The sequence below is a fragment of the Orbicella faveolata genome, unplaced genomic scaffold (assembly GCF_042242905.1).
Source record: "Orbicella faveolata isolate gen_17 unplaced genomic scaffold, um_ofav_v1 contig_35, whole genome shotgun sequence".
NCBI classification, from domain to species: domain Eukaryota; kingdom Metazoa; phylum Cnidaria; class Anthozoa; order Scleractinia; family Merulinidae; genus Orbicella; species Orbicella faveolata.
Window position 1 is genome coordinate 14154579 of NW_028301564.1, and position 121657 is coordinate 14276235.

The 121657-nt window shown below is 38.5% G+C and overlaps 10 protein-coding genes and 1 long non-coding RNA gene across 18 annotated transcripts; 9 read left to right on the forward strand and 2 right to left on the reverse strand.

The window, feature by feature from the left end:
• The first annotated feature begins 7072 nt into the window (after positions 1–7072).
• On the forward strand, positions 7073–11193 carry LOC110066995 (prolactin-releasing peptide receptor-like). The gene is made up of 2 exons (XM_089274333.1): positions 7073–7190; positions 9238–11193. Exon 2 carries the CDS (start codon positions 9305–9307, stop codon positions 10286–10288), a length of 984 nt encoding a protein of 327 aa, XP_089130459.1. The 5' UTR covers positions 7073–7190; positions 9238–9304; the 3' UTR covers positions 10289–11193.
• LOC110066996 (thiol S-methyltransferase TMT1A-like) lies at positions 9972–14144 on the reverse strand. Its single transcript, XM_020774265.2, has 3 exons — positions 13493–14144; positions 11847–11880; positions 9972–11394 (listed from the first exon to the last, which is right to left on the reverse strand). The coding sequence occupies exons 1-3, from the start codon at positions 14012–14014 to the stop codon at positions 11123–11125; spliced, it is 828 nt and encodes a 275-aa protein (XP_020629924.2). The 5' UTR covers positions 14015–14144; the 3' UTR covers positions 9972–11122.
• Positions 14145–15184: 1040 nt separating this feature from the next.
• Positions 15185–18358, forward strand: LOC149103425 (thiol S-methyltransferase TMT1A-like). The gene is made up of 3 exons (XM_089274339.1): positions 15185–15978; positions 16962–16995; positions 17974–18358. The coding sequence occupies exons 1-3, from the start codon at positions 15412–15414 to the stop codon at positions 18270–18272; spliced, it is 900 nt and encodes a 299-aa protein (XP_089130465.1). The 5' UTR covers positions 15185–15411; the 3' UTR covers positions 18273–18358.
• Positions 18359–18865: 507 nt separating this feature from the next.
• Positions 18866–20125, reverse strand: LOC149103426 (uncharacterized). Its single transcript, XM_089274329.1, has one exon. It carries the CDS (start codon positions 20035–20037, stop codon positions 19033–19035), a length of 1005 nt encoding a protein of 334 aa, XP_089130455.1. The 5' UTR covers positions 20038–20125; the 3' UTR covers positions 18866–19032.
• Positions 20126–21480: 1355 nt separating this feature from the next.
• On the forward strand, positions 21481–24627 carry LOC110066909 (thiol S-methyltransferase TMT1A-like). Its single transcript, XM_020774163.2, has 3 exons — positions 21481–22012; positions 22184–22217; positions 22847–24627. Exons 1-3 carry the CDS (start codon positions 21506–21508, stop codon positions 23137–23139), a joined length of 834 nt encoding a protein of 277 aa, XP_020629822.2. The 5' UTR covers positions 21481–21505; the 3' UTR covers positions 23140–24627.
• A 7835-nt stretch (positions 24628–32462) lies between these two features.
• On the forward strand, positions 32463–36441 carry LOC110066910 (uncharacterized). Of its 2 annotated transcripts, none has more exons than XM_020774165.2 (2): positions 32463–32653; positions 35298–36441. In XM_020774165.2, exon 2 carries the CDS (start codon positions 35304–35306, stop codon positions 35799–35801), a length of 498 nt encoding a protein of 165 aa, XP_020629824.1. In that variant the 5' UTR covers positions 32463–32653; positions 35298–35303; the 3' UTR covers positions 35802–36441. The 2 variants fall into 2 exon arrangements, with proteins under 2 accessions (XP_020629824.1, XP_020629823.1); XM_020774164.2 differs by having other exon boundaries at positions 35301–36441.
• Positions 36442–45150: 8709 nt separating this feature from the next.
• On the forward strand, positions 45151–49841 carry LOC110066872 (uncharacterized). The gene is made up of 2 exons (XM_089274346.1): positions 45151–45333; positions 48445–49841. The coding sequence occupies exon 2, from the start codon at positions 48451–48453 to the stop codon at positions 48943–48945; it is 495 nt and encodes a 164-aa protein (XP_089130472.1). The 5' UTR covers positions 45151–45333; positions 48445–48450; the 3' UTR covers positions 48946–49841.
• Positions 49842–53367: 3526 nt separating this feature from the next.
• Positions 53368–65090, forward strand: LOC110066896 (uncharacterized). Its single transcript, XM_020774151.2, has 5 exons — positions 53368–53532; positions 55018–55177; positions 61209–61360; positions 62986–63360; positions 64054–65090. The coding sequence occupies exons 1-5, from the start codon at positions 53475–53477 to the stop codon at positions 64335–64337; spliced, it is 1029 nt and encodes a 342-aa protein (XP_020629810.2). The 5' UTR covers positions 53368–53474; the 3' UTR covers positions 64338–65090.
• LOC149103427 (uncharacterized) lies at positions 55520–59618 on the forward strand. The gene is made up of 4 exons (XR_016202225.1): positions 55520–56036; positions 57217–57357; positions 58273–58350; positions 58857–59618. It is a non-coding gene; the product is annotated as an uncharacterized LOC149103427 (long non-coding RNA).
• A 2344-nt stretch (positions 65091–67434) lies between the features above and the next one.
• Positions 67435–86692, forward strand: LOC110066991 (neuronal acetylcholine receptor subunit alpha-10-like). 4 transcript variants are annotated; one of them, XM_089274325.1, is made up of 9 exons: positions 67435–67896; positions 75311–75503; positions 76530–76669; positions 77141–77185; positions 77470–77579; positions 81048–81216; positions 81853–81999; positions 82523–82781; positions 83469–86692. In XM_089274325.1, exons 2-9 carry the CDS (start codon positions 75437–75439, stop codon positions 84077–84079), a joined length of 1548 nt encoding a protein of 515 aa, XP_089130451.1. In that variant the 5' UTR covers positions 67435–67896; positions 75311–75436; the 3' UTR covers positions 84080–86692. The 4 variants fall into 4 exon arrangements, with proteins under 4 accessions (XP_089130451.1, XP_089130450.1, XP_089130449.1 ...); XM_089274324.1 differs by lacking the exon at positions 67435–67896 and adding an exon at positions 70767–72097; XM_089274323.1 differs by lacking the exon at positions 67435–67896 and adding an exon at positions 72563–75003.
• A 2167-nt stretch (positions 86693–88859) lies between these two features.
• On the forward strand, positions 88860–112971 carry LOC110066893 (neuronal acetylcholine receptor subunit alpha-3-like). 4 transcript variants are annotated; one of them, XM_089274315.1, is made up of 9 exons: positions 90924–91022; positions 92869–92975; positions 103393–103502; positions 107325–107464; positions 108224–108268; positions 108741–108850; positions 109816–110113; positions 110886–111144; positions 111651–112971. In XM_089274315.1, the coding sequence occupies exons 2-9, from the start codon at positions 92944–92946 to the stop codon at positions 112295–112297; spliced, it is 1641 nt and encodes a 546-aa protein (XP_089130441.1). In that variant the 5' UTR covers positions 90924–91022; positions 92869–92943; the 3' UTR covers positions 112298–112971. The 4 variants fall into 4 exon arrangements, with proteins under 4 accessions (XP_089130443.1, XP_089130441.1, XP_089130442.1 ...); XM_089274317.1 differs by lacking the exons at positions 90924–91022; positions 92869–92975 and adding an exon at positions 88860–89118 and having other exon boundaries at positions 109804–110113; XM_089274316.1 differs by lacking the exons at positions 90924–91022; positions 92869–92975 and adding an exon at positions 97195–100423 and having other exon boundaries at positions 109804–110113.
• Positions 112972–121657: the final 8686 nt, after the last annotated feature.

Here is a 121657-nt window from a genome sequence, read left to right on the forward strand (position 1 = left end):
TTCTACGGACCAATTTTCGAAAATTTGCATGCATTAATAGCATTTTAATCTGAACACGAAAGATGTTTCGCTTCTTTTACTTGCAGCGTGTCGCTCTTTAGCTACTCTGGGACAACATGGCGAGCTTTGCAGAGTCGAAGATTAATGCTAATTCAAAAAATAAATCTGTTTGGCGAGTTTGAATTGAAATTAAAGTCTGGGTATTACCCAAATTGACGTAGCTCTGGATAACCTTAATACGTTTTCGATGAATTTGTAGTTTGCCGTGTTGTCTGAGAGTTAGTGCAGTTCGCGGGAGTTTTTCTGTCATTTTGAACGAGTTACCGAAGTGGCACGAATACAGTTTGTGTGTGTGGAATCTGATGTCAAATAATTTCTGTAAAGTTTAATTTCTGAAATACAAACAGTCCGTATTATCAAGATTACTAGCACAAGATTCTACTGGTTAAGTCTGAGGGTTGCAGATTTGTTGGAAAGTGTGCAGTAGTGTTTTAGTTGCCATTCGTCTGTAAAAATCGCGTGAATTTTGATTCGGATATTGTGAAGACAAATGAATGAATTGCTGACAACTCAACTGTGCACTTTAAAGCAAAGCTACATCGTTCAAATTTGATCAGCGAAATCTTAAGTCAGTTGTCTTGAGTTTATAGAGTGTAGATATTTCAGAAATGAAATTTGGCAGAAATTATTTGATGACACATTCTCGTAGAAACTCTGTATTTTCTGCCATGCTTGTGCCTCGTGGAAAACGGCCGAAGAATTCGCGAGCTGTTCAACTTGGCATAACCACGTACAAGAAAGACAAATTGAAAAAAATAGGCTAAAGATTTTTAATAGAAAATTTGTCGTGATCAAAACTCAATTGTTTTTTCCGATAGTTTTTGTACGAGGTTATGCCATTTAAAATGTTTTTGGCGGGAAATTTCAAGGGAAGCCATTTTCAATTTTTTACAAAAATTGTTGTCAGGGGAAACGCTGTGCAAATTTTTCCAAATTTTCCCGCCAAAAGTCTTAGTATATACAGGGAACATTTTTTCCTGACACCATTTTAATTGATTTAATGAAATTTCAATTAACTAATTAAAGAATATTGGAGATGAATAAAGTTAATTGAGGGACAAAACCACTTGTCTGTTTATTGTTGTTGAAATATACAAGTAAAGATTACTAATAAAGATGACAAAGGAAACTCTATTGGTAGTATTTATTGACTTATTATTTTCAATATAATAAGCAAAGCAGCAGATGACAAGTGAATTCAATTTTATTAAGGATACAATTAACTACACAGAACACAAGACTTAGAATATTAACTTTTAATTTTCTAAAAAAAAAATCGGCGCATGCGTATTTTGGGCGCCTGTATTTTTTCTAAGTTTTTTGGCGGGAAAATTAAAAATTTTTTAAACGGAACTCACTTAGAGCAAGTGAATTTTTTAAAAAAAAAAAAAAACGGCGCATGCGTATTTGAGCGTCCGCATTTTTTCCAAGTCTTTTGGCGGGAAAATTGAAAAATTTTGAACAGCGGTCTAGAAGACAATATAGAGATATTTTTCAAAAAATGAAAATTAATGCTTCAAGAAATTTGGTAAAAGTGTTAAAATTAGCCTTCACTATTTGGAGATCGAGATTGCAGGTCTTCGACGAAAACAAAAAATTGGCGTTTTAACATCCTGAAAGTAGTTCAATTTTGTTATGAAACCCGTGAAAAAAATCAAGGCAATTAGAATCTTACAGGTATTTAGGATCACATTTGCTTCTCTGTATGGAGTTTCTAGCCCAAACGAAATCTTGTCAAAGCCAAAAATATCTCTTTCATTCTTTGCGCGAAGGTGCACTATAAACATTACTACTAAATTTCTAACACAGAGCATTGTAATTTTAAAACAGTAAACACAAGCAAAGTCTCAAGTTTTTACATCGTGCGAAATCGCCAAAGTAGCCTGTATTGGTCCAAATATTCTAAAACAAAATGTCTACTGCTTATTTCCAGAAACGTTACAGCAAAATCGAACATCATCTCAAAGATTTTGCACCCAAAAACTGTAATTTCTGTTCCGAAATCTTTGGTTAAACAATTCTATATCCGCCGTAGTTACAAGCAAGAACACTTCACGAATTTGCACTGATTTGTTTCCGACCAAACAATATTTACATCTCCTTCTGGACAAATTCTTTTGTGATACAATTTTAACGCGCCAAAAAAATGTCTTCATGAATATAAACACCAATCGAATAATCAAAATGATCATTTTGAACGTTATTTACATGACACAGTAAACAGAATTAACTCTTGCAAACTTGAAGTATTAATTCTCATTTCTGATTGCCATATATGAATTTTGTTTTTAGTTTTAAGGGCTGGTCGATCAAGAAATATCCATGAACTGTTGTTGATTGTTTTAAGTATCTTAATTGGTAAGAGAGAAATCAGACTTTGATCAGAAAACAGTACAAAAATAGCGCTAAAATATTGAGTTTGGATAAGAATATGAAGGCCCATAAATTTCGTAAAACTCCATTTTAAAAGAGCTTGGTAACTCAAGATACACAACAAAAAAATCTGATAAATATTATTAGTTTAGATCGAAAGTGAGCTGTCGTGTTTAGTTTTTAATGATATTGTTTGTAACACTATGTCAGTCCAAATTCGACGGAAAAGTTTTCAAAGTAAAATGAAACTGTGCGTTTCCAGAATATCTACACCCAGGGAAAAAAATGTCTTGAATTATCTTGTATTTACACGCTTTGAATATTCGGGAATCAAATTAATACTACTGAAATGACTTGACATACAACTGAACACTGTTATGATTTTTGCGTCATAATTGCACCCTTTAGAACAGAATTTTGGAAATATTGTTATTTTTCTGAAAAGAAACATCGCGTTGTCCGAATAAGGATTATGTAAGAAATTGATCGCGCAAAACTGGAAACACATGAAAACTGAAATAAAACTGGTCTACCGGATAATAGAAGTGATGATATATATTTAAAGAAAAACTCGACACTGTTAAATGAATGAAATGAAAGTATAAATTTGTGGATGTTGAAGCTCTCAATCATTTACATCAATGAAAAAAAAGTCAGAACAAAATATTTTGCTGGCTTGCACGCCCTGTCATCTCAGTCATTTCAATTTGGGAATGCAAAAATAAAAGTGAAGTTGAGCTTCGCTTGCTCTCCTTTATTGAACAGATAATTATTCTGCGCCCTAACATTGTCAAAACTGAATGTTTCTTCCGAGCGTAAATTCTTTGTTTATAGTGCACCTTCAAAAATGCCGAATTCGTCTTTTGAAGCTATTTATTCTACCTTTACAACGAATAAGTTTGATTTCAATCCTTTTGCTTGTGGCTTGTCTTGCCAGACGGATAATGAGTTGACCATTGACCAAGGCATCAGTCCTGAGAAAGGAAAAAAAAACCTAACTTATTAGATAGTAGCATCGGGGAGTGCATGTAGCTGTACATGTTCTCTGAAGATAACTGCGTTTGCTTTCGAGAAGAAGGTGTACATAGATCGGGAATACCTACAGTCGCTGATTTAAATCTTCGTAAATAGACCGGAGGGTACTCTACAAAGTTTTATACGGGGAGGTTCCACCCGGAGATCCAACCCCTTAGCCTTTTGTATATGATTTTAACAGAAAAGGTACCCGTTTCGTATACCTTTTATTGAAAAAGGTACCCTTTTCTTGGAATTAATTGAATGAACAATATTACGGGAAAACATCAAGCCTAAGCAGGAGAGATGTTAACGAGAGAAAAAGTATTTTCTGTTCAGTTCATGTTTACGTTGGATTCAAATGACAGATTTCCCTAACCTTTCATATACCTCAACTTGTGAAATCCCTACCCTTCCTATATCTGAAGCCTGAAAAACGTAGCCCTTTCGGGCGGAGACTCACAGTAAAGGCCATGGTAGGGAATACCCCCCGGAAAATAAATTGAAAAATAAATGAATTTTTGATTCATATTGCTCGATCAGAAACAGCGGAAAGATATTAAAACAATTCTGCCTTACAGAAAGACTTTCCCCAGTTTTTAAAGTCGGGTCAGTTAAAGAAATGTTCATTCAAGGTAAAAAAAGACTATTTGGGGGTTCTTCTTAACTCTGGTCTCAAAACAAAGCAAACCCTTACGGAATTAAACGAAAGTTGCTTTACGGTAAGTATAGGCATAAACATTAGAACTGAAAACTGCTTGTCACTAACCTTTTTACTAAAGCCTTCTTGTGCTTATGTTCCTTGTTCCTTTTCTTGTTCAGAAATGCAGGAGGAGTGATTCTAATGAGAAAAACAATGAAAACACAACCAGATCAGTTTACTGTTTACCCAATAGACATGATAACACTAAAACATTAATGACAAGACTAAAACTTGAGTTCATAGGAAGTCAATAAAAGCACCAAATCTGCAATACTAATGTGTGTGAATATATTGTAAGTTGGAGTCGAAGGCTTTCTTACGCGCTTTCAAGAACCTATTTCCACTGCCCGTCCTTCCAAACACCCAAAGATATTTTGGCAGCACCGTTTGAAATTATGAATAAACACTGTTTACCTCAAAGTACATTGGATGAAAACACAGCATGCTCATACAACAGGACTATGTCCGAGCGTAAATGATTTACACATGCAACATTGTGCACAACACAGCAACAGCTCTAGCGTACTTCAACAAGCCAGTTTAATTAACATTGCTACTCGCTAATTCTGTTCGAAACCGTCTCGAAATTTAACGGAAAGTGTTATAAGATTCTTAAAGACTGTCTTAGAAAACACGACTAGTTTTTAAGAACGAACTACCTTCATTAACAGAAAAATATTGATAATTACCTTCGCAAGCAGTAGAGAATTCACACCATTCGCCATCACGTTTCAACACATGCTGCGAACTCCTCTTCAGAGCAAAGTTGCCACTACCGAGTTTCGCGGTACACCTCAAGAAAACGATGGTGTTTTGGACAAACTGGTTTAAACTTGGAAAGAAGAAGAAAAAAAACTCTTAAATTTGGAAAGAAAGAAGAAAATGTTTCCGTTGTTTAAAACCATTGTAACTCCCTTCGTCATCTTTCTGCGCGTGTAGGTGATAGTAACACATGAATAATTAGATGAGAAAATTTGCAGTTCAGGTCGAATGGCTTAATTTCTTTCAAACCACCGCTGAACGTCCGCGGAAAGCTGCTTTTCCCTCCATAGAACATGACACAAAATTTATGGTTAATTTGTAGCAAAGTGGCGTTGCGAGAAACTTCAGAAATAATTTTATCGTGAAAGACCCGAGTTCTCCTATTTTGTTGGCAATTTTCTGGGGCATGAAATTGTTTTCTCATCTTTAGGTTGTGCATGATTATTTTTTTTGGGTAGGCAATAGCTTGTTCAGCAGTTTTTGCTGTGTAGGAATTTTCTTGGGAAACTGCCCCCCTCGCCCCCCTCCCCTACCTCGGAAAAAAATAATGGTTCGTCCCTAATCTCACACGAATAGATCGTTTTCACGTGACGTCATCACTTTCTAAAATCCAAAACGAAAGAGCCACCAAAGTTTTTGTCGTCATCAGGCACAAGAGGCGGTATATTTATATCTGTTTACAATTTTACAGCTCAATAGCATGCTTCGTTTGGAATCCAGAGAATTTTGAATTTCAGGGTTATGGAGGTGCGTGACACAAGGCTATGATCGAGTTTGTCGAAAAATATATACTTATCCCATGATTTTGAGCCTTTTTAGAAGTTAAAGCATTAGGAAAAGCTAAATGTAAATGTTCGTTTGATCAGTACTGATAATCAGTCGCCTAGATAGCCAAAGTAAGTTCCAGATGTTTACACTATTTTCCGGCCGCCATATTGGTGTACCACGGAGGTACACCAACATGGCGTTTTCATACTGTGCTCTGTAAATATCGGCGAAACATTTCGACGAATATCTGAAGTTTGGGGAAACGCACAGGCCTAAAACTTGGAGAAGTGGCTTATTTAGTTATTTTCTATAACATCATAATTTCATAGCTTTTTCCACTGGATGGTTTTCGATTTATTTTTTTATTGCGTGACAGTGAAAACGATCTATACTCGGGATTCTCGTATTAAACGGACGATGCTCAAGAGCCATTTCCAGGCCCTTGGCTGTTTGGCGTGTTCGTCTGCGACTGGCAGAGACTAGGGAGGGAATATGTAACCTGCAACCAACATAAGCCCTACTCTACATTCGCTTTCTTTCATATCGACTAACTCCCAGTTACATGCCCAGGAAAAAAGAAAGTGAAATGACCGGTTGGATAATTTTGATCTGAGTGTTTGGAATCGGATTGTAAGAATTTAACATTAGTGGTTCAGAGTAACTCAAAGGTCTTAAAATTTTCGTTTTCCCGCAACGACCTATAATAAGGGAATCAATAAGTTTTTGACAGTAGGAAGAGCGATGATTTATATATGTAAAATGAATTTAAATTTAGTGTAGACAAAGTGGACTGTTGTGACATTTCTTGTGAAGAGTTGCATGGCAAGTGAAACCTTTATTATATTGATATCTTTGGCGAATGTAGCTTGTAGCAACAACATCAAAAACCATTTTGTTGGAACTGAGTAGCGTTTTTTCTTTTCTTTCTTTTTTGGCCTTTCTTTTGACATACGTCGAGATGACATTAGGTCTATTAAAAAAGAATTTCACATTTCGTTTAGGCTGAGTCACAACGAACGTGCCCTATCGTTAAAGTTGATCTCCGGCAATGCTTTCGATTTGGATCACGTACGTGACTATTTCAGTCAATATATACTCGCTATATCTGTTGTTGCTTAGTTCAAGTAGTTCATAAACGTATCCGGATAAGCAGGCCTGATTAATTAAAAGAAAACAATGCTGTATTTTGGCTAACAATGACACTATCTTTGTCAAAAAAGACGTCAACTTTTGCAGTTAAAGAAAACAAGACTAGAAAAATTGATTAGACTTCCTTAGAATTTCAGCCGAATATCATGATTATCATTGGTCATCATTGTGAATACAATTTTAATTTGTCAAGTAAAATTGAGGTCGTGATAACTGCCACGAAACCTAAGTTACGATATTTTACGACCTAAAGAAAAGCTTTAAGTAAAAACACAGCGGTAGATTACTTTTGAGGCATATTTGACAACGCTCTATGGGTTTATCTATTACAAGGAAGCAAATTATATTTAAAACGAATTAGGTAAGTTCTTACTGAAGTCCATCAGCTTAAAAACAGGTGCAAACTAGTTTCATACTTTTTCACTTACGCATTTTTGGCAATATAATTGCGTCTTGCTTGGAAAGAAAACTTTTACAAGTGGCTTTCGATATTTCTATGAGCGCGCGAGATTGCTGTGACGACGGGAAATCCTTTAGAGTGTTTCGTGCATAGATTTCGTTTTTATGTTTAAAATCCTTGTTTGGTCAAAATTTACATACTGTAAGGAAAATGTAAAATATTTTACGACAGGAAATTGAAGAAAATCACAAACAAATCAAAAATGAATTTTACATTGTTTTGAGGATTTTAAAATTTTACAATTCAGTTGGGCGTATTTTTACCATCCATTTAAGAACTGGACAAAAACGCTAAGAAAAAGATGTGCATTGACAATGAAAAAAAACTATCATCTAACCGAAAACAATCGTTAAATTCTTGCTTTCAAATGTCGTTATACAACCGCTACAGTACAAAGCTGCGAAAAATTTATCCTGCCCGAGTTTAGGAGACTTGGGATATTTGGCACTGATCTATGATAACAAACTTGATCTGATCATTGCCGAACTCGCTGAAGTTCGTTCAAAATACAGTCCTTGGTATCGATACATGGCAAGTTTCAATCTGCAATTTGTTTTCGTGCTTTCCGTTGCTCTGCGGTTCAGGTGAAGGAAGCAATTAAAAACCCTAACAATTGCTAAAAATTGCCCGATCCTGGCTAACATATCTTCGTCAAAGAAGTTCACTTTTGCGGAAATGAAAAGAAACCATGAAAAATCGATTTTGCGTCTATAAAAATAGAGGCAAGTCCACCAGTGTTAACGTACGTGCTTGAATGCCAACAAAAATTTAAAAAAAAATTGCTCAGGTTGCTCAGGTTAATTCATGGCCATGAAATTTAGCCCACGATTTAGGCCGTGTTAATAAAAAAATATTTTTTCCTGACTGAAAGCTAATAATTAGGTCAAGGAAATTCCGCTTGTAAATCAAACAAACATGCGGTAAATTACTTTTGAGCTCTATTTGACGGCACTTTGTAATTATACCTATTCGAAAGAAGCAAATTACTTTCAGCCGTGTCAGTAATCATTTGGAAAGAACGATGCTGAACCCAATGATAAAATTCAGAATCATTTCCGATACATTAATGCCGTACATATATACGTTAAGTAACATCAGCTGTATATATAGCTTATTTTAAAATGGACAGAATAATAAATAAACTGCTAGAGTTAAGTTGGTGCGTCCAATCAACCTTCAAATTAAGTTTCATTAGAATTTACAATCAAAAGTCTAAAGGCAAAGGGTTTTAAATTATTAAAATTGACTGCCGGAGAAAAGGAAAAACCAGGTGAGTCTTGCAGGAAACGGTGACCATTTTTTCGCTTTCTCGTCGTTGTTGAAAAGTAAAGGTAGCTAAGGTAACGTTTCTTTCTTGAAAGCATTCTTCATTATGAGAAAAAAACACGACACTCATTCAGAATTCATTTTCTGTAATTAAAAGGTTTCTTTCCCTTGGGAAATGAACGGACCATTTCGCTAAAAGAATAGATGTTTAATTAAACTCGTTAAAAAAAACCGGCAAAAAAGATATTGCTTTGGTATAGCCGAGCTTTAGTTTCGAAAGCTGAATCTTTGTCACATTAATTCGTCTCCAGCGTTTGAGTATCATACCTGTCGCTGGTTTTTGGCTTCCAGAGTTTTAATTGACTGCAATTACTACAGGAACAAGTGTACATGTACAACTCTGAGAACGTGACTCTGTGCGGAACCGTCTGCTTATAGAGCAAACAGAAAAAAAAAAAACAGATGTAAATGCCAAATTTAATGAGACCATCCCTCCGTTGCCCAGTCGGTGAGTCCCTCTTTTGTTCAGAAAATAATTTGTAGCTGATTATTTAGAGAACGTCATTAACGTTGAAGTGGTTTCAGTTAAGCGCTTGCCATTGTTAGGCATATAAAGAAAGCTACATCAGCACCTGTATGAATAATAAAGGACAGCGCTGTTCATAATTTGTTCATTTTGTAGCGGTTCTGCACGAAGAAAGAAACACACACGAAGGAACAAAGCGAGTTATATCATATTTGCGACTGGTATGGAAGCACATCAGATCGACATTGTGCTTTTAACTTTTTATGCCATCGTGGTGTTGGCGGGCATTCCTGGAAATATTCTCTTCATCACGGTGGTTAAACGAACACGCAGCTTGCACACAACAACAAACTTCTTACTGGCAAATATCGCTGTAGCCGATACCATAACTCTTATTTTCTGCATTCCTGGTGTCATATTACAATTTGCTGTTGAACATCACCCGAGTGGGGCTCTAGGAAACTTCCTTTGCAAATTTGTTACCATGCACCATGTTCCGGGAGTTACATTGCTGGTTTCTGGCATTAGTTTGACACTTATCTCCATCGAAAGACACAATGCTCTCCTGCGTCCAATGCAAGAAACACTGCGACTCCGGAAGAAACAAGTTTACATCGCTGTTGGCCTAATTTGGACGTTCTCTATTAGCTTTGTACTGCCTCTTTTTGTACAGCAAAAGTACGTGGACGAGGTTCAAAGTTGCCACATGGATTGGAAAGCGTCGGCTTCGAAGGTTTACTGGGGTCTGCTGGCCGCATTGACGATGCTTTCGTGGCTTGTTATGTTGGTGAGTTATTTCCGCATTGTCAAAGGTATCTTATGTGAGAATATTCTACCCTCTGGCACCAACCAGGGAGAGAAAACAAACGAGCAAGACATTCACAACAAGAGGAAGATTGTGAAACTTTTAATAACGGTGACGGTGCTATTTATAGCATGTTTTGTTCCGTTCGCTTCGATATCGGCAATGAGTGTTTCACCCTACTCGCTGTCCTACAAAGTGTCATATTTCTTAGTGTATTGCAGCTGCTCTTTAAACCCCGTGGTTTATGCTTTTCAGAGTTCGAATTACAGAATGGGAGTTAAAAATGTTTGTGCTGACAGGCGAAGGCGGATTCATGCAGTTGACAGTAACCTACGGGTGAATGGCGTCACTGATGACGTCATCGAGAAATATAATGTACGTGCAGCTGGTCACAATTATTAACAAGATTAACTTCTAAGTCGAGAGCAGTGACAATTAGTAACATCATGCAATTAAAGTTACACCGCGTTTGCCGTTCCCTGCAGATCTTGGCAGCGATCAGGGTACAATATGCTCTATTTCTGGCATTTCGAAGTCAAATTTTATTGGAAGAAAGTTATATGTTACAAACCTCCGCACATCCGTGCTCTACCATCGGATCGTGTAGCCTTCTCTAATACGGCTAGCCACGCCTTTGCAACAATTGGTCACGAGTCTTGCTTTTAAAAAACACACTGATTTTGTCACTGGTAGTGCATGATGTCATCAGAAATAGAAAGAACATTTACAAATAAGCTTACATGCATATTTACAGGTTTATATCCTTTAAGAGGAAGTTTTATGGACATTAGAAGAAGGATTTTTAAGGGAAGAAGACGCTTTGCACTCCAGTCACAGTCCAGTCACACTCCAGTGGTTTTCTGTACAAATCCTTGTGATCTTGCAAGTTTCCAAACCGCAAGAAAATCTTTGTCTTTCACTTAAAGAGCCCAGAATTTCCATTCTTCCTACTGTATAACTCCTATTTCTATCTCCAATAGTTTTATCCCAGCAGCTTCCGGTGATTTTAAAATAACGGAAAAAGTTTCTGGAGGGCAAAGCCTCCTCGATCGCTTTCACACAAATCATTCTAATGTTTGCAATACTCAAAGCATCAATAAGTTTCAACCTCACACAGCATTGGTCTGAAATACGTTTTCTGGCCATTTTAACCATGCCTTTTTCCGATTCTTAAATTCCTTTAGCTATAGTTATTGGTTTATAAATTATCCGTCATGACCAAGTGTTGTAAAAGGCCTATTGTTCCTTTTCTGCAAAACCAATAAGGATGAAATCAACAAAGTACAATAAAATTTTTGTGTGCCAAACTGAGAACGTGTCCTTACACTCAGAATATATACTAGGCGAGCAGTTTGCCCACACTTTTTTGGACTGCACCATTTTGAAGCCACCTTGCTCTATATAAGGTAGAGTTTTTCGGTCACAGCGGCAACCATCATACAAGGAGGGCCACAGAAGAGACTTTGAGACAAAGTGTTGAAGCAAGTACTTTACAGTCCATGGATGTCCTGTCATAAAATAAGTAAACCAGTGACTAATTTAATCAAAGGGAATGACAAACGAGCACTTTCATTAATATGGGAAGAAAATAACAAGTATGTTCATTAGGACCTGATCCTTAATACCTTTGCTGCACAAGGTACAAGTCAGTGGCAGATTCAGATCTCTTGGAGTTGGGGAGGGGGGGGGGGGGAATTTCAGGCTCTTTGCACCTCAAATGTGGGAACCCAAGAACTTTTGGCCCTCCAGGTGTAAAGTATTTTTGCCAGTACATGGGGTTGAAGGGGGGGGGGGGGGGGGGAAGGGAGAGACTCATAGGGTGCCTTCCCTAGATTCACAGTAAGACTTTCACTTATAACCATTGGTCAAAATTTTGTTGCAGAAAAAAAGTTAAACCATGAAACAGCTTCTTTTCAAATCCAGCATTGAAAAACAAAGTTCAATGTGAATTCACACTAACCTGCAACATGTTCAAGGAAATAAAATCTGCCACCCTAAAACAAACAGATATAGGAAAGAATTAGTACAGAGTAGCTCATTTTTAAAGGGAATAACAGGTTATAAAATGCCCAAGGCCAGGTTGTTCAAAAGCTGATTTACACTAACCCAGGATTAACAGTTAACCAAAGTATTAATTTTTCTTGTATAAAGTTTTTTGCCTCTAATATGTTTTGTGCAGCTTGAGCTTATTCAAAATCAAAACTGAGGGGAAAACAACATTTTCAGAAAACCTCACCAAAAAGTTACAAAACTGAAATCAAAATTTTCTCTAATCTTGGGTAGCTTCATTGAGTATTGAACAACCCCGCCCAGATACTTAGTTGAACTTTTTGGCAAATAATTTCCTTCCTCTTAAATACTAGATGTATTCAAAAACCCCAAAGTGCTTTCTAGAATGATGGTTATTTACTGGGCTCACAAAATCTTTGAGAACCTGATGAGGTATGTGGGACATTATGTAGGAAACCCTGTTTCTCACTTTTTTTTCATTCTTCCCGCCATAAAGTTGCACAAATTCATGCATTCAGAGCTTGAAGGGAAGAGAAATGTGTTCCAGGTTATGTGGGCCATTTAGTAACAGGGCATCATGCAAACTTCAAACTTCGGCAAAGTGCACGCTTTCCTTTGGGTAACTCAAAAACATGGATTCCTGGTCCGTGGACTCCACCAATCCGACCAGGTCAACAGAGATCTATGGACTGGTTTACGGACTACCCTTAAGGGCCCCCTCTACCAACTGCCTCAAAACTAAATAAAAATGTTATAAAATAATGATGATAATAACAGATTTCACTTAATCATTGTGTTATGTGGGTAGACCACTCACATCAGTGAAATGTTGAGTGCATTGCCTCACTGTATATGGGAGTCCCCCCTTGACCCCTGGGCTATGATGATTAAATTTTGATGCATTATTATTTTGGTAGATATAAAAGCTTGTGCACCATGGGTGTGCTCCATATTACTCCACATTTAAGAAATAAAAAACATGTACCGTGTTTTTATTGAGTTATAGAAACATGAGTGGAAGTTTGGGAGAACTAGAAATGCTGTGGGAACACGAGCCGTAGGCGAGTGTTTCCACAGCTTTTTTGAGTTCTCCCAAACTTTCATGAGTGTTTCTATAACTAGATAGAAACATGAAGAACATGTTTTCCATTTCTTTTAGAAAACACCGCAACAAAAAAAGGAAAACAGCTTGTTAACTTTGATTATCAAAATGTAAATTCATCATTACGTAAACAGCTTGTACTAGTTCTGTATTTCTATCGAGTTATAGAAACACAATTTTTAACCAATCAGCGCACGTATTTTCGTAGGACTGTTTTCTAACACTCCATATCAAATGGAATGATAAGGTTTGGTTTGAATATTTTGGAAGAAAGTTAGTACCTCTTTATGGTTGGGCAAAAAGTTTTGATTCCATCCTGCTCATCTATCTGCTAAGATGTGAGGATGCGAGCCACACGTCTGCTTCGTTCTTCACCGCTTCTTAAAATTCATGGATTGTTCCAATGACGCCCCCACCCCCCCCCCCCCCCTTCCCCATTCCAGAACTCTCTGCTACACCCTACCTCCGAGAAAATATACACACAACATACTCACAGGCATCAGCACCCTTTTCACTTCCTGAAGGGTTTTCTTTATTTGATCTTCGGTAAGGCAACACAACAGCTTCGTACAAACTACAGCAGCAACAGAATTGTCCTCTACCCCGACTTGCCCAGTACAACTCATGTCCTCAGCTGAAGCCGCAACAAACTTCTTCAAGTGGACACTATCGCCAACTTTCTCCAGATTTGACTTGAGAAGTTCTTCCATGTGTGGATTCGGATCGACAGCTATAAGTGAGGTCCCGTGAGGATAATAATCGAAGTTTGCTCCTGGACCGATGCCTATTTCCACAACATCGCTGTTCAATATTTTCAGGTGTTTGGCAAGATCATCGAAAAGCTTTCGTTTCACAGGATCGAAGACTCTCTTGGTTACGTCTATCCAGATTCTATGTGACTGTGCAAACGACTTTTTGTACCAACTAGAAGACATTATAATCTTTATGGCTCTCACAAAAATGGCAGCAACAAATACTGCAATCAACACAGCAAAGCCCGTGTACGTGTCCGCCATTTTGGGAGCCCGGCTGTCACGCAATAGAGCCTCTGGGAATTAATGGTCACGTGACCATTAACTTCTAACTTTTTAGCTAGGCTGTACAGTATATGCTGGTTTAGGCAGTGCGGGCGAGATCGATGGAAGGAGTTGAAGGATTAATAAAAGTTGTAGACGTGTTAAACAATATAATAGCTCTCAGAGTAAAAGAAAAACTGGAGACTGGGGACTGGGGACTGGGGACTGGGGACTGGGGACTGGGGACTGGGGACTGGGGACTGGGGACTGGGGACTGGGGACTGGGGACTGGGGACTGCGGACTGCGGACTGCGGACTGCGGACTGCGGACTGCGGACTGCGGACTGCGGACTGCGGACTGCGGACTGCGGACTGCGGACTGCGGACTGCGGACTGCGGACTGCGGACTGTGGACTGCGGACTGCGGACTGCGGACTGCGGAATGCCGACTGCGGACTGCGGACTACAGACTGCAGACTGCAGACCGCAGATTGCAGACTTCAGACATGACTTTGGTAACATGCCGTGTTACTATTTCCATCATTGAGAGCTCACCGTGTAAACAGGCTAACCGGAGTGTTATTTAGGCTAACCTGAGTGATATTCATGTTCAGGCTAGCCGGAGTGATATATTCAGTCTAACCGGAGTGCAACCTTTCACTGCGATTAAAATGCCAGATAAATGTAAATGTACCCGCAAATCGGTATTCAAAATTAGCTTAAACCGCCAAACCGCCAAAGTATAATAGACCCTCTTCAAGCAACATCAAAACGCATACCCGGGAGGGTGGGGTGGGGGGGCTGCCATATAAAAAGGACGGGGTGCACGTTGAGTTAAGTTGAGTTGATAACTTTATTTATACACGGTAAAAACTCCTTCAGCATAATTCAAAAGTACTAATTCTGCCTAACTAAACTAAATAGTAATTAATATGGTATTATAAGAATAAAAGCCTATCATATTACTGAAGCTGCTTTTCAAGGATGCCGTGTCTCATTCAAAGCTGTAATGACGCAATTTACTCTTAAATTCGCTTAACGAAACTGTAGATCGGAAATTTTGAAAAGAACCACTAAGAGGTACCAAGGTCCTGCTTTCTGGGGCACCCCTAAGTGGTACCAATTCTAAAAAAAAACTCATTATTTCCTGTCGGTTTTTTTCTTTTCCACTCAATACCCTAAAAGGTACTGCAAAAGCTCCTGCTGTAGACCGTTTGAGGCTGAACACCCTTGCGTTACCAAAACCGCTTTTTTAACCCCCCGAGTCTTATAGATTCCCAGTAGAATATTTGAGTTATATATCCATGACGGTTTTGGACAGCTGGTAATTAATATTTGTCTTTCAAGCGGCTGGTCAACTTGTCAACTTGTCAACTTGTTCCCAGGGCCTCTCGTGAATGGAAAGCCGTGACTGTCACTGTCACGGGATATTCGTGACGGTAAAAATGGCGGCCATTTTGTGGACAGTTGTCATTGCTGTTTTCATTCTATTGCTCTTTGCTGCGAAAACTATGGAAGTTCTGATATCTTCCAATTGGTATAGAAGGTGGTTTGCCAAAAGGCAACGTTTCCTTGCAAAATTATCGAAAGGCCTATTTGATCCCTTCAAACCAAAACTATTCCTTGATCTCGAAGAACACTTGAAAACACTCAACGGAGATGTTGTGGAAGTAGGTATTGGTTCAGGAGAGAACTTCGATCATTACCCTGATGGTACAACACTTATAGCTGTTGACTCAAATCCACACGTAGAAAAATTTCTCCGCGCAAATGTAGAGAAAGTTGGCGACAGAATTCACTTGAAGAAGTTTGTTGCGGCCTCGGCTGAGGACATGAGTTGTAATGGGAAAGTCGGGGTAGAGGACAATTCTGTTGCTGCTGTAGTTTGTACGAAGCTGTTGTGTTCCCTCACTGAAGATCAAATAAAGAAAACCATTCAGGAAGTAAAGAGGGTTCTGATGCCAGTAAGTATGGCAAGAGGGCCGGGTGGGATGGGATGTTATGAGGGCATTTTGCTATACTAAGTAACTTAGCTTAATGGTTAATGGCGTTTTGTCTAGTTCAAGTGTAGAGACGAAATAATTGGATTTTAGACCTGCCAAACACGATTTTGCTGACTGAAACAGCCTATATGGCCTAGAGAGTGGGGGGGGGGGGGGGGGGGGGAATGGGGTAGACCACTGTGTTTTGCTTTACTTTAATGCACTTTTCTCCCTCCAGGAATAGATTGATGGGTGCCAGTGAGTAGCTATAGCATTCTGATGTTGTGCTTATCAGAAGTCCCTGGGACATAAGCTGTGGTCTAACTTTACACTTGTTCCCTACAGAGTTTAGTCTGCATGCGAGCCAAGTCACCCATCAAAAAGTAAAGCCTTGCAGCCGACTGGCTCATAGCTGCCAGAGCTTATCCTGGTTTCTGTAGCATGAAGCTTCTAGGAGTATTTCTACTCCCCCTGGATAGGATGCTAGTCCATTGCAGGTCACTCCCCCGCAATTTGTTAGGTTTCCCCAACAATTTGCCAGTACCCATTTATACTCCTGGATGGAGAGAGGCACTGTGAGAGTTAAGTGTCTTGCCCAAGAACACAACACAGTGTTCCCAGCCAGGGCTCAAACCCAGACTGCTCGCTCTGAGTCAAGCGCTCTGACCATGAGGGCACCATGCCTCTTAAGTGAACCATCAGGCCGGCGCTTATCTCCGGTTTCTGTAGTTCTACTCTTCCCTGGATGGGATGCTAGTCCATCACAGGGTTACCTTCAGTAATAAAATTGCTGTCACCCACTTATACACCTGTGTCGAGAGAGGCACTGAGAGGAAAGAACACAACACAATGTCTAAGGCCAGGACTTGACCCCAGAGCACTTAATCCAGAGACGAGCCCACTAACCAGGAGATAACCTAGAGAGCTTGCTTATAGATAATTTAATCAATGTCTTTTTGTTTTAGGGTGGCAGATTCTATTTTCTTGAACATGTGGCAGGTACGTGTGGTTAAAGTTATTATTTTGCACTGGAAGAGTCATGACAACTCTCATGGAACTGGTATGACAAATCTTCTTGAGAGACCTCCCAAGATAATATGATTTTTGTGCAAAACCTCTTTGCATTGGAATGGCATCTGCAGCTTATTTCATCAAGATTGCATCTTATGCGTTCATCAATGTTAAGCCCAAGGGGGGGGGGGGGTACCCTGGACACATATGAGACATTCAACTTTTCAAAAGAATTTTTGGTCAAAATACCTACGGTAGGGCCGGGAAAATAAGTGAAGTCAGATCAAATATCCCCACCTTAGCGTAATGCTGTAGCATGTTGCCCTTTAGGTGTCTATTCATTTCAACAGAGGCATAATTTTTCGCTGTCAATGAATGTAAAATATTAATTCCAGCACTTGATTGTCTATAAATTAAAAATCCACACAATCTCCACAAAGGAAGGTATTCTATCAAAATATGTTGAAAGTGAGTAGTGAGTAGTTGTTTTATTCCTTGAAAACAGGTGCTTAACTCCAAAACACATGCGTTCTTCTCCACAAGAACTATTTCAAGATGATTGCACAGATGAGGATGTGATGATGTGATTTGATTCCATTCCTTTTTACCAAAGAATCAAATGTCCCCACCCTGGGGCCCAGACTCTTTGTCAAATTCCCAAGGGTGGGGAAGGCAATCAAAGTTAAATGCCCCACATGTGACCAGGGTTCCCCTTCTTGGGCTTAACACTGATAGACACATTATGTCCTTCTCATCTACATTGCCAGTCTTAAGTGTGTTCATCTATTTTGGTCCCAGAGGTTTTCAACACATTTAACTGAGAAATAGAAAAGAGAAAACCTCTGGAACCAGGGTACATTTTTTACCATTCTCAAACCACATCACCACACTCATACCACAAAAAAGGCAAAAAAATTCTCAACCACACTTTAAATAACAGCTTGTTTATTTACTTCTTTCCCATAGGCAATCCATGGACCTTTCAATACTTTGTTCAGCACTTCTTGTCAAAGTCACTAATTTGGCCCACTGTGACTGGTGGATGCCGCTGTGATAGAGAAACTCTCAACTGGATAGAGCAGGGCGGCTTCAAAATGGTGAATTCTGAGAAAATCTCTGCAAATTTGACAACAGAAATATTTTCTGGATGTGAAGCTGATATGTTTTCATTGTGGACTGCAAGAATTCGCATGTCTATTGTGAATTCAATCCTTGTTGGTTTTGCAGAAAAGGAGTGTTATACTGAGGAGAAGAAACTATTGTGATCTTCTAGTTTTCAGATGGATTGGCGAGGCATTAGCAACAAAAAGAAAAGAAAACCTTAATAAAAATACACTCTTTTTTCTAAGAATATTGTTTTTCTGTCCCATGCTGAATATTCTTATTTTTTGCCGATTTTAGGCTGAAAATATTCTTGTGAATATTCTTAGGTGAAGTAATATTGGAGCCAGACTGCAGTCAATAAAGCCTATTTTTTTCTCTTTTGGTGCCCAAAATGTCAAATGCATGTGATTTGAAATTTGAACTAAACGGCTTTAATTAAAATTCAACACAAAATAATAATAACAACAATAATAATAACAATAATAATAATAGTAATAATAAGAAATTCAAACTTTATTGAGCACTTTTCCATACAAACTTGAATCTTACATGTATCTGGTAAAAAATTCAGAAATTCTGTTGTTCCTTAAGTTTTCGGTAATTATAATAGTAATAATAATAATATCAAAATAATAATAATAATAACAATTTATTATCATCATCGTCATATCATATATGTCATGATATCATGGTTACTACAACTAATGTTAATACTACTACTACTACTACTACTTTTTTTTTTTTTTTTATAAATGAGGTATATACAAGGTAAAAGTAAGTAAAAGAAGAAATAAACTATTAAAACCTATTTCAACAGTGTTTACATAATGGCTCCCTCCTGGGTTTCAACGTCACTATCGGTATATTACAAGGTAAAAGTAAATAAAAGAAATAAACTATTAAAACCTATTTCAACAGTGTTTACATAATGGCTCCCTCCTGGGTTTCAACGTCAATATCAATGTTCTTAAAGTCACAAAAGGCTTTCCTTCTAGCTCTTGAACCTCTTAGGCAGATTAGTGCGGATCTTAGTAAAGCGAAGGATGTCCTTGCTCTTATCCAGGAGATTGTTTTAGCATAATGTTCTCCTTTCTTGATGGAGATCAGCTGCGCCAGTCTGGAATGGTATTGCAGGCACTCGTTTCCCATGCCGCCTGTTGACGTGAAAATAAGGGGTGTAAAAGTTCCTTGTTCGATATCCAAAACCCTCCTCGCGTAAAGACGCTTCTTCTCGTTCTCATGATTGCGGTATATCTGTTGGAGCTCTAGGTCCCTATACGAATCAGCATTAGGGTGACAAACTCTCACGTCAAAGAATGCTGATCGTTGGTTCTCCCAGAACCCGCGCGCATGAATATCTAATCTCGCATCTGGAGCTCGATTAGAACCTCTTCCCAGCTGTTCACCCGAGATGTCTTGCAGGACAGGCTCAATCTCAACATCGGTACAAACCATATTCAGGAGTTCGGCTTCTAAGTCCCTCAGCTCATTGTGACGTTGGGTAACGAACCCACCTCTCTTGCATATCATTGCGTGGTCCACTGTAAAAGCATCACCGCATACACAGGTGGAGGGGATATCATCGACCGGCCAATCGTAGCGCAGTTTGATTGCATCGCGGAACTCTCTCTTATTTAGATTGAAACCCATTTCGCGAAGGGGGAGTACCGTCAGCCAAACAGATGACCCTTTTTCCGCAGCAAGGTCAAGTGCCCGTTGGACTTTCTGTGGGGCTACCCCTCTGATATGCTCTGCCCTGTCTTGGAGCACCGTTGCTCTCTCACTCCTCATTGCCTGTTGTAGTGGCTTGACCAAAGAATCATCCGGCATCTGATGGGGTTGAGCCACGATCTGTTGGACCAGCGGGATGGTAACTTTGACGGAGGAGGATTGCTCAAGATTTGCGTCAAGACACGGGTTTGTCATGCCAAGCCCCCCTAGACGGACTGGCAGTGCTAGAATGTCCCTGTCCAGCCGAGTGCACCTATGCTCCGTATAATAATAGTAGTAATAATAATGGCCATAATAATAATAATAATAATAATAATAATAATAATAATAATAATAATAGCCACAGAAGACCATCCTCCTTGGAACTGCTCATATACTTACGAGGACTCTATCCATCAAGTAATCCAGCAGACTTATGACTGCCCTAGGCTCATGGATTGAACTCGACACCATAAGTTAAAAGCGGCGAGACTTTAAGGACTTAAAATAATAATAATAATAATAATAATAATAATAATACTTTACTTTACTACTTTACTTTTACTTTACTAAGATCCGCACTAATCTGCCTAAGAGGTTCAAGAGCTAGAAGGAAAGCCTTTTGTGACTTTAAGAACATTGATATTGACGTTGAAACCCAGGAGGGAGCCATTATGTAAACACTGTTGAAATAGGTCTTAATAGTTTATTTCTTTTATTTACTTTTACCTTGTAATATACTGATATTGACGTTGAAACCTAGGAGGGAGCCATTATGTAAACACAGTTGAAATAGGTTTTAATAGTTTATTTCTTTTACTTACTTTTACCTTGTATATACCAATTTGTATGGAATATGTTAATTAATGTTATGATGATGATAGTAGTATTAGTATTAGTTGTAGTAACCATGATATCATGATTAGATACGGAAACATGTTTTACAGGTTTAACAGACATCAAATTATGTAAATATTGTAGCATTTTGTAAAGCTTAGCTCTAGTTTTTGTCACAATAAACACTCCTCTTTTTTTATTATTTAAAAAAAAAAAATTAAAAAAAAAAAAAAAAAAAAAAAATAATAATAATATCAGGGTTGCAAATGACATATGTTTCTATCGTAAAAGCTATTTTTCTTTGACCATCGTAGCGTAACAAGAAATATCACGCACACACAAACATGACAAACATGACAATAAAACGCATTGTTGGAGAACAAAAATTTATCTATCTTTTTACTTGGTGACTACTTCGCCGCTAATGAAATTTCAATAACTGCGAAATATTCTGTCTGTACAATTTATTGGGTGACTTCTTCGCCGTTAATGAAATTTCAAAAACTGCGAAATATTCTCCCTGTGTAATTTATTGAGCGCCTTTGTTGCGATTGCTATCTATAGAGTAGAATAATTGCAAATTTTGCATTTGTCAAGGTACCGCTAGCGCATAAGCTTCATTTATGCTTACACCTGTGCTTATACTTGCGTCGCTAGTGAGGACCGGGCTATTTATTTTGGAGTGATGGCAAGTCAAGAGAATATTGCATTTTATTAGATCGCTGCTGGCTGAGTAGGTCTAAGTCAAATGGTGGCTGCACTGTCACACAGACAGTAGAACCGACTACTGGCGTGACAGACAGTTACGTGATTGTTCACGCGATTTCGAGACAGTTGTACGTGCAAAATGGCATCCATTTCACTTGTCTGTGGTGTAGCGTTGATTGCAGTGATTGTTGTAGTGATTTTAAAGAGAGCAAGAAAAATTCTCCTAACTTCCAACTGGTACAAACGAATTTTTGCCGGTGGTGAAGCCCAATTTGCAGAAACAACCAGGAAAGTGTTCGCTCCCTTGAAAGAAAAGATTTTCGCTGATTTGAGCGAACACTTGAAAACAGTGAAAGGCGATGTTATGGAAATAGGCATCGGTTCAGGGGAGAACTTTGATTATTATCCCCATGGAACCTCGCTTATAGCTGTTGATTGCAATCCGCACGTACAAGACCGTCTTAAAGCAAGGTTGGATAAAGCTGCCGACAGAGTCCACTTGAAGAAGTTTGTCGTGGCTTCGGCGGCGCAACTGGATGTCGACGACAATTCTGTTGCCGCAGTTGTTTGCACGTCAGTGGTGTGTTCCATTGATGACGATCAAACAAGAAAAACCTTACAGGAAGTGAAACGAGTTCTCAAACCTGTGAGTAACGCATTTGTTTCCTTTACAATCGAACCTCCAGCTGAACCTCTGTGCCGTTGCCGCGCCTCTCTCCCCCTCCCCGAGCTCACGCGTTGCGTTGCGTTGCGTGACCACTATTTATGCTCGCCTCTTTTTCTCCGTCTAAGGAAAGATTTTTTTACTTTGTTTCAGGGTGGAAGGTTTTATTTTCTTGAACATGTAGCAGGTTAGTGAATTCAGAATATTAAGTGCATGAAATCGCCTCGGTGCACCTCAGGTGTAGCTGATATTAAAACGTTAACAGGAAAGGATAATCTGACGATACTGTCAGCCACACTGGGGCAAGATGTAATATTGTGATAGAGTGACATTGATTACCGTGTTTTGCAGCTCTGCCTGTTGTTTGACTTGTCGATTGCATGTAGTGTAAGCGATAAAACAAAAGTGTTGCTAATCGCAGAAATTAATGCCCAGCAGGAAAAGCCAGTCTTTCACTGTCTCAGAAATTTCCAAAAATACAAAAAATCACCAATCCGAAAAGTTAAATTCCAATAAAATTTTCGTGCCACACGAAATATGGGCAACCATATCGAAATGGAATTTGCATTCAGAAAAATTGAAGAAACCAGAGAAAAACCCTCGGAGCAAGGACGATAGCCAACCGGCCAAACTCAACCCATATATAATACAGGGTTCAGGAATATAACCCAGCTCACAGTGGTGGGAAGTCAGCAATTTCCTCTGCGCCATCCTTGTCCCCAATCCAGGGGTGTTTTAACATTCCACTGAATTCGCGTCATGAGCGATGTGGGTCATTGTTTTTATGCAATATTTCTTTGCTGTTCTTTCTGATAGGAAAGCCATGGACTCTCCCATACCTTGTTCAGCAAATTGTATCAAAGTCACTCATTTGGCCCACCGTATTCAATGGATGTCGCTGTGATCGAGAAACTCTGTCTTGGATAGAAGAAGCGGGCTTTAAAATGGTACAGGCTGAGAAGATATGGCTAGACTGGACCCCAGGCATGTTCGCTGGCTGTAGTGCTATAACGGTTTTGATTACAAAAGTTGTCTTGTGTTTCGTAAACTCGATACTCCTTGGGTTTGCAGAAAAGGGAGAAGACACTGAAAAGAAAAAATCATTGTGACTTTTGATATAGATAGTTATATCATTTTGTTAAGAGGCTCGTTTCTAAGGGCAATTAAATGTGCGTAATTTTGATTGAGTATTTTTTAGATTTGAGGCATCAGATCGTGTAAAATGTCATTTCAGAGTTTTGTGATGTTTGACTACGAAACAGGTAGAAAAAAATTAAATGTTAGGTCGTGTATTCGTTGCCCGCATTTTCCCTCGTCCCTTCAGGGATCTCTGTCGGAAAAATACTACACAACTCGTAAATGTTATCCTAACTTATTGCATGTCAAACTAGTGCATAAGTTTTATGTATCACATAGTTTCTTACAGAGTATGATTTTGATTTTCAGACCGTTGTCGTTCCTCTCTTGTCTGAGAAGGTGTTATTTCAATTTGGGTTTGCAACGATATACTTTTATATAATTTGAAAGTAAATGAGTCCATCAATCAATCAATCAATCAATCAATCGATCGATCGATCGATCGATTAAATTAGCAATAGCTTACTGGACATATACCTTTAAGGGCCCATTAACCGATCTTTTTGAACCGTTGCTAGAGAAAATTTATTCTCATATAACCTCGTCATTTTTAGTTACTTCAGAGTTATTTCATGTGTTTTAACTTTTTCGTGATCAGTAACACTAGTGATGACGTCATCAGGCCACGCCCATGGTCATGTGACTAATACAGAAAAAATGCAAAGGCTCCCAGGGAAATTACTTTCTCGGGATTTTTTTCATTGATTCAATATTTTAATTTAAATCTTCATTACGCTATGCATCGATTTTGTTTCATTTCTGAAAGGTCAGATTTTGAAAGCATTTCAAAATATTGAAAAATTCGTAATTTTCTGAAAAAAAGCATGATTTCGAAAAAGAAATGCATAGCTATGTTGCCAACGTTGGCTGTAATCGACATTCGTCGAAAAAGGCTGGATTTAATGAAAAACCGCGTTTCCTTTAGTATTTAAAGAAACCGGAAGTGCGCCCGATATATATTGGAAGTTACCCTATCAGCGCGTGCGCAATTTACATTACCAGCGCACTTCGGTAAGATCAAACAAAGCCACACGGAATTAGTTTTTCTCTTTCTATTGCTCTTGTTTTTCTATCTTTCTCCTATTTTGTCTTTGCTTGTACTTTTTTTACTTTGCATTTTGCGAAACACAAAGAAAAGCATCTAAAATGTAAGCGAATTTGCAAGTTTTTGAGTTGTTTTTATTTTCCGTGCTCAGGCTGACGTAAGTGACCGGAAGTGAAATTTTACCTCCTTAGCAACGCGCGCGAGCGCGCGCATGAATCGGTTAATGGGCCCTTAACGATAAAAGTTACATTAAATTCTAAGTGAACATTGCAATGATAGCACAATTATAATATATTGCAGCTGATATACATGATTTTCATCAGCGTTATAACAGCTGAAATGAAAAGAAAGAAATTAATACAATGTGTATCTTTGTCTGTGAAATAAAAGCGAGAACTGTCAGGGTCTGTTAGAACATGTAGATACTTGTGATACTTGGACCCCGTCCAAGCAACGCAGCAGGTGTTTGAGGTTTCAGTCTGAAAACGCATCGAATGTTCTCCGTCCACACTACGCGAAGGAATTTAAAAACGCAACAATCAGCGGCCATTTTGGATTTGTGTTTGAGGGAAACTCGGGCAGGGAAATCACGTGATTATCGTGACGTCATCGTTTTCAAAAAGCTCCAAAACGTTTTCCGTCCACACGAAAACAAAAAGCCGGCGTTTTCAAATTCCTCCGGTTTGAAGAGCGTTTTCGAAAGCTCTTTTCCGTGACGGATTGGCGTGGACGGTAGGCCAAAGCTGCGTTTTCAAATTTCGTAGCGTTTTCTAATTTCAAATTTCTCCGGGATATTTAAACGGGATATGGGATATCCAGATTCCCTCCCCTGTAAAGGGGCCTCAGAAATAAGCTAGTAATGGGGTTAGATAATGAAAAAGGGGCTCTTGTCGAAATAAAACTCTTAAAGGTGGGGGGGGGGGGGGAGGGGGCGGGGGTCACTCAAATTGAAGAGGGCCGCATTTGTTGGAAGGAGGGTGCGAAATCGAATCCTTTACTAGGATACTAAGATTAGTGAAAGCACAGGAACGAATTGCCAGTTTCTGCCACTCCTAAGAACTATCAATTAACTAAGAGTGCATGGAATCAAATTCTATTTGAGCCCTTTTCTTCAAAATTTAAGTGTAATAACCGCATAACCAAATGATGGACCAGCATCAAGACTCGTAGATGAATACTTCTTGTTTTGGCGTTCTGATTGCTCCTAATAAATTGATTGACACTTGCAGCATGCTTGTAAACTATGCAGTTCTTTTATGAGGGGTATCGAATGGTCTTTACGAGCAGTTGCGAGCATGCGAGTAATGCGTTTATTTTTGCGAGTGCGTGCAGTGATCAAATTTGCCTTGCGAGTAGCGAGCACTTTAAAAAATTACGCATGGCGAGCAGCGAGCACTTTGTAAATTTTCCGCTAGCCGAAATCTCTCTTATGCTATCTACAGTGGTTAAATAAACAAGTCAAGTACGTGTACTTACCTTTAACCATCATATCTTAGGCTCCACAAAAAAGTCCTCTATTGGCCGGCTCCATGAAAAGCTTGTTTCGGTCCATCTGACTTTCAGAACATCGGTCCTATGTTGTTAAAATGACAATAATTAGTAACAATTCCAGTGTAAGCTTATATTAATGAGAGATGTTAGTTATGTTGGATAACCTGCGAAGTTGTTAGTGAAGTGTTGCAGCCATTCGGCAAAATTCAAGTACATGTACTTATATTTCCGTTTTGGAAAGAAAGATTGCGTCTGTTTCCATGGGATTCAGAGTTTGACTGTTCTATAAGTAGAGTCACATGCCATAATCATAATGCCGAAATCTCGTTCGGCCCTCTTGGCAGTGCCTTGTTATCCAGTAATACACAAACGAAAGATAACCTCGGCGATATTGCGTAGAAAATGCTGTTGTTAAACCTCCCAACTCAAATATGTTTTCCGATTGGAGGAGAACGCGTGACGTGCCACGTGCCATTGGTCAAAACTCACTGACTCCCGAAGGGAACAACAACTTTCTACTCGCACGAGTTGGGAGGTAACAAAACACTTAATGACTGCTCCCACGGAAGACAACGAGTTTTGTCTCCCCTCGACCCTTAACGTTCCTCTCAGCTCCGCCTCGGGAAACATTCAGAACATTGAGGGTCTTGGGGAAACAAAACTCATTGTTTCCCTCGGAACCAGTCATTAAGTGCTTATTGCTTGGGTTATCATTTAATTAGGTAGTGATGCTGTTTTGCTCTGACATTTCTCGGTGCAATTAGCGATTCACTCTTTACAATTAGCAGTGCTGACGTAAGTGGTTCGCGCAAGTATTTTAATTTGATTGTTGCTGTTGTAGTTTAATTAACAGTAGTAAATGTTTGTAAGTGTTGGATGTATATTTCTGCATGACATGTTTGGTGACCAAGTTATTCGTTTTGCACGTTGCCGTCTTTGTTCAGGGTCGAATAATTTGGCCTTGTCCGAAAGTAGCAGAAAATTAAAAAAATTCTTCCCAGTGACTCCACAAAGTAATTTGTCCTGTAATTTGTACTTTGGCCTGTGACTAAATCCTTATCTATTAGCGCAATCAACGACATTACTTAATTAACACAACTAATCATTATGGTATTAATTATGGGCACCATTTATTGTTTAGATATTGATTTCAACTAATTTGCCATGACAACAAAGAGCTGATAATTGGCAGAAGGCGTGTTCTTTAATTAGCATCCAATTAAGACATCACATTGTTCGTCACAAGGCGTGTTTTTCTTGTAGCCGTTGCTTTCATCTCATTCATTTTCCACTGAGCGTACCCCAGATCACTACAAGACAAAATCAGTTCAGAAAAAGCAGAATCGAATAGTTTCTCTCTGAAACAAACATCTATTTTACACTTTTTAAAGAAGCAGAAAGCGATCAAATCACTCTATTTTCCCCAAAAACCACGACTCAGAATTCAGCGCAGATTTAAAGGTAGGTGCTGTTACAAAATCACTTTCCATTTTATAGTTTCGGTAATTGCTTACTTTCATACACACTGCGAATTAGAACATCTCATATTTACATTTGAACCGCATTTCATTATTTCTACGTACATTTACTTCGTTTGACTTTCAGTATTGCATGCTCCAATACATATTTTCAATTCTGTAGGGTTCTCTGTTCTCTTGTCTTGAATTCGTATACGCTCTGATCACCTTTTCTCGTCTACTTGAAAATTTCTAGTGCTGGCAGTTACACTAATGATAGCTAGTCATAATTTCTTTCGCTCAGCCTTTTCCACTTGGGTGGGGACTTATCTTAATCGGCAAAAAGGCCGTTATAAGTATCACAAAGTGAACTTACACAGCATGAACCACTCAGTAGCTCTTTTCACGGTGAAGCGACGGACGAGGCAGCCGCAGTAACACGAGCCGTTAGCTTTTCCGAATTTTCCCAAACTGTCTATTTAACAATTAGATTATGAACAATAGAGTGTTTCTGTCGAGGAACTATCGGCTGATAGTTGCCCGGCGGAAATTTGACGTTCTTAACAGTTGGATTATTCGCTCTCGATTTTTTTCGGCGTGATAGTTCACCACTAAATTTTCTCCGGTTTTTATTGGTTTAATTTGATCACGTGACGCAATAGTGTTCATCCGCGAAGATACAGCCTATAGCGATACAGCTACAGCCTCATAGTAAATTGTAATAAGTGGGTTTTTTCCCTTTTCCTTTTTCAAATTCTACATTTGGCTTTTACGGCTTTCATCTCAAAAAAAGTTTAAAATAATTTAATATGATTTTAAAACTGCGCGCCGAAGAAAATTTAGTGGTGAACAATAACACAATCTTTTTCTCAGCTCGTGAGCGAGCGGAATTCAACAAATCCTGCAATCTGATTGGTTCCTGGAGCGGGCGGAATTTTCTCATCCGGACCGCCACAGCGAGCGGAATCCGTCGAGTTGATCTATTTTCGTGAACGAATTAGCGGTAATCGTCAATCTTTCGCCCATTTTACACTTCAATAGCCGATTAATCAACGCAAGTTTATTTCTATTGACCTTTAAGGTAATTCCTCTGAAATAAAAGTTACAATAGGTTTTCGTTCAAACTTTGTCCACTGAATATTTGTCATATGATAACTTTAATTTTGAAATAAAAAAGGTGGGTGCCCATGCTCATTAAGGAGCAGTGAGGCATTGAAAATGCCCCATTTTGGCATTATTTAATGCTTATCATGAGAACGCATTCCCAGTAATTGTAACATCTTTGTGAGCCCGGACTCATAAGAACACGCATTAAACTACAGTCAATACAATGTGTCGGACACAAATAAACGTTTTAAGTTTGATTCAGACAGAAAGCTAAATCCTTGATTAAAAATTTGAACCAAATTTCTTGACGTGGTTACCGACTGCAAAATAGAAAAGGCCACAGTGTGTCTGCTATTTTTCTTATTTCTTCAATTTTCAGCAATAGAAATTAAATCAGTCTTTTCTCACGCAAAGCTTATGATTAGTTGATTACAATGACTGGAAAAAAAATTGGGGTGCCCGTGTTCATTGGTGAGCTAGAGCCATTTTTCAACTGACAGAGCTCAATATCAAGGCAAATCCGTCATGTTTTCAATGTGCACGTGCACGAGCGCGCGCTAATGACGCCATAAATTATGCGCAGTAAGGATGCGCAATGCAAATGTGAGGAATGACCTTAAATGGCAAGGAAAGTCACTGTAAGTAAATTCAATTGAGTTTTTTGACGTTGTGAGAGTTTGTTTGGCTGTTTGTAGCTCGGCGCTGTAATGGCGCGTAATCCTGCGTGTCTCTCTCTGTACAATTTTAAGTAAAAAATGAGTCAGTTTCAGTCGAGTTTACCTCTCCGATCGTTGCCGGATTTGAGAGAATTTCTGTGAAATACACTTCACGAATTTCCTCGCTATCTGCTACTCAATTTACGGTAGAAAAGTCTGATTTCGAGTGATTCGCAACGACTGACAGAAATTGTTTTTGTGGTACACCTTCAAACTTTGCACGAAATTTCACACCGGAAAAGCACTTGGAGAACTTAAATGGTGAACTAAATGCGACTAACATAAAGTAGTTCGATATAAATCTGTTCTTTAATACATCTTTCTTTGTCTAGTATCTGAGTTACTCGCCCGTTCGCTCATTAGATTTTTTACGAATGGTTTGCAGAGTCTTCAGACGGCGCGTAAGCCAATTCAATGACAAAGCTGCGAAAACAAACCCACTTGTAAGCCAATTTATCGCAAGAAAAAAAGATAAACATGTTATTGTCCGGCTTAGGATCGGTCTGTATAGTGAAAAACTGTGACCTCGGGCTTGAAACTGCTGCCCGAGGCCGCAGGCCGAGGGCAGCATTCGCGATAGAATGCTAGTACATTTATACTAAAACTCGATAGAAAGACGGAAAATGTTGTTTGTTTCGTATTGAATTAAACCAGCGAAAGATGGTTTTCCATTGTTTCTAACTGTCACCTTTGTATTTCTAGAATCCAGAATTTGGATACCGGTTTTTGTCACGTGACCTGTTTGACCAATTGCAATGATGTTTGTGGTTTCCAGTACTCTCCAGCTTCTGCTCGCCGTTGTGCTCTTTGTGTTAGGTGTGTGTGGAAACCTTATGATTCCCTTTCTTTCATACAGCACAACTCTCAGCTGTCCTCACACAAACGTTTTGACAGCGCTCGACATCACAGCTACGCTGCTTGGTCCTGGGCTCATGCTTGTCACTCTCACTACGGGCCCAGCCTGCTTAGAACATAACCAGTCACTCTTCCAGGCCCTTAGCTTTCTATGCTCCTGTGTACAAATCAGTTGCTTTATGGTTCTCTTCTTTCTTGCATTGTTTTGTCAAAAAGTGCATTATAACGCTCATCGTGATGGAAAACGTCGTTTTATAAGAAGGGAATTTGCTTTTGTTGTCGTGTGTTTGTTAACTGGGTTGCTGTGGGGCGTTATTCCTCTCTTCGAATGGAGTTCTTACCAAGGCCTTCCTTTCTTACATTCTTGCTTGTCTGCAAACCGTTTTCACTCGATCTCTAATTATTCTCTCTTTTATCTTGTGTTCTCCTTTGTTGTTCTGTTAATCACCGCCTTACTCGCTCTAAGGGCGAAAAACTTCTCCCCCGTTTACTCAGTGCAGTTCTTCTGGAAACGACATGAATCGGAAATGAAGATCAACGACCCAGAAGTAACAACAGTCGGTTCGTCTAACAACACGTCTGTTTATGAGTCAAGAATGAGCTGTTTTCAACCCAAGCAGCAGTCCGCCAGATCAAGCGTGTCCGCTTACAGACGCCCTGATGTTTTGTCCCTCGGTAGCAGTCCAGCGCTGTCCAGGAAATCTTCTAAGCAGGTTCGTGAGCTTGATAACAGTATACTGGAAATTATTCTCAGTAATATCCAACAGCGAAACATTCAAGGCTTTTCTCATTCAGCAAACGCAAGTGACAGAAACCCAGGAGAGGATACAACCAGCCTAAAGACAGGGGCGTCTGTTTCCCCTGCAACCTCGGGACTGAAAGGTTCCCACAGAAGTTCTCAGTCAAGCGCTCATTCCGCTATCCTGCGTGACCCGTTTGTAATTTCCTCGAGGATCCCGCATAAATACCCAGTCCTTTCAGCGAGGAAGAATCATTTCCAGAGCATGCGAGCACTGCCCCAGTTGAGTCAGTTTCAACAGCAGCGCTCCCTTTCACGTTTGTTGTTGCTGAGATGTTGCGTGACCGCAATTTGTTGGCTTCCTCTTTATACCATAGCTGTGCTACAGCTCTCCGCAGCTCCCTTCCCACAAGAATTTCCTGTCTACTCTCAGTGGCTGGTTTTCATTCAATCCTCGATCGCTCCGCTGTTTCCTTTGTTTGACGCGGGTTACAGGCAGTCACTGAGGCGGGCAGCGTTCTCTGCTCTTAAGGCATGCGCATGTGGAAACAAGGCCGACTTACACAAGTCACGTGATGTGGAATTTAAGATCGAACAAACCCAGCAAGTTCGCTTGAGTAACGTGAGGCCTATTGAGAAACAAACTCTGAACAATATTTGACTGAAAGCTTCACAAATCCTTTAAAACATAATATAAACTGTTTACTTTACTGTGCTTAAAAAAAAGAAATGATCAGCATGAGGTATATAGCCGTTCTGGGAAATCTTTACCTGTTTCTGGTCTATGATTGCACATAAAATTCGGTATCATAGGCCTGCAATGCAAGCAGAGAGGTAGATACTAAAAAAATATATTTCGTTGTAAGTTTTCACGGGGAATGACAAAACTTCACTACATGAGGATTTCAAGAACGGTTGCATCCCTCACAGTTCTGAGTGGCAAAGTTTCTTGCTAGGTTTCTGTAAGATTCCATTGCCTTTCAACTCCCTTTGCTACTCTGAATAATACCGTTAGGAGAAAAACGCTTTGTAATTTGTTCAACCAACTGTCATGAACTGTTGTGTCGATATGACACCCCTGCGCCAAAGATACAAGTCTATTTATTTTAGAGGCGTTGTTTCTTTCTATAAGTGAATATAGTTTTCCCAGCCTCATTCACGGGAATTCTAAGTTCCTCGCATGGACGCCGTTGTATGATATTGTGAAACGCGTAAGATCATTTAAGAGCTTGTATGGGAGTGTAACGAACGTATTTAGCATCTAGAAATACGGGAAAGAAATACAATAAAAACGACTTGAGACGATTCCAGCGCGTTTTACTTCGTTAAGTTTTCGTCTTTATATGTCATTTATTGGCAGTGTCTCATTAATATTTTACAGAGAGGAAAACATTGCAATTTCAACTGGAGGTCAGCAAAAACAACGTTTTCCCATAACAAACACTCCCGGATTGCGGGAGAGGGAAGAGGGTAAGCCCTAATTGATCTTATTACCCTCCGCTCCAGTACCAAAGTTTCCCAAGGAAGATTTATTTCAATACCACGAGTATTGGAGGGATAATGCGTCGGCTTTGACATGATGGTGGCATTGCAGTTAACTGAGCTCGCAGTTTATTTAACGTATTTATTCTTTTTTTTAATTTATTTATTTGCCCATGAAAAGTTTGGTTGAGACGTCAGAATGGAAAACCTAGTGGTACCGGCTTGTCATACCTAGTTATGATAAGAAGCCCTAGCTCCCAATATATTCGGTAATGTAATTTTGTTTTTGCCCTTTTTCAATAAGTAAGACTCATTTGGAAGAGTTACACCATCAACAAAAAGGACATTATGATTCTGAGATCGTTCCAAATCCGATTCTTTTAGTCCAGCCCCAGATGTATTCTTACTCTCCCCAGGTCTCCGTGGTCATCCTAATCAAGATGGCGACGATTGATAACTAGCTGTATGTAATCTCGATCCACCGAGAGATTGCGTCGGTCGACAGTCCAAAGGTTGTTAAGTGCACTCAAGAAACGCTGCCAAAGAAACTTTATTACTTTAACCGCTGAAACAGTGAGTGCAAGGGAAAATAAGGTGAGTGCAAAGAAAAATGAGTAGAAAACTCTAAAAACGCCGGGAAACACGCACGACAAAGGTGAATCGGTTGAAAGAACTTCATTAAATAAATGAACTTAATTAATCACAGAATTCAGAATTGATCACAGAACTGATCTGCCTAGCTTAGCCGAACGCTACCAGCGGATTAGTTTACAGTCGTATTTATTTTCTAACTTCAGTTGAAATAAAGTGTGTGAAGCGTTAAGGTAAAGGTACACGCGTAAGCAAAATTATTCTGACCTGAAGGTGAACATAATTATATAACAGCGGTGATTAATCGCGCGTGACCTTCAGGGCGAAAAGTCTTAGACAAAAGCTTATAAGTCTTGGTCCACGTCAATCATCACCCTCGTCTCTTTGCCGAAAGCTACGCCCAGTTGTGACAGTGTACGCAAAAAGTTACTCCATGCAGACACTCTAAACTCCAGAATATATAAAACGTCTGGTGTTGGAATACTGCCGAGGTGACCCGATATTAAAGAACAATCGAATGGAACAATCGGCGAGTGAGAAACAGACAATGCTTCTAAATCTTGTTCTTATTGTATTAAACGACAATTTTGTTCTAAATATTTATTTGGGCACGTGGTTATGTCCTGGTGTACCGGTACACAGAGGGAATAACCATTGTATTCCTTTCTTTACGAACCTTTGTTTAGCTGTTGAACATTATTGGGTCTTTTGTATCGGTTCTTGTGAACCCGTACACTAGGACAGAACCGGGCACGTGTTGCCGGCGTGACCTACTGTATTTTCTTATGAAGTCACAAAAAAATCTGAAATCGTTAGCTTGCAAGCTTATATTTTCCAGCCAATCCACAAAGTATTTTTTACATGAGTTTTACTTGGTCTACTGAGGGTTATTGACTGAACTAGGCTTAAATAAGCTTACAAACCTTTTTAAAATGTGTTACTCAAACCAAAAGACAGCTAACATTTCATGCAGTGAAGAGGAGGTTTAGATGATTGACATCTACCAAATGCAACTTCCTGTATAGACTTTCTGGCCTGAAGGTTGTCCATGAAAAAAAGCTTCTTATATGTCCATGCATGCATTTAAATGAGCTTATTATATGTGATTTCATGCACTAAAGTGAGCTTATTATATGTGATTTCATGTATTTAAATGAGATTATATTTAAAATTGAGCTTATTATATGTCAATGCATGCATTTAATTGAGCTTATTTAATGTGACTTCATGTATTTAAATTAGTTTTTATTAGGTCATGTGGAAGTCTCTGGGTGTCTCTAAAACTGGGGTATACAAAGGAGAGTTATTTAGACCTCAAAATTTATCAGAAATCTACCTTATCAATACCATAGTCAGTGAACTTTTAGCCCAAGGTGGGGGGTACTCCCATATGGGATATATAGGTATGTGTCACAGGATAGAGTAGAGTTTTTGAGTTTTTGTTTTTCCCTTCAATAGGGTGTCATTTTTGGGGCTTTGGTCTTTAATAGGGTGTCATATTTCATGTCCATCACCTTAAATAGGGCCAGGGTATAAGACCCTTCACAGCACACATCTATCCAAATTTTATAGAAGCACCCCCTCTCCCCCAAGACTTTTAGCTAATGTACTCAGTGTCCATTACCCATGCTGGCAGTCAGAAATTATCACAGATTTTTATCAGGAGAGTCATATTTAAACCTCTTGAGAGTATTTTATATTTGTATACAAATTATGTAGTCTAAATGCCTAGCAGTTGAAAAATTTAACTTTGAGCTTGACAAAATTCCTGAGCTTATTAGCACAGAAAGCAGCCCAAATGCACATTGTGAGTGGCAGTTACACAAGACTACAGATGACTGGCTGTTGAGTATTTAGTATGACCGTTTGTATGGGAATTGCTACCCAATCTTAAGCCAAAACTATTTTATTACTTGTCAAAATGCATGGCATATAATTTTCGAAAACAAGAATATCAGAATATTACTGACAGTTTTCCATGGAATAATTTCTGTGAAAGTAATTTCTGACTGCTGAACATTTAGTTTATTTGTCACCTTGCCCGTTCGTGAATCCAGTTGACTATACACTAACACATTGAAATTTGCTTAGTGTCAAGGACATAGCAGTTTAATTTATGGTTTGTTCAACCTTGGAAAATTCAAAACAAAAAATTCAAAAAGAATTTTTGGAATTGCTTTGCCAATAATAGCCTGTCTAAACAGAGATAGGAATTGTTTTCTCAAGAAGTTTAAATAACTATGCTGAAAAACCTGTGAAGCTTAACCTATGAACTTGGAAAGTATGAGAATATGAAAAAAATGATCCTTTAACTCATGATCATTTTTAAGTTTTTATAAGAAAGTATGAAACTAACTGAAATTTCTAGGGGGGTTGGGGAGGGGGGGGGGGTAGCCTGCAAGCAGGCTCTTTGCTTGGAAAGAAAACAGGAAAGAAAAAGGGGAAGAAGCCCTTTCCTGTCCTTCTTTCTTGCCATGTGAAGAGTCTGCTCATAGGCTAGTTGGGGAGAGGCAGGGTGATGGGGGTGGAGAAGGGGAGTCAGATGAAAGTTCCTCGACTGGGGACAGTAATCTGAAACATTTTTGTTATTGACCTACTAGGCTACCTTGATGAAGACTAATTATGTTTCCTTCTTTCTAATCCCTAGCAGAAGATGCATTCAAGTAAGTTAGCAGTCATTGAAGTCACTGATGGTTTCCTGTCCTGTCAGGCAGTAGAAGATGTAAAATCAGGTTCATTCCTGACAGATCTTTGGGGTCCAGTGTTAGATTTGCCAAACGCTCATACAGTGCACGTTGAGAAAAACAAGCATGTTTGTCCTGAAGGGGTAATGCTGTGTTTCAATCATTCCTGTAAACCTAATGCAAAGTTCATCTACGAAAGCCGCAAAATTTCGTATCCATCCCTAAATGCGGACCACAAGGTCTTCTGGTATGTGGTGGCCACTCGTGACATCAAGAAAGGAGAAGACGTCACCTATGATTACAATACTACAGAATATGACATGGCTGAACATTTTAAGTGCAACTGTGCTGCAGAAAAGTGTTTGGGCAAAATAAAAGGTTTTAAGTATTTGTCACTAGAACAGCAAAAAGAGAGGGCAAGTGATTTATCTCCTGTGGTAAAAGAGCTTTGGAATGAAAATTCATGACAAAAGTTGAATTTTTTCCTTGTAGTCAGCTTAAGTGTCTAAATGTACCTGGGTTCCTTATAATTTCTCTTTTGTTTAGGAAAACATGACAGTTATGATATGATACAATAATTTTATTTTTACACGGTATTTCCATCAGTCTATTTACAATTTGTATGTCTCAAGCTTTGTGTGTTCTTCTTGGAATTAATTTTTTTGAGGTAACAATACTTTAATTTTATAAGAAATGTTGCTCACAGCACTTCATTATGCTTCTGCATAATAAGCCGTGGAAGATAGGGGAAGGACCATTATTGTTTTGGAATGGGTGGGGGGGGGGGGGGGGAGAGTTATCTAGGGCTTCACCCCCACTCAGGTTGTGCGTGATTTTTTCGGTTGGCAATAGCTTATAATAATGATAATGATAATGATTTTATAACATTAATCATAGGACTTGAATAGAACGTACTTGCTCGATTTTTGTTTTTTTTTTCTGTTTTTTTTTTTGTTTTTTTCACATGGCTTCCCTTCTCCCCTTGCACAATTATTTTTTCAGCAGTTTTTGCTGTGCAGGAGATTTTTTTGGACATTGCCAACATAGATTGTCTTTTACATGTTATAATACCACACCCCCCCAAAAAATAATAAAAATATGCCACAATTTTTTTTTGTTTGACTTTGATTAACATTGTGTCAAGTTGTCTAATTTAAAAAGCTTTATTCCCATCTCGGTTCTTTCAATTATTCTCTCTCAGTAAGGGCAAACTAAAATGTCACTGATGATCGTCTGAAACGATAACCCAGTTTTTTGTAGGATTAGCCTGATTTTGACGATGTACTAGCGGCGCTACAGAAAGTACGACCCAGCCTTGCGGATCGCACGACGCTAACATGTGCTTAGATTGCTGACCTCCCGAATGACGTACTTCCAGTATAATGGATCTGTTAACGAGAAAGCGCTGTCCTGGGGAGTCCAGTTTCCGTTTTTATTGACAACCTATACCTGGAGAGTTTTGAAAAACAGGTAATAACTACTTCGTCCAACAAGCCTAGGATCTGGAAACGCTACGTGGACGGCACCTTCGCCATCATTGCGGAAATGTCGATAACTTCTTACTGCATTTGAACAACTGGCAGCCCTCCATCCTCTTCACCATGGAAAGAGAGAATGAAACTCGCCTTCCCTGACACCGCAGTTTCAAGAGAACGGCCCCCTCACCACCAGCGTGTAGAGGAAGCCTACGCCCATCGATCAATACTTAGCTTATGATTCACACCGCACGCAACCAACTAGCCCGTACCATACCTCCGCCGTCTTAGACCACGCCCACAATACGGTACACCACCCGCTTTAGAATGAAGTAAAGTTTATTGATCGTGGTCCGTAACTGGTACACACGCAGGGTCAAGGAGGCCATTTGCATAAATCAGCAAGGTCACTGGAATAGAAATTACATGAGCATGGATGCCCACGATCAAGAAACACAACAGCGACAGCAGACCGCTGAGGGAACAACTCGCCGATACAGCGAGGATCGAAAATCGCCAATTACAGCCGTTGAAAAGCACTCAATCCCAGCGAAGCATTGCGCGACTCATCAGGTGACAAGCAGGTGATAAGTCGACCTCATCGCCTAATGGTTAAATATGACCGGGATCGGGATTAGCCGGAAGAAACCGTCGGGATTACGGGATTGAGGGAAAATTTTTGGTCGGGATGGCGGTTCGGAAGAATCCTGTATATTAGGGACCCTTTTATTTTAACCTCTCTATAACGGCCACCTCTCCGCAACGGCATCCAAAAAACAGTTTAGCGCCTCAAGACAACCTCCATAACCTCTCGACAACCGCCAGTTAATCAACGACTGACGATCAGTGTATACAAAACTCCATTATTGTAAATATGCCTGTTCCGTGAGCCGGCAAGATGAACCGAATCCTGCAAGATGGCCCCGCTCGCGATTATCCGCTGCGTTCCGCAAGGAAATAAGTGCCCTTTTACCACATAATAATTATAATAAATCCTTTATTGACCTAGTGTGAGGTCAAGATAGCTGGATATTGCCCTCGTGTGATTTTTGCGTGTTTATGGGCCTCGACTCTGACACGCAAAAAAAGAACGAGGCCACCATGACCTCACGCTTAGTCAATATAAACCCATAATCAATATAACTTAGGGCGCGCGCTGGTCCTAGCTAATTCCTGTTGAGCCATCAGAGTAAAAATATCTCGGCCGTGAGTAAATAGCAATGACGTGTGCAGTTTTACTTTAGCTGCGAAGTTTCCGTCGAGTTTATAGCTGCGAGTTCCTTTTTTTAAAGTTTGGGCAATGTGAACATCATTCTAAACAATCCAACCCTACTTCGAGCCTTTGACTCTAACCAAGCTAAGAAGTTTTGTTTTCTAAAACTTGAGTATTTTGACTTTGTTTGTATACATTTTCATTGACTGTTCTTTAGAAATTTGATTCATACCGCGCGTCGATGGTCTCTGTTTGTTTGTTTTCTGTTTTATTGATTTAGTGTGATTGTGAGCTGTTGTGTTACGCCTTTACACGCTACATGCGCCCCGAAAAAGGTCAGGTGTCATGTTGCATCTCTTCCATGTACAACGACCACTTTCCTCTTCGGCCAAGGTGGCCGTTGTGGAGATGCTCGAGTGTATTTCTATTTCATAATCACGAGTCGTGGATTTGACGTTGGCCAATTCGCAAACATTTGTCTTTGACTTTCATCAGGGGTCGCAGATTACCATGGTAAATAACAGTTAGCCTTTGTGCTTACCCAGCCAGGTCGAAACAACAACTGTCTACAGTTGCAACTTGGCTTTCAGCTTGGACACATGCCGTTGTCACGTTAATGTACCAGTCAAATCGAAGCTTCAACATCCCCCCCAGGCAACCCCCGGGGCATTTGAATTTTTGCAAAATTTTTGTTCAAATCCCTCCAATCCCGGGCCAAAAAGCTGTTCAAATGCCCCATCATAGGTCCATTTCAGGTGATCAAATGCCCCCACCCCCAGGAAAATTGCCAGATTACTGTTTTAACTTTTCAGCAGCTTCTATTAAGCTTGTGAAGCTGTGTATGTAAACATGGTTTAACAGACAACACCAAGAGGACCAAGGCCCTATTTGCCACGAGGCAGGAGGAGGTCAGGTAACAGGTAATAACCAGAGAGAACCAATAACAAAGTTGACAAATTTTGATGTCGAATTATTATCAATAAACCTCTAATATAAAAGTAGCGGTGTGGATGTGGATCAGCTGCATGTAGGTATATATTACACTAGACCATTGTTCTACTCGTAGGGAAACACGTAGAGAATATTTCAATTCAAAATATGTATATTTAATACCTCTGTTTCGATTGAAGCCAATTTTGTTAAATATTGGATACATCAGTAAAAGAGAAACAATTACAAAGTTGCTAAATTTTCACGTCAAATTATTAAACCTTTAGTTATGTACACCTTTATTAGTATAATTGAAATAATCATATTAACATTGGCACTCTGTCGATGTAGAACATAACTACTAATTTATATGCTACTACTGAAGTGTCAGTGTATCAATGCGAACTTTCAAATTTGCGTAGTTTTTAAAATGAACTTAAACTATTTAAAGAATATACGAGTGTAAAATATCTTTGTTTCTGTTGAAATCATTTTCGTTTCTCTGTTGCTGTAGTTTCTGTTGCCCTCTGTACTGCCTTTGCCCGGTTTTCCTTCTTTTTCTGAAGATGGCTAACCCAAATCTTCACTTCATTTAAAGAAAGGCAACACTTTAATTTTAGCCAATGTGATAAGGCTGTGTTCCGCTTCAATCCCCTTCTCGAAGGCCTCTTCAATAATTATAATAACAAACCTTGTCTAAGCCTTTGGTTTTCAACCAATCCGCCGCGAATCCGCAATCTTTTCCTTTGAATTCATCAAGGTTTGTCTCCGCCATGATTTATCAACCAACGTGTAATCAGCGGGACACGTGATATGAAATCGAGGCCCTCGATCAAATTCCCCACCCCCCATGAGTGGCGACAGGAGCCATAATTATGGCTCCTGGTGGCGATCAAATGCCTCACCCCCGTGAAGACTAAAATGATCAAATTCCCTACCCCCCGGGCAGGAAAAGGCGTCAAATGCCCGGGTATGCTCGGGGGGATGTTGAAGCTTCGATTTGACTGGCCTGACTGGTACATAAGTTTTTTTTTGGTCGGTCAAATTCGATTTAGGTGGTAACTTTTCTTTCACGTTATCCAGTTGCACTATGCAACATCTAGTCTTGTTATTGTTATAAGTCTATTGTTACTAGCGTTCTATCATAAATGCCGTTCTCCGATTGGCTACGCTACTCACTATCTATTTTGTGATAGATAACAAGAAGATCTGTTAGATCTTATAACCGCGCTTTTAAAATTTAACTGTTTTCTTAGTACTACAGTCGCAACGCAGTCCATATTCCAAAGCAATCTTTGATGATTCATTGATTACTGTAGACATCACATCACTTGATCAACACACACTCTATTATTGCACCATCAGTCGTAGCCGTTGTGACATCTCCGATGACGTAATAGTCTTAATCTGGAACTTTCTTCGGGATATGTATGGACATGAAGATACGAACACTATTACAAACCGCTTTCTTTCTTTAAAGTCACGATTAAATTTAATTGTTTTTTTCCCTTGAGTTAAGGGTTAGCAAAGAAGTCACACAAGTCACATAATTCAAGAATTGCGTTATCTACGGCTATCTTTAGTACGGTGGTTATTTCCCTATCAATGACGTAATCTTTGCACGTTCTGACACGTTCTTTGCTTGGCTTGCAAATATTTAATTTTCCTTCCGATCTATGAACTTGCTGCGATGAAACAGTCAAAGGATTTACTTCATTTGCCTAAAACCCACAAGAAATACTCGCAAAATTACAAATAAATTAATGACCGTCGCTTCTGCCGAAATAAACTTGCAAAGTAAACACGATCTTATTTGTCACGTAGCGAAAGTGAAAGCTGCAACGTCAGCGCATTCCATGGCTGACGTAATACCTTTTTTCAGCGTATTTATTATTCCCTTTAAATCCAACGCTTTGATAAAACGAAAAGAAAATATATTTTACCCACAAAAAAGAAAACAATATCCGTAAAATTGTCCGTGTATTTATGTTTTAACAGCTTCTGGCGGAAAAACATCACACGTTGCATGACTCAAAGTTTGGCCGAGCGGAGGTCTGCGTCTGGTCACCGACAAAAAAAAAAAAAATAAACCACGGGTAAACCTAGAACCGCGCTCGGCCCATGGCCGCGCGGTTAATGAGCAGCGTAGCAGTGTGCTTTTGTTAACAAAACGAAGGCCGCTTCTTGGCATTTTCAAGGTGCCCGTGAAGAGGATTTAGTAAAGTTTTGAGAGACTAGTAGACATATACTAAAACAATTAAATCATTCGCTGCGCCCTCGTCAACTATCACGCGTTATAGTTCGCCACTAAATTTCCTCCGATTCTTATTGTAATTCGCCGAGACGAATCCGCGATGACTGAACCGAAAATTCAAGAAAATAGCGAAACATTTGATCGCGTGTCAGGGTTTCTAAAGGTCTCCGTGGTCATGCCTATCAAGATGGCGACGATTGATGGCTTTATGTAGCCTCGATCCCCCGAGGGACTTTCGACGCAGTTACGTCGGTCGACAGTCCAAAGGTTCTGACGTGCACTCAAGAAACCTGCCAAAGAAACTTTATTACTTTAACCGCTAAAACAGCGAGTACAAGGGAAAATAAGGTAAGTGCAAAGAAAAATGAGTATTAACATGAAACAATGGGTAGAAAACCATTAAAACGCCGGAAAACACGACAACAGTGAAAGGTAGAGGTGGCGAATGGTAAATGCGAGACTTTGCAAGACGGCGAGACAAGCGTTCTTGTTTGCGAGCCCGAGACATTTTGACTTTTTAGATTGCGAGACCGAGACTTCAAAGTGTTTTGAGTGCGAGCGCGAGACGTTCAGACTCTTAAAATTCGAGCCCCAGATTTAGTTGAGAGGTAGACTGAGCTTGTACAGCCTTAAGCCAGCTTCTTGGAACTGACTGGAACTGGAAATTCGATTATAACACACTACGTTATGATATTCTGGAGAAAAATAACTGTTTTTCTGGCGCCAAAACGGACTTTGCAGTAGGTTTTGTACCTTTTTGCGGATTAGGATAAGTTTAGCCTGCGTAGCAAGCGTTTTCGTGGGGTTTGGAAGCAAAGAAAGACCGAGGAACGGGATTTTCGGTGTTTTGTCTGCACGGAAAATGGGGCGAGAACCAAAAAAAAGAAAGAGGGGGGTAGGAGAGGGGAGGGAAGGAAACGCTTGCAGACAAACCCCTGGATTTTGAAAACCTCCGTTCGCCAGCGAACGGAGCTCGTGATTGGCTAGGCTAGTCCAATATTATTGACATGTGTCGCTCAAAGGCATTTTGATACCTTTGAGTGCCAGACAAAAGGGGAAGACGCGTTCGAAGCTTGGTTACAAAACGCTTTAACTTTTCTCGCTGAACGAGGATTTAGTCGTCAGCTTCGACAGTACGGTAGAAATCCTGTAGTGCAATGCCGACGCTTTGGTTTTTCGAAGCCTGCACATTATTGCAGAAGCAAGCGCGACACAATTTGCAGCTGTTCCTTTAATTTTAACATCACTTTCTTGAATGCCACATGCGCCAAGGACAAGATAATAAACCACGGGACAGAAAACTCGCACTACTGCGTGGGAAAACCTAGTGATTTCGTCTGGCTTGTTACATGGCAACATGTTGTCGTTGGTACTCTGACATTTCATTAGAAGCATTTTTGTTGACAGCATTTAGCACCTCTGGGTACAATTCTGAATGATTTGTTACAGTGTTAGCTGAGGCATGCCAGTTTTTGTCACATATTTGCCTTACCAAAAATTTAGTCGTCTCGTCGCGGGGAGTTCTTACGAGGACATTTTATAAACAACTTTGACTTGGAGGCCGCCTAGGGGAAGATTATCTTTATTCAGATACTGGTCAAGATTATCGTTATTTCCCCTCTCAGATGCTTGAAGCCTCTCCTGCCCAAATTCCAAAGTTTGCCGAGAAGACTTTCCGTTGTTTGTTTTGCTGCAGGCGATAACACTCGAACCGATTTGCGGATCTGGCGTTTCCTGGAATTGCCTTTGTGGGAGTTGACTTGCTAATTTACCTTGTATCGATTCCTGGACGAATGAATACAGTGATCCAAGATTTCGAATTATGCGAGCTCAAGGATTACTAACGCGACTGGAATACTTCTCACATTTTAACTTTCTGGCAGATTTGTGCTAAGACTTCATCCTTGCAGTCCTTCCTTTTAGACGGATTGAGTAGAAATATAGCTTGATTATAAATTACCAAATTTAATTCATCGAGATTTCTCCGTTCCCACCGTGCGCTCGTTGTAAAGTTCATTTTGGTTCAAAGTTCACTTCCGCTACGGAAGGCCAAAGATTTTTTTGGTTAATTTGTGAAAGCCGATGACAGCACAAAATCTCAGTGTGCGCACTCAGTCATGAAAGGCCAAGTGGGCGGTTTTCAAAATCCAGGGGTTTGTCTGCAAGCGTTTCCTTCCTTCCTTCCCCTCCCCCTCCCCCCTCTTTTACTCGCTCCATTTTTCGCGTCGTAATTCTTTGCTCCCGAACCCCACAGAAACGCTTGCTACGCAGGCTAAGTTATTCCAGACAGTCTAAACTCGAGAATATAAAACATCTGGTGTTGGAATACTGCCGAGGTGACCCGATACGAACAATCGAATGGAACAATGGGCTAGTGAGAAACAGACAATGCTTCTTAAATCTTGTTCTTATTGTAACAACAATTTTGTTCTGTTGTCGGCGCGGCTACTGTATTTTCTTAAGAATTCACGAAAAATCTGAAATCGTTAGCTTACAAGATTTTATTTTCCAGCCAATCCACTAGTAAATATTACCTTTTTGAAGAAGACGTTGGTCGGGTTTATCAAAGGTCCTTCGCATGCCAAATAACCTCAATTATTTACTTACTTTGGATAACCACATGTAATTAGGATACACATGCAAAGTATTTTTGCATGAGTTTTACTTGGTCTACTTGGGGTTATTGACTGAACTAGGCTTAAATAAGCTTACAAACCTGTTACTCAAACCAAAAGACAGCTAACATTTCATGCAGAGAAGAGGAGGTTGAGATGATTGACATCTACCAAACTCAACTTCCTGCATAGACTTTCTGGCCTGAAGGTTGCCCATGAAAAAAAAAAAGCTTCTTATATGTCAATGCGTGCATTTAAATGAGCTTATTATAATTATGTGATTTCATGCACTAAAATGAGCTTATTATATGTGATTTCATGTATTTAAGGGCCCGTTTACATGGAAAGAGGATGATCCTAGTGCTAGGTTCATCCGAGCGCAGTATGTTTTCAGCTTTCAGTTTACGTGTGAAGGGTTGTATTTGGCCCCAGTGCTAGGATCATCCTACTGCTAGGATAATCCTATCTGAGAGGAAGGATGATCCTGGCGCTAGGAGTACCCCCGGACACTTAAGCGTAGTTTTCCGTTGCTAGCTTGCAATAGGCCACGTTCGATATATCGTTATTCTAATATGGCTCCGAGGCTTTCAGGACAAAGTTCTGTATTTATTGTTGTTTTCTTTGTATCCAAGTCTCTTTTGGAAATTGAGAGACAAAAGAAACTTTAAAAAATTACAACTTTGACCCGAAAGCCTCAGAGCCATGTTAGAATATTGATATATCGAACGTGGCCTATTGACGCAGCACGCAATAGATTGATCAAATTAATTTTTGGTTCTTCATAAAACTGTACGAAATTTCTGTAGTTCTGTAACAAATTTAAAAAAAAATTCGGAATTCAAGTAATTCGCCGAGACGAATCCGCGATGACTGAACCGAAAATTCAAGAAAATAGCGAAATATTTCACTGCGTGTCAGGGTTTCGTGTGGCTCGTGGTTTGCTGATGCACGATAATCAGTCGACGCTAATATAGGGGAATCCTTGTTTACAATATTTGGCTCATTAGCCTTAGCAATTCAGTTTCTGATGGAGCTACAAATAAATCAGTTCTAGATATTGACAGGCCATAGTTCGATTAACTCTGCCATTGAATATGAGCCTGATGTATTGAATACTTTTTGTGCAACACGGGTTTAAAAACTCAAAATTTTACAAAGAATGTATGAGCTTATTAGTGCTTTTGCCACCCAGAAATTTGGCAGTTTTTGAAAGACAATTTCTCCTCGAATATTACAACCAAAGAGGTAAAAATTTCACCATGTATTACGTTTCACTAGCTCTTTAGCTGCCTGGAGTCAATTCATATCTAACATATTTCCTTCTGTAAGCCAAGCCGTATGCAAAGTAGCAAAATGTAAACAATGACGTCAGCAGGAATCCCCCTATAATCTCTCGCCAACCAGAAAGAGAAGGGGTCTCCGGTGTCGGACGACAGTCCAAAGTACACTCGACAAACGCAACTGAATAAGAAACTTGACCACTAAAAGAACAAGTACAAGGAAACCTAATTGGTGAGTAGAAGGGAAAATTAGTAGACAACAAAGACGAAAAAATGAGTAGAAAACGGCTAAGGTCAACTTATCGCATAATTATTCTGAAAGCCGGTTTAAATGTATGCGTGTGTTGAACTTGATATTTATCAGATAAACAATTATTCTGTTAAGGAACCAAACTTTAAAACCATGCTGACAGTCCAAGTGTCCTCGATCTTCGAAAATGTCCAAAAGGTTCCGATCCGTTCCGTACAAGCCGAGGATTAAAATTAAACTTATTTAAGCGGGCGAAAAAAGGCTAAGTTCTGAACTAATATATGCGAAAAGCGTACGATTGCAAATTTAACACAAAAGGATTACGTAATGCAATAGGCCACGTTTGATATATCAATATTTGGGAATTGAGAGACAAAAGAAACTTAAAATATCTACGATTATGACCCTCGGAGCCATGTTAGAATATTGATATATCGAACGTGGCCTTTTGTCTCCTGTTCATTTGACTATGTAATATTTTTTAACTTTTTCAGTTAGATATTGAAGTCTCCGGGTACTCGCGCGGGTGTCTCTGACTAAAACTAGTAGCTACGAATACGAGTTACAAGGAGCTCAAAATTTATTAGGAATCTTTTTTTTTTTTTTGACAACGCCATACGTGTCCAGATACTTGTCGGCGATGGAAATTGTCACATATTTTCAATGGAGAGTGGTATTTAAACTTCTTGACGACCTGTCTTGAAGGTGTTTTATAAACTTTTTACTGACTTTGTATTAAATATAGAAATGCCTATTGGTTTAAAATTTTTTACTTTGAGCTTAATTATTTTCCCGAGCTTGAACACTGGCGGCACCCCATACGCCCCTAATTATCGACGTTTATTTCACTCTATGGTTGACTGACCTTGAAAGTATTTATATGTTTATTTGTTTATTTATTTATTTTTTATTACAATTTTACTGATGACATGATCTACTTTGACAACCTGCTAAAAAGATTATGAAAAATCACAATAAAAAAGAGAACAAAACAAAACAAAACAGCCGTTGGGATGGTAAGGCCACATCCAAGCTTAAAACAGCCAGATTAAAAGGATAGTATCACGGTTTGGTGCATGTGCAAGCGATAATGTAGTCCACCCAATTCTATTGTTAATAAACCAATCAGATACGACTAGGTAACTCGTGCGTCCGGTCCAGAATTAAACGTTCGGGCCAAATATTCGATGTTCAATGCTGAATTCGATATCTTCTGTCCAAATCCGTTGACATTTTCCGGGAATTTTGGGCATCAGTAATTCAGCAAACTTTCGTGTATCTGTATAGCTACAAAAAGGCTATCACTCTGCTTTCACAAAATTACAGTCTGTGATTACTGAAATACTTGTGGTTGACACGAAAAACGAAAATGTGCTTGATGCATAGAGTCGGAATGTACGAAAGGATGCTAATGAGAAATCTCAACTACATCGTTACGTTTTCTTGACTGAACGACAAATTTTCAAAGGCAAATTTCCCGCAAGAGCCATCAGCACGCTTCAGATTTTTTGAATGATTAACGTTGTAGGTTGGAGATGCGTCGAGCAGTGAAACACCCCCTTTAAGTAATAAAAACTACAAATTATGAAAGAGACGGTCAAAAATATTACCGTCCTTTTGTCATTTTTTGTACCCTTTATAGCCTGTCTCCAGATTTGAAGTTGTGTTTTTTTCTAAGCATGTGGAAAATAATTGTTTTAGTAAAATTTTTGAATATCGAGAACTACAGCATTTCAACAGGTTATCAGAGATAATTAAGCTTCACCAAGTCTTCGGTACTTCGCTCCGTTCTGCCTTCGTTGTGGCACTTGTTAGGTAACCAGGCCTCGGTATTTTGAAGCCCCACCCAGGCATTTTAGAGTGAAGCAAATAAAGGCAATAAGACAAAATATACAAACCAATGACGATTATGACAATTATTGAGAAAACAGAACATGCTTTGTTGACTAGACTTGCTATTCAGAACCTATTTAAAGCCATTTTATCTACTTCTGACGGAACTTTTCTTTTTTTAAAACCAAAAGCTGCAAGAACACAAAGGATTATGGGTGAGCACTTACTGTACAGTCTTGAAATTGGGAACAAAAACTTTTTTTGTGTACATATTTGTATTTATCACATGCATTTCCGTATAACGTTGGTTAAAAAACAATTTGGGCCTATGTGACCCAAATGCACACCTCGAGCTTGTGACAGGCCAGGCTGATGAACGTTTTGTTGCTGACATTTGGGACAATTTTCGATGTGGTAACAAGACTACTATTAGGGTTTTCTCCTAGAGCTTTGAGAGTCTATGTTTGACCTGCTCAGACTTGCAATAGTTAACAGACTACAAAGCCAAAACTATTATAATTTTTTGAATACTTCCTGGATGTTAAATTAAATGAAATATAATATTTATAATGACTATCTCACATTTCCTTAGCAAGTGGATATATGAAAGATCATAGTTTTGAACTGCAGAGAAAGCTGTAAAGACATGAATGATCACTACAGTTATGTAAACAATTATTAAGCAGGTGTAAATATAAAGCCTGAAAAAACTCTAGGCTCGAACGGGATTCAAACCCATGACCTCTGTGAATACTGCTGCAGTGCTCTATCGACTGAGCTATCAAGCCATTTGGGAGCTGAAAACACTGTGAGTTTCTAATATACCCGTAGATGGTGAAGAATGTACGTGAATATATGATAGATCATATTTTTGATTGGCAAAGAAAGATGTAAAGACATGAATTATCATCCCAGAACTTTATATGTATGTACAACTTTAAGCAGCTGTGAAATTAAAGCCTGAAAAACAGGATTCTTTAGTTTATTTGTTACCTTGCCCAACCATAAATCTGGCCATATTAAAATCTTTTATTTCCAAAAACCAAAGTTTTCAAAACAAAATATGAAAATAGCTGGAATTTCCAGAGGGGTTGATGGGAGGGGAGGGTGGTGGGGAGAAATCAAATTACCTTGATAATGAGGGAAAGGGGCTCTTTGACAATACAGTACAGCAACCTGATTAGCTGATATTTGTCACTGAACTACTAAACTACCTCGGCCATGTAGTAATTATCATGTTTGTTGTTTTCTCATCCCTAGCAGAAGATGGATTCAAGTAAGATAGCAGTCATTGAAGTGACTGATAGTTTCCTGTCCTGCCAGGCAGTAGAAGATGTGAAATCAGGTTCATTCCTGACTGATCTTTGGGGTCCAGTGTTAGATCTGCCAACTGCTTATACAGTCCAAGTTGATGAAAACAAGCATGTTCTTCCCAAAGGAATGTTAGCATATTTCAATCATTCCTGCCAACCTAATGCAAAGTTTATCTTCGAAAGCCGCAAAATCTCATACCCATTCCTAGACGCAGACCACGAGGTCTCCTGGTACGTGGTGGCCACTCGTGACATCAAGAAAGGAGAAGACGTCACCTATGATTACCATACAACAGAATATGACATGGCTGTACATTTCCAGTGTAATTGTGCAGCAGAAACATGCCTGGGCAAAATTAAAGGTTTTAGGTATTTGTTACGAGAACAGCAAAAAGTGAGGGCATGTGACTTATCTCCTGTTATAAAAAAGCTTTGGAACAAGCCATAACAAAAGTTCTGTGTGCCTCAAGGACAGCCTAAGTGTCCAACTGTACCTTTATTAGATGACTACAGAACCAAATGCATCTTCGTAACCGAACTTCAGAAACAATATGAACTTTTAAAAGCAATCTTTCCAACCTGGAACTTTACAACCAAATGTACCTTTAGAACCAATTTTTCTATAACCAAATGTTATACGTGTAACTAGGTGTACCAGGGTAATGACCAATTCTTATAACCAAATGCGTCAATATTTTTTCATTTGAGAAAACATGACAGTTTGTATGTCTGCACAAGACAAAACTTGGGTAGGTCAGAAGAAGAAAACAAAGCTTTGAACTCTATGTGTTCTTCTCATAATAAATGTTATAATTAATATACTTTACAAAACAGTCCTAAGAAAATACGCGTGCTGATTGGTTAAAAATCGATCGTGTTTCTATGACTCGATAGAAACACAAAACTGGCACGAGCTGTTGACGTAATGATGGCGTGAGCAAAGAGAATTTACACTTTGATAATCAAAGTTAAAAAGTTGTTTTCCTTTTTTTCGTCGCGGTGTTTTCTAAAAGAAATAGAAAACATGTTCTCCGTGTTGCTATCGAGTTATAGAAGCACTCGTAAAAGTTTGGGAGAGCTCTAAAAAGCTGTGGAAACACTCGCCTGCGGCTCGTGCTCCCACAGCATTTCTCATTCTCCCAAACTTCCACTCGTGTTTCTATAACTCGATAGAAACACGGTACATGTTTTCTATTTCTTAATTGCTACCTAAAGGTACTTTAAGTTGCAACTCAGTGTGCATAATCTACATAGTTAGCCTTGGGACATTACAGATACATGTAGATAAATTTGTCACTTAATTGATACCACACCTAAAAATAAAAAAATTAAAATATTCAAGAACGTTTTTTGTTTGACATTTGATCGGCACTGTGCAAAGTTATCTAATTTTATCGTAAACAGCTTTATTCCCATCTCGATAATTTATCACGCTTTCAGTCTGTAAGGACAAACTAAGTCATCACTGATATCTAAAAAGATTAAACACGGGCAGATTACTAGGATCGGCAGTTTGGATTTAGAATTTTGATGACAGTGCGATGAAACCATTCTTTAAGTTTGCCAATTCTCACTAGCCTCCCCCGCTCCTTCCCCTCCCCCTGCCCCTTCCCCCAAAACATTTCTTACTAGAATCCTAAAATGATTAATATAATCTTAATAATTTTATTTCCTACGGCGCTTCTTCGATTTGATGAGCTTCCTCTAAGTTGTGCTTCTAGATACCTTAAGCGACTTTTGGTCAATATATTCTATCCTACAAGTTTTTAACGGCCGGAAAAACGAGGAGTCGACGTGCATGAGGTTCCAGCGTTCGACTTTCGCTTCGAAAACTGCTCGCATTTTAGCACAAAATAGGCTTCTACTACCATTCTACCTCGTCATCTTTATAGATAAAGAGCGTAACAACATTTTTGTACAATGAAATTGCACATACCTTGTTTCTTTACGTAACCAGCACTCCATAAAAAACAAATACCATTTTGAAATTGCCGTCATCAAAGGGTGAAAGATAAGCGCGGTCCTTTCGCTCCCACATAATTTGCTCTGCAAGCTCTCTACCAACTATGGTAGGCAAACATTATTCCTCCACCCAAACGCGCATGGGTGCGCGAACACTTGTCGGCATTAAAAGGGTCTGTGTCGAGAACAGATGGCACTAGTAGAAAGAAAACGACGAATAAAAAAACGACCGAATTATATACCTCGCGCCCTCGAGGAGAAATATTTTTACACCCACCGAGCCGGGCGGGTGGTAGGTGTAGCAGATCATGTGGTAACGCGCTCTTTTCCCGCTGTGAATTGTTTTCTGTCGCTGTTGCTCTTTTTAAAACGATTCCCATGCTGGAACCCCATGTCCCCCTGGGGGTTTAACTCAAATGTTCCGACGAACATCCCTGACTTTTCACACGGGAGTTTCACCCCCACCCCACTCCCTCCCTTTCCGGCCTTACGTGTCTCACGTCGTCTTTTTTTTGCTACCTTGCTTGAAGAAGATACACGATAGGATTAAAAATATAACACAAACAGCGGTGATAAACATTTAAAAACATGCATTTTATGAACTTAACGTTTCGTATGCTAGAAACAGTCTAGCAACGTTTCGTATCCTAGCAACAGTCCCCCCAAAAGATGTTATTATTTTATTTAACAAATAAAGAAGCCTAAACCGTGTATTGCACTGTGATAAAACACGACGGGCATTTGAGAACACGAGGGAATTGAAGAAAACACGAGCCGCGGGCGAGTGTTTTCTACATTTCTCGAGTGTTCTCAAATGTTCCAAGTGTTTTATCACAGTGAAACACACGGCTCAGGCTTCTTCGTTTGCTTTATGATATAGAGGTAATATGGCGATAAACAATAAAACACGCTTTTCTATGTTTTATGCTCTGATAAAACATGGGTTTTTGACCAATCAGAGCACGCGCAGGGTCGACCTATCTATATTATAATACCTTATATAGGTCTCCATAGCAATTATATTACTAAGCGTCTAAAACCTTGTGTAAATCGTTTCTACTCTTTTGTCAATGTCAAAGTTATTTTTGAAAACACCCGGCGCATCAAATCCTTCTTCCCATACAAGGACCGTCTCAACTAATCACAATTATCCAAAGTCATTTATAAGGCAAGTTGCTGGGACTGCAATGATTTTTACATTGGGAAAACGAAGCGAAGACTTCACGACCAGAAAACGGAACATTTCAAGCCCTTTTCGAAACGTGATCATTCTTCTGCTATTGCTGATCACGTTAAAACAACTGGTCACAACATCAAATGGGACCATTTTCATATTTTGGCGTCCGGCAAGACTGACTATCATTGTAAGGTTAAGGAGACCTTGTTTATTCAGGAGTTGCAGCCAGCATTGAATGTCAATGTCAGCAGTGAAAAGCTTTTACTTTATTCAGGGTAAAGCTTTTCCATTTTGTCACTTTACAGACAGTTTCCGTTTGAAACGTCTTAAATTTCTACTGCAGATGTTTTCTGTCTAGGTTCCAGACCCCTACTGATACAGTATAAATAGCTTTTCAAAAATTTTAACGGTTATACTTTTGAAAATGTATGTTGACTAGCATACGAAACGTCAAGTTCATAAAATGCATGTTTTTTAAAATGTTTATCACCGCTGTTTGTGTTATATTTTTAATCAAGCTACGATGGCCGAAGACCAAGAGTTTATATTATACATGATAGGATACTGACAAAAAGTCCGACTCAAATTAACCACCAAAACAACTCATTACCCACAAAGTCTTATAAAATCCCAAGCAAAATGTTACATTTTCAAAATGCATTAATATACGCTCGGTTTACCAGTGCTTTTTAGGAGCACATTGGAGCTGTGCGACCCTCACTCATCATCTCCAAATGATTGGGCTTGGCAAATGTCATGCTTTGCCGTAGCCGGGAGTCGTTGGCATTTTACTCAAGAGGCCTAGGTATAAGCAAACTTCTAGTGCCTACGCTCCATCGGCAAAGAAAGGCGATGGTCTCTGCGGTGAGATTGAACAGAAATGAGTCACTGCAGATCAATTGTGGGCTTATGCCCAGGACCAGAAAGCATGTAACCCCTTCGCTTGGACTTAGCTACTGACCTGCATTGCCGGTTGTCATTTGCACAAAATGCGTAATTTGGTTTTCAGAGCCCGTGCGTGTTCGGTTAGTGGCGAACAAAGCCCAAACGCGCGACACTCTAGACAAAATCCTAAACCGGAACCAGAAACTCCTGGTTTTGGTTTAATTGTGCGCATGCGTCGAAGTTCAAAAACAAACTTTCGGAAGATGCTGGCTCACCTTCCAATATCTCCCAGAGTGCTCGATTTCTTGGTGCTGACCAAAATGATCGCGGCCTCTGGGAATGAAATTGCAAAAGGCGTTGAAACTTTTGAATTGCTTTTCAAATTTAATATCTTCGAGTAAGATCGATCCTTGACAAGCTTTTAACTTTGATTGAAAACTGAAAACAAACATTGTTGCGACAGAGATCGAGAGTATGGCAGGTGTGGTGAAAAAATAAGACATTGGCAGGAAGCGAGATGAATTGTACAAAAATAAAATATGACGAGTGCGGCTGACTGATAGAGATAAAATCAGATTTACTTAAAGATTGGGATAAACTTCTCAGCGCCATATTTTGATTTAGCAAAATCTGAGATAGGCATCGCGAATTAAGGATTTTTATTGGCAATGTATGAATCCTGTTTCTAATCTTACTTGTTAAGCGGTATCCTTTTATTTCTAAAACAATAACTCGTTCTAAGGCGCTTATTTATATTAACGCTAAATTCAACCCACTTCCGATAAATGTACGTTTTCTGATTGTTATTAATTGACACGAGGCCCAGAATGTGACGGTGAAACTCTTGAATGTAAATCTGGAGGCAATATAATTTTTAAATATATTATTTTTCTCATTTTGTGACTGACGCGTACGTCCTGCTAAAATCTCTTTGAAGAGGGATTGAAATTGAAATGTTTTTATCGGTGGTTGTGATTTTTGCTATTTTGGAATCATTTTCTTTGCTACATGGTGAGTTAATTTGCTTAGATTCGACACTGTAGTTATACGACTACTATTCTTGTTTTTAATTGCATTGACAACTTAACTGCTATGTGCGTTATGCCATTTTTAATAAGACGCCGAATACATCCTCAAGGATAGTTAGATTAAGATTTTGTTAGAATTCTGTCGTCCGCAGATCCGCTGTTTCTAAAAGAGATTCAATCACATCCGTGCCTCTTGTTGAAATTCCTTTTCTCGAGCAAGAGGGGATCAAATTCGTGGCTAAAGAATGGAGGAAAACGTTTCAATTATAAACGACAATTTATAGCCCGCATTTCATGTATCAAATTGAACTTCAAAACATATGCCTCCCTGCAGAATTGTTTCTTGTTGATAATTTACAATGCGATTCGCGCTTTGAACTGCAATACCAAAAATATTCATGGTCCATTTGGTCAGCAAGGAAAGACATTTGTCGAAGGAGCGTGTTTCCTTTTGAACAACCTAGCAAACCGCTCCGAATCATTGTACCAATTAAAAGCCTTGAAGAACCGTTCGCGACTCGCTTTATTCTAAAGAAGCGTACATGGGTGGGTGGTGAAGTCATTAGAACGTACTTCATGGCTAAAGATTTCTATTCCGGTAAACCCGCTACGCATGCAAAATAAGCAATAAACATGTTCATCGTAACATGTTCATGGTTGACATAGTATTTTGAAATTTGTCGAATCAGGTTTCACTATGTAGTGTGAGTCAGTAGCGGTCAACGCTAGTTAATTAACATAGGGTTAATTACTGACGAAGTTTTCCAACGAATGCATCCATCCAATTGAATTGCTTAGTTTTTTTCATGTCAAACTCAAAAGGAAAACTCGCAACCAACGGTAGAAATGAACGTATTTCATCACACAGCTTCCAATGAGTAAACTTCGAGTCAGGGCTGAGATAAATCTATTTTATGAAGTTTTGCCAAATACCGTAAACAGCTGCTTACAAGCCCCTCCTGTTACATGCCTGTCTAACTGTCAACCAAATAATACATTCGATTGTAAACCACCCCCCCCCCCTTTACTTTGCTAGTTTTAAATTAGCCTTATTATGATGTTTTAAAGCTTAATTACCAGTAAATGAAAAACCTATTTCCATCAACACAGCTATAGCTCGTTTCGAAACGGTTTCGGATATAAGCCACTCCGTTTGTAAGCCCATCTTAAACCCCTCACGAAGTTGTATAAGCTCAGTTCTTATAAGCGCCAGTTTACGGTACTCGCTATGAAACAAAATGTTAGCAAATAAATCACCTTTATAGACCGAAATGACAAAACTATAGCTTCATCACAAACAAATATGTCTTCCGGGCGTTATAATTAAAGGTGAAAAACAAGCAAGATTAACTTAACTTTGAAAACAGTTCAGCCTAACAGTTTTACAAAAACTCGTATCGCAAACCGTTTCAATCTTCATCAAAGGAGGCGTTTTTAACCAATTCAATGGACTGTTATTTTTTCCCAGGCGTTCCCGTTTTCGAGCCTGTTGGATGTTTCCAAGACAGCGGTATTTCACCTCGCCCCATGCCTCTGCTTCTCAAGGATTTCCGACCAGAAATGAACTGGAATAACATCGATGCTGTTATTAAGCAGTGCGCCGGCTTGACGCACAGCAAAAGCCTTATGTGAGTTTGTTTTCAACCTCTCTTCTGCATCTGTTGATCAACTTCAGTTCGTGTCTAAAACGTCCATCTCGACCTCGTTCCCAGGGTCTCCCATCTTTTCCGCACTACCCACACGGCACGAAAATTTCGATTTACTCTAAATTTGATCCTGATCAAAGTCGAAGTCAAATATGATCATAGCTTTGATCCAAACTTTGACGCGCGTCAAATGTGTGTCAAAAATGTCATGGCTTTGCCGATACATTTGATCCATGACAAAGAGGAGGGCAAATTTGATCTTAACTTTGACTCCACCTTTGACCCACGTCAAAGGGAGAATCAAATATCTTATGGATTTGCCATACATTTGATCCCTGCCGAAGGGGAGGTCAAACATGTCAATAACTTTGACTACAGTTTTGACGCGCGTTAAAGGCGTTCAAAGACACCACGGCTTTGCATACCTTTGATCTCTTATGTCAAAGGCGTTCAAAGGCGGCATGGCTTTGTACAACTTTGATCCTACGTCATGTCATGTCAAAGGCGAGGTCAAATATGGCCATATCTTGCGAGTCCGCTTTTAACGCCCTAATAACCTGCGTTTTCGTATTTTTTGCTGTTTTAACGATAAAATGAAAGCTTGCTTTTTTGTCAATGTGTATTTTTTTAATAAAAAAGTTTTCACTTGACCTGGAGGTGGCACAAGGAAACAACTCGAAAACAGCGGGAAAACGCGGCTGCCAGCGGCTTCCCGCATTTTTCTGGCCAATCGGAATAAAGGTCAACGAAGTCGGCTGTGAGGAAAGCAGACATTTTTCTTCATTTGGCTTCATTATGGCGGCTTTGGTGAAATTTTCGTTGTGTTTTGGACCAGGAAAAGGTAAGTCTCTGAATTTCGTTCATTTGTTTTCAATGTTCAGAGAATAACGGAGTTTAAAAAGTAAATTAAACGCAGCAATGGCTACATAAAGAGCTGTGAATTGCGTATATTTATGGCAAGGCAGATCCTCGGCAGTGAAAGCAATTTGGTCGAAGGTTAATTGCACTTGACTGAATCACAGTTGAACGGCAAAGCTCTTCGTTAAGAAAGACCAAACTTTATTTTCAATTCACATATTCTTATTTACAAACGTTGACAAAGATAATTTTTTTTTCTCACTCAGTCAAGTCTTGTGCATTAAATTGAAGTGTCTGTCATAGCATAGATTTTAGCATGATCAGTGCTTGAAATAAACGTAACTTAATAATTAAGCTTAAACTTAACTCTATTTCCGTATAAATGGTTGTGCACAATGCCTCTGGTAATTTCTGAGCTTAAACAATTCCCTTGAAAGAAAGCTCATGTAAATATAAAGGAAATTTGCATTGAAGGAAAAACTCAGTCAGCCATGCATGACAATCCATCACGACCTGACTTAATTATCATATTCATTATACCATTAAAAGAGTTGTTGACTCTGAAAATTTAATCTATGGATAAGTTTCTGCTTTTGTCTCTAGTTACCATTCTATTGAAAAAAAGCTCTGTTTGTTGCCACAGTTGAAGTTATGATGATGTTTGTTCATTAATGTTGATAAATGACTTCACTGGGTTGAATTTAACAAATTGCATGTGGTTTAGTGTGGTCTGTACTCTTATCGACAATGATACGCACCATCACAGTGGTCAAAATGTTGTGGACTCACGAAGCGCAGTTGAGTGAGTCCACAACAAATTTTGATCACTGAGATAGCGAGATCAGTAGCAATTGTAGTAAAAATATGTTTTGATATTTGTTGTATCAGGCTTATGGATCAGTCATTTGGAACTCCACTATCTCCTACCCAACCATCCCCCCTGTTAGTAGGTGAAATTGTTACAATGTTTGATAAAAAATCAAACTTGCCATTAGTTGCAAATTAAAAAGCTGACCCCATAATAATATTATTATGCGACCTCTCTGGACAATACCAGTAGTTTTAGAGTTTCATGTCTCGGTCTTTTGAGCAGTAGACAATTAAATGCCAATAAATATGTGACTAGTGGAAATTTGCTTATGAATGTTGTTTTTATCCTTCAGCTAGCCACTCTAGAAGAACTGAAGAAATTAACAGAATAAATTCTGGGAGAGGATACAATATACAACTCTGTAGCTCATAGTCAACTCAGATGCAGTTAAATCATGCAATGCTCCAAAGTGTGCAAACATCAGAACATTTTGGTAAGTAAAAGGCTGGAATATTCATTTGTTATTTCTATATGTTGTAGCATAGACCATCTTATAATTTCTTCAGCCACAACTTTTAATATCTTTTTCCAGTAAAGAAAGGATATAAATAGATTTTGAAAACCTGGCTATAGCTTATTAATGTTATTTTAATTGATCATTTTTATTACAGTCTCACTCTGTGAAAAAAAAAGTTGTTTCCTTTTGGTTCATTTAAGGGCAAGTAAGGAAATGTTGTCTTTCTTAAGGGACAAATACATCAACTGGCTCACCTGGATGAAAATTAAGTAATTAAAATGTTATTGAAAACATGCAAGGGGTGGGAATCTTTTTGGTAAATGAATCAAAGTTGCAGAATGTTGCAAACCAGTCTCAGGAAATGTTGGTTTTTGACTGGTAAAAGCTGAGTTTTGAATCTACATTTTGAGTGGTTGTCTGCAATATCGACTGTTTTGGTTTGGCCATCAGGTTTCCAAACCAAATTTTTCCAAGCAAAATTAATAATATGATTAATTCATAACTATTGATGGGATCAGTAGAAAATTTAAGGCGTAGAGGATTTGATAATAACTTAGTAAAAGAAAATTGACAAAGACATTTATTTGCTTTTACTCAATTTAAAATTTTGTTGGCAAATTTGACTGGATAATAGCCATTTCCCTCTATGAGATGCGGCTGCACTGGGAATCATAGTGGTTGTATTCATCATCTTGGACTGGATTTTTGTTTCAATGAATGAGCCATGCAATTCCATGCAGGCATGTCCCATATTTGTTAAATCATTTAATTTCAGGAATTTTTTTCAGTGGAAAAAAGTGTACAAGTAGTTGCTAACTGTTTACTAATCAAATGTGCAATTATTTTGATATGTTTATATGCTCCTTTTCACATAATATTATGATCTACAAGGAAAATAAGGAAAAAGATTACGCCACTGAACATGAAGAGATCTGTGGAAATTACACAGGAACAGCAATATTCCCAAAGGTGTGTGTATTCCTCATTTCTTGTCACAGTTTATGTCAGATTTGTTGATTTTTAGATTGCTATTCTGCAACCATAAAAGATCTTTGTTGTAAGAGGTCTGTAAGATGTCTTTAAGAGACAGGCAGACAGATGGACTGGTAAACTGGCTCTAGGCTTTTTATTTATTTGTGCCAAGCTGTACACTTTTAAAATGACCCCAAGTCTTTGTTCTCTTATGAAATTGTAGCTGGGGATAACCCTTGTTCAGCTGGTGAAATTAGTTTGTTAAACTGGCTCTTAATGACATACCTGTGTGACCAAATCTCTGAGTAGAGTGGAGAGAAATACAGAAAAAAGGCTACTATTGACAGAAGCACAAACTATTCGAAGGAGGAGTAATGATCTGATTGGTCACGTTTTATTAATGTGATATTAGCAAAAACTATAGGCAAACTTTAAGGAATAGAATGCCAAGATTCACCCTTAATATTCATTTCCAACGTTTTTGTCTGTTTGCTTCTGTTTAGACAAATGCGGACAAGCAGTGGTCGACAGGATGGACTTATCCAGTGAAGATGCATTGATTAATTTCGTCAACGCCTTAGACTTTGTCAAAATGTGTCTTCCCTAGAAATAATGGGGATTTAGTTGGCATTGACCCCCAACAAGGCAGTTTAACCACTTTGATGAGAAAGAAGTGGAAAACACTGTATTCCATTCCACTTATAATGCAAGAATGAGCAAGTGCAAGAAGCAGAAAAGGAGAACTGCCAAAACATAAGGAGTTCCATGCAACGGACTGTACGTGCCATCTGGAAAGGACGCTTATACACTAGTTGACTTTTGTGCGAAGTTTGCTATATCTTTCCCGAAATTTTGCGGTTGTCCTCCCTATTGTCTAGTCTGGTCTAGTAAATTTAAGGAACTGAGAATTTAGCCGTAGTACTTCAATGTTAGATAAATGCACTTTGTACCATGGAAGATTTGTTGACTGTTGTTTTCACGATAGACAGAACAATGTTTTCCTTATGATCAGTCTCATTACGTGTAGTTTGAAACCAAGCCTGTAACGTGGCTTTTTGAAACCTGAAGCCCAAAACATTTATGTAAGGTACTTGAAGGTATTTACTCTTGATAAAAACGGGGGGGAAAATTGAAACTGAGATGAAGTTGAACATATTTATTTTCTTAAAATTAGGCGCAATGATCTTTCCGGGCCGCTTTTCCGTTAACATTTGTCAATAGTTTGGTACAAAATAACCTTATTAAAGCTGATATATTCTTCAAAACATGTCAGACATAAATCAAGAGTACGGATCTAATTGCATCTTTCGTATGCGGAGCTACAAAGCTAGTGTAGTAAGCAGAAAAAAGCGTATGAGGTGGATCGCGCGAAACGTGATCAACGGTCACGCAGCGCGAAAGAGGAGCGCGAGCGAGAAGTTCGGGCGAGACGCGCGAGCGCGGAACGCGCAGAGTACCTCTGACAAACCTTTGGCCTGCGTCACAGGCATCTTCGACCACGTCTTTAGCAAACCTTTGACTCGAATCGCAGACAAATTTGATTACACTTTTGACCCGCCTTTGACAGTGCGCAAAGGCGTATCAAAGGATCACCTTTAACCCTAAAAACACAGGCGTTCAAAGGTGAGTAAAAACGGCCTTTCACGCCTTTGATTTGGTGGTAAAGGTTTATTCACAGATGATCTTTGATTCGCGTCACAGATCGTCAAAAGCGTGCAAAGGCGACCTTTACAAAACCTTTAACAACACATTTGACGCGCGGTAAAGGCGATTTTTCGTGCCGTGCCATACCGGAGCTCCGGTGAGAGAACCTGAGAACGAGGTTGCGTCTATCTTTCTAATTCTAAATCTAGCTATTTTTTCTGCGAACCAGATCAAAAGTAGATTCCATTCTTGATTGGTTGTTCGATGGATTAATTGATTGATTGATTGATTGATTGATTGATTGATTGATTGATTGATTGATTGATTGAAGGTATGACTTACCGTTTGACTGACTGGTTGATTGATTGATTGATTGATGGATTAATTGATTGATTGATTGATTGATTGATTGATTAAATGAACGAACGAATGAATAATTGATTAATTGCATAATCGATCGCTTTTTTAAATGGTTGATTCTGATTGATTGATTTATTTATTGAATGATTGATTGATCGATTGATCGATCGATTTATTGAATAATTCTTTAACCGGTTTCTACTTTCAATCTGCAACTTGATTAGTTTAGCGGGAAAATAAGCCACAAACATGTGGCAGAAGAGTAAGCCCTAAGTTAACATGTCTCAATGGATGTTATTGTATTTGAGCCCCCGGTCAAGTATTCTTTTGTTTTTAAGGAAAGAAATACATTGACCTTTTCGGCTGGTTTGTATGTCAAAACTCTGTCGTCAGCAATTCCAGAATGAACAGTATAACTCAAAACGTAACAGCTCCTGAATAACCAGGCGACCATAACTTTGCTACCGTATTGACCGTTGATCTAGTCATCAATGTTGAAAATATTTCCCCAATCGCCCAAAAATTTACTACTTACTGCTGTGGTTTCCAAAAAACGGAAAATGTTTGCAAAAAACAATCTCATTTTACAAATGCAAAATTTTCGTTGTTATGGTACACCAGACCCGGGTTGTTGGAAAGGTGTATAACGCTATCCACCGGATAAATCACTATCCAGCGGTTAGCGTGGTTTGTTTTGTTAACACTTATCCACTGGTCTGGATAGCGACTTATCCGGTGGATAGCCTTATCCAGCCTTCGAACAACTGGGGCCAGCTTGGTCTCCATGGCGTCCTATGAAAACTTTCTGTTAAATATTCATCACAGGAATTTCTAATTCTCTTTGGTCTTAGTTACTTTGGGCTCAAATATTATGGACAGTGCTGGTCCGGAGCAACCGCCGGAAAAACGTACAGTCGAGACGGACCAGCGGAAAGCTGTGTGAGGGGAGTAGGAGTTGAATCTACTTTCTTCGTGTACAAATTTTACGACTATAGTTATCAAGGTAAGGCTCAACCTCGTTCCCAGAGTCCTCTCTCTAGCCTCGAGAAAGTATCCTGGTTGCGGCTGGTCACGTGTCTGCTAGATTTTAGCAGATTCCAGAGATGTGATTGAAGGGAGGGGCTGAAAAGTTTAAGTTTGTCTCAGCACTGAGCTTGCCTACTGAGCTCAGTAGGGAGTGGAATTTGTAACCCTCCCGTTGTGGATCGGCAAAAATCACAGCGAAGGCATTGACACTATCGACATAGGAGTTCAGTGCGTTCAATGTTCGGCTAACAGGTTAGCTCTGCATTTAGCTGAATTTTCCTCGTCGATAGTTGGACGGTCTTTGGAATTTGTGGCAGTGAAAAATTTTGGCAAAGAACTCGGAAATGACGACCACCACAATAAATGGACCGCGCGGTGAATTTAATTTTATTTTTCATTCGGCAAAATCACAACGAAGGTATTTACTCGTTCCGTTAGAGTTAAATACGTCGTATGTTCGCTGATAAAGATAGTTTTGAATTTGATTGAGTTACTCTCATCGACAGTTTGACGGTCATTCCATTCTCTTGTGGCGAAAAAAATTTACGAAGAACTTGAAATCAACAACGTTTGCGCGCTAAATATTAAAGCTTGATTTAGCTTAAGCTTATATTTTTCGATCGGCAAAGTCACAACGGCGGCATTGATGCATTCGTTTAGAGTTTGATACGTCCAGTGTTTGGCTAAGAGACTGACTCTGAATTTGATTGAATTCATCCAATCGAAAGTTTGACGGTCATTCGATTCTCCTGCAGTGATAAATTTTATAAAGAACTGGATAACAACGACATCGGCCGCGCGTTTGCAAAATCCAACGGCTTTCGTTTCAAAACTGTTTAGCGGCAAGTCCAATTTTCGATCGAGGGACTAGCTTCTCATTAAATTGAATGCATCCCAGAGAAACTTTGACGGTTATTTAATTCCTGTGCTGTGAAAAACTGATTGAACTAATCCGAAGTAGGCTGTTGACGGTTATTTAAAAAAAAAGTAGTGAAAAATAAGCAAACTTCCCTCTCAGTCAACATCTCATACTCATAGAAGTTCAGATAGAAAGGAAGCACCGGTCAGGCAGGATCTCTGACAAATAACTTACTTAACTTTCAAAATAACGTCTGTAAGGCAGCGAAACTTTCACTCAATAGACAGTGTTGACAAAATTAAGTTGAGGACCCACCCTCAATCTGTGCGGCTTTAGTTGGAATGCATAGACACGTGACCAGCCGCAACCAGGGTACTTTCTCGAGACTAGAGAGAGGACCCTAGGAACGAGGTTGGGTAAGGCTAGTGACTAGTGGGGTCCTTGAAGTGCCTTGGCGTAAATATTTGTAATTGACATTTAAGGTGGCTGGCAACAGTTTCCAGCACTTTCAGCAGTTATACTTTGACCCATCAATACTACCTCTGTTAAACATCAACTGATGTTACAATATTGGTATCACTCGAAAGCCCAATCATTGGTAAACAAGTTGTGGCATCATCAGGGCATAATAGGTTATCATAGGAACTGTTAAAAACACCCTTATTTTTAGCTTAGCTTTATTTCTGCCCTTACCTGTAAACGTTAGTGTTTTAATGAAAAATTGAGCTTGGCTTGTTTTGTAGTTCCCGGATGTAACTCGGCATGGAAGGCTCAAAACGACTTCTGTTTCATCGTGATCTCAAAACACAGTTCAACCTGGAATGAAATGAAGAATTACTGCCAAGAAAGCGGAGGGCAGCTGATGCATGCCACTGATAAAAGCACTTCTCGGTTGCTTGAGCAGTTTCTGTACACCATCCAATTGAACTCAGAAAGTTCTTCAACTCAATGCATAGTAACTGGACCTGCAAACACAAGCTCCTTCTCGACACTGCCTCTTGACAAACAATCTGTATCTAACAGTACAACGCATATCTGCGCCATTAGATCGTCAAACCAGTGGAAATTACAGGGATGCAGCGTTAACAGCTGTGATGAATTGTGCATTGCACCAAGAGGTGAGAAGGGTTCCTACATCATGGTAATTTTCTTAAGTACCACCTGCATCAGTATGCTCATACTAACAACTGAACACAGTGGTAAGGTATGTAGATAAAGTCTGCATACGAGCCAAGTGGCCCATCAGGCCAGCACTTATCTCCGGTTTCTGTAGGAGTATTTCTACTCCCCCCCTGGATGGGATGCTAGTCCATCGCAGGGTTACCCCCAGCCTTACATTTGCCAGTACCCATTTATACTCCTGGGTGGAGAGAGGCACTGTGCGTGAGAGTTAAATGTCTTGCCCAAGAACACAACACAATGTCTCCGACCAGGGCTTGAATCCGGACCGCTCGATCCGGAGTTTAGCCTACCAACCATGAGGCCACCGCGCCTCCACAAAACGCAGTGATGGATCCAGGAAATTCAAAGAGGATGCATAAAGGCTGACGCTACAACTTAAGGGGGCATGCTCTCGGCCCTGAAATATTCAAAAAAACTAGTTGGCCCTCCCTCTAAATTTTGTCATGGAATGTATTAACAGTCAAATACCTTGACAAGACAGATTTATGAGAAGATGAAATTCAACATTCATTTGTCATTTAACCTGCGTACCTTTTTAGTTACATCGTGTCAATTATAACATTCTGTTTAAACCACACACTATTGCTTTGTTTCAATAGTTCAGCACAAATTTCATTTCTTACATACAGACACAAGTCCTGTGGCTGGAACTTTCGTACAACACGCTACGGACTCCGCCGTAACAGGTCACGTGATCACAAGTATGTTGGTCGATGATGCCACGGCGTGTGCGCGTGAATGCCTGCTGTATCGTAACTGCGCATCGTTCAACTACGAGTACGTACCGACAGCCGGCCGAGAATTGTCGAGTTCAGGAATGACCTGTGAGTTGAATGACGAAACAAGGAACAGTCACAATGTACAACTTCGCAAACGGCGCGGTTATAACTATTATGAAAGATTACAGATGTAATGTTAGTTTTCCCCAGTTTGTTGATATATAGAGAGAATTATTGTGTACTTGTTTTTAGTTTTGCATTTTCTCTCTTTCTTTTAACGCATCAGCGTTGAGCTTTAGGATTAAGTGGACAGCAGCCTTGTTTACTAGAAACTTTATTTGTATAGTACCTCACTCTCTCTCGTCTCCTTCTTTCTTTCTATCCCCGCTGATTGTTAGGGAATCCCTGGGATAACTTGTGACCGTATACAGATCGTCCGATATGTGAAGGGGTTGCCTTTTGGACCAATAACATGATGACATTCCCGCCAAAAATACATTTCCGCCAGTCACAATCACAATAGCCCTTTTTTACGTTTTAACTTTCTAAGAGTATTATATAAGCCAAGACGTCGGCAAGGTAATTTCGTGAAATTTGAGTTGCAGTTCCCACCTAAACTTGCCTGGCATCCACGTTGGATCACATTGTAATTCAAATGAGAGCAGGTTATCGTTAAAAAGACTATTTAATAATCGAATGCTATTCTTCCCCGCTTGCGCTATCGGCTACATTTCGTGCGCTTGCCAGAACTTGCATGTTTTCTCCCACGTACATCTGATTGCATCTTTTGGTTCAAATCCGATTGAGTTCAACGTATTTCAAGGTGTTTTGTAGTATTTTCTGGCTCTATAATGACATTTTAATATGGTAAAAAGGTTGAGCAACTTTCTAGCCCTATAATTATGTAATAACAATACTTTGCGATGATAAAATTTCAAAACACCTTGGTCATCTGGTCATCTCTTTCTCTTAAAATTCTGCTTTACCTCATCTTCAAAAAAACACATCATCGAAAGAGTTCATTATTTTTATCTACTATCTTTTTTTTTTTTTTTTTCAATATTCAACTCCTCCCAAAGCTCAAATAAGAAAATGAGCTGTCATAGTTCTGCTTTATCTGTTGTTCACCTCAAAAAAGACGCCAGATAAAATTTGACAAGGTAAAGCTTATAAATTATTTGCTCCCTGGTGTTATGCCCTTCCCGCCCCCACTATTTCCGAAGAATGTTTGGCTTACACCAGTGCAATTCTCTGTACCTTGACCTCTAGAAGAGCTAGCCCAATTCTGCTCATGCATTCTTGGCAGTCACTTCAGTATAATTACAGCTAGTGAGGTCTTTCGACATAGTGCGGTATGTTTATATTGATTGTTTTGGTTTAAGTTTGTAACAGTAATGGTATTCCGGCATTAAATTAGTGAAATCGAAATCCGGTGAAAAACCATAAAAACATAAGAGGCAAATCTTGATTAGCAATTTAATTTTGCTTCTTAAGATGTAGTTAAAATATCGAAATTCTAAAAAGTTCTTCTTCATTAAAGTACTCCTAATTATTTCCCACGTAAATTGAGATGTTTCTTCCGTTACATGTAAGTTGCGCGCTTAAAAGATTCATTTCCAAGAAGAGCACAGATAAAGTTTCGGCCGTCTTTCTAGAATTCACTCACTTTTGTAAGAGTAGAAAGAGTTTCAACTTTGTAGCAGTATTCAACTTTGTAACACTTCTTAGCTGACGGAAAGTTGCGAAATGGCATTTAATTTTGAATATGCGAAATTCGACTGAGAGAAGTCTTTAACTACATTTCTAAACATCAAGAAAACAGAGTCAAATTTGAGGTGCTCGGAAATGTGATGAGCTATATTGTTACGAGAGTTAGCAATATCTCCTCAATGAAAACTAAAACCAAGGAGAACACGAGGAAACATAATCGTAAAAATATATGCTAACAAGAGCTACTAATTAAACGCAGCAGCCACATTATGCCGGAGGAATTTGAAAACGCAGCTTTACTTCTACGGTTAGGCCTACCGTCCACACTAATCCATCACGAAAACGGAGCTTTCTAAAACGCTCTTTAAACTGGAGGAATTTGAAAAAGCCGGCTTTTCATCTTCGCGTGGACACGGGAAAACATTTTGAAAACGGAGTTTTTCGAAAACGATGGCTTGGCGATGATCATGTGACTTCAATAACCGAGTTTTCCTCAAACACAAATTTAAATGACCTGTATAACCTGATTGTTGCGTTTTTAAATTCCTTTGGCGTAGTGTGGACGGCGAGCATTTGTTGCGTTTTCAGGGTGAAACCTCCGCTTTCAATTTCCTCCGGCGTAGTGTGGATTGGGGGTAACGCGGCTATGATTTCCTTCAGTTTGAAAGTTAACGTGATTAAGCAGCCCCAGTCACAAACAACACCAAAAACGATTGTTGCCTTCTGCAGTTGGCAGGCTGTTTTCCTTACAGTTTTAAAGTAGACCTTACTTGCAGATGTAAAAATTTTGATCAATTATTAACTTATATTGAGAACGCTCCATATGGTTGAAATTGTTGAAAATATGCCTGACAATTTCTCCTAAAGCATAGAAAAAGTGAGCCCAAAAACTAAATTAAACGATGTCTAGTTTCTGATTTACTCTTTCCTCTTCAACTACTCTACTGAACTTGTTTCGAATTGTATGATCAATTTGAATACGCATTGATGGAAACACTGTTTAAAAACAGCCTTAAAAATATATGCCGAATAACACTTGATCAATTACTATTTTAGAACGAATGAACGAAGGTAAAGGTTAAAAGTCTGAATAGCAGTTCGTCGTATAGCGTGGCTAGGCATGCAATGCATACAGAATACATGATATATAATGTCTCTTAAGAAAACGGCTGGACATAAATAAACTGACCAGAAAATAATAAAACAAATACAGATTTTCGGGTTGATTGCTTTTCGTTGTTTCCTCGCTTTTAACGGACATTAATACAATTTAAATGAAAACATAAAACATTGGTTTATATCTCAGATATATATATTTAAAAAAACCTTGTTCCTTTTTTTTACCTATTGGTTCCTTTTGTCACACAAATGCCAATAAATATTTTAGTTTCCTAAATTAATTTTTCTCCACTTTCAGTAAACATGCATTAATGGTTTGCCAAAAGAAACGTCAGTTTGTTGATACAATGACTGTAGTTTTCATATCATACAAATGTCTAAAACAAATATTGTTACTGAAAAACTACTCTTTCAGCGCCTCAAATTTAGTCAAACCTTTCTATCATTTCCTTTGCAGCTGTTATTCGGCAAGCCTGGCAACAAAAACAACTTCCTGGATATTGGATTTGTACTTGCACCTTTTGTGAAAGTGTTTAGAGTTTCAAAGAGCAAATTTAAGAGCTACTTGTGTGGACAAAAGCGTCAAGCTTGGTCAGCACTGTTCTCATTCTTTGTACTGTACAATTAGATTTAAAACTCTGCTATTGTGAGATAAATCAAATTGCTTGTATTTTAAGCACAAAAAGGAAAAGACAAAGAGAGGATTTCCCTGTTTGCTTACAACAGATTCGTAAATGACAAAGTCCAATGTCACAAATGGAAACCAATTAATTATAGATGTCACTGAAATTTTAATAAAATTTTCGGACTAGCGTTTTTTCAATCAAGTGTCAGTCTACAGACCGACTTCTTATTCTGAATTCATGCGCTAGTCGATCAGTTCTCAAGTTTGCATCGGAGTCGACCTTCCACCAAGACCACAAGGTAAGAAAAAGAGAAAAAATTGAAGCTATCGGTAAAACATATATCGCTAAACACAACTGTGACAATTCTATGTACTGATGACTCAGTAAATCGATAGGTAGAGAGAGGTCAAGCTTATCTTGACTTTGAATATACCCTGTATAATTATTGTAGACACCTAATTTTCAGATAAAACTGAAGTTCCGTAGCAAACGACACTCGAAAGGTAGTGTACCGGGGCACATTTTCTGCAGGGCAATATTTCCTCTTATGGTCAAATTTTAATCATCTTGTTTTAATGAAGAAATTTACTCTTTGCAGACATATTTTGTCTCGCACTATCAGAAAACAGCACGGTAGGGAAATATTTTGAAATTCAGTTTTTCAATTCTCGACCTTCGAGTGAAGACTTGTCCTCAAAGAAGCTATAACGTTTGTTTCGATCTATCTTTGACATTTGAGTCCATAATTTTCAAACTGCAATCGCAATTAGGGAGTTATGACTTATTCAAACATTAAATTAGCATCCATTTAACACGAAACAGTGACTCAGTTAAACTCTCGTTTTTATATGATTACTGCTGCTGCCCTCTACTTTAACACCTCCAAGGTTAAGCATCAGAGCGTAAGGGATCTCAGCTTTCTTGTCAACCACAGCTAGCCGCTTGATGTGCTCTCTTTCGCGTTGAACTTGAATTCACAGGTCGCATCCCAAGTGAGTATAATTCTCTTACTCTCACCTCCATTCAGTTAATTTTGTAGCATTGTGCTATTACTTCACGGCCTTTAGTATCAGTGCTGCTAAATTTACTATAAAGTGCATAGATTTTTATTACCGGTCAAATTTCACGAGGGATAGACTTTACTACATGTACCATACGATGTTGCCAGCGGCTTGGAAACATTGCAACCCCCATCCGATTTACCCCAATTTTGCACTTGCCTATCTGCATTTTAATTTCAGTCATCCCAATAAGTTGTTCAGTTGTACATAGAAGTGAATGTTTTGAACGACAAAGAAATTATTTCGACGTTTGAGAGCTTGGCCAAAATATCAAACAGAGAGGATATTGTGTGGATATTTGAATTACAAGAAACATGTCATGTCTATCACCGATCGCAACACTAGAAGCAGTATTAGATTACATTTGGCTTCAAAATTATGCTCGGGTATGTTTTTCGTGCGGATTTTCTGTAGTCTTATTTTCAAGCGCTAGGTTTCTTCTGATGTCTTCACAGAACAGATCTTGTTCGTGTACAAATATTTAAGCACGTTTTTATGCCAGATGTAAATCACTGCTTTTATACTTTTCACAGTTAATATCAATTAAGTTACTTATAATATTCTGAGCGTCAGTCAAATCCAGCGACTCTGAGAATAAACATTCAGGCTATGCAAAAAATGAAAACGCCAGTGCACGGAAAACGTTACTCTGGTGCGAAAAAAAAGCAACAAATTTTGTCCACCTTTGTCAAGAACCTCTGTCAGTTGGAAAGAAACTTAATCAATAAAGTGTTCTTGTAATGGAAATATTCTATGATTAGTTCAGTGGAAGTACGTGCATATAAATCTCCGTTCTAGAAGTTCATTCTAAACTTTAATTACTATGAAGTTCTTATCCATTATCTATTCAAAAATGGCAGCTTGTGGCTTGCATTTGGTTGTTATAAATTTGGCTTGCATAAAAACGAGGTTCAAAAACCACAGCAAGCACTTTATGCCAAAAACAGATATAAAAATTCACTATTTCACCGACGTTTAACTTCATGGGATCGAAACAAAAATCGGTTTCACTTTTGTAGTGACATGATTTTCTACAATTGGTCAATTTATTCACCAGGCAGTAGGGCAGCTCTATTTATGAGATTCTGTTTGTAAACACCATCTTTGGCACTAGAAGTTAACACATCAGGTCACCTCTACTCGACATCTTCGTGAGAGGGGCTTAAACGACTCACTATCTCTGTAAATTATCTATCCATCTATCCTTCCTGCACTCATTCATTCATGGATGTACTTATTTATTCACTTACCTAGGTAGGCACTTACAAGCACAAACACGCAATCCACTCGCCATTTAATGCGCTTCAATATTTAGTTTCCTACCTGGCGATACGAACGCAAAGTAGTCGTGTTTTGCGTAATGAGTTTTACACATACGCCTCCGCAAATTTTCCCATGGAACGTCAAACCTGTCACATCTGTATCATCGTTTTAGTCTCAAGCTCGCGCCCTTGAGTTATTCGGAAATAAAATCATTTTCAATTTACGCTGCCTGACGGATTCTGATTTAGCGTCATGTTTACAGCTGTGTCCTTTACGTTGTTAGTGGTCGTTAATAAGATTCAAACCCTGCACCAGACATGCCTCGATGGTATAATCGTCTTAATAAAATCTTTATATTGTTAACTTGTACTTTAACATCACTCGTAAATTACTTTTTAAACAACAAATTTGGTTTACTTTGTCGAGACCCTTTGTTAATTGCAAGGAAACTTAAACTATACAGTTGTCTTCTAATTTAAATATTCTACGATTACTTGGAAGTACGAGCACGTATTTTACAGTACGTTTTCCGTTCCATAAGGTCATCTCAAACTCTAATCATTATGAATTCCTTCAAACTTGTAGGCTACATCCAAAAATTGTAGCTTGTGGCTTGTTTCTGGTTGTTATAAATCTGGCTTGTTTAAAAACGAGATACAACAACATCAGGAAGCACATAGTGCATATAAACTGATAAAAATATTCACTCGGTCACCAACGTTTAACTGATAAATTGAGTGGTGCTAAATGGAAACGAAAATCGGTTTTGTATTAACATAATCTTCTATAATTAGTCAATTTATTCACCAGGCAGTAGGGCAACTCTATTTATGAGATTTTGTTTGTAAACACCAACTATCTGACACTAGAAGCTAACACATGAGGTCACCTCAAACTCGACCTATTCGTGAGAGGGGACTCAAACGACTCACTCACTATCTCTCTAAATTATCTATCCATCTATCGTTCCGACACTCATTCATTTATGGATGTTCTTACTTTTTCACTTATCTTCGTACGTTCTTATAATTACAAACACAATCCACTCCCCCTTTAATGCGCACTTTTAATAATCTTACGTAGTGATGCGCACGCAAAGTAGTCGTGTTTTGAGTAATTTTTTTTCCATATACTCCTCAGCAAATTTCCCCATGGGATTTCAAGCACATCATCAGTGTCATCATTTTCTGGTCAGTCTCAAGCTCGCAGCCTGTGAGTTGTTCAGAAATAAAATTATTTTCATTCTACGTCGCGTATTGCACTCTGATTTAACATCATGTTTACAGCTGTGTTATTTACGCTGTTGGTACTTATAGTTAATAAAATTCAAACCCTGCACCAAACATAATCGACCATTTTTAAAATCTTTGTATTGTTGATTTTTATTTTCACATCTCCCGTAAATTACTTTTTAAAGATTATTCTTTTGTGTGGTTACCTTGAGTTTTTCCGCCCATTGTCTTAATGCATATTATAATATTTTCATAAATGCAATATTCCAGACTTCCAAGCTATTAGTTCATACATTACAATCAGTAAAAGGCGCCAAAAAGTTCCATATTTTACTTAAACCTACAAAACTCACACTCACTCAGTTGGGCGAAGAACAAATACGAGATTAACTGGATAATAAAACAAAATATCCAAAGAAAATGTATTTCCCAACGAAAATGACCAATTGCCATTCATTTTCAAACAAGGGAAAAGATGTGACTGAAACTTGCTTCCAGCTGGTTAACATTTTTAGCAGTTCTAACACAATCTTCGACACGCTGATGTGTGAGCAGGACTGGCTCAGTTGCGGAGAGCGCTAATTTGTTGTCCGTTCTCGTCCTTGCTTCCGGGATTTTTCCGCGGTTTCTCCAGTTTTCCTCCCTCTACAAAGCCCAACACTTTCCAAATTCCAGTTCCATCTGGAAACAGTGGACGAATATATAACGAGTCCGTGCATAAGTTAAAGTTAATAATGAATCATACTTCATTACGCGAATTAATCATGCGGCTAACGTCAAGCGGCCAATTAGAGTTGGAGCATGAAATCACACGTATAAAACGTATTGATATAACGTGTGCTTTTACAGTAGTTTTGACTATTTTGTAACAGGGTCGACAATTTAATACGGTGATTGTAATTCGCCAAGAAAAAGAGAACAAGAACACACTACGGACACTGAGGTAAAGATATGTAACAAAAGTACTTCAGTTTGTTTTATGTTTGTGGAATAGACCTTATCACGGTTTTGGAAGCCTTGGCGGGTTGGCAACAAGCGCCAGAAAATTGGAGTGTTTATTTAGGAGTCCAAGAAGAAATAATTTTCTTTAAAGTCAAATTCCGAACAATTTATGAATAGCAAAGTTATGATATTAAACAAAAGATTACATTGACCATATTTGAGGGATATAGTTGCGCTATAAAGCGTCCAGTCGCGTTTTTAATTTTCCATACATTTGTCTGTGATTTTTTTCCGCGAAGGTGGGGCGACTTGTAAGCCGCATACATGAACGTTCGCGGAAAAATATTATAGAAAAATGTATGGGAAATTAAAAACGCGACTGAACGCTTTATATCTCGGTTACATCCCCCAAATTTGGTAAATGCAATCTCTGGGCTTTGCTTTTCATAAATTTCTCAGAATTGAAATTTTTAGAGAATTATTTGCCATCGGATTCTCATTGTAATTTTTGACGTTGTTGTCTACCCTTCAAGATGGCTGCCAAAACTGTGATAAGGTCTATGATCGTTTGTTAGCGGTAGAACTGAGCGGCTCCGTTTTCGAGAGTCAAAGATATCAAGATATATTACAATAACAATGTGGTTTTCTCAGTTCTTCATCTCTTGCACGGAAAACGTTGTAGCGCTAGGCAACTTAGTTTTTATCTCTTCTAAGGGCTTTGTTTGTCTGACAGTTCTGTCAGGTGTATGTAACTAGGGACATCATCCTTTTTTTCGTTCACCTTCCACCGAACAAACACATTACTATACTTGTTGTAATGTTTTGAAATGTCCAAAGTCGACAACGGTTCAAAATTTGGTATTTGGCAAGAATAATTGAAAAACGGAGCGAAAATCCGTCCCTTGAAGTATAATTTTACCTTTCAGTGAAGTTCGTGGTACGTGGTGTAAAATGCGCAATTCATTTGTTAGAAATTGTAATTAACTAGAGTGTAATTGATCCTGTTCGCAAACCTCGACTTTTGAATTTTTATCAGCCATTTTCAAGCTTTGTTCGAGTATTCAGTTTTTATAGAGCGTTTGAATCGACTCGATATGCTTCAAATTTCATTTGACAGGTGCATCTGGACTTTTCTCGTAAGAAACACGCCGTTTGAAGTTCGTGGGGTTACATTAATTCACTTTCTAAGAGGACTTGAAAAAGATAAGAATCTTTTCTCAGTAAAATGTACAACACTCATTTACATTTCTAAGAGTCGTTATACAGCATGCTTAACCCTCGCTTCCAATCAGGACAAAATAGGGGACAAAAATTGATTTTTAGGGCGTTTTTTAAACTCGTAATCAACTCGTTTTTATCAAAGAACGGCTGGTTTAAAGATGGAGATGCAGTCATCGTATTTTGAGACTAATTGACATGACTTTTATGCAAAACAACGGCGGTGTAAAAATATCTATTAATCTCCTGACTGTCATTTGCACTAGTTTCACAGACGTGTTTTTCTTGTAAATAAAAAGAATTTAATTAAATCCTAGTCTGTGATATCCGAAATTGGTTTCTTATGCAAATAACGAAAAAATACTAAGACCGCCAAATGAAGTCACAGACACCTTCAGGACCGAAATGCAGTCTTTTTCAGTTAGTCATACTTAGAAATACACTATGCTAATGGCAATGGAGCATGTCTAAAATGAATCAGTAGGCTTGGCATTTGTAAGAAATTCCGCTCTGTAACATTGCAGTTTAGTTACAAGTTTGTTTTACTGAACTTTTTTCAATTTCTAATAAAAATTCTGAAGATGAATATATTTACTCTTTTTGCAACTGTTCAAGCATATCGCAGATGTAAAGTAAATTTTTGAAGCCAACTTAAAAAAGAAGTCATTTATTTCCGCTTAAGCAACTGTCATTAGATGAATGTACGAATACGTGGAGTTTTGCAATCATCCAGAAATAAGTTTGGAAAAATCAATGCACTAGTTGATTGTTATGATAGATTTTCTCTGCGTTTTAAAATTGCTGTCAGCATGAACTAGGTTGACATTCTACGTACCCATCAGCTTATGTAACGTTTTATTTATATATTATTAGAAATATTTAACTAGGAATGAATACACGAAATCATAATGAAAAGTAATGGATGATCAAATAGTTCTGTTGGAATTGAAATCAGCACGTCTGAAATGGTGAACTGAAGAAGTTTGAGATTAGTTTCACAAATTTAAGCCCGTATTAAGATATATGGTACAACCTGGATTGGCGAATAACCTTGTGGTTTAAATTGAATGTTTACACCTCAAAAGGCGCAATTTTTTTGCGGTGTTAGAAGAGTTTAAATGCGTTAACCCCACTTGTATTAGTGCCTAATTCCATAAACCGATCGGGAGACCATTACCTATAATGAAAAAATTAATCCCCAGCCTTTTGAACGTTAAAGTAAATTTTAACACCAAGCGAGACAGAGAACGTTTAAGTTCAAAAATCAGTGACGCATTTGCATGTTATTTATAAATACAACGATATCAAATTGACTTTTTCTCTTCCTTCCTTCTCGAAATGATCTTAACTTGAATAATCATTGTGCCACTCACACTTACATCATTAGCACACTCGCGTTACGTATACTCGCACATGCACGCTATTGGTCAATCGCTGTTTGAATATGTACATTATAATTAAACGAGAATAATAACTCATTTCTGCCATCGCGCTCAATCGATAAACAGCGACATCATGCTCAAATAGGTACAATCTCCTAGCAGGGGCGGTCCAAAAATAATATTACACCACGCGAGGCAGCACCCAGTCCAAACTCTTTTGTCAAGGGATGAAAAAAAAAAAACACAAATTTGCTATTGAAGCTTAGCATATCACTGCGTGGGTATATTCAGGAAATTAACTAAGAAGGTAGGTAGGCTCGATTCATATCTAGTTCAAGTATTCCGCAATACTGAAAGAAAAGCTCTTTCCGTTCGCCCACGTTAATCTTTATTACGTGTATCTTAGCGCAAATTTCTTTTTGGATATGAAATTGCGATCTATAATATTCAAGGCTGATTAACGAGTTTGTGTCAGGCTTAATTTCCATCTGTGTATAAGTACGCTGGCGACACATTGCGCATTTCTTTTTCTTTTTGTCGGCGGTGGAAGGTCATCCACTGTCGATTGTGCAGTTCAAAAACTAAGATCGTTTTATTTTTCTGTTGTGTCGTAGTTTGTTGTCGACCAGGACAGTATTAGATGTTGGAGGAACGAAGAGAGCCTTGGTAGTTATTTTAGAGCGGAAGGGAAAGCAGCTTTTCTCTTTGCAAGCCAAAGTGGTTCGCATTGCCTATCAATAATGAAAGTACAACTAACCATATGGACCATTGTGAGCCAGCTTTGGAACATAATTCTGCTCTCAACAGGTAAGTTTTCTTTTGAACAAAATTGTTATGTTGCACTTGCTGTGCGATAATGTTTTCATACACCAATGTTAGGCAGCATTTTCGGCAAGATTGCCACGTTACATGAGAATATTCAAAAACACTTTTAAAAGCATCTTTAAACTCCTTGACGCGTATTCGAATTGGCTCTTTAAACTGCATTAATTTTGCAATGTGTCTTTGGTACTTTCCTAGGCACTTTATATAAACCCTGATCGATTGTTTTTGGCGCAACATGCTATTTAGTTACACACTTAACCGTTATTGCAGTAGGTAGTCTCCAATTGTGCGTTCAAGATGTAAAGAAATAATACGCCTTGTTTCTTTTTCGATCGAAATCAATATGTTTCAATTATTTCCAGAACATTGGCCTAGCGTCAAAGGACGAGGACTGTGCGCAATTATATATAACACTTGACATTTTGTGTCCATTCTTTATTATAAAGTACCACTAAACCGCAATCTTTCACAGCAATTAAGCAAGGACGCTCCTGTTGATGAGTGGTACAATTTGGAATGGTTTTGGCGCGATTAAAGTATATAAGAAAGCTGCGAAAAGTGGGGAGAATTGTTTCTTTAGCAAACTTCCAGACCCACTACGTGTCTTTTTATCTAACTATCGCGATCTCTGTTTGCCACTGAAAATTGCTGTAGGTGCATTCAATTAAAGAGACAAAAAAATATATTACAAGAAAATCCTCGGTTCGATTCTGTTCTCAAAACATCAAAGGCCACCCGTTACTGTATTTAAATATATTTCCATCAGTATCAACACCTATACTGAAAGGCTAAATTCAACGAACCTTGAAAAGTTCGCGGATTTTCGACGAAAGCTGCCAAAATGTAGAAACTTCCGTTGCTTCAACCTGTTAAAATAAGTCCAACTAAACCATTCGCTATCGAGCTTTCAGACAGACTTTTAAGCGAAACATACAGCTAGATACACAAAAATTCCATTGTCATTTTAATAATTAGCTCATTAATTATGAATGACTTGTTGCTTCTCAGGTTCTTCTGAGCATAGTTCTCAACAGCGTCTTCTGTCCGCCATGTTCGCAAAGTATGACGGTGACGGTCGGCCAGACTCTGACAGATCACGTGCTGTCCTCGTGTCGTTTGGCGCGAAACTTGTCAGGATTATTAACCTGGTAAACAAGCAACGTTGCATTTCCAATTTACAAATACCTTCGATATTTGCATAACAACGTTGATCATGATAGAAGCGAGGTAATTTCGGTCTTAACCGAAAATATCTGGTGATTTTTAGTGACTAGAGAATTTTAAATTTTAAATTTTTTAAGGTAATCGTGCTCATAGAAACACAGCCTGTCGGCAGCAGTGGAGTTGAATTTATATTCTTTTGAAACCCCTCGCACACGTCACTTGTAACACGACCAATATATATTAAATCAATTCAACAGCAGCTCATAAATGCTCACAAAAGAGAACTGTTTGGTTCATAAAACGTAGTTTGGGAAATTGTATGTACCAGGTAGCTACCTGGCATACTTCTGAGCCCCCTAAAAGACCACAGTAACAAGAGCTATTAAATTAAAGTCAGTGATGAGGGGTTTTGGTAATACGTTTGAAAGTAAAGTTATCGATATTTTTGTTTTCAGAACGAGAGGGGAAACACAATTCGTTCTCAATGGTGGATTTACCAGGTAAAACATCTGTCTACATTTTAAGCACTGAGTTCGTAATGTGTGCGAGGCATGCAGAAAAAAAATTCCATTACATGCGAGGCAAGTGGGAAAAAGATAAAGAGGTTTTTCGGCGGGGTGATTGGTATATAGAAAAGGTATTTCTGCTCTCTTTCTTTGTTCCTAAAGATTTTGTACTTTCAGGCATCCATCATATCAGGTTCATCAATGGATTTTAATTCACGGCGATCGCATGGGTCTAACTTTTATTTACCATTAAAATCAACTTCCATTTTGTTTCTCAGCAATGGATGAATTCCGACTTGTCTTGGAACGAGGCAGACTACAATGGCACCAACGTTATTCACGTGAGTCCGAAGAAGATCTGGGCTCCAGATATCATTTTGTACAACAGGTGAGGCTGAATGTTACAATAATAACGGATATCGTGATGCCAACATTTTTTTTTTTCACTTTTTGCTAGTGTGTTTTTTTTTCCTGACTTCGTCCAGAATCAAAGTCGTCTTGAATTACTACGAACTTTTGGCCTTAAAATTGCGGTGTTGTCACGGGCAACTTACCTCGTTTCTATTGGTAACGATATCAACAGACGTGCGTCGCCTGTCGCGTCGCCTACAATTTCGCGCGCTTTGCTGCCAATGACGCCAAAGGCCGACAAGTTGCCGCTGGAAACGGAGCCAGTTGTCCGTGACAACAACACGATTTTCACGTTGAAACCTGGTGATCAAACTTTCGCCGTGCCTTACTCAACTGATAATCGTAGTAAGGTTATTTCACGCAGCACCATTTATCAGTTGTTAACCTTGAGTTAAAAACGGCTGTAATCATAACTGTAGTTAAATTCACAATTCTGATTGGTGCTCTGCGCGGGTATTTGTGACGTAAAGGATTGGCACGCGATTTTGTTGGTTTCCAATCACAGCTCTTCATTTTATACACCAATAAAAAATGCACATGCTGTTAAGTTTGTACATGAAACTGATGGAGATATATTAGTTTCAAAGACTTCCTAACCTGGAAATTTGCTGTATGATTGCTGACTAAATTGTAATTACGCCTCATGTTGTAGAGTGTGTTATACTTAACAGTGCTCGGTAAATATAATAACACATTTTGTTGGAAAGGGTGTTTGCATGGAGGTTTGTCGGTCACAAGTACGTGCACATTGTAACATATGATTCCACAATATACTTCAGTTAATGTTGATCTAATTTATATTAATAGCTAACCTAAGTTTACACCTGACAGCGATGAGACACAGCTTATTAACTTATCATAAAGGCTTTTGCTCTCGTGCCATCGTAGTTTAACGAGGAATAAAACACAAATAGCGGTGATAAACATATTAAACTCACGCATTTTAATAACTTGACGTTTCGTATGCTACGCAACATACATTTTCAAAAGTGGAATAAAGACCGTTCCAATTTTTGAAAACTATATATGAAATGTAAATAAGGGGTCTGGAAACGAGATTAAGAAACATCTGTTTCTTAACAGTAAAACAATAAAAGCCTAAGCTTATTAATAAAGTATCAGCTTCTCACTGCTGACGTTTACATTAAGAGCCGGCTTAAGTTCTTGGATAAGCAAAGTTTCTTTAATTTTACAATGATAATCTGTTTTACCAGAAGCTAGAATATCAAAATGATCCCACTTGATGTTGTGACCTGTGGCTTTCATATGGTCGGCAATGGCTGATGTGGGGTCATTCTTAGTGAGAGCCCTGAAATGTTCCGTTTTCCTATCATGAAGCCGTCGTTTTGTTTTGCCTATGTAAAAGTCACTGCAGTCCCAGCAAGCAGCTTTATAAATGACCTTAGATTTCTGTGAACGATTTACATTTCATATATAGTTTTCAAAAATTGTAACGGTCTTTATTCCACTTTTGAAAATGTATGTTGCGTAGCATACGAAACGTCAAGTAATTAAAATGCGTAAGTTTAATATGTTTATCACCGCTATTTGTGTTTTATTCCTCGTTATTAACTTATATTTGAGTCGACAAAAAGGATATCATAACAGACTGTTCTTTTATTAATTTGAAATTTAACAGGGCACGCGACATGAGCTAACAATCATTTTTGTGATAACTTATTTTCTAACATAATGATATAAATAACATGTTTGCAATGAAAGCGGGCCACGTGGTTATGTCCTATGTTTGTTTTCTGTTTTAACTTCTAACACATTCCACCAGCACTCCTTCGTAATTGCAAATAACAATTGGCAGCAAAATCAATGATAAAGAAAACGCTAACGAAAAATTCTTACATCAATTGAGACTAGAGACATAGCAGTTTCTTTTATTTGAAAGGTTCTCATGGTAACGCAGTACAAGGTGGTTCTAACTTTTCAGTCTGTGAATGGAAGCCTAATGTTCCTGTCACCATTCAAAATAAAGTTACTGAACTAGTCCTTTTAAGTAGCTCTGTTTGGATGACCCCAAGCTGGTGGTCATCCAGAATTATTGAGCTTATTTCTTCTATCTTTTTTAGTCTGCGGGTGATCTTACATTTCTTAAAACTTGACTCATGATGCCAATATTACTTGACAAGACTCGGGCAGGCATCCTTTAGATAAAAATCAGTTTTTCTTCAATCGATCGATCAATTTATCAATCCATCAATTCATGAATCCATCAGTTCGTCAATCCGTCAATCCATCAATCCATTAATCCATCAATATTTCAATCCATCAATCCATCATTCCATCGATCCATCAATCCATCAATCCATCAATCCATCATTCATTCAATCCATCATTCCATCAATCCACCGATCCATCAATCCATCAATATTTCAATCCATCATTCCATCAATCCATCAATCCATCAATCCACCGATCCATCAATCCATCAATATTTCAATCCATCATTCCATCAATCCATCAATCCATCATTCCATCAATCCACCGATCCATTAATCCATCAATATTTCAATCCATCAATCCATCAATCAATCAATCCACCGATCCATCAATCCATCAATATTTCAATCCATCATTCCATCAATCCATCAATCCATCATTCCATCAATCCACCGATCCATCAATCCATCAATATTTCAATCCATCATTCTATCAATCCATCAATCCATCAATCCACCGATCCATCAATCCATCAATATTTCAATCCATCATTCCATCAATCCATCAATCCATCAATCCAGCGATCCACCGATCCATCAATCCATCAATATTTCAATCCATCATTCCATCATTCCATCAATATTTCAATCCATCATTCCATCAATCCACCGATCCATCAATCCATCAATATTTCAATCCATCATTCCATCATTCCATCAATCCACCGATCCATCAATCCATCAATATTTCAATCCATCATTGCATCAATCCATCAATCCATCAATCCACCGATCCATCAATCCATCAATATTTCAATCCATCATTCCATCAATCCATCAATCCAGCGATCCACCGATCCATCAATCCATCAATATTTCAATCCATCATTCCATCATTCCATCAATATTTCAATCCATCATTCCATCAATCCACCGATCCATCAATCCATCAATATTTCAATCCATCATTCCATCATTCCATCAATCCACCGATCCATCAATCCATCAATATTTCAATCCATCATTGCATCAATCCATCAATCCATCAATCCACCGATCCATCAATCCATCAATATTTCAATCCATCAATCCATCAATACTTCAACCCATCAACCCATCAACCCATCAACCCATCAATCCATCAATCCATCAGTCCATCAGTCCATCAATCCTTCAATTCATCAATCCATCGATCCATCGATCGATCCATGTATCCATCAATCAGTCGATCAAACGTGGCCTGCTGTTATTCATTGTCATTAAACTGAACACAGTGTGCGGTTCGCCGACAGCGCTGATGACAACGATAAACTGGGAGGAGGCACAGAGAAGTACAAGACAAAAATAGCCATCAACTCCAATGGTTCCTGCAAGTGGATGGCGCCAGCAATCTTTCAGAGCACATGTGACATCAACACTGAATTCTTTCCATTTGATGACCAGGTTCGTCACCTATTAATTTGAATGTGTATTTTGTTAAAAATCTCACTTTACTGCGCCATCGATCTAAAAGTTTATTCCCCCGTCATGATGTTTGCACGTACTTCGTGTGGTATGTCTGATCATATGCCGATTCGGACCTTAAAAAGCATCTTCTTCTGCTTACGACTTAACAACACGCCAGTCAGCATGGCGAGCATTTGCAAATTCAGTGGCACTGAATGAAGAGCGGTCGTAAAGGGAAGTTTAATTGAGAAGGTTTGAACGCTCTTAACGCCTTTAAAAAGCACGAATATGAGATAATCGACGAGAAAACATGCACAAATCTGAGTGCGGTGATTGACAGACGCAGTTCTGATGATGCAGACTGCTGCAACGATTGACTGATGCAGCCCTGGATCACGTGGTACAGCAAAACTAGCCACGTGACAATAATGTACTGCTGTGTTTGCAAACTCCTTAAGGATGTTGAAAAATGTAGGGTTTAACTGTTTTCTGAAAGAGTAGTACTGTGCACGTAACAAAATGGGTTTCTTTATAAAATCAAAAAACATGGTAGCAATACTCAGTCAAGTTTTGTGAGTCACTTTGCTCCGACTTCAGACTTAAATGCTATGAATTATATTCTGCTTTGTTTAGATCTGCAGACTGAAGTTCGGATCGTGGGCTTTTGATGGAAGCGAGGTGGATATAGTCGTGGATGAGTCGGAGACTGGGGCCAAAGGAGACATATATAAAAATAATACCGAATGGGAGTTGGCTAATGTAACAGCTGTCAGAATAGAGGTTAGTGAAGGAACTTGTTAGATTCGCCTTACTTACCTCCCTCGTTATTTTTAACAACATATGTTAGTTGAGACTATGTTTAGTGCTTAGGTTTTAGATATGGAAAACGGTTTTGATAGTTGTTGTGACAAGAATTTGATCAAGGCTTACATACAGTCAAACCAATTCCCTGGATTTGCTTTCAATAATCCAGAGCGGCTTCGATTCATTGATATTACAGTTAAAGAGAACTTCTTTATGTACATCTGCAACGATATTTCACTGTCTGTAGACCATTTCTAGAATTTCAAAACAGTTGTTTCTTTCTTGATCAAGTGGCGATGGCGAATGAAAATCAGTTAAGATGTTATTAAAATGTAGCATGAACAAACTTGTGATTAAATTTTCACCTTATACACTACAGTTAATTAAATTCGATTATTCAAATATGACAATGCTCCGAAGAAATGAAGGTTGCAACTACTTTTTTAATGAAGAACGTTTCAACTGTGATCAATTAATGTGATTAATTAATTCTTTGTAGGACAAATACAGCTGCTGTATCCACCCGTACCCAAGCGTGATAATCACACTCTATTTAAGAAGACGTTACTATTTCTACATGGTGAACCTTGTGGTACCGTGTTCTCTTATCGCAATGATGGTCCTTCTCTCCTTTATCTTACCGCCGGAATCTGGGGAGAGGATTGGACTGGGCATCACCGTGTTGATGGCTATGGCTATTTTTCAGGAGCTAACCTCGAATAAACTGCCTGCGGATTCTCAGTACATTCCGTTGCTAGGTAACATATTTCGTGAGCTATCAGTATCAAGGACTATCTTCTGTATATCTAGATATACGATAGACAATCTAACTGAGAGTTCCACTAGATCAGGCAGGGTTGCAATGTGTTGTCAGGTAAAATCCATCCACTGCTTTTCTTACATACATTGACTTTTACTTAACCATTTGGGTGATAAGGTGGATAAGTATCCAACTTTTCACTTTGTTAATTTTTTTGTGTAACATTAAGCTGTTGGGTTAGCACGCTGCACACTAATTTAAGTTCTCAGTTAAAGTTTGGCCATCAGCGAGCTACAGTTTGGATGGCACAATTGAAAAGACTTTCCAGTTATAAGTTTGAACGTCTAGTAGTGTTTGGTTTGGAGAGGGGTTCGGGGGATACCCTAGAGAGTACGTCCCAGTGTTCTTCTATGGCAAACGCCCCTTAAATGGATACTGCAAACATGCTGTCTGAGTGGCCAGAGTCATTCCTTACTACATGTCCCGTCTGGAGATTGTCTATGCCGCTGGGACTAGGACTAGGAAGTTGTGTGAAGTCACTAGACTTGAGGTGATTCCTCAGTACTGCATTGCGCATTGTACATCATCTTCAAACAGTACTTGGTAGGGAAAATTCAGGGGAAAGTTAAAAAAAATTCGTTTGAATCACTTTACCAACGATGGTTGTTGTTTTTTTTTTTTCCAGCTAAATACTACTCCAGTGCCATAACAGAGATTGGACTGGCTCTGTTTGCCACCTGTGTCATTTTGAACTTTTACTACCGGCGCTCTGTCATGCCCAGGTGGCTTAGGAGACTTATGTTCAATGTTCTGGGACCGTTAGTCAGGATAAAGTATGAACCCATTGGCAAGACAAAGAAGAAGAGCCGAAAAAGTTTCATCATAGAAGAAAACAGCGATTTAGCACAACTTTCCGAGAATTCCTACTCAGCGCCTTGCGAAATGAGAAAGATGAGTATCATCAACGAAACGAAATGCGAAGGAAATGGTTGCTGCAGTGATGCTGGTCAGACGTCGCTCTTACAGCGCACGCGTTCTAGAACACAAAGTAGTGTTCGCGAGACTCCTATTTTGAATGATCACGTGGAACATAAGCAGCAGGGAAAGTATGTGCTCGAGCCAGTGGATGACCTGCATACCGAAGAGATGATAAAAATGAACAATCACATGGATTGGCAAATGGCCGCCAAGATCCTGGACCGAGTGGTGCTACTAGTCGGGATTTTAATCAGCTTTGCAACTTTCCTCGCGATTTTCCTGCAGGCGCCACGAGTACGAGAAATATTTGTGTCGTGAACGGAAAGAACTGTGAAGGAAATGTTTGCTGTAGTGATGCCGGCCAACCGTCGTTCATACAGTACACGCAAAGCACTGTTCGCGAGACTCCCTGATTTTGAAGGTGGTCGCAGAAACACCGACAAAAAAAACAAAGAAGCACCCATTCCGCCATGCCCCTTACACCATCGAGGAGTAAATTGAGCACCTTTCGTTTACGTTTCCTTCAGAAGTTAGAGATCCTTCGCTCCTCGGACAACTAACTTCTTTCGGCCGAGAGAGAAATCTGCGATTCGAACAGAATGATGACGAAGCCCTAAAGACAACAGTGTAACGTCCAGCCTCAATACCAGGCTCTCTCTTCTTTGCCCCTCTTGAAGAGAGAGCCTGAGATCTAGGCATTATAATTTATGTCTCATTTTAGTTGCTATTCTTATCAAACATTTTAGGAGCACTATTTTGTCGTCATTATTAAATGTTTCAGCTCGAATTTCAGAGAAAGTGCAGATAGTAGAACGCCGAAAGAGATCCGTCTGCTTTCTCAGGCTTTAGTCTCGCCTGGGCCTGATCAAATTGAACTTGTCTGTTGACTTTAGTTTCAAAGAGCGGAACTACAATGTATTACAATTTTTAGTAATTAGAACATGCTAAATCTATTGTTTAGACAAAAACTGAAATTAATGCCGCGGAGGTTGTTCTCCACACTGAAACACCTGCGAAAATCGTTGTTTGAGTACCGGAAGTCCGACCAAACGTCTATCTCGGTCGGAATTCCTGTACGGTCTTCAGTCTGAGTGATTGAGCCCGCGATTTTAGGCCTAGATGTTGCTAGGTAACAGAATACATCATGATGGATCCTCAGTTTCGCATTATTCGTGTAAATGATTATTTAAATTCGACGAAACGTGATCGGAAAATTGTGGAAATTCTGTTCTTTTTTTCCGATCGAGGATTGTTTTTTTCCTGTAAAGAATCAGACGTATAAGTGGCATATCTTGTAAACATTGCTTCGACCCTGATTTATACCACTTCATCAGAATCCAATCCCGGCGAAACTCTGTGTCATAATGGCACAGTCATAATGCTGGTAAAATAACTAGAAATCAGATTTAAGCTATCTGTCTATTTTCTTTACTAATTTTCTACAATCGCTGCTTCCTCAGTATAAGCTTAGCAAAACCAAGCTTAAACTGTGGACTTGGATGCTGCACGTTTTCAACCGTTTGACACGTGGTAGTTGTTTTCCCATTTTTGACACCCATTTCGTTTTTCAGCGCTTGGGACACGTTACATGTTTTCTTGAGCTTGTCACCCATCACATGTGTTTACTTAGAATTCCTGTGGCCTCCTCTGGGATCTTAAGAAGACTGAAGTCGCCCAAAGTTACCTTAAGTTGCTTTTAAGAGGTTATTGGTTACTCAATGTTAGAAGGAATCCACACCTTCAAATTACCCCCTAAAAGAATAACAAGCTTGGCAATTTATAGGTGAACTCCACTCCATCCGTAAGCTAAGGACCAGTGGAGGAGGCATGGCAGTCCAATGGTGGATGCATTTAACTCTGGGTTAAGCAGTCTAGTTTTGATCCCTAGCGGAGATCATTGCATTTTGTCCTTGGGGGGGGGGGGGGGGGTATAGTAGCAGTAGTAGACTAATAGTACTCTCACAGTGGCTCTCCTCACCCAGATGTATATATGAATACTGGTTAGTGGTAAGAGGTAACCCAGTAATGGACTAAGAGTTGATAGGACACTGTTTGTTATTAAAAGGAAACGTGTTACATGGTTGATTTCAGGAAAAAGAGATAAAAAAGCGACTGTAATGCTATAATTTTATTCATTACTCTTTGTGAGATATTTCTGAATCAAATTATAGATGCGAACGGAGACTAACCATAAACAACTACCGTGAATTTCAATGTTATTCCGCTGCTCCTTCATTATACGAGGCGCCGTGAGAAAATTCGCAGTTGCGTAAAAAAAAATACAAGTAGGCCCTGGTAAATCCACAGTCAATTGAGGGAAATGGTTAGGGAACTTGGCAAAATTCTTTGTGGTATGTTTTTCTTTGCTATTTTGGGGGGTTGAACCAGCACAAAACCTGGCAAAATACAAAAGGTGGTTACGTATGCTCATACAACTAACCAATAGAAGCATTGCGACTTTGTAATTCATGCATAGTATAGTCAATGAGAAAAACCCAAAAGGTGTACGGGGTTAAGGGCCTTTCAACATAAATCTTAGTCTGTTTGTTTGCTTCTTTGATGTTTACCGGCCTTCCTAACCATTTCCCTCCATTAGCTATGGTAAATCTCAACTAAAACTGCCACACAAACTGAGAAAATCGTGAAAACCGATTGAACTGAGTGAACCGAGGTTTGAACTCGGTGGCCATCGTGGTCTCAGTTCGAAAAGGGCCGCCTGTGTGCATGCTTGAGACTAAATACCCTGCACAGGAAACACAGCTGGGTCACAGGAAACACAGCCGGGTCACAGGAAACACAGCTGGGTCACAGGAAACCCAGCACTAACGCATAATAGAAAATATCCCCCTAGACCTACAATGTCAAAAACAACAGCGAGAGGTGTTTCCGAGCATCCAGATAAAAAAAATAAAAATAGAAAGAAAATCTGGAGTAAGGCTCATTTCTTGCTAGTCACTATTACATTGAACAGTAACTGAAAAATGAGGTCATCCAAATTCAATTGAAATCATTGAACAGAGGCCGAGTTCACAAAAGTGACAGTGCCAAACAAGGGCCATTTCCCCAGCATAAACTAATTAATCTTCGTTACTTCCACCATGATGATCCACAAACGTAAACTTTTGTACTTTGTAACATGACGAACCTACTTGAAGCATAAATGTTACGTTTAGGAAATTAAGCTTAACGTTTAATGAAGCCAGGTATTCAAATCATGTTGTGCACTTATGATTTGACTGTGCTACTGTTACCGTCAAATGGAAACAAACAATTATTTGAGATCTACATATATATATCTGAGCCCGTTCTATGCCGTAAAAAGACTTTCTACAGCAAACTTGGCCGTCAGTCACGTGTCTTAGTCTAGTCCCGTGTCTAAAGAGCACGCGACCGTGATGCACACGCGAGTATGATTAGCCGACATTTAGTTACAGAACATAAAGAAGATATAAATAATTTATCTGGGTAAAAAGAAAACAAATCACCAAAATAATTCACTTTGAAAGTTGAATTGGGTGATGTGAAGTTAAAGTACAATTTAGCATGCTTAAGGCGGGGTACACATGAATTTAAGTGAAATTTTAGGAAGTTTAAAGAGGGATTAAAAGGATAAAAAGGGGTTTGGAACACCACCAGACAGTTGATTGCTCCCAAAAGGGCACCCCGGGTTGCTGGGCAACTGTTTGGTGTACGTCTACCAATTTCTAACTTCAAATTCTAATTTTAAAACAACATCAAATCTTCAAAATTTCCTATTTCCATAAATTTTACTAATCCTTTGAGAAAAACTATTTATCCCCAAATATACCCAAAATTCACCAAAAAATTTACAAAACAGCCCAAAACGTAGCTATGTGAAATGACCAGAGAGATTTTTCACTGCTTGAAACGTGAACGAGATATTTGCATTCAAACCATAATACCCAGCAAAAATATGGCCGTCATGTTAACCCCCGCCTTAAATGCTTTAAAGAGGGTTAAAGGTCCTTTAATTATTATTATCGTTATAATTAATTTAACATTAACTGTTGTGGTAATTCTAAGTATATATTTTAACTAAAATGGCTTAAAATCTGGGTAGTTGAGACGATGGTGACTTACGAGCATACAAAAGTAATTAAAATGATCGTTACAGTATCGGTTTAAAAGAGATTTTGTAGATATTATTAAAGTATATGGTGAGACTGTTGCTAAGTTTAGGATTTATCACTCGAGTCAAATAAAGTCGCCGTAAGTCCGCTTAAGTCGCCTAAGATCGCATGTTTTTTCTGCCAATTTTGCTAAAGTCGTCTTAAGTCGCCTTAATTAGCCTAAAGTTGCCCACAGTTACCACGTCTTGAGGTCCTGGAGTACGCCTAGAGCGTTCCGATTGGGTACTTGGGTTCTTGTAACTGCATTCGTTTGAATTCACGGCAGAGGTACATGCGATACTTTGATTTAAACGTGAGGTGAGTAAGTAAGATCTTTTAGCAATGTCAGTGGACCATTTTGGCGATGTCCGACAAAATCAAATTTTTTTCTTATTTTCATGTAAACAAAAAAACACCTCCATAGATCAATTTATCATGCCGAATTTAGTAAATATGCAAGATTTCATCATAAAAATCAGTTGTAAACTGGTGGAAATATCCCAGGGGTAACCCAAATTCGACTCTCAAACACAGAATGAAAATATCAATTGCCAATGACATGCAATGCACGAACGAGAGGTAACAGCTCAGAATATTGCTGTAAACCATCCAGAGAACGTATGGTCTAAATGCAATACACTATGTACCGGAAATTGATCCTTAAGATTCCTCTTTTGTTTTTCACAAAAAATAACTGAAAACAATGGAACGAAATTTGTACATAATATGATGATATGTTTGAAGAAATAAATACAATACAAAGAAAATACGAACAAAGTTAAGAAAGTTACGTAACAATTTCCACGACAAGAACTGTCACTGTTTAAAATGACCTAAAGTAAAATTGAGTGATTAGTTTTATGGAACCAAGAGAAGACTTTGACAAGCTGATGTGAAACCGTACATGATATTAACAGTTGTGCTCTAAGGTAACTAAGCACTCAATTTTAATTCTTTTCTAATTATTTTGTTATTTGGTATTCCAATGAGAATGACGCAGGCGAGAACAAGATAGAGGGCATCTATTTTGAACTACCGGAGACCTATCGCTGTTAAATCATCCTCGCGCTCGGCGAAGAAAAAAGAAACAAGCTAATTGCAATCCGCGCTTTCAGCGGTTGTTAAGTTCAATTCACATTATAGCGAGCGAAAGCGAGCTTAATTTATAGCTTTTGGCAGAACTTTTAAGCTGAAACGCTTACGTTCATGAAGAATACTACTGACGAGGTAAGTCTTGATTTAGTTAAAACACTTGCGCTTCGAGATATCTACCGACTGAAGTGCAAAAATTCCTTTCTGTAAGAATTCGAGAGTTTTATTAATATCATCCCGGTATAACCAGTTCATTTCTTTGCGTGATCCTAAAGGTTTTTGTTTCAAGAATTCCCCAAATGCGATATTTGCAAATTGTACTGCGTGAAATTTAATAGAGCAAGATTTACATAGAGCCGGTTAAATGCAATGGCGACTGCAAGGCTAATGGCTTATTAGAAAGATTGGTTGTGGAACATTTCAAATTTAAACCTGCCCAAGCTCATTTGCTATGCGTATGCATGGCGTGATGAAAAAAGAAACTCACTGATTTGGAATCAAAACACTTCAGAAACTTCACAGTTTTATTCCTGTTAACTCGTAACCCAAGAAACAATTCACTGTAGTTAGAAATTATCCTTTCTTTTTATGACAGCATTATTTGAAGAGAAACGTTTTTTTCTTTATTTATATTTATTTTTATTTCTAGAGTTCCATTGTAATTTTGATCGCTTAATTTCGGTGTTGTGCAGATTAAACTGAGAGATCAGGCGAATTTTCGTCCGGCGCTCTCAGTTTTCAGAGTAGTCTCTCAGACAATTATCAAAGGTTATGATAACAACGATAACTCAGACTTAGCAAGTAGTCCATATTCCTAAACTGAGTTGTGAATAAAATTATTGCATTAATTTAATCGATTATTTCCAATGCAATTTTCAGTCACGGGAAAATTCCATTTATTGATAAATATCTGCTGGTGGAATTTACATTTTGACAACGACTAATCCAACAAATTGTTCATTGATTTCGTGAGGGCGAAGCCCGGTAAAGTATACTTTAAAAAAGATAATTTGCCGTGAAATAAGAGACAGATAAAAACCTCCGCAGGTAGGACAAACAATGAATAATTTTTGTTGAATGATGTAATGAAAATACACAATTTGAAAAATACGCCAGCATTGAAAAACACGCTAGGCGAATTCACATGAAACCACATGACACCGCAATCAGCCAATATTTTTTTGAAGCGCATCAACTGAGCTATAAACATCCCATCTCAGTTTGCGTTTGTTCATACAAAACCAAGGGATATCCATCTTTTGTTTATAGATACCCCGTCTTTTGTGTTCCTTCATCTTACCTATCGTGGTACAGGAAATGTGTTGTTCTGATCTTCCCATTGATTGTAATACTTGTGCCATGACTCATAGTCTTTCTTGATCTTTCTAATCAAACCAATTCTGTCCAACCCTAAACCCATGATTTATCAATTGATTTTTCCATCTCACTCTTCCTTGATTGTGGCATCAATGAAATTAAAATAAAGTTCAAAACCCCAATGTAAAGAAGAAAGCAAAAAAGATGTTTCTCGGACGGAGTTTTAAGTGCTGAATTTTTAACATTTTCACTTGTCTGAGGGTGAGTTCGATTTGTGTTATTGCGAAATATATTATTGTATTGACGCTAAGTTCACGTTTTATGTTAATTTAAAACCTAAACTCTATACACGGTAGTGTACAAATTCAACATATACAGTTCATTTGTGGCACATACTGTTGACAAGGTTTCTAATCTGAAACAAGAACCTTTTTTCAACGGAACAAAAAAAATATCTTGAAAAATATTGACTCGCCAAAAGAGCGGCACTAAGCTATAAATATTCAGTGAAAATCTTTTCAAGTAATTAAATCCCTTATTTTGTCAAAAAATAAAAGCGCCGTAAACATTCTTAATGAGAACAAATAATTTATTTCTTTTGGTCTATCATCAGTTGTCCTTCAGGAGTCGTGTTGCATATAACCATCAAAATATTGTTTCTCGATTTCTTTTCTCAAGGATACAAGTTGGTTTTAAAACGCAACGAAACTTGTCTTCCAAAGGTAAGGGTTTAAATGTTCATTGACACTAAAACCACGGGAAGTTAAGCACCCCAATGGCAAAATTTCGCTTTTAATATAAAAATTAATTACTGGGATTCTCTCAAATACAGATTGCCCACGAGGCAACACAGTGGGGAGACTACCTGGTTCTCGATTGGAAAAGCGTTTCTATTTTTTGGTCCAATTTGGTCATGATTTGTAACGTTCATTATAACTTTGCTAATGCATATTTATTCGTCTCAATACTGTTTTAACAAATCAATTTTGTTGGGACTATCGCGGAAATATTTTTATTTAGGTCTACAACTAAGGACCGTTTTAACACGAAAAGAATTAATTGGAGAGTCATTGGCAAGATTTCTTACTGTTTCGTTGCATTCATAGGCGTTTCTTTTCATTCAAGTTGTGATTATACCGCTGGGCACAAGCTAACACAGCATGCCATATCAAAATAAAGGCGGAAACGAATTCGAAACAAAAGTTAATTAAATACAGACGGAATTCATCTAAATGGATGTTCTATCCTTCAAACCTTCAAGACGTAAGGCCGGCAGCTTTCACTTCGTTAACACTGAACACAGGTGGTTTCGTCTTGATCAGCTGCATTAATTTCGCGAGTAAAAGCAATTGTAATCAATCTATACACTTTAAGCGTTTGGAGCTCTAAATAGGTTTTATTCGAGGATCGATTACAACATATAACATAGGCGCTGAAGAAGTTTAAAAGAGAGAGGGGGAACCAAATAGTAGATTTAGTTTCCGCAAAATGAAACATTTAGACCATATTGTATAAATTGACCCCTAGCTGTCGAAGTTTGCGAAAATTTTGTGGAAAAGGAAGAAGTCAAAAGTACAAGGAAAAAACAACAGGTTTTGTCAGCTGACCTGAAACAAGATCACATTTTGCGGAAAAACGCAATAGCTTTTCAAATTCTGAAAGATGGTAGTGTTTATATTCTTCGAACAATGCCACGGCGTTATCTTGCTGGTAAATGAATTTGAACTTGATGTAAATTAACAAACAAACTCTTGACAGTTTCAGAATAGTAGACTGCAATCACTGTCGCTTGCTTTGAAGTGACCCGCCATTGTTAAGAAACGTTTCAATCGGGGCGAGATTTAATAACTCTTGCGCTGTTGGCGACAAATGAACTTGTCTAGGTGAAAACGAAGCAAACTTTGCATAATACACAGTCAATTTATACACCACATTTGCATAGATGTTACCTACTAACGTTTTCTGTCTTGAAATTTCCCATAATAAAATCACACCTTACCGTTAACAACAAAAAATAAAATCAACGCTACCGGCGGCTTTTCGATAATTCAAACATCATTTTCAAGCCTGAAGTGTTGTTGAGGGTGACACTGAGAGCAAAGAGTTATTTAAACCTATATACTTTGTGAATAGTGTTATCAAAAACTCTCCTTGACCCTGTGGAAGTTTAAGGATTTTAGGTTTCACCATCGTTTACTTAGTTAAGCTAACAAAGGGCGTGGATGAAGTACAAAATATAGTTGAGAATTGGTCAAAATTTTAGCTGCCGGCTGAAAAAAGGCACTGATGCCAGAGACTAGATATGCAAAATTAACTGATAGCAGAGAGGCAGGCCGGCTGAAGATTTAACTGAATATTTTTCGATGTGCCAAGCAAATGCGCAACTCACCAAAACTTGCAATGCCTTTAATAGAGGAAGTTCTTTCTATTGGCTAAAGCCCACTTCACGTCAATTCACACATTAATAAAAACCTAAATTGATATAGCTCCGTTTTCGCTTTGGGCCTAATTAATAGTGTCCAATCATGTGAAGCGAAACCCTCATTAATCTACCAATATATGTTGCAGCTGTATTTGTGTTCATTGCCTTCTGTTCCATTAACGCTGAAAGCAATAATTCACCTTCAACTTCGTCATTACTTGATGTTGGAAGCTGCTTCCATCAAAAATCCAGGGTAAGTAGTCAGTTTATGGGTTTTGATTTAAACTCTACTTGTCGCAGTACTTTTTGCTCATTTGGCGCAATGATTTCATCCAGTCACTAAATAGTGAAAACGATGCTCTGCCTAATAATAACGGTTATATTTAATTCAGTTATAAGACAGACAAAACATGAATTTAACACGTATTAATTCACACTTTTCCTAGTTTCTTCAATTCAGTTCGATGTCTTGGCTAAGGGTGCTTCTAAGGCTTGTGTGGAGATCAATCGCACGTTATTGGCTTTACCAACAAAGGAGGCATTTACGGCAAACGGCAAAATTTAATTTCTTACCGTTTTGCACCCTTAGTTAAAATATCTGTATTTGCTGTAGATAGAAGATTTTTTTCTATTTTTGTATTGGATTGAGTTAAGGTTTAGATGGATAGAAAACAAAATCAGGAGCAGTTTTTGTTATTTCACGTTTGACATAAACATCATTTTTAAATTCTCATCAAGAAATGTCAAGAACAACATCATAAAAAGCAAATAATTTTATCGGAACATGAAAACATCTTGATCATGCTTCAAATACTAGGTTTATTTCACTCCTTAACTGCTGATACAAGGCAATGCGAGAAAAAAACCTCTACATCAGTCAAATACATACGGGTTTTCTACTAATTTTCACATGAATATATTGGATACGGTTTTCGTGATATTCAGAATAATCAATCACAAGGGAACAGTCATCAGCCAATATTTTTCCTCCAGGGCTGCATAATCCACATATTTTCTGCATCTCGTAGTCTTGAATGCGATGGACACGACAAACATTTAGTAGTTGCTGCGCGACCGTGCTCGATAGATGACAAAATATCCAGAATTATCTCCTATGATAAATGTTATTTTTTTAAAGGGAAAATGCTCTCCATTAGTGGCGATACTGGTCGTTTTTAATTAATTTCCTGTACCTTCCGCTGGTAAAGTGTAGTCTTGTCGTGCAGGGCCAAACTTAAAGCGATTTTAATTTCAAGGCAACGCTGATAGGTTCAAAGTTTTGTTTCAGTGCGCTTTTATTTGTAAAATATATCTAGCTTTTCAAGCTTTAATGAAGTTATATGTTGCAGTAAACAAATGCTGCCGAGGTTTACAAAGTGATCTGACAGGGTTGTAAGAATTAATCATCACCTCACGATGGAAACACAATTCTATTAAAACTACCACTAACCTCCTTAAGAAATCATGACGGATCCCGCTCAAAGCTTGAGCAATAAGTGCAAAAAGTGTTTACTAAAAATCTACTCATAGCACGGTAACTTCTGGAATACTTTCTAAAACAACTCACTTTAGTTCATTTCTCTAAGTGACCCCGCGATTAAATTCTCAAGCATTCTCGAGAAAGTTAATGTCAAACCTCGTAAGAATGCTTAAAGCGTGTGTTATTGTGTTTTTAACCAACACGATACGTCTCTTTTATTGAAATATAGATAAGTTCAAATTCAATTTCCTCTCGCGGGGTCAGATTGAGAGCTTAGGTCTCGATAAGTTTTTCTTAACTGTATTCAAAATATTACCATGCCACGACGTTTTTTTGGTAACTTAATTTTTGCCAAGACCTCCGGCAAAAATTGAAGGTATGTGACCACACTGGCTACATGAAATGCACATTCGGTTGCACACGGCATATTGCTCACTCCCGCACCCATACACACATACACCATCTTTATTAAAACGCGGTAAAAAAAAATTGGTCAGCTAATACATATTGCATGTCAGTGGTGGCCAAAAGTTTGCAACGTGTTCTGTCATGTTCTGTCCAAATAATATGTTGCATTGAAATCGTTGCACTTTAATCCACTGAGATAGAACAAGAAAACGACAAGAAAGCACTTTAAATAAAGTAGAGTAATTTCTTGCTTTCTTGAGTTTTCTTGCATTCCTTCTTCTACATAAACTGGACATCGTGGTTCTGGTCGACAATACGTCATGAAATCTTGTTAAAATGTTTTTCGTTTTCTTGTCACGATGAGAAATTCTGAAGACATGATTGACCGTCATGATTGATCATCTTTCTCCGCAGTTCAACCATGGGAAAATCTCCTTGCAGCTTTTGCTGTGTTCTCAGCCACACATTTCATATTTTACTTAACAGTTTCTTTCTTCCAACCAATAGTTCAGGCTAACTTACCAACGATATCTCCTTGGCTTAATAGCCAACTGGTCTCCCTCCTGCCTGTTGGGATTTTTAACTATGTTAAGTTTATTTGAAATATGTTTCCTTTGTTGCAGTGGCATGCCTGTAAACTAGATAAGCTTAGTGCTTGTATAGCTAAGTGCATGACAACTATAAATGTCAAGATTTACATTTTTTTACATCAAGCCTTAACCTCTGAAGTTTCCATGCAGGTCTTAAGGTTTTGACAGCTGAGCTGAACTAAGAGAGGATTGAGGGTAAGAGAAATTAATCCCCCCACGTAGGCCTTATTTCCTGGTCAACCACTCTCAAGTATTTTGCCGACATGGGCCTACTTCTTCCGTAGATGTTACAACGCGCGTTGCCTGGACGTTTTCTTGGAGGATGTAAATAAGTGTAAAGCCCCTTGCACTGTCCACGTGATCAAGCCCCGCATCACGGGATTGGTTGTTTCTAAACCTTAATCGGGAGAGATCTAAAAATAACATGACAGGAATTACCCTGAGTGTAAGGCTCGTTTGGGATCGACTCTCTTACTCTTTATCCTCTCTTGTCTGAACACACTGGAATCAAGCTTACATTGCCGTGATGTTAACAACAGTCGCATCCAAACTAAAACAGTCTGATATCGTTCACAGATTTTGAACACAAAGCTAAAAAGGATTTCATATTACATGCCTAATGGTGTTTGAATTGATGCCCCAAAAGCACCATAATGTTGTAAATTACGCCGACATGATGTGTCAACAACCCTTACATGAGTTGCAAATAATCAGGCTTGTCAAATGAATGATGAGAACAAATTACAATTCGTTTAATATATTCTAAAGCTGATGAATTTCTATTATGTACGACTTCTGCTTTGCGTGAGTTTGTTGTTTAAATTTGGGTTCCAAACAAACTGAACAACAGTATAATAGCCAAACTTGGGACCTGTTTACGGTAAGGATAAGCCAAGCGCTAAAATAATTATTATAGATGTAAATAGAGAAGTGATTTCAACTAAAGAAACTCTTGAACGATATCCTTGTTAGAATGATGCAATTCGTTTAAATCTAAGGTCGCCAAGACGTGGAAAGTGTTTAAATCAGTACATTAAAAGTTCAGGTTTGGCGTACACGGAAAACCCACACCCCTTAAGATAGTGATTCAGCAGCCAGTGAGCATTGTAAAGAAAACGTCAACTCGAGGGAGCTTAGGAACTACAGGCGATGGTAAAGATCATTTTAGCTAAGTCCGCAACATAAATTAAAGGCAGTTCGATAACAGAATAACCAAAATCACACTCGTTAAAACTGTTCGTAGCTGCTTACGATCACGGAAATGTCAATATGGTTGGCATGTGGGCGGTCGTTTAAGTAAAACTCTCCCCGCTTAACACGAGTGTCCGCACAGAAAGCTACGACTGTCTTTTGAATTTCAATCTTCCGAGGTCCTCGAGTGGGAACCGAAAACAATTTTGGTCGATCTTTAAAATGTTCCAGCCAGTGTAATCATGGGTCTTTCAATTCCATGATCATGATCCATCACAAATGTTGTCAGCGTTTCAACTGAAAGATATTTAAATACTTGTATAAATTATACAGTTTGCCCAAGAATTTAATGTTATTCTTGTGGAAACGGTATGCTACGCGAGTGTCCGTTCAAATTAAACTTCGACTGTTTTTTGAAGTTTAGGAGACGATTATAGTTAACACAATGTTAAAAGTTCGTTCAACAATATTGCAGGTTTATTTAATTTTGAACGCTTTCAGAACTTGTTGCCGCCACAAACATTTCGTTTTTAAATTCTTTCGGAGCGCCATGGTACACAATCTTGATTTTAACGCCACAATGTTGCCTCAAAAAAAAAGTGTTTAAAAATGGTCTCTTGCAAATATGGCCTTGAAGTCTCATACAACAGCAAGGTTTACAAATGCATCAAAATGAACATAAAATACGACAAGTTAAAACCACAACAGCTGCTTTTCCTATTCAAATTTACGCGTTCAATTGAAACCTTCTAAAATGAGCTTTATTTGTCAAAAATAATATTCAAGGTCTTTTTATTCCCATGGCGAGTACGTATAAATTAAGGAAACTTTTAATCTGGTTTTCCAAAGGAAAATTTTTTGCCGTTAAAAAACGTGGACTTAATCTTACCTGCATCACTCTGTTGATGTATTTACATCAAATAATTACGAAAGTACCAAGTCACTGCGCAAACAATCAATAAATGTCATATGCATGCAAACCACTATTCTTTACAGGTTGACGGATTAAAGATTCTCAAGTAAATATTGATATTGTGCCAAACTTAGGGACCTTCAAAGTTCTTAAGCAACCGGGATGAAGCCATAGTGATCATTGCCTTTGACTCTGATCAATTAATGAAAAATGTGTATGTAGGTACAGTTTGTTTTCTCAGCTTGTTTTTGCAGCCTTTGTATGTTACACATAATTCGACCGTTTGCGTGTGATAAGCTTCTGGCGCGGTTGCGAAAGTGGAGACTAACTTTCTCGCCAGACGGTTTTTGAGCGTATCGTTTCAGGTAAACTTTCTGGGTCGTTCTTTTTGACGCGTACTGAGATATGAAACTGTGTTTTTCCTAAGACGGCGAGAAAATACTGTAATAAGACTGAAAGACACTGCTTCGTGAGCTTAATAGTCTGTATGGAGTTCAGTCGACAAGGTGAGTTTTCGTGTTTTGTCTTCTCTAGGTACACGCGCACTGGAAAATGTCGGAAGGACCTTGTCAACAATACATTGATTAGAATGGCAGCCGGTAAATAACGCGTATTTTACAATAGCCGCCTCCACTCTTGTGCAGAATAAGTTACGCGCTAAATGAATATATTTTCTACTCCTTTGAGCTACCCGTGCAAGGCAAAACGCAATTCGAAGTCTTCAAAGAATTAGGAAACAAGCTCAGTCACTGTATTTTGAGTTTAGCAGTTTATTAAGAAAAAAAAAACACCAAAGAGATAATAAACCATCAGGGTACAAGGATAGTTAAGGACGAACCGTGCAAACCATGGCGTAACTCCTTTAATGCTGGTTAATAACAGATTTATTGCACGACTCAATGATAAAAAAGAGCAGCAGAAACAACAGCCGGTCCAATACTAAGAGGAAACTGAACTAACAATAACATTTTATGATTGGGTTGCGCTAGTTACTAGCTGTTACCCCTCCCAGCTCTTCTGATCGTGTTATATTGTTATGAGCACCAGGCTAATATCGCATGTTGTCTGTCGACAACGACTTCTAGACGTTATAAGTACTCGAAAATGCGCCATCCATTTTCATAGTAATTATCTAAAGAGCAACTGTATTAACAGTAACTGTTCCTTTACACTTGGCCGCCACTGTAGTTCCTGTTTATGTCCAGTTTACATCACCTTCACGTGCATTCTATTCACAAAATGACCTCCGCAAATGCCGCACTAACTTCCCCTGGCTCCTCAGAAATCAAGCACTTTACTCCTTGTTAAGTTTTGTACGAACACCGGCTTGGCTCATTTTCATTTCCACAACGCCGACTAAACTACTCAAATTTGAATTTAGAACAGGAATTTGTTCACAGTACACCTCTCTTATAACAGCAAGCTGCTACAGGACTTAATTAAGAACTGCTACTGTAAACCTCACATCATCTCACACGACTTTGTAAAGCGCTGCGCAAGACTGATCTTCAATCCAGATTGGTCTTTCAGCTTGGCTTTTCTTTACAGTCTTCCTTGATTTTGCATCAGTTCTTCAATCCAGTCGTCAGTTGTTTTTTTTTCAACGTATCCTTTAATCCTTCCCCACTGTAATGCTCGCTTACCCCTTATATTAGTTATATGTATACATGTATCCATGTACAGTATACAGTGAAAATGTGTTAATCAATATTCGGTATTATCCAACTATAATGAAAGTATCAAAGGTCTTCGGGACTGGCACCAGAATCGGAAATATGGCTTGAAAAAGGAAAAAACGTGAATGGGAAAATTTTAGATATCATTTAAATTGTATTTACGTCGATAATTGAAACCGTCGATTCCCGGGAGTGTGCGAATAGAATAGCCGGCTGAAATTCAGCCTTGAATGAACAAAGCTGTCTTCAGAATAGGACCAAAACTATACTACCAGTATGATAGTTAACAGAGACCAAAAATGACCAGCAAATTTAGATGAGACGAAAGAAAAAGGGTTGCTAAAGACTGAGAAAGATTGAGATGAATTACGAAAAACGAAATCAAGAAAATTTAGTAAACATTCTTCAAAGTGGTCCGTTTATTGATGTCAGTGGTTAACTTGTCAACGAGCAAAACAATTGATATACTGTGCCCTGCAGCGTAATCTATCACTGTCCATGTATTACCAATGAAATTTCCTTAAATAAACGCTTTCCATGCGTCACCAATAAAATTTCCTTGAACAAACAAAGCACTCAACATGAATAAGCTAAATGATTTGTTTCCAAACAGTGTATCGTTGAGGCCAATATGGATTTGCTGACTCACGTTAATTCGAGAACTGAACAAGGAATTAGGCAACTGGATCACCGTCTCTAAAGTTATACAATATTTTTAAGCGTACAATACCTCTTGCTGTATGTTAGCAAGACAGAACCAAGTCAAAATACTGTAAGGAGTAATAACTAAGTGACACTTCTGAAATGACCCAAAAATTCAATTCACTTCCACAGACCTCTTGCGTGTTTTGTCGCGTGTTATACGTTCAGCCGAAACTGGAACGAACATGAAGACTTCAGTGTAGCCTAGTCAACCGGTTTCCCTCAAGTAAAAATTTGACTCTTTCCGCTTATTATTCATGAATAACATTTAATCCCGTCATAACAGATTCCATATTTTTACTTTGACGACTCGAATCGTGGCAAAGACGTTTCATTCAGCCTTAAAGTGAGAGGCCACGGGACACCAAAGCCATACAAAATAATCTTTTTAAATTTTGCCTTTCTAAAAACTGACTCAATTCCTCGGCGACGCCAGGCGCAAAGTTGACGCTTTTGAACGTCAGACTTGGCTATGTTTGACCATATGACAAGATCTCGTGATCAAAGCCTTCAGTGTCGTCAATTGTTTATAAAATGACGCGGAAAACACTTACAAACGCGGAAAACTCCTAATTGATAAAGCCCTTCATAAGTGGTAGCATACACCGGAGCGTAATTAAGTTCACTTTGCTTTCCGCTTACGTTAAAACTTCCCGTCTAAGCGTGTGAGGAAAAAAGATCAGTTAAAAGTTGTGTATACGTCGCACAAAGGACAACTAACAGGGGGACACGAAGCAAAAGGTAAAAATATTCTTTCATTTCCATTTCAGCATGGTTTCGTAATGTATATTTACTTTATCTGACAATATTTAATGGCAATCACGTTGTCAAAGACCAGAGTGGAAAACACTCTACGAAAGAATTCAATACGGCAAGTTTTGGTCTTCTCTGAGGAAAACTATTGTGAATTACTAAACCGCCTAAATTTGGTAAATTTGAAACCAGCAGGTGTCACTTAATGCTAAACTTCCATTAACTGTAATCTCATTAGATATTCTCTGGCTTTTAATAATTTCACATTTAAGCGAAATACCGTTGCGCTGTTAAACGCTGAGCTGTGATAGCCGGTATAAATACTATACACTCTAACACGTAATTTAGCTGTGCGATAAAAGTTCCCGCGATTTTGATGATCAATTTTATTTGTTTAGTATACAAATCATTGTGTCAACAACACAAACAAAGAAAATAAATTCTATTCCAGTTTTATCTTCATGAGCCGCCACTGTTGAGATGTAAAATGTTACGCAGAGAGAATTTATCAACAACCAGAGAGGAGGATTTAAGAGGGAATATTGGCTTTACTTACAGTAATATTTGAATATTTCCGACTCGTTTTGGACAGGAATAGATTACGCCCTCGCGATTAGTTAATAAACCCATCACGTTTCTGTATTTTAAAATGTAGCTTATAATATGTCACCTCCGACCAAAATCGATCTATACTGCTACCGTAAAGGGGGAGTATTTCCAACCGTTTTGGTAACAAGTTCCGCAAAGCAATCACAAATTAAATATCCGTAGTTTTGTTTTACCGTCGCCTAAAAGTCTAATTCGCTTCCAATGGCGGCTCGAGTCAATGTTTTATTCGTTGATGAATATGATGGTAATCTTGAGAAGACATTACCATCTAAATGAGAGTGACCTCAAAGAGGTTTTCGCCTGATTGCAAATGTGCACGGAAAACAACTTGCTTACTGCAAAAATAAAAACAAAAAATGAAAACAGTGTTAGGTAGACATTGCTTCTAACAAGAACAATTTCTTCTGGCAGATTATTTTCGACAAACATATATGGCTATTTACCTCCATTTTTGCCGCGTGCTAGAAACTGTAAAAATATTAATTTTTACAGCTTCATTTCATGCTAACTTAGTAATTAATACCTAAATACATCATTATTATGAAAATGACACGAATCTATATCTACTTGTCTACTGAAAGAAAATTATGAAGACAAATACTGAACAGTATAGCTCCATAGGTGAAAATTTTTTTTATTTTTTTTTTATTTTATTTTATCTGCAATAACACAAGGGAAAACAATACTTACTTACAACACTAGCTCTAGTTACATTATATTGCTCTAACTATTTACACTATTTAAATTACAATATCTAAACGACTTACACTGCTAACAAATACAGTTATACGACTTACACTTCTAACAAATACAGTGACGACAAGGGGCAAAGAAAAATAGCAGAAAAATAGATAGTTATCATTACAGCTTGAGGTTGTACTATAGAAACATAAAAAACAGATCAAAGGCATGTGGTACATTAAAGGTAAAATGAGTTGTGCATCTGACAGGAGATTAGAAATAAACTAATGGGTAGGAGATAGATAGGTATAGAAAATATAATCTGAAATAATAATTAAATCATCATATATCCTGTAAGAGGTTTCCATTTCTTTGTGTCTCCACTTTTTGTTTCTATTTCATATTGTGATTTTAGTGTGGATATGAAACGCGTCAGATTTGGATGATCATCTTTTGTTTTAGCGAGCCATATGTGATATCGTGCTAAGAGAAAGCAGTAATTGATAAGAAGTGCAAATTGAGAGATATCTGGCCTCAGACCCAAAGCAGTAATATTTGTCAAAGCATAATCTCTAGGAAGTAAATTTAAGTTTTTCAGCCATTCAGTAAGTTTATTCCAAAAGTGAAATGTTTGGCGGCATGACCAAAAAAGATGAATTACTGACTCAGAGGAGGTGTGACAAAAACTGCACTTTTCATCGCCCTGTAGACCTATTCTAAATAAGAAGTTATTGGTCGGTACACGTCTATGTAAGAATTTAAACTGAAACTCTATCAGCTTAGTGCTCTTTGTGCTTTTTTTAGCTAAAAGATAGGCAGCAGTCCAATTTATGTTGTCATTTATTGGTAGGCCACAATCCTCTAGCCATTTCTTTTGACTTGACTCTGGGGTTAAACTCTTGTTACTAAACAGTTTTTTATATATTAATGTAGTTGCTTTTTTGACTTGTAAAATTCTTGTTGTAAGTGGCTCATATTCGTGGTCGGTGTTCTGTAAATCTTGAAAATTAGAATCAGTCCGAAGAGACTTTACAGCCGATATTAATCCGTAGAAGCTGAGAGGGCGAGGTCTACTTCATACTTACAGCGGAAATAATTTAACGAGAGAAAGATGTTTCACCCGAGTTATTCCCTTACTGAACCAATTTTTTAAAAAACTGTTTTGTTGGCTATCTTTATTAGGGAGTTATGCCAAAGTTGTTGATCCAGATCCAGATCCGATAGGTGAAAATGAAGAAAAAAGCCAATAGCTGAAAAGTGTAGGAAAAGAGGGTCGATTTTTCATGATTTTTCTACAGGTGTTGTCAACATCGAACAATGTTTAAGAATCGTTATCTAGATAATTTGATAACTTGTCCATATTGATCAATTATGTTGTTGAAATTTACTGTAATCAGTAACTACCATTTCAGGTTGAGGGCAGAAAGTGAAGGGCTTTTTTTTTTGGCAAAGCCCTTTTCTTTTCAAGAGCATCCAAGTTTAAAGTTGATCAAAATAGCGAAAAGTTCACATAACTACTCAAAGGTTTAAAATTTATTGGTCGCACATTGGGGTTTTATCCACAAGCTCAAAACGTGGAACCGCATAAATGGTTTCAATAGAGGTGTTTTTCGTTTCAATAGAGGTAAGTGAAAAGCTCACAAATACATGTTCCGCTTGTCTTTCAGGATGTCTACAAAAAGATCTACAATGAAGCAGCATTCATTCACCGGGCCCGTAACAAAGATCCTTTTGATGGAATTGCTAGTAATACTCTTCACTTGCCGAAGCGTCGAAGGTAAAGTCATCTCAAAACGATGAATCGTAAAAATAAGATTCTGATATGATCATTTTCGCTTATACAAGCGAAAATGATCTCACAATAGTAAAGCCTTTCGCAGCCGGGCTAAGCGCTCTATGTCGGCCGCTTGGGAATTTGCTTTGATCGGCCGCATGGTAGATTTACAAACGAAGGCAGCTGTTTCACTCGAGGAAAAACTGTTCACTTTGAGAAATTTTCGTTTGAAAAATTTCCTTTAATTTAATTTAAACTGCAGAGAACATCGAAATGCTTATTTGCAAATCGATAAATGACTAATCCATCCTCACTGTTTACTGACTGAAGAAGAGTAAAAATGTTTTAAAGGGGTGTATCAATATTCATTAATGTTTATAAAGTGGTTAAAAACCTTTGATAATAACCTCGAGGATATAAAATCCACGACTAAGCTACTTACCAGTTTTAATCTAAGCTAAGAATAAGGACCAATAGTCTTCCAGTAAGTAATGAGTGCAAGTTTTTTGACGAGGCTTTAATATCGAGAATGGCTAAAAATAATTTTAAAATTATCAATCTCTGGGAATCTCCGGGAACCTATAAACACTGCCGGAGGTAAATAAAAGTTATTTTCCCAATGACATTTTTTGTGACATGTTTTTCTCTGTAAATGGTTTGAACCCAAGAGTATCAGTAGTTCGTATAGTGTGATCGTCCGGGTGAGTGTAGTTCTGAAAAGAACTGTTGTTGGTGACTGACGTTTCGACAACCTGAGCGGAAGTCATCCTCAGAGTCAAGTGAATAGTGTTTGTCAGTCGATGATGTTATAAGTCTGATCCGTTGAACGTGATTGGTCAGTATAGCCATGATGGTATTGGCTGAAAGACTCGTGTAAAGTTTGTCATCAGTCATTGGTGGGTTTCGATCCGTCTATTGTTAGTCAAGTAGGTCGATTTTGGTCCGTGTATTGTTAAGTCGGTCTGTTAGAAGTCCGTTTGTCGGTTTCGTTTCTGTCGTGGATAAGTCGTTTGTAAGGCGCCGGTAGTTGTTGACATCTGTTAAGAGGCGTTTGTTCTAGGTTAGTGTACCAGCTTTCCAGAGTCAGTCGTTGAAAATAGTTTGTACTGTAGGTTAAGCACTGAGCAGAGTCCCAGTCAATGTTGTGGTTTGTCAGTTGATGATGTACAGCAATGTGATTATGTGAAGTTTATATGAAATAATTCATATATGAACTGCGGTGGTAGATGAAAGTGAGGAATGATCATCGCAGTTAATTTTCCAATTTAAGCAACTGGAAAGAAGAAGCCTGAAAAAAAAAAAAAAATCAGGGCTTTTTTTCAGGCTTCTTCTTTCCAGTTGCTTAAATTGGAAAATTAACTGCGATGATCATTCTTCACTTTCACCTACCACCGCAGTTCATATATGAATTATTTCATATAAACTTCACATCATTTCACTACTCACGGGAAGATATGAATTCAACTAATTGACCTCGCTCCCAATGTGTGGCTTCATAGCTCAGTTGGTAGAGCATCGCACCGGTATCGCGGAGGTCACGGGTTCGAATCCCGTTGAAGCCCTGATTTTTTTTTTTTTTTTTTTTTTTTTTTTCTTCAGGCTTCTTCTTTCCAGTTGCTTAAATTGGAAAATTAACTGCGATGATCATTCTTCGCTTTCAGCAATGTGATTGTTGGCATCACCATTTCTCGTGGCTCGTTTGTGTTCAGTCAGTCTCGTGTTAAGGTTTCTGCCAGTCTCACCAATGTAGGAAGCCTGGCAGTCGGAACATTTGATCTTGTAAACTGCTCCCTGTCTGTCGTCACGTCCTTTGTCGGCTTATCCCACTTCAATTGGCATTACAGTGTACCGAGACCGCTATACAACAATCTACTGTTAAACTACCGTTACCAACAGAAGACATCATGGACTTACTGAACCTTTGCCTTACATCGACTTACTTTCAGTACAACGGTAAACACTACAAACAGTTGCATGGAACAGCAATGGGGTCGCCTGTTTCTGTTGTTGTCGCAGAAATTGTGATGCAACACGTGGAGGAACGCGCCCTTGCAACTTGCCGACAAACGATACCGCTTTGGTTACGCTACGTTGACGACACCTTTACCGCCGTTCACAAAGACGATATTGACGATTTTCACGACCACCTAAACGAACAGAACGCCGACATCCAGTTTACTAAAGCGATCGAAGCAAATGGAAAACTTCCTTTTCTAGACTGTTTGGTAAGCCGCGACAACAACGAACTACGAACGACAGTGTACAGAAAACCGACGCATACCGACAGATTACTTGACGAATCATCCTACAACCCGACTTCACACAAAGCCACGACTATAAAGACTTTGACGAGACGAGCGCAACTAGTTTGTGACACACCGGACAGCTTACGTGACGAAAACAGATACCTTGAACGTGTTTTTCACAAAAACAACTACAACGCTGACTTTATTAGACGAAACATTTACCGACCTACTGAAGCTGACGCTACGAACAGGAACCCTACGCCTGTTACTACAGCGACTATACCTTACATTAAGGGCACTTCTGAGACCATCTCACGGATCCTACAGCCCTACAACATTCGTGTAGCCCACAAACCTACAACTACGTTACGACACTTACTGACCAACGTGAAAGACAGAGACGAACCTATCGACAGACAGGGAGCAGTTTACAAGATCAAATGCTCCGACTGCCAGGCTTCCTACATTGGTGAGACTGGCAGAAACCTTAACACGAGACTGACTGAACACAAACGAGCCACGAGAAATGGTGATGCCAACAATCACATTGCTGTACATCATCAACTGACAAACCACAACATTGACTGGGACTCTGCTCAGTGCTTAACCTACAGTACAAACTATTTTCAACGACTGACTCTGGAAAGCTGGTACACTAACCTAGAACAAACGCCTCTTAACAGATGTCAACAACTACCGGCGCCTTACAAACGACTTATCCACGACAGAAACGAAACCGACAAACGGACTTCTAACAGACCGACTTAACAATACACGGACCAAAATCGACCTACTTGACTAACAATAGACGGATCGAAACCCACCAATGACTGATGACAAACTTTACACGAGTCTTTCAGCCAATACCATCATGGCTATACTGACCAATCACGTTCAACGGATCAGACTTATAACATCATCGACTGACAAACACTATTCACTTGACTCTGAGGATGACTTCCGCTCAGGTTGTCGAAACGTCAGTCACCAACAACAGTTCTTTTCAGAACTACACTCACCCGGACGATCACACTATACGAACTAATGTTTTTCTCTTTCAAACTGTGTTAAAAAACTGTTTGTTTCTTATGATTCATTCCTGCATTTATGGCAGGTTCTTGTTCGTGTTCAATAAGGTGGATAGAAAAAAGGCATTGCATGTGATACCTAGTTTAAGAGACCGTTCTATGTAAGCAGAAGGTTGCTGCTCCGATCAATTAAAGAGAAAGAAAAACTGGAAAGCAGATTAATCATCTCAGGTCACACGTGGTTATCAGTGAAGTATTGGCAGGGCCGTAGCTAGAGAAAATATTATGATTGAGGTAATGTGCATGAAAAAATTATGCCTGAGGCAATGTCCATGGTTAAATTCTCTTCCCATGTATTCAGGGTGTTTATGATAACTATAGACTACAACAACAACAACAACAACAACAACAAAAGAAAAGAAAAATGACTGAGGCAAGTGCCTCCGTTTGCCCGTTATTAGCTACGGCCCTGATTGGGGCTGTCATCAGATCAATAGGTGATTCATTATTAATATTACTCCTTGTTTCTTGTTGTATTGTTTTATGAACAGCGACAAGGAACTTTACCCAGAATCCTCATCAGCGCCTGCTGGAGCATTTATTTGCAAGATACGACAGAGATGGTCATCCGGGGGGAGGAAGAAGTGTGAAAGTATGGGTAGGGGCCAAAGTTGTCAGGATTGTTAACATTGTAAGTGTAGCCGCAGAGAATCTTCTTTGAGCAAGTCACTAACAGATGACGTATTCTTCGAAAATACCCTGTCACTATTTTTCAGCCGTTTTCTAATCTTGATGAACACTAACGTTTATAAATAAGCTCAACAACAGTTGTAAATTCATAAATTTACAAAATGTCAATGTACACACCTTATTCCAAAATGGCAGCCAGTTTATTATTCTTTTGTTTACATGGTAATTAGCCCTCTTTGCCTCGTCAACATGGACAAAATACAAAAGAATTTTGAAGTGAAAACCAGGCAAAGAGGGCTAATTAACATGCACACAAAAGAATAATAAACTGGCCGCCATTTTGGAATTAAGTGTATAAGGTAAGGAAGCCTAGGGAAACCAATAAGGTTTATGTAAAGGATTTACCTAAAAGATACCTAAGACCTAACAAAAGAATAAAAATGCTGTCATCGGCACACAAAATGATCATAATCTGGAATAAAATGCAAAACACACACAAGCACGCTAATTATAGAGAAGTAAAATATCCTTATACCAAGAAAGATGACTTAAGTTTGGAGGTGAATACAAGACCAGAATGGAATGGATTAGATATTATCTCTAGCTAACTTGGAATGGGCACCAGTTTTGTTAACTTTGTTGACACTTATCAAGCCGGTAAGCGTTGATTTACCCCGTGATAACCTCTATTCACCCTTTGAGCAGCTGGGACCAATAATTTTTTATCCTTGATTCGTTTGTTTTATTCTTTACTGCATAGGATGAAAAGAACAATGCATTGCAAGCTCAGTGGTGGATGAAACAGGTCAGTCATGCGCACTACTCTCCTTCCATACGTCGCAGTATAAATGGTACTATGTCCTCAACAACCCTACAAGTACTCGCTATACAAGTACAGAACTTTACAGCTGTTTAAACTTGTGCTCTATAAAGCCCTCAGGAATGGAACGGAGGGCTACTTTCTTTTCAAGGAGAAGAAGACTAGAGGGGTGGTTTTGAAACCAAGACAGTTTTTACATTAAAAAAATTAATAACATTTTTTTTACACAAAAAAGCAGTGGATAGGTAATTCTACCATAACAAAGAGTTACCTTAGATAAAGGCATAAGGGGAGCTTAAAGCAACGACGACACTGGCAGCAACGCCTGGTAAAAAATAAATTTATATTTTAACTGCAAATTTTGCAATTGTCTAGATCTGTCCGTACGCCTATGGCTCTTAAAACGTGCTCAGGCTAAATGTGTAATGACAGCGTCCAAATCTTTAATTTTGTTTAGGACTGGAACAATCCAGATCTTACATGGAATCCAAAGGACTATGATGGATTAACAACTGTTTACGTTGAACCATCTAAAGTCTGGGTCCCGGATGTTCTTTTGTATAACAAGTAAGTGATGTTTATAACAATGCAAAACAGTCCCTATTTATTTTAGCGTGTTTAATTTTTTTTCTGGAGAGGATGGTTTTGCTTTTTGCCTTTCCCTTTATTAAAGAAACGTTTATTTTCTCACACTTTTACATCCTATATGCTGGTAACTTGACGAAAACTCGCTGAGATCCGCTAAACTCCAAATAACCTTGTGAAGGATAGTTTATTCACAGCCGTTGTACACGGGCCAGACCATTCATACAATTTTGTTGTTGTTTGGACCATAAGAGGAAGGCCTCAAGCGTCTTCAAGTTCGTAATTCGTAAATTCTTCTGAATTTCCCCCAGTCTAAGCGATCCTCGTTCCTTTCTTGTTTTTTTGATTTTTTGATTTTTTCTTCATCTAAAAGCTATCATGTGGAGGCTTCATCAGATATGAACCTAATTTTGCACAACGGAAACTGTGACTTCAAAATATGCGTTACAGCGACATACCTCCTTACTGTAACAGACCTGTCATGCATGTTTCTAGATATTTCAGTGTAGTTATCCTTAACAAAGGTAACATAACCTTTATGTTACCTTATCTTAACATTTTATTCATGGTTTAGCGTGCATCATTCAGTTATGATCCACGCGGGAAGTTTGGAGAGCACGAAAGAATAATAAGAGTTGCTCAAGACGATGCTAAGACCAATCTTTGAATGCTCTGGTCCAAACTTCCCAAGTTTTTCATAACTCGAAGATGCTTAGCTTAGAGCATGAATTAATTGTTTTAGAACATTGCCAATGGAAAGAACATTTTTCTGGCAAAGCGAAGTTCACTTTGTTCAAGAAATGACTGTGCATCATTGAACTACACTACGTATACATTGATTATTTATACTGAGTTTGATGGCGCGGTTATAATCAGCTAGCTATGTTATAATTCTCTCTTCATTACTATTATTTAGTGATTCATATTAATTTTAGTGTGCTTTCCAGTGCTGACAAAGACATGGACGCTGCTGGAGCGTTGGAGAAGTACAAAACCAAAATCTCAGTATCCTACGATGGCAATAACTCTTGGATGGCGCCTGCCATGTTTCAGAGCATCTGTAAAATTGACATCAAGTATTTTCCTTTTGATGAGCAGTATTGCTACATGAAGTTCGCCTCCTGGGCGTATGACGTCAGTATGCTTGACGTGTATGTGAACTATCCAGAGACTGGTATATTAAATGGGATATACCAGCCCTCCAACGAGTGGGACTTGATTGGCGTTGTTTCAGTAAGAAACGAGGTATGTCTGACTCCGTAAGAAGGGCCTCCCTGAAGCTTATGCCAACATGGTAATTTAGTGCAAGGTGTCAGTATTGGATTATTTCGAGGGTTCAAGGAACATCTCTACTCTTGGCGTAGAAAATTTTAAAGAACAATTGAAATTTTCAGTGTGCAACAATAAAAAATGCAAAATTTTTAAAGGGATCCAGAGAACATGTTCCTCTCTCCCCTGCTCCGTTTCCTGGGAATTTTCTGTTTTAACCCTGTCATGGATCAATTATGTATCAATTATCGAAACGAAAACATGTCCTATTCTCCCGAAATTCCACAGGATTCTCCCGTTTCTGGCTTGACTATGTTCATATTCCAACCAAGGAACATGCTACCCAATTCCATTACTTTAAAGAGACTCACCGACCAAATTTTGACTATACATCATAGTTTATGAAGATCGTAAATTTCTCATGGTCAGTCTGCGAGAAAACCTACGCCGAATGAATTGTATTAAGAGTAAATCTGGTGGAACTCGTAGCTTTCTAACACAATAATCAACAAAACTGGTGAACATCTCGATCTGAATAATGAAACAGATTGTAAACAAGCCATTTGGCAACGGCAAACGAAAGGTGAAAAAGGACGTTTTTTGGAGATAGCGATTGCCCACTCCTTGGAATGAACAATCTTAAACTGTTTTAACTTGACATATATGTTTAAAAACAATCAATCAGATATTGATGAAAACACGTTACCGGATGCCTTTCATTTTAACGCAACCCTTTGTTTCTATTTAGGTAAAGTACACTTGCTGTCCAAATCCATACTCTGAAGTGTTGCTGACCCTAAATCTGCAACGCTACTCAAGATATTACATCATTAACCTGGTGTTTCCGTGTGCGCTTATCGCCTGCATGGTGTTTTTTACATTTGTTCTGCCGCCAGAGTGCGGCGAGAGAGTTTCCCTGTGTATCACCATTCTTATGGCTATGACAATCTTCCAGGAGTTGACCTCAGAGAAGCTACCGCCTAGTTCTGATACTTTCTTTCTGATTGGTGAGTACATTAAGAGTACTTTAATAACATCATGGACAACAAATTATTCCTTAATTTTCGCGCGAGATTTCAGTGTTAATTAACATTTGAAGTTAACATTTGAAACATGTTAGTTAACTGATGAAATTACAAAATTGACATGGCAAAGTTTGCACCAAAATTTCTCGATAAAATAAACAAGTCGAAAACTCTCGATTATAAGCCTTGTTTTGTCACCCATGATATTAAAAAGTAATCAAATGGTATCGTCGTAAAATTAAGAAATGATTTCACTTGCGTTTTGTCAAAATTCTGATAATTTTCCTTGCCTGAAGGCTCAGAAAATTATTGGAATTTTGTCAAAACGCGCATGAAATTATTTCCCAATTTCGCTCGTCGCCATTTGATTACCCATATTGATCTTGAGCGTCTACTTCCCCAAAATAACGATATCTACGAAATACAATCTTGTAGATGAATTCCAGTGTCGCTCTGTCCCGCTAACGTTCTCTAAACTCTATTTTTAGGCACTTACTACACCGTAGCAATCTTTGAAATTGGTTTAGCGATAGCAGCAACCTGCATCGTCTTGAACTTCTACTACAGCAAAACAAAGATGCCGGGCTGGATCAAAACCGTTCTTCTCAAAACATTGGCGCCACTTGTTAGAGTAAAGATCAGAAGGAGGCGCCTTTCCACAAGAGAGAGTCAGCGGCCAACGGAGAATGGACATGCGCAAGACGTTATTCATAATCCAACGTTTGAGCCCTTTAGTCACGCTGATTTAGGACTGAGTCGGGATTGGGTGGGAGACGTTTTCGAACAAAATCAAAACGTGTCGATAACGTCCGTTAACTTGAGAAAAGACAGTATAAGTGTAGACGAAGAAGAAAACTCGAGTCGGAATATTAACAACGCTGGAAAGAATTGTAATGGTATAACTTTAAGAAATATGTCAACAAAGCGAAAAGAGAACACTTATAAAAAGGAAACAACGTCTGAGATTAATGAGCCATCTTGGCAACAAGTGATTGAATGGCAAGATGAATGGAGAGCCGCTTCTCAAGTCTTGGACAGGGTCATTATTATTACTTCAGTGCTTGTTGGATGTGTCTCCGCTGCTGTGATATTCTTACAAGCTCCAAGAGTCAGGGATATGTTCTCCATTTCATAGAGAAAAAGTGCCTTAACATGCCATGGCTGGAAGAGAGTTGAGCAAGAGGTTTTCTGCTTCAATATTTACAAGACGACCATGCCATTGGTGGTCACAACACAGTAACTAAGTGGCCACGGGGGACAGAGAAAGGGGAAAAAATGGTTCTACCAGAAGAACCTTATCCTGTACTGCGAGATACAACTTGAGAGAAGTGGGCAAAGTATAAAAGGTAGAGCTCATTCCTTAAAGGTTCGAGTACACCAGAAATATTATAACTTCTGGTAACAATGATTCCATGGCAAGACAAAGGAAGAAGTTAACCGATTTCCATAAAGGGAATGTTGGCTAAAAAAACCAGTTTTGTTCCAAATCAAAAGTTTGTGTTTATTGTTTCAGCGATTTGAAATCGATAATTCTTTGCCTGGTTTGAATGCTGTGTTTACTTTCAGCTATTTTAGGATTTCAAATTTCCAGCGGGCCGCCATGTTTATTTTTGCAAAGCGTGATGGGAAATTGTGACGTTAATGCGCCGTTGGACGTTTTTAAAACACAGCGTCGTTTGAATCTAGAGACAAAAGTGCCTCTAATCGTTTATATTTCAGCTTTTCAGCCAAGATCCTCTTTACAATGAGAGGAATACTTTATGTAATATTTCAGAATACTGCGCCGGATTAAAAAGCAATGCAACAGTTTTTTGTATGTTTCTAATTTCCTTTAGCTCAGAGTGTTTTCTAAGAGGCCCACGCGCGTACATGCTGCGAGGATTTTTGCGGATGTAGCGCAAGCGAAATGGCGTCCGAAATTCCCGAAATTTTGATGCTTTTGGCCCACAACTCAGTTCGTTTATGTTTGATGGAAGTTTGCTTAAGTATTTTCGTCGTAAGCTGCTCCAGTTTGAGTGAAGTAAGACATTGCCGAATTTAGGTATGTCCCGCCTTTTATTACTAACCAAATTGTGTTCCGCTGTTCCTTTTACAAGAGCTCCATATTATTCCACTCTAAATTTCACATATGTTGAAGAATAACAGCTTTTCCATAGGACAGCACAAAACTAGCTGGATATATTTGGATATAGCAGCATTTCAGGACCTCAAAGTTTCCCTCCTCTTGCCAAACTCTTGCGGGGATTTCGCTACTCTATCGCGACCGAAAGGCAAAAAAAAATTGCAAGATTTAGCTTCGCCTGAATTGTGAGGAACGCTTGATGCTTCATCAAGGCCCAATAAGTTTACGTCTGTAGATACTGCTCAGTTTTGTTTGTGTTAGCTGAAAATATGCGAATACAGCAGAAGCAATTAGCAAAGTTACGATGACTCTTTCTTTAATCAACTCGAATAACGATTTCGATTTTGTTGGCTGAGTTATCAAAACTCTTGAGTTTTATTTTCGCAGTGTAAAATTTCATTATGTTGAAGAAACACACATGATGTTAGTAGCCTTTTCGCGTTGATGAAAATTCTTGCAGCATCTCAGCACAAAAGACAACAGAAAAAATCTTCTTTGTTGACAATTGAGAACACCGACTCGGACTTGAAAGTACACGCGCTGCACTATGCAAATGAGCTACTTGTACGCGTCAGACTTTCCTTTCAAAAACTTTTGCAAACTCGCCAAACAAGCAGAAACAATATTAAGAAACTGGCAAAAACAGGCTTTGGTTACGATAAAGCATTGTTTTTTAACTCACAAATTAACTCGATACCAGAGCAGAGAGTTTTCTTACATAAGCTATATTCTTAAGTCAGCGCAAGCAGATATTCATTCACAGCGCGAAATTGAAGTCTTGTTTTCGACCCTGTAAAACTTACCTTTTCCATTCGTTCAGAGCATAAAACTACATCTAAGCGCCCTGGTTCTTATTGCCTGCCATATTTCCTGCCATCGCTGTGAAAAATCCGCATGAGAATCTCGCAACTCTCATTTGATCACGCAACATGACAACATGCACTCGAAAATACAGAAAAGCAAACACATTTATAAAGATCTTAAAACTACATGGTAAGTGGCAATATAAAAACCACTTTTGGTATGTTTTAAATAACAAAATCGTTGTAACAGCGCCTTTTAGCGTCTCTGACAGCCTTCCTCTGGTTCAGCTAAAATACAGTCTAAATAGCTTTTTCCTCACAACCTGAAACTAATCACGTGTTCAATAGAGGAACAGCTTTTAGCGCACGCTTTCTTACGGGGTGTTTCTAAAAGTCGGTAAAACCACGGAAACTGTTTTCTATTTGTTAAATTAATAGGTGTGCTAAGCTCATGAATCAACATTAGGAGCCCAGTTAAATTGGTTTTAAAAATGAAAATCTGCTCTAGATCCCAGGATCTTTGTTCGTCCTGAGGTTAGGGACAACTCTGGTAGCAGATTTTTCACCGCGTTCTAACGCTTTTCAAGTCGTGGCGTAAAAATTATTCAAACTTTTTAATGCCAAGAATATTTCGGTAACATATCTTTCGTATCAAGAAATTTCGCTCTGACGATGCAATCGTAGCATAATCTAGGTCAAAAGGTGTTTGAAATAAATATATTAATGGCCGGATGAATCGTGTTCACTGCGCTGTCAGGTGTTATAAGAAAGATAAAAAAAAACATCTTTATAAACACGGATTTATATAACGCTGTACTGTTGGCCAGTTATCTTATGCTCGGTATCACTTCAGTAAAAGAAAAACTGTTAGAGATTGAGAAAACATAACATGCACACCATCTGTAAAACTACTGCATCAAATGTTTTCCGTCTACACTAAGCCGAAGATATTTTAAAAGGCACCAGTCGCCGGCCATTTTGGATTTGTCAGGTGTTATAACAAAGATAAAAAAAAAACATCTTTATAAACACGGATTTATATAACGCTGTACTGTTGGCCAGTTATCTTATGCTCGGTATCACTTCAGTAAAAGAAAAACTGTTAGAGATTGAGAAAACATAACATGCACACCATCTGTAAAACTACTGCATCAAATGTTTTCCGTCTACACTAAGCTGAAGATATTTTAAAAGGCACCAGTCGCCGGCCATTTTGGATTTGTCAGGTGTTATAAGAAAGATAAAAAAAAAACATCTTTATAAACACGGATTTATATAACGCTGTACTGTTGGCCAGTTATCTTATGCTCGGTATCACTTCAGTAAAAGAAAAACTGTTAGAGATTGAGAAAACATAACATGCACACCATCTGTAAAACTACTGCATCAAATGTTTTCCGTCTACACTAAGCCGAAGATATTTTAAAAGGCACCAGTCGCCGGCCATTTTGGATTTGTGTTTGAGGAAAACTCGGTCAGGGAAATCACATGATTATCGTGACGTCATCGTTTTCGGAAAGCTCCGTTTGCAAAATCTTTTCCGTCCACACAAAAACGAAAAGCCGGCCGGGCGTTTACAAATTCCTCCGGTTTGAAGAGCTTTTTCGTACGGAATAGAGTGGACGGTAGGCCTAACCGTAGAAACAAAGCTGCGTTTTCAAATTTCTCCAGCGTAGGGTGGACGCTGCCTTAGTAAGCAAGAAAATCTAGCATTAAAACGTGACTCGCAGGCTGTGAACATGTTAAAACAATCCGAACAGTGAGGTTATTCAAGTAAATACTTAGATTCAGCTACAATCTTTTCACCTGGAACAAACACTGAATCGACCGGCGATTTAATCCGTTATTAGAGTTAATGCAATTCCAGAGCAGTTTCTTAGTGGAACTGAATGAAGTAAAATCAAGGTTTTGATATCTCGTAAGACTTACAATGTTCATATTTGATACTTTCTTAGTCATACATGTAATCAAAGATTGGTATCAAGCTATTCGGTCCTTTAAAAGTAGCAGCGAAATATAAGCAACATTGTCAGGGTTATTCAAAAGGAAAATTGCCTTTATGTTTGCAAATCTAGTGACCTAAAGAGAAACATAATGAAAATCAAAAGGCATAACCGAAAACTCTTGAAAGGCTGCGTTATTTTGATAACCAATTGAAATGGCACAAAAGACTTGGACTAACGTCACTGAGACTAAATCTGTCAGGGTTTTTGGTCATTTCGGAAATGAGTAGTTCAGTTTACTGTTGTTGCTACAACTTCAGCGATAGAGAAGAACTCGGCTGCACAAACATTTCCTATACCTGGTTAATCTTCTCGCCATCTTATGTAATGCTCTCATCCGTAGCTTTCTGACTTGTATACTGATGCATATAGCTGTACTAAAAAGACTGCTATAGTACGCCTTGAACCCTAGAATTAAGTTCAATGGGAACTGGTCCAGATGATGGATAAACGAAAAATTCTCCGAACTTCTAACCAAGTTAGAGGTTGATCAATCTGGCTCACTGCTGCATTACAACTTATAAAGCTCACTTAGAACAGCAGCATCTTCTCATCGAAGTGCAGAGAAACAACATTATCTGACAAATTCATGATTAGTAAAATTTGCTAATGACAGTCGAAGAGGTGTAATTCCTTCTGTTCAGACAAGTTTAACGTAAACGAAAAATATTTCATTAACATCTAAATACCGTCGACTTTTATTTTGACTGAAAAGCGAAGTACCTGGAACATCATCTCAAATGTTTAAAAAACTGAAGAACTTGTAGTTTAAAATTAAGTATAGTCTATTTCGTGCACGCTTCTGATCTCCAGGGAAACATTATTTCGAGACGACAGGAAATCGACGAGGCAAATTCCAAAGAAAATACGAGAAAGGATAAAACTACTGAATGGCTCATTGCTACAATGTTCACAATACCCGCGATTAATAAATGCAAATTGAGTTTATTATGCATTTACATTTGAATATGTCTCTCGTAAATCAATTTTCAGGAGCGAAACGTCGCGACGGCAGTAAGAAGTTGAGCGGAGGAACGACCACAGATCATTTTCGATTTTCTTTCAAGCAAATTCATTGTTTTTTCTATGCCTAGTGAAGCCTTTAATGCATCTTGTTTTCATCAAAGGACACCCGGTAAGGCAAATTCATCATTATTTATTTTTTTTACAGACCATCGTTCTGTCTTCTCACAAACTGTGTTCTAGCTAAACTTAATAAATTCAGAGATTTCCCTACAAGGAACACTCAGTATATGAAACATGAATTCCACTCAAATAAACTTAAAAGCTTTAAACACAACTTATGAAAAATACCACGAACACAAGTTGCAAAATATTATTCACTGCTTAACGCTTGACCTCAAGAAAAGCGACCTGTTAATTAATTTTGCATGTACCAAGTTAAGGAAGAAGAAAGATCTGCCGCACTCTTGGCGCGAAGTAAGAGCTTGTGAAATACGAGGTTTTTTTGAGAATCCACAAAGAACTTTTCTATGTTTTCCGCTTAGAGTTATCTTTTTTGCGTCAAAGAGATCGGCTGCAGTATTTCAGTGAACATTATCACCTACACTTCTTTCGGCGTACCGACAAAGGGGCTACCGTAAGTAAATCGACCAACAGTAAGATGTTACACGTAGTTGATATTGCACGTGCGGTTTAAAAACATTTTCGATACCTTGGATTATAAACACCAGAAAACTGAATTTTGTTTGTCAATGTTTTTGTTCACTTTGTCGCATCCTGTTCTGCATTAAAAGAACTCACTGTTATTACAATTAACCTAAACCAAAAAAGTCTCGTAAATTTTATTTTGCAAATTTTGTTTTGTCTTAGCAACAAATTTCACCGCTGAGGAGTACTTAGGTTTTGATACTTCCACGAATGTTCTACTCTATATTTTTAGCTTTTAAAAGCTGATTACGTCCTAACGTCAAGGTACTTACATTATTGATAAAAAAAACTGATAAATGAATCGCTGGGTAAAACTCGGTTGTTAATTATGGCACGTAAACTCTCTTTGCTTCAGAGCGATGTAAACCGTCGAACAAACGTTTATTATTCGTTTTTACAGTAGTTTGAGAATGCGTTATCGTTCGCCGACTCATCTGCGATGATTTGAAATAAGTCACATTATTTACTTAACAAAAAGGCTCCATGAAATGTTAATTTCGCTTTGGATACAAAGTAAGGGATATTTTAATTTTATATGGCAGGCAACTTTCTGCAGGTACATTTTCGTAATACGACAACTATAATAAAAACGTTAAATTCAATTTGTGTATAAAATCAGCAAATTTGAATATAACAAACAGTTGAGGCTAAGATAAGAATACCGGAATCTCTTCTTTTCTTTTCAGCATATTCAAAATTAACATCTTTACGGCATTTCAAAGCTATAAAGCTTTTAAAAAACAAAACACGACTTATCTGTTACTATTCTTATATTAACGTCTTTCTTTAGTTAATATGGACGGTTACAAAGAAAACCCCGATATCAAGACCTATAAGTAAAATATGCCATTCGCCAGTCGATTTATTTTATTTTCACTTTACGTGCCACACACATTGTACGAATTGTCCATCAAAATACAGAGGCAATATTGTCGGTAATATAATTCCTTCCCTGGAAACAATTGTGAATGAAAATGTAACGAATGGAAAGTAAACAATTATTACAGAGGTCGTTCATTCGTGTCTGAATTTCGCCAGTATATTATCATTTCAGCGCGGTCTCGCAGTAGATATCCAGCCGAAATAATAGGCTGTAATTCACAGTAATTGAACGCTTAGTTCAACTTCCAGTTTGATTCACGGGCTAAGCAGTAGCTGTCACTAATGTTTCCAGTTAATACGTACTATTCGGAAGTAACAAGGTCTCTAGAAATTTCTCGAAGACCTCATTAACAGAAACAGTATGTATGTACTTTTGCGTTGTCCGATTTTGACACTACCATAGCAAAAGAAAATTAATAATACAAAGTCAACACTTTTTTATTCCGAACCTTATTCAAAACTACAAGTGCTGAAAGTGATTTTCGCGATAAAGAAGTATCTTGGACAGTTTTGAGAGAACCACGCAGAATTACTTCCTCGGGATCGTCCGAAAGAAGGATGAAATTAAAATTCAAGCGCTCATTTCATCTGTCAATTTCTTTTCTTAGCTAAAAACCTCCATAGGTCAGGCCAATTCATTAAGCAATTCGCTCAAAGAAAACGACTGATACAATGTAGAGGAAACAGAGTGACAGCCTTTGAAAGCTAAAAGAAAATCAACCTACGTCAATAGCAAGACAAAAGGCAAGTCTTTGAGCCAATCAGTGGCTTAGCTCAATTATTACATCATCATCGTGATCATACTGAACTAATTAATCATCATTCGAATGCGTTTTTAAAAATTCATACAGTGAAATAAAAACTTTATACTTCATACCAGGTATTTTAGAGATAAATATTACTTTTTTTGTAGTGCTCCGGCCCGAATTGTGAATTCTGAGCAAAACTTGATTTTTATCACCTAATGAAGTTATTCAACCTATTGTCCAGGTTACCATGATATTGCTTTATCTGTTCCGAAGTGTTGACTATGCATGTACAATGTATGTTATCGTGAGTATAAATATGACTAAAATAACAGTTTTACTCGATATTTATAAAAAGTCACTAGCGCTTTACTTTACGACTTTTACGGCATGCGTTTATGAATATACCTGTAACTACAACAGAAGAAAAAAGATATGGTAATCAAACACAAAAGACTGTGTTTGACTACATTTCCAAACAACGAGAAGAGAGTTGAAAATACGACGCGTAGCGGGGTATTGCCCATGAACTTCGACGTGTTTGGAAATGTGGTGAAACATGGTCTTTCGTGTTTATTATTATCTTCTCAATCGAAATTTTACTATGAAACTAAATAGAAAACGGAGAAATAAGATCTTAAAAATATATGCTAACTACGATCGAATATCCAAAGACCGTCATAACAAACTGTTACAAATGGTGCAGTGAGTGACGAGCCAATAATCTAACCACCTACCGGAAATAAAACAGAAACAAGTAAAGCACGTGTGCTGTAGGAAACCGGTTTTTCCTAGTCAGTATAAAATCTGGAATTCTGAAGACATTGGGAAACAAAAAACGCTGCACAAATAGATCCCTTACTAGGACCCTTTAGTGTAAACTGAAATCTGGGGCGGATCAAGGGGGGTTCGGGAGGGGGGACTCGGACGAACCCCTAAATTAAAACAAATGAGACATTATGAAACGCTGACTCAGAACGCCCCATTTTCGAGGACCTCGATATATTTTAAGAATTTTCCGGCGTAGATGCCCCCGACACCTGCAAAGGAACCGCCTTCGGCAGTCCGTATCTGGAACCCCGCTTCTCAAAAATCCTGTATCCGCCCCAGGAAGTATCGCTATACATTATCACTTGTCGTTGATTCGCCCTCCAGCTCAAAGTGTATGGTATTTATATTATAATCATGACATATGAAACAAAGAAAAATGTCAAGTTATACCAAAGGTACAATTGAACCACAAGAAAAACACATTCTTCCAAACATTTAAAACGGTCCCGAGGAAACGCAAAGACAGATAAACCGTTCCACTCTCTGCGGCTCAGACACTTTGTAAAGGGAAGCTTGAGCCTGGGCTCACGAAAGACTCGATGACAGTCGATTTTGAAAACGGTTTTATTCAGTGAGATGGTAGAAATTTGAGAGGCATTCATTGTAAAGTTGCTGAAGGTAAATTAACCACCTAGCGAATTTGAAAAGCTGACGTTAATTCACCAATAGTTAATTGGAGATAATTCAAGAAAAACACTGACTTTATGCCCTCTGGGAAAGCTAGCATGTAGCGCTGAGAGCATCCGCTTTTCAAATTCGCTATGGAAAAATTTGGTGGCAAATGTATGTTTTTCATCGGTGGGCTCGTCCTTTCGCATCACCATTTCCATCTTACCATTTCGCATCACCTGTCTTATGATTGTCAAGGTCATCATGTGACGTTAGGTTGACAATCAACGACGTATGCATTTTACACGGACACCCATTTGCTTGTTATCATTTTGGCTGTTTTTCAGGCACCTGCAAAAATGTTCGGTCGCCAGACCAGTTCGGGGCGACGGTCAATTACCAACAGTTGTCATGGTAACAAGTCTTAGACCTTCAAGAATTTAAGGGGCGGCTTGTTGAAACCGTGTCGTTATGTTCTCTCATATACTAAGTGGCCTTGTTCGGAGGTTATCTTCTATTAAGCGGATTCAATCGTGTCTGCTTACTTAACGTATTTCCAGATAACTGTACTAACACCTGAACATTATTTATTCAACCGTCGATTTTTCAAGTTCCTTCTAATTCATCTTATTGCCCGAGGGAAATAGCTCTGACAATTTGAAATCATTCTCACTTCTTCGTGTAATTGCAAAATCAGGTGGATTAAAATGTATGAACTTAAATTAAAGACGTAATGAAACTGCTGGCTTGTGTTAAAGTTGCAATACGATTTGTTTGCACTGATAAAAACAGCATTGCTAAATCCATCAACATCTAACTATTGTTTTC

What these genes read in the sequence shown, in the direction of transcription:
- LOC110066991 (XM_089274325.1), top strand. Translation starts at nt 75,437, where the DNA reads ATGAAAGTACAACTAACCATATGGACCATTGTGAGCCAGCTTTGGAAC. An exon ending in TTGTCAGGATTATTAACCTG is followed by an intron (nt 76,670 to 77,140) that starts GTAAACAAGCAA and finishes TTTTGTTTTCAG; the next exon opens with AACGAGAGGGGAAACACAAT. An exon ending in GATATCATTTTGTACAACAG is followed by an intron (nt 77,580 to 81,047) that starts GTGAGGCTGAAT and finishes AACTGAACACAG; the next exon opens with TGTGCGGTTCGCCGACAGCG.
- LOC110066996 (XM_020774265.2), bottom strand. Translation starts at nt 14,014, where the DNA reads ATGGCGGACACGTACACGGGCTTTGCTGTGTTGATTGCAGTATTTGTT. An exon ending in TGAAAAGGGTGCTGATGCCT is followed by an intron (nt 11,881 to 13,492) that starts GTGAGTATGTTG and finishes TGTTTGTTTTAG; the next exon opens with GGTGGCAGATTTTATTTCCT. An exon ending in TTTCCTTGAACATGTTGCAG is followed by an intron (nt 11,395 to 11,846) that starts GTTAGTGTGAAT and finishes ATTTTATGACAG; the next exon opens with GACATCCATGGACTGTAAAG.
- LOC110066910 (XM_020774165.2), top strand. Translation starts at nt 35,304, where the DNA reads ATGCATTCAAGTAAGTTAGCAGTCATTGAAGTCACTGATGGTTTCCTG.
- LOC110066909 (XM_020774163.2), top strand. Translation starts at nt 21,506, where the DNA reads ATGGCATCCATTTCACTTGTCTGTGGTGTAGCGTTGATTGCAGTGATT. An exon ending in TGAAACGAGTTCTCAAACCT is followed by an intron (nt 22,013 to 22,183) that starts GTGAGTAACGCA and finishes ACTTTGTTTCAG; the next exon opens with GGTGGAAGGTTTTATTTTCT. An exon ending in TTTTCTTGAACATGTAGCAG is followed by an intron (nt 22,218 to 22,846) that starts GTTAGTGAATTC and finishes TCTTTCTGATAG; the next exon opens with GAAAGCCATGGACTCTCCCA.
- LOC110066995 (XM_089274333.1), top strand. Translation starts at nt 9,305, where the DNA reads ATGGAAGCACATCAGATCGACATTGTGCTTTTAACTTTTTATGCCATC.
- LOC149103426 (XM_089274329.1), bottom strand. Translation starts at nt 20,037, where the DNA reads ATGACAAACCCGTGTCTTGACGCAAATCTTGAGCAATCCTCCTCCGTC.
- LOC110066893 (XM_089274315.1), top strand. Translation starts at nt 92,944, where the DNA reads ATGTTGGAAGCTGCTTCCATCAAAAATCCAGG. An exon ending in GCTTCCATCAAAAATCCAGG is followed by an intron (nt 92,976 to 103,392) that starts GTAAGTAGTCAG and finishes CTTGTCTTTCAG; the next exon opens with GATGTCTACAAAAAGATCTA. An exon ending in CTCAGTGGTGGATGAAACAG is followed by an intron (nt 108,269 to 108,740) that starts GTCAGTCATGCG and finishes AATTTTGTTTAG; the next exon opens with GACTGGAACAATCCAGATCT.
- LOC110066872 (XM_089274346.1), top strand. Translation starts at nt 48,451, where the DNA reads ATGGATTCAAGTAAGATAGCAGTCATTGAAGTGACTGATAGTTTCCTG.
- LOC110066896 (XM_020774151.2), top strand. Translation starts at nt 53,475, where the DNA reads ATGTTTTTATCGGTGGTTGTGATTTTTGCTATTTTGGAATCATTTTCT. An exon ending in ACGCACAGCAAAAGCCTTAT is followed by an intron (nt 55,178 to 61,208) that starts GTGAGTTTGTTT and finishes CTTTGGTCTTAG; the next exon opens with TTACTTTGGGCTCAAATATT. An exon ending in TTACGACTATAGTTATCAAG is followed by an intron (nt 61,361 to 62,985) that starts GTAAGGCTCAAC and finishes CTTGTTTTGTAG; the next exon opens with TTCCCGGATGTAACTCGGCA.
- LOC149103425 (XM_089274339.1), top strand. Translation starts at nt 15,412, where the DNA reads ATGGAAAGCCGTGACTGTCACTGTCACGGGATATTCGTGACGGTAAAA. An exon ending in TAAAGAGGGTTCTGATGCCA is followed by an intron (nt 15,979 to 16,961) that starts GTAAGTATGGCA and finishes TTTTTGTTTTAG; the next exon opens with GGTGGCAGATTCTATTTTCT. An exon ending in TTTTCTTGAACATGTGGCAG is followed by an intron (nt 16,996 to 17,973) that starts GTACGTGTGGTT and finishes TCTTTCCCATAG; the next exon opens with GCAATCCATGGACCTTTCAA.